Below are 144,179 nucleotides of genomic sequence, written 5' to 3' on the forward strand. Positions count from 1 at the left end.
CCATGTTCATACAGATGGCGGTGTAGATATTTCGAAGTTTATAGAGATAGCGATGAAGTTATTTCCTTATTTATAGAGAAATCTGTGTAGATATTTCCATGTATATTCAGATAGCTGTGTAGATGTTTCCATGTTCATGCAGATTACGCTGTAGATATTTCCATTTTCATCCAGATGCCGGTGTACATATATCCATGTTCATACAAATGGCGGTGAAGATATTTCCATGTTCATACAGATGGCGGTGTAGGTATTTCCATGTTCATACAAATGGCGGTTTAGATATTTCCATGTTCATAGAGATGGCGGTGTAGATATTTCCAGGTTCATACAAAAGGCGGTGTAGATATTTCCATGTTCATAGAGATGGCGGTGTAGATATTTCCATGTTTATGCAGATAGCAGTGTAGTTATTTCCATGTTTATAGAGATACCAGTCTGGATATTTCCATTGATATACAGATAGCTGTGTAGATATTTGCATGTTCATACAGATAGCGGTGTAGATATTTCCATGTTTATACAGATAGCGGTGTAGATATTTCCATGTTCATACAGATAGCTGTGTAGATATTTCCATGTTAATACAGATAGCGGTGTAGATATTTCCATGTTCATACAGATAGCGGTGTAGATATTTAAATGTTCATACCGTTAGCAGTGTAGATATTTGTATGTTCATACAGATGGCGGTGTAGATATTTACGTTGATATAGATGGCGGTGTAGATATTTCCATGTTCATACAGATAGCGGTGTAGATATTTCCATGTTCATACCGATAGCGGTGTAGATATTTCCATGTTCATACAGATAGCGGTGTAGATATTTCCATGTTCATACAGTTAGCAGTGTAGATATTTCCATGTTCATACAGTTAGCGGTGTAGATATTTCCATGTTTATACAGATGGTGGTGTAGATATTTCCACGTTTATAGATATGGCGGTCTAGATATTTCCATGTTTACAGAGATAGTGGTGAAGTTATTTCCAAGTTTACAGAGACAGCGTTGTAGATATTTCCATGTTTATACAGATAGCGGTGAAGATATTTCCAGGTTTATACAGATAGCGGTGTAGATACTTCCATGTTTATACAGATAGCAGTGAAGATATTTCCATGTTTATAGAGATAATGGTGTAGATAATTTCAATTTTATACAGAGAGCAGTGTAGATATTTCCAGGTTCATACAGATAGCGGTGTAGATATTTCCACGTTTATAGAGATGGCGGTGTAGATATTTCCATGTTCATACAGATGGCGATGTAGATATTTCCATGTTTATAGGGATGGCGGTGTAGATATTTCCATGTCCATATAGATAGCGGTGTAGATATTTCCATCTTAATACAGCTGGCGGTGTAGATATGTCCATGTTTGTACAGATGGCGGTGTAGATATTTCCATGTTCATACAGATGGCGGTGTAGATATTTCAAAGTTTATAGAGATAGCGCTGTAGTTATTTCCATATTTATAGAGAAATCTGTGTAGATATTTCCGTGTATATGCAGACAGCTGTGTAGATATTTCCATGTTCATGCAGATAGCGGTGTAGATATTTCCATGTTGTTCCAGATGCCGGTGTACATTTATCCATGTTCATACAGATGGCGGTGAAGGTATTTCCATGTTCATACAGATGGTGGTGTAGGTATTTCCATGTTCATACAAATGGCGGTGTAGATATTTCCATGTTCATAGATATGGCGTGGTAGATATTTCCAGGTTCATACAGATGGTGGTGTAGATATTTCCATGTTCATAGAGATGGCCGTGTAGATATTTCCATGTTTATACAGATAGCAGTGTAGTTATTTCCATGTTTATAGAGATACCAGTGTGGATATTTCCATTGATATACAGATAGCTCTGTAGATATTTACATGTTCATACAGATAGCGGTGTAGATATTTCCATGTTCATAGAGATAGCGGTGTAGATATTTGCATGTTCATATAGATAGCGGTGTAGATATTTCCATGTTCATACAGATAGCGGTGTAGATATTTCCATGTTCATACAGATAGCGGTGTAGATAATGCCATGTTCATACAGTTAGCGGTGTAGATATTTCCATGTTCATACAGATAGCGGTCTAGTTATTTCCAGGTTCATACCAATAGCGGTGTAGACATTTGCATGTTCATACAGTTAGCGGTGTAGATATTTCCATGTTCATACAGATGGCGGTGTAGATATTTACATGTTCATACAGATGGCGGTTTAGATATTTCCATGTTTGTACGGATGGCATTGTAGATATATCCATGTTCATACAGGTGGCGGTGTAGATATTTCCATGTTTATACAGATAGCAGTGTAGTTATTTCAATGTTAATTGGGATAGCAGTGTGGATATTTTCATTGATATACAGATAGCTGTGTAGATATTTGAATGTTCATACAGATAGCGGTGTAGATATTTCCATGTTCTTACAGTTAGCGTTGTAGATATTTCCATGTTCATACAGATGGCGGTGTAGATATTTCCATGTTCATACAGTGAGCGGTGTACATATTTCCATGTTCATACAGATGGCGTTGTAGATATTTCCATGTTTATGCAGATAGCGGTATAGATATTTCCATGTTTATACAGATGGTGGTGTAGATATTTCCATGTTTATAGAGATGGCGGTCTAGATATTTCCATGTTTATAGAGATAGTGGTGTAGTTATTTCCAAGTTTATAGAGACAGCGTTGTAGATATTTCCATGTTTATACAGATAGCGGTGAAGATATTTCCATGTTTATATAGATAGCGGTGTAGATATTTACATGTTCATACAGATGGCGGTTTAGTTATTTCCATGTTCATAGAGATCGCGGTGTAGATATTTCCATGTTCATACAGATAGCGGTGTAGATATTTCCATGTTCATACAGATAGCGGTGTAGATATTTCCATGTTCCTACCAATAGCGGTGTAGACATTTCCATGTTCATATATTTAGCGGTGTAGATATTTCCATGTTCATACAGATGGCGAGGATATTTCCATGTTCATGCAGAGAGCGTTGTAGATATTTCCATGTTCATACAGTTAGCGGTGTAGATATTTCCATGTTCATACAGATGGCGGTGTAGATATTTCCATGTTCATAGAGATGGCGGTGTAGATATTTCCATATTTATACAGATAGCAGTGTAGTTATTTCCATGTTTATAGAGATAGCAGTGTAGATATTTCCAATGATATACAGATAGCTGTGTAGATATTTGCATGGTCATACAGATAGCGGTGTAGATATTTCCATGTTCATACAGATAGCGGTGTAGATATTTCCATGTTCATACAGATAGCGGTGTAGATATTTCCATGTTCATACAGTTAGCGGTGTAGATATCTCCATGTTCATACAAATGGCGGTGTAGATATGTCCATGTTTGTACAGATGGCGGTGTAGATATTTCCATGTTCATTGAGATAGCGGTGTAGTTATTTCCATGTTTATACAGATAGCAGTGTAGTTATTTCCATGTTTATAGAGATACCATTCTGGATATTTCCATTGATATACAGATAGCTGTGTAGATATTTGCATGTTCATACAGATAGCGGTGTAGATATTTCCATGTTCATACAGATAGCGGTGTAGATATTTCCATGTTCATACAGATAGCGGTGTAGATATTTCCATGTTAATACAGATAGCGGTGTAGATATTTCCATGTTCATACAGATAGCGGTGTAGGTGTTTAAATGTTCACACAGTTAGCGGTGTAGAGATTTCCATGTTCATACAGATGGCGGTGTAGATATTTACATTTTGATACAGATGGCGGTGTAGATATTTCCATGTTCATACAGATAGCGATGTAGATATTTCCATGTTCATACAGATAGCGGTGTAGATATTTCCATGTTCATACATTTAGCGGTGTAGATATTTCCATTTTCATACAGATTGCGGTGTAGATATTTCCATGTTCATACAGATAGCGGTGTAGATATTTCCATGTTCATACAGATAGCGGTGTAGATATTTCCATCTTAATACAGCTGGCGGTGTAGATATGTCCATGTTTGTACAGATGGCGGTGTAGATATTTCCATGTTCATACAGATGGCGGTGTAGATATTTCAAAGTTTATAGAGATAGCGCTGTAGTTATTTCCATATTTATAGAGAAATCTGTGTAGATATTTCCGTGTATATGCAGATAGCTGTGTAGATATTTCCATGTTCATGCAGATAGCGGTGTAGATATTTCCATGTTGTTCCAGATGCCGGTGTACATTTATCCATGTTCATACAGATGGCGGTGAAGGTATTTCCATGTTCATACAGATGGTGGTGTAGGTATTTCCATGTTCATACAAATGGCGGTGTAGATATTTCTATGTTCATAGATATGGCGGGGTAGATATTTCCAGGTTCCTACAGATGGTGGTGTAGATATTTCCATGTTCATAGAGATGGCCGTGTAGATATTTCCATGTTTATACAGATAGCAGTGTAGTTATTTCCATGTTTATAGAGATACCATTCTGGATATTTCCATTGATATACAGATAGCTGTGTAGATATTTGCATGTTCATACAGATAGCGGTGTAGATATTTCCATGTTCATACAGATAGCGGTGTAGATATTTCCATGTTCATACAGATAGCGGTGTAGATATTTCCATGTTAATACAGATAGCGGTGTAGATATTTCCATGTTCATACAGATAGCGGTGTAGGTGTTTAAATGTTCACACAGTTAGCGGTGTAGAGATTTCCATGTTCATACAGATGGCGGTGTAGATATTTACATGTTGATACAGATGGCGGTGTAGATATTTCCATGTTCATACAGATAGCGATGTAGATATTTCCATGTTCATACAGATAGCGGTGTAGATATTTCCATGTTCATACATTTAGCGGTGTAGATATTTCCATTTTCATACAGATGGCGGTGAAGATATTTACATGTTCATACAGATGGCGGTGTAGATATTTCCATGTTTGTACGGATGGCAGTGTAGATATTTCCATGTTCATACAGTAGGCGGAGTAGGTATTTCCATGTTTATACAGATAGCAGTGTAGATATTTCCATGTTAATAGAGATAGCGGAGTAGATATTTCCATTGATATACAGATAGCTGTGTAGATATTTGCATGTTCATACAGATAGCGGTGTAGATATTTCCATGTTCGTACAGATAGCGGTGTAGCTATTTCCATGTTCATACAGATAGCGGTGTAGATATTTCTAGGTTCATACAGATAATGGTGTAGTTATTTCCATGTTCATACTGACAGCGGTGTAGATATTTCCATGTTCATACAGTTAGCGGTGTAGATATTTCCATGTTCATACAGATGGCGGTGTAGATATTTACATGTTCATACAGATGGCGGTATAGATATTTCCATGTTCTTACAGATGGCGGTGTAGATATTTCCAAGTTCATAGAGATGGCAGTGTAGATATTTCAATGTTTATGCAGATAGCGGGATAGATATTTCCATGTTTATACAGATGGTGGTGTAGATATTTCCATGTTTATAGAGATGGCGTTCTAGATATTTCCATGTTTATAGAGATAGTGGTGTAGTTATTTCCAAGTTTATAGAGACAGCGTTGTAGATATTTCCATGTTTATACAGATAGCGGTGAAGATATTTCCATGTTTATATAGATAGCGGTGTAGATATTTACATGTTCATACAGATGGCGGTTTAGTTATTTCCATGTTCATAGAGATCGCGGTGTAGATATTTCCATGTTCATACAGATAGCGGTGTAGATATTTCCATGTTCATACAGATAGCGCTGTAGATATTTCCATGTTCATACCAATAGCGGTGTAGACATTTCCATGTTCATATATTTAGCGGTGTAGATATTTCCATGTTCATACAGATGGCGAGGATATTTCCATGTTCATGCAGATAGCGGTGTAGATATCTCCATGTTCATACAGTTAGCGGTGTAGATATTTCCATGTTTATAGAGATAGTGGTGTAGTTATTTCCAAGTTTATAGAGACAGCGTTGTAGATATTTCCATGTTTATACAGATAGCGGTGAAGATATTTCCATGTTTATACACATAGCGGTGTAGATATTTCCATGTTTATACAGATAGCAGGGTAGATATTTCCATGTTTATAGAGATAGTGGTGTAGATAATTTCAATTTTATACCGAGAGCAGTGTAGATATTTCCAAGTTCATACAGATAGCGGTGTAGATATTTCCACGTTTATAGAGATGGCGGTGTAGAAATTTCCATGTTCATACTGATGGCGGTGTAGATATTTCCATGTTTATAGAGATGGCGGTGTAGATATTTTCATGTTTACACACATGGCGGTGTAGATATTTCCATGTTTACACAGATAGCGCTGTAGACATTTCCATGTTTACACAGATAGCGGTGTGGATATTTCCATGATTATGCAGATAGCGGTGTAGATATATCCATGTTTATAAAGATAGCGGTGCGGATATTTCCATATTTATTCAGATAGTTGGGCAGATATTTCCATGTTTATACAGATAGCGGTGTAGATATTTCCATCTTAATTGCAGATGGCGGTGTAGATATGTCCATGTTCGTACAGATGGCGGTGTAGATATTTCCACGTTCGTACAGATGGCGGTGTAGATATTTCGAAGTGTATAGAGACAGCGCTGTAGTTATTTCAATATTTATAGAGAAATCTGTGTAGATATTTCCATGCATAAGCAGACAGATGTGTAGATATTTCCATGTTCCTGCAGATAGCGGTGTAAATATTTCCATGTTCATCCAGATGCCAGTGTAGATATATCCATGTTCATACAGATGGCGGTGAAGATATTTCCATGTTCATACAGATGGCGGTGTAGATATTTCGAAGTTTACAGAGATAGCGCTGTAGTTATTTCCATATTTATAGAGAAATCGGTGTAGATATTTCCATGTATATGCAGATAGCTGTGTAGATATTTCCATGTTCATGCAGATAGCGGTGTAGATATTTCCATGTTCATCTAGATGCCGGTGTAGATATATCCATGTTCATACAAATGGCGGTGTAGATATTTCCATGTTCATAGAGATGGCGGTGTAGATCTTTCCTAGTTCATACAAATGGCGGTGTAGATATTTCCATGTTCATAGAGATGGCACTGTAGATATTTCCATGTTTATACAGATACCAGTGTAGTTATTTCCATGTTTATAGAGATAGCAGTGTAGATATTTCCATTGATATACAGACAGCTGTGTAGATATTTGCATGTTCATACAGATAGCGGTGTAGATATTTCCATGTTCATACAGATAGCGGTGTAGATATTTCCATGTTCATACAGATAGAGGTGTAGATATTTCCATGTTCATACAGGTAGCGGTGTAGGTATTTCCATTTTCATACAGATAACGGTGTAGATATTTCCATGTTCATACCAATAGCGGTGTGGATATTTCCATGTTCATACAGATGGCGGTGTAGATATTTCCATGTTCATACAGATGGCGGTGTAGATATTTCCATGTTCGTACGGATGGCAGTGTAGATATTTCCATGTTCATACAGGTGGCGGTGTAGATATTTCCATGTTTATACAGATAGCAGTGTAGTTATTTCCATGTTTACAGAGATAGCAGTGAAGATATTTCCATTGATATACAGATAGCTGTGTAGATATTTGCATGTTCATACAGATAGCGGTGTAGATATTTCCATGTTCATACAGATAGCGGTGTCGGTATTTCCATGGTCATACAGATAGCGGTGTAGATATTTCCATGTTCATACAGATAGCGGTGTAGATAATTCCATTTTCCTACAGATAGCGGTGTAGGTATTTCCATGTTCATACAGTTAGCGGTGTAGATATTTCAATGTTCATACAGATGGCGGTTTAGATATTTACATGTTCATACAGATCGCGGTGTAAATATTTCCAAGTTCTTACAGATGGCGGTTTAGATTTTTCCATGTTCATAGAGATGGCGGTGTAGATATTTCCACGTTTATAGAGATGGCTGTGTAGATATTTCCATGTTCATACAGATGGCGGTGTAGATATTTCCATGTTTATAAAGATGACGGTGTAGATATTTTCAGGTTTAAACATTTGGCAGTGTAGATATTTCCATGTTTACACAGATAGCGGTGTAGACATTTCCATGATTACACAGATAGCGGTGTGGATATTTTCATGTTTATGCAGATAGCGGTGTTGATATTTCCATGTTCAGACAGATAGCGGTGTAGATATTTCCATGTTCATACCAATAGCGGTGTAGATATTTCCATGTTCATACAGTTAGCGGTATAGATATTTCCAAGTTTATACAGATGGTGGTGTAGATATTTCCATGTTTATGCAGATGGCGGTATAGATATTTCCATGTTTATACAGATGGTGGTGTAGATATTTCCATGTTCATACAGATGGCAGTGTAGATATTTTGAAGTTTATAGAGATAGCGCTGTAGTTATTTCTATATTTATATAGAAATCTGTGTAGATATTTCCATGTATATGCAGATAGCTGTGTAGATATTTCCATGTTCATGCAGATTGCGGTGTAGTTATTTCCATGTTCATCCAGATGCCGGTGTACATACATCCATGTTCATAGAGATGGCGGTGAAGATATTTCCATGTTCATACAGATGGCGGTGTAGATATTTCAATGTTCGTACGGATGGCAGAGTAGATATTTCCATGTTCATACAGGTGGCGGTGTAGACATTTCCATGTTTATACAGATAGCAGTTTAGTTATTTCCATGTTTACAGAGATAGCAGTGTAGATATTTCCATTGATAAACAGATAGCTGTGTAGATATTTGCATATTCGTACAGATAGCAGTGTAGATATTTCCATGTTCATACAGATAGCGGTGTAGATATTTCCATGTTCATACAGAGAACGGTGTAGATATTTCCATGTTCATACAGATAGCAGTGTAGATATTTCCATGTTCATACAGATAGCAGTGTAGGTATTTCCATGTTCATACAGTTAGCGGTGAAGATATTTCCATGTTCATACAGATGGCGGTTTAGATATTTACGTGTTCATACAGAAGGCGGTGTAATTATTTCCAAGTTCTTACAGATGGCGGTGTAGATATTTCCATGTTCATAGAGATGGCGGTGTAGATATTTCCATGTTTATGCAGATAGCGGTATAGATATTTCCATGTTTTTACAGATGGTGGTGTAGATATTTCCATGTTTATACAAATGGCGGTCTGGATATTTCCATGTTTATAGAGATAGTGGTGTAGTTATTTCAAAGCTTATAGAGACAGCATTGTTGATATTTCCATGTTTATGCAGATAGCGGTGAAGTTATTTCCATGTTTATACAGATAGCGGTGTATATATTTCCATGTTTATACAGATAGCGGGGTAGATATTTCCATGTTTATAGACATAGTGGGTTAGATAATTCCAATTTTATACAAATAGCAGTGTAGATATTTCCAAGTTCATACAGATAGCAGTGTAGATATTTCCACGTTTATAGAGATGGCGGTGTAGATATTTCCATGTTCATACACATGGCGGTGTGGATATTTCCATGTTTATAGAGCTGGCGGTGTAGATATTTTCATGCTTACACAGATGGCAGTGTAGATATTTCCATGTTTCCACAGATAGCGGTGTAGACATTTCTATGTTTACACAGATAGCGGTGTGGATATTTCCATGTTTATGCAGATAGCGGTGTTGATATTTCCATGTTTATACAGATAGCGGTGCGGTTATTTCCATGTTTGTACAGACAGTCGGGCAGATATTTCCATGTTTATACAGATAACGGTGTAGATATTTCCATCTTAAAACAGATGGAGGTGTAGATATATCCATGTTCGTACAGATGGAGGTGTAGATATTTCCATGTTCATACAGATGGCGGTGTAGATATTTCGAAGTTTACAGAGATTGCACTGTAGTTATTTCCATATTTATAGAGAAATCTGTGTAGATATTTCCAGGTATATGCAGATAGCTGTGTAGATATTTCCATGTTCTTGCAGATAGCGGTGTAGATATTTCCATGTTCATCCAGATGCCGGTGTACATATATCCATGTTCATACAGATGGCGGTGAAGATATTTCCATGTTCATACAGATGGCGGTGTAGGTATTTCCATGTTCATACAAACGGCGGTGTAGATATTTCCATGTTCATAGAGATGGCGGTGTAGATATTTCCAGGTTCATACAAATGGCGGTGTAGTTATTTCCATGTCCATAGAGATGGCTGTGTAGATATTTCCTTGTTTATACAGATAGCAGTGTAGTTATTTCCATGTTTATAGAGATACCAGTGTGGATATTTCCATTGATATACCGATAGCTGTGTAGATATTTACATGTTCATACAGATAGTGGTGTAGATATTTCCATGTTCATACAGATAGCGGTGTAGATATTTCCATGTTCATACAGATCGCGGTGTAGGTATTTCCATGTTCATACAGATAGCGGTGTAGATATTTCCATATTCATACAGATAGCGGTGTAGATATTTCCATGTACATACAGTTAGCGGTGTTGATATTTCCATGTTCATACAGATGGAGGTGTAGATATTTACATGTTCATACAGATGGCGGTGTAGATATTTCCATGTTCATACAGATAGCGGTGTAGAGATTTCCATGTTCATACATATAGCGGTGTAGATATTTCCATGTTGATACAGATAGCGGTCTAGATATTTCCAGGTTCAAACCAATAGCGGTGTAGACATTTCCATGTTCATACAGTTAGCGGTGTAGATATTTCCATGTTCATACAGATGGTGGTGTAGATGTTTACATGTTCATACAGATGGCGGTGTAGATATTTCCATGTTCGTACGGATGGCAGTGTAGATATTTCCATGTTCATACAGGTGGCGGTGTAGATATTTCCATGTTTTTTACAGATAGAAGTGTAGTTATTTCCATGTTTATAGAGATAGCAGTGTAGATATTTCCATTTATATATAGATACCTGTGTAGATATTTTCATGGTCATACAGGTAGCGGTGTAGAAATTTCCATGTTCGTACAGATAGCGGTGTAGGTATTTCCATGTTCATACAGATAGCGGTGTAGATATTTCCATGTTCATATAGATAACGGTGTAGATATTTCCATGTTCATACAGTTAGCGGTGTAGATATTTCCATGTTCATACAGATGGCGGTATAGATATTTCCATGTTCATACAGATGGCGGTGTAGATATTTCCATGTTCATAGAGATGGCGGTGTATATATTTCCAAGTTTATGCAGATAGCGGTATAGATATTTCCACGTTTATACAGATGGTGGTGTAGATATTTCCATGTTTATAGAGATGGCGGTCTAGATATTTCCATGTTTACAGAGATAGTGGCGTAGTTATTTCCAAGTTTATAGAGACAGCGTTGTAGATATTTCCATGTTTATACAGATAGCGGTGAAGATATTTCCATGTTTATACAGATAGCGGTGTAGATATTTCCATGTTTATACAGATAGCAGTGTAGATATTTCCATGTTTATAGAGGTAGTGGTGTAGATACTTTCAATTTAATACAGAGAGCAGTGTAGGTATTTCCAAGTTCATACAGATAGCGGTGTAGATATTTCCACGTTTATAGAGATGGCGGTGTAGATATTTCCATGTTCATACAGAGGACGGTGTAGATATTTCCATGTTTATTGGGATGGCGGTGTAGATATTTTCATGTTTACACAGATGGCGGTGTAGATATTTCCATGTTTACACAGATAGCGGTGTAGACATTTCCATGTTTACACAGATAGCGGTGTGGATATTTCCATGTTTATTCAGATAGCAGTGCGGATATTTACATGTTTATACAGATAGTTGGGCAGATATTTCCATGTTTATACAGATAGCGGTGTAGATATTTCCATCTTAATGCAGATGGCGGTGAAGATATGTCCATGTTTGTATAGATGGCAGTGTAGGTATTTCCATGTTCATACAGATGGCGGTGTAGATATTTCGAAGTTTATAGAGATAGCGCTGTAGTTATTTCCGTATTTATAGAGAAATCTGTGTAGATATTTCCATGTATATTCAGATAGCTGTGTAGATAGATCCATGTTCATGCACATAGCGGTGTAGATATTTCCATGTTCATCCAGATGCCGGTGTACATATATCCATGTTCATATAGATGGCGGTGAAGATATTTCCATGTTCATACAGATGGTGGTGTAGATATTTCCATGTTCATACTAATGGCGGTGTAGATATTTCCATGTTCATAGAGATGGCGCTGTAGATACTTCCATGTTCATACAAATGGCGGTGTAGATATTTCCATGTTCATAGAGATGGCGGTGTTGATATTTCCATATTTATAGAGATAGCAGAGCAGTTATTTCCATGTTTATAGAGATAGTAGTGTAGATATTTCCATTTATATACAGATAGCTGTGTAGATATTTGCATGTTCATAGAGATAGCGGTGAAGATATTTCCATGTTCATACAGATAGCGGTGTAGATATTTCCATGTTCATACAGATAGCGGTGTAGATATTTCCATGTTCATACAGATAGCGGTGTAGATATTTCCCTGTTCATACAGATAGCGGTGTACATATTTCCATGTTCATACAGTTTGCGGTTTAGGTATTTCCATGTTCATACAGATGGCGGTGTAGATATTTACATGTTCATACAGATGGCGGTGTAGTTATTTCCATGTTCATACAGATAGCGGTGTAGATATTTCCATGTTCATACAGATAGCGGTGTGGATATTTCCATGTTCATACAGATAGCGGTGTAGATATTTCCATTTTCATGCCAATAGCAGTGTAGACATTTCCATGTTCATATATTTAGCGGTGTAGATATTTCCATGTTCATACTGATGGCGGTGTAGATATTTCCATGTTCATAGAGATGGCGGTGTAGATATTTCCATATTTATACAGATAGCAGTGTAGTTATTTCCATGTTTATAGAGAAAGCAGTGTAGATATTGCCATTGATATACAGATAGCTGTGTAGATATTTGCATGGTCATACAGATAGCGGTGTAGATATTTCCATGTTCGTACAGATAGCGGTGTAGATATTTCCATGTTCATACAGATAGCGGTGTAGATATTTCCATGTTCATACAGATAACGGTGTAGATATTTCCATGTTCATACTGATAGCGGTGTAGATATTTCCATGTTCATACAGTTAGCGGTGTAGATATTTCCATGTTCATACAGATGGCAGTGTAGATATTTACATGTTCATACAGATGGCGGTATACATATTTAAATGTTCGTACAGATGGCGTTGTAGATATTTCCATGTTCGTAGTGATGGCGGTGCAGATATTTCCATGTTTATGCAGATAGCGGTATAGATATTTCCATGTTTATACAGACGGTGGTGTAGATATTTCCATGTTTATAGAGATGGCGGTGAAGATATTTCCATGTTCATAAAGATGGCGGTGTAAATATTTCCATGTTCGTACGAATGGCAGTGTAGGTATTTCCATGTTCATACAGGTGGCGGTGTATATATTTCCATGTTTATACAGATAGCTGTGTAGATATTTCCATGTTCATACAGATAGTGGTGTAGATATTTCCATGTTCATACTGATAACGGTGTAGATATTTCCATGTTCATACAGATAGCGGTGTAGATATTTCCATGTTCATACAGTTAGGGGTGTAGATATTTCCATGTTCATACAAATGGCTGTGTAGATATTTCCATGTTTATACAGATAGCAGTGTAGATATTTCCATGTTTATAGAGATAGCAGTGTAGATATTTCCATTGATATACAGATAGCTGTGTAGATATTTGCATGTTCATACACATAGCGGTGTAGATATTTCCATGTTCATACAGATAGCAGTGTAGATATTTCCATGTTCGTACAGATGGCGGTGTAGATATTTCCATGTTTATAGAGATGGCGGTGTAGATACTTTCATGTTTACACAGATGGCGGTGTAGATATTTCCATGTTTACACAGATAGCGGTGTAGACATTTCCATGTTTACACAGATAGCGGTGTGGATATTTCCAGGTTTATGCAGATAGCGGTGTAGATATTTCCATGTTAATACAGATAGCGGTGCGGTTATTTCCATGTTTATACAGATAGTGGTGAAGATATTTCCATGTTTATACAGATAGCGGTGTAGATATTTCCATCTTTTTACAGATGGCGGTGTAGATATGTCCATGTTCGTACAGATGGTGGTGTAGATATTTCCATGTTCATACAGATGGCGGTGTAGATATTTCGAAGTTTATAGAGATAGCGCTGTTGTTATTTCCATATTTATAGAGAAATCTGTGTAGATATTTCCATGTATATGCAGATAGCTGTGTAGATATTTCCATGTTCATACAGATAGCGGTGTAGATATTTCCATGTTCATAGAGATAACGGTGTAGATATTTACATCTTCATACAGATAGCGGTACAGATATTTCCATGTTGATACAGTAAGCGGAGTAGATATTTCCATGTTCATACAGATGGCAGTGTAGATATTTACATGTTCATTGAGATGTGGGTGTAGATATTTCCATGTTCGTTCAGATGGCGTTGTAGATATTTCCATGTTCATAGAGATGGCGGCGTAGTTATTTCCATGTTTATGCAGATGGTGGTGTAGATATTTCCATGTTTATACAGATGGCGGTCTGGATATTTCCATGTTTATAGAGATAGTGGTGTAGTTATTTCAAAGCTTATAGAGACAGCATTGTAGATATTTCCATGTTTACACAGATAGCGGTGAAGTTATTTCCATGTTTATACAGATAGCGGTGTAGATATTTCCATGTTTATACAGATAGCGGGGTAGATATTTCCATGTTTATAGACATACTGGGGTAGATAATTCCAATTTTATACAGATAGCAGTGTAGATATTTCCAAGTTCATACAGATAGCAGTGTAGATATTTCCACGTTTATAGAGATGGCGGTGTAGATATTTCCATGTTCATACAGATGGCGGTGTAGATATTTCCATGTTTATATAGATGGCGGTGTAGATATTTTCATGCTTACACAGATGGCATTGTAGATATTTCCATATTTACACAGATAGCGGTGTAGGCATTTCTATGTTTACACAGATAGCGGTGTGGATATTTCCATGTTTATGCAGATAGCGGTGTAGATATTTCCATGTTTATACAGATAGCGGTGCGGTTATTTCCATGTTTATACAGATAGTCGTGCAGATATTTCCATGTTTATACAGATATCGGTGTAGATATTTCCTTCTTAAAACAGATGGAGGTGTAGATATGTCCATGTTCGTACAGATGGCGGTGTAGATATTTCCATGTTCATACAGATGGCGGTGTAGATATTTCGAAGTTTATAGAGATAGCGCTGTAGTTATTTCCATATTTATAGAGAAATCTGGGTAGATATTTCCATGTATATGCAGATAGCTGTGTATATATTTCCATATTCATGCAGATAGCGGTGTAGATATTTCGATGTTCATCGAGATGCCGGTGTACATATATCCATGTTCATATAGATAGCGGTGTAGATATTTCCATGTTCATACAGATAGCGGTGTAGATATTTCCATGTTCATACAGATAGCGGTGTAGGTATTTCCATGTTCATACAGATAGCGGTGTAGATATTTCCATGTTCATTCAGTTAGCGGTGAAGATATTTCCATGTTCATACAGAGGGCGGTGTAGATATTTACATGTTCATACAGATGGCGGTGTAGATATTTCCATGTTCATACAGATAGCGGTGTAGATATTTCCATGTTCGTACGGATGGCAGTGTAGATATTTCCATGTTCATAGAGATGGCGGTGTAGATATTTCCATGTTTATACAGATAGCAGTGTAGTTATTTCCATGTTTATAGAGATAGCAGTGTAGATATTTCCATTGATATACAGATAGCTGTGTAGATATTTGCATGGTCATACAGATAGCGGTGTAGATATTTCCATGTTCGTACAGATAGCGGTGTAGATATTTCCATGTTGATACAGATAGCGGTGTAGATATTTCCATGTTCCTACAGATAACGGTGTAGATATTTCCATGTTCATACAGATAGCGGTGTAGATATTTCCATGTTCATACTGTTAGCGGTGTAGATATTTCCATGTTCATACAGATGGCGGTGTAGATATTTACATGTTCATACAGATGGCGGTATAGATATTTCCATGTTCGTACAGATGGCGGTGTAGATATTTCCATGTTCATAGAGATGGCGGTGTAGATATTTCCATGTTTATGCAGATAGCGGTATAGATATTTCCATGTTTATACAGATGGTGGTGTAGATATTTCCATGTTTATAGAGATGGCGATCTAGATATTTCCATGTTTACAGAAATAGTGGCGTTGTTATTTCCAAGTTTATAGAGACAGCTTTGTAGATATTTCCATGTTTATACAGATAGCGGTGAAGATATTTCCATGTTTATACAGATAGCGGTGTAGATATTTCCATGTTTATACAGATAGCAGTGTAGATATTTCCATGTTTATAGAGATAGTGGTGTAGATAATTTCAATTTAATACAGAGAGCAGTGTAGGTATTTCCAAGTTCATACAGATAGCGGTGTAGATATTTCCCCGTTTATAGAGATGGCGGTGTAGATATTTCCATGTTCATACAGAGGACGGTGTAGATATTTCCATGTTTATTGGGATGGTGGTGTAGATATTTTCATGTTTACACAGATGGCGGTGTAGATATTTCCATGTTTACACAGATAGCGGTGTGGATATTTCCATGTTTATTCAGAAAGCAGTGCGGATATTTCCATGTTTGTACAGATAGTTGGGCAGATATTTCCATGTTTATACAGATAGCGTTGTAGATATTTCCATCTTAATGCAGATGGCGGTGAAGATATGTCCATGTTTGTACAGATGGCGGTGTAGATATTTCCATGTTCATACAGATGGCGGTGTAGATATTTCCATGTTTATAGAGATGACGGTGTAGATATTTTCAGGTTTAAACAGATGGCAGTGTAGATATTTCCATGTTTACACAGATAGCGGTGTAGACATTTCCATGTTTACACAGATAGAGGTGTGGATATTTTCATGTTTATGCAGATAGCGGTGTTGATATTTCCATGTTCACACAGATAGCGGTGTAGATATTTCCATGTTCATACCAATAGCGGTGTAGATATTTCCATGTTCATACAGTTAGCGGTATAGATATTTCCATGTTTATACAGATGGTGGTGTAGATATTTCCAATTTTATGCAGATGGCGGTATAGATATTACCATGTTTATACAGATGGTGGTGTAGATATTTCCATGTTCATACAGATGGCGGTGTAGATATTTCGAAGTTTATAGAGATAGCGCTGTAGTTATTTCTATATTTATATAGAAATCTGTGTAGATATTTCCATGTATATGCAGATAGCTGTGTAGATATTTCCATGTTCATGCAGATTGCGGTGTAGTTATTTCCATGTTCATCCAGATGCCGGTATAGATATTTCCATGTTCATTGTGATGGCGGTGTAGATATTTCCATGTTGATACAGATAGCAGTGTAGTTATTTCCGTGTTTATAGAGATAGCAGTGTAGATATTTCCATTGATATACAGATAGCGGTGTAGATATTTCCATGTTCATACAGATAGCGGTGTAGATACTTCCATGTTCATACAGAGAGCGGTGTAGATATTTCCATGTTCATACAGATAGCTGTGTAGATATTTCCATGTTCATTCAGATAGCTATGTAGATATTTCCATTTTCATACAGATAGCGGTGTGGATATTTCCATGTTCATACAGTTAGCGGTGTAGATATTTCCATGTTCATACAGAGAGCGGTGTAGATATTTACATGTTCATACAGACGGCGGGGAAGATATTTCCATGTTCGTACGGATGGCAGTGTAGATATTTCCATGTTCATACAGGTGGCGGTGTAGATATTTCCATGTTTATACAGATAGCAGTTTAGTTATTTCCATGTTTACAGAGATAGCAGAATAGATATTTCCATTGATATAGAGATAGCTGTGTAGATATTTGCATGTTCATACAGGTGGCGGTTTAGATATTTACATGTTCATACAGATGGCAGTGTAAATATTTCCAAGTTCTTACAGATGGCGGTGTAGATATTTCCATGTTCATACAGATAGTGGTGTAGATATTTCCATGTTTATACAGATAGCGGTGTAGATATTTACATGTTCATACAGATAGCGGTGTAGATATTTCCATGTTCATACAGATAGCGGTGTAGATATTTCCATGTTCATACAGATAGCGGTGTAGATATTTCCATGTTTATACAGATAGCGGTGTAGATATATCCATGTTCATACAGATAGCGGTGTAGATATTTCCATGTTCATACAGTTAGCGGTGTAGATATTTCCATGTTCACACAGATGGCGGTGTAGATATTTACATGTTCATACAGATGGCGGTGTAGATATTTCCATGTTCATACAGATAGCGGTCTAGATATTTCCAGGTTCATACCAATAGCGGTGTAGACATTTCCATGTTCATACAGTTAGCGGTGTAGATATTTCCATGTTCATACAGATGGCGGTGTAGATATTTACATGTCCATACAGATGGCGGTATAGATATTTCCATGTTCGTGCAGATGGCGGTGAAGGTATTTCCATGTTCATACAGATGGTGGTGTAGATATTTCGATGTTCATACTAATGGCGGTGTAGATATTTCCATGTTCATAGAGATGGCGCTGTAGATATTACCATGTTCATAGAAATGGCGGTGTAGATATTTCCAAGTTCATAGAGATGGCGGTGTTGATATCTCCATATTTATAGAGATAGCAGTGTAGTTATTTCCATGTTTATAGAGATAGTAGTGTAGATATTTACAGATAGCTGTGTAGATATTTGCATGTTCATAGAGATACCGGTGTAGATATTTCCATGTTCATACAGATAGCGGTGTAGATATTTCCATGTTCATACAGATAGCGGTGTAGATATTTCCATGTTCATACAGATAGTGGTGTAGATATTTCCATGTTCATACAGATAGCGGTGTACATATTTCCATGTTCATACAGTTAGCAGTTTAGATATTTCCATGTTCATAAAGATGGCGGTGTAGATATTTCCATGTTCATACAGATGGCGGTGTAGATATTTCCATGTTCATACAGATAGCGGTGTAGATATTTCCATGTTCATACAGATGGCGGTGTAGATATTTCCATGTTCATACAGATAGCGGTGTAGATATTTCCATGTTCATAACAATAACGGTGTGGACATTTCCATGTTCATATATTTAGCGGTGTAGATATTTCCATGTTCATACAGATGGCGGTGTAGATATTTCCATGTTCATAGAGATGGCGGTGTAGATATTTCCATATTTATACAGATAGCAGTGTAGTTATTTCCATGTTAATAGAGATAGCAGTGTAGATATTGCCATTGATATACAGATAGCTGTGTAGATATTTGCATGGTCATACAGATAGCGGTGTAGATATTTCCATGTTCGTACAGATAGCGGTGTAGATATTTCCATGTTCATACAGATAGCGGTGTAGATATTTCCATGTTCATACAGATAACGGTGTAGAAATTTCCATGTTCATACAGATAGCGGTGTAGATATTTCCATGTTCATACTGTTAGCGGTGTAGATATTTCCATGTTCATAGAGATGGCGTTGTAGATATTTCCATGTTTATGCAGATAGCGGTATGGATATTTCCATGTTTATACAGACGGTGGTGTAGATATTTCCATGTTTATAGAGATGGCGGCGTAGATATTTCCATGTTCATAAAGATGGCGGTGTAAATATTTCCATGTTCGTACGGATGGCAGTGTAGATATTTCCATGTTCATACAGGTGGCGGTGTATATATTTCCATGTTTATACAGATAGCTGTGTAGATATTTCCATGTTCATACAGATTGCGGTGTAGATATTTCCATGTTCATACAGATAACGGTGTAGATATTTCCATGTTCATACAGATAGCGGTGTAGATATTTCCATGTTCATACAGTTAGGGGTGTAGATATTTCCATGTTCATACAAATGGCAGTGTAGATATTTCCATGTTCTTACTGGTGGCGGTGTAGATATTTCCATGTTTATACAGATAGCACTTTAGTTATTTCCATGTTTACAGAGATAGCTGTATAGATATTTCCATTGATATACAGATAGCTGTGTAGATATTTGCATGTTCATACAGATAGCAGTGTAGATATTTCCATATTCATACAGATAGCGGTGCAGATATTTCCATGTTCATACAGAGAACGGTGTAGATATTTCCATGTTCATACAGACAGCGGTGTAGATATTTCCATGTTCATACAGATAGCAGTGTAGGTATTTCCATGTTCAGTTAGCGGTGTAGATATTTCCATGTTCATACAGGTGGCGGTTTAGATATTTACATGTTCATACAGATGGCGGTGCAGATATTTATAAGTTCTTACAGATGGCGGTGTAGATATTTCCATGTTCATACAGATGGTGGTGTAGGTATTTCCATGTTCATACAAATGGCGGTGTAGATATTTCCATGTTCATAGAGATGGCGGTGTAGATATTTCCAGGTTCATACAAATGGCGGTGTAGATATTTCCATGTTCATAGAGATGGCCGTGTAGATATTTTCATGTTTATACAGATAGCAGTGTAGTTATTTCCATGTTTATAGAGATACCAGTGTGGATATTTCCATTGATATACAGATAGCTGTGTAGATATTTACATGTTCATACAGATAGCGGTGTAGATATTTCCATGTTCATACAGATAGCGGTGTAGATATTTCCATGTTCATACAGATAGCGATGTAGATATTTCCATGTTCATACAGATAGCGGTGTAGATATTTCCTTGTTCATACAGATAGCGGTGTAGATATTTCCATGTTCATACAGTTAGCGGTGTAGATATTTCCATGTTCACACAGATGGCGGTGTTGATATTTACATGTTCATACAGATGGCGGTGTAGATATTTCCATGTTCATACAGATAGCGGTGTAGAGATTTCCATGTTCATACATATAGCGGTGTAGATATTTCCATGTTGATACAGATAGCGGTCTAGGTATTTCCAGGTTCATACCAATAGCGGTGTAGACATTTCCATGTTCATACAGTTAGCGGTGTAGATATTTCCATGTTCATACAGATGGCGGTGTAGATATTTACATGTTCATACAGATGGCGGTATAGATATTTCCATGTTCGTACAGATGGCGGTGTAGATATTTCCATGTTTATACAGATAGCAGTGTATTTATTTCCATGTTTATAGAGATAGCAGTGTAGATATTTCCATTGATATACAGATAGCTGTGTAGATATTTGCATGGTCATACAGATAGCGGTGTAGATATTTCCATGTTCGTACAGATAGCTGTGTAGATATTTCCATGTTGATACAGATAGCGGTGTAGATATTTCCATGTTCATACAGATAACGGTGTAGATATTTCCGTGTTCATACAGTTAGCGGTGTAGATATTTCCATGTTCATACAGTTAGCGGTGTAGATATTTACATGTTCATACAGATGGCGGTGTAGATATTTACATGTTCATACAGATGGCGGTATAGATATTTCCATGTTCGTACAGATGGTGGTGTAGATATTTCCATGTTCATAGAGATGGCGGTGTAGATATTTCCATGTTTATGCAGATAGCGGTATAGATATTTCCATGTTTATACAGATGGTGGTGTAGATATTTCCATGTTTATAGAGATGACGGTCTAGATATTTCCATGTTTACAGAGATAGTGGCGTAGTTATTTCCAAGTTTATAGAGACAGCGTTGTTGTTATTTCCATGTTTATACAGATAGCGGTGAAGATATTTCCATGTTTATACAGATTGCGGTGTAGATATTTCCATGTTTATACAGATAGCAGTGTAGATATTTCCATGTTTATAGAGATAGTGGTGTAGATAATTTCAATTTAATACAGAGAGCAGTGTAGGTATTCCAAGTTCATACAGATAGCGGTGTAGATATTTCCACGTATATAGAGATGGCGGTGCAGATATTTCCATGTTCATACAGAGGACGGTGTAGATATTTCCATGTTTATAGGGATGGCGGTGTAGATATTTTCATGTTTACACACATGGCGGTGTAGATATTTCCATGTTTACACAGATAGCGGTGTAGACATTTCCATGTTTACACAGATAGCGGTGTGGATATTTCCATGTTTATGCAGATATCAGTGTAGATATTTCCATGTTTATACAGATAGCGGTGCGAATATTTCCATGTTTATTCAGATAGCGGTGCGGATATTTCCATGTTTATACAGATATTTGGGCAGATATTTCCATGTTTATACAGATAGCGGTGTAGATATTTCCATCTTAATACATATGGCGGTGAAGATATGTCCATGTTTGTACAGATGGCGGTGTAGATATTTCCATGTTCATACAGATGGCGGTGTAGATATTTCGAAGTTTATAGAGATAGCGCTGTAGTTATTTCCATATTTATAGAGAAATCTGTGTGGATATTTCCATGTATATTCAGATAGCTGTGTAGATAGATCCATGTTCATGCAGATAGCGGTGTAGATATTTCTATGTTCATCCAGATGCCGGTGTACATATATCCATGTTCATATAGATGGCGGTGAAGATATTTCCATGTTCATACAGATGGTGGTGTAGATATTTCCATGTTCATACTAATGGCGGTGTAGATATTTCCATGTTCATAGAGATGGCGCTGTAGATATTACCATGTTCATACAAATGGCGGTGTAGATATTTCCAAGTTCATAGAGATGGCGGTGTTGATATTTCCATATTTATAGAGATAGCAGTGTAGTTATTTCCATGTTTATAGAGATAGTAGTGTAGATATTTCCATTTATTTACAGATAGCTGTGTAGATATTTGCATGTTCATAGAGATAGCGGTGTGGATATTTCCATGTTCATACAGATAGCGGTGTAGATATTTCCATGTTCATACAGATAGCGGTGTAATATTTCCATGTTCATACAGATAGCGGTGTAGATATTTCCATGTTCATACAGATAGCGGTGTACATATTTCCATGTTCATACAGTTAGCGGTTTAGATATTTCCATGTTCATAAAGATGGCGGTGTAGACATTTACATGTTCATACAGGTGGCGGTGTAGTTATTTCCATGTTCAGACAGATAGCGATGTAGATATTTCCATGTTCATACAGATAGCGGTGTAGATATTTCCATGTTCATACAGATAGCGGTGTTGATATTTCCATGTTCATAGCAATAGCGTTGTAGACATTTCCATGTTCATATATTTAGCGGTGTAGATATTTCCATGTTATTACAGATGGCGGTGTAGATATTTCCATGTTCATAGAGCTGGCAGTGTAGATATTTCCATATTTATACAGATAGCAGTGTAGTTATTTCCATGTTTATAGAGATACCAGTGTGGATATTTCCATTGATATACAGATAGCTGTGTAGATATTTACATGTTCATACAGATAGCGTTGTAGATATTTCCATGTTCATACAGATAGCGGTGTAGATATTTCCATGTTCATACAGATAGCGATGTAGATATTTCCATGTTCATACAGATAGCGGTGTAGATATTTCCTTGTTCATACAGATAGCGGTGTAGATATTTCCATGTTCATACAGTTAGCGGTGTAGATATTTCCATGTTCACACAGATGGCGGTGTTGATATTTACATGTTCATACAGATGGCGGTGTAGATATTTCCATGTTCATACAGATAGCGGTGTAGAGATTTCCATGTTCATACATATAGCGGTGTAGATATTTCCATGTTGATACAGATAGCGGTCTAGGTATTTCCAGGTTCATACCAATAGCGGTGTAGACATTTCCATGTTCATACAGTTAGCGGTGTAGATATTTCCATGTTCATACAGATGGCGGTGTAGATATTTACATGTTCATACAGATGGCGGTATAGATATTTCCATGTTCGTACAGATGGCGGTGTAGATATTTCCATGTTTATACAGATAGCAGTGTATTTATTTCCATGTTTATAGAGATAGCAGTGTAGATATTTCCATTGATATACAGATAGCTGTGTAGATATTTGCATGGTCATACAGATAGCGGTGTAGATATTTCCATGTTCGTACAGTTAGCTGTGTAGATATTTCCATGTTGATACAGATAGCGGTGTAGATATTTCCATGTTCATACAGATAACGGTGTAGATATTTCCGTGTTCATACAGTTAGCGGTGTAGATATTTCCATGTTCATACAGTTAGCGGTGTAGATATTTACATGTTCATACAGATGGCGGTGTAGATATTTACATGTTCATACAGATGGCGGTATAGATATTTCCATGTTCGTACAGATGGTGGTGTAGATATTTCCATGTTCATAGAGATGGCGGTGTAGATATTTCCATGTTTATGCAGATAGCGGTATAGATATTTCCATGTTTATACAGATGGTGGTGTAGATATTTCCATGTTTATAGAGATGACGGTCTAGATATTTCCATGTTTACAGAGATAGTGGCGTAGTTATTTCCAAGTTTATAGAGACAGCGTTGTTGTTATTTCCATGTTTATACAGATAGCGGTGAAGATATTTCCATGTTTATACAGATTGCGGTGTAGATATTTCCATGTTTATACAGATAGCAGTGTAGATATTTCCATGTTTATAGAGATAGTGGTGTAGATAATTTCAATTTAATACAGAGAGCAGTGTAGGTATTCCAAGTTCATACAGATAGCGGTGTAGATATTTCCACGTATATAGAGATGGCGGTGCAGATATTTCCATGTTCATACAGAGGACGGTGTAGATATTTCCATGTTTATAGGGATGGCGGTGTAGATATTTTCATGTTTACACACATGGCGGTGTAGATATTTCCATGTTTACACAGATAGCGGTGTAGACATTTCCATGTTTACACAGATAGCGGTGTGGATATTTCCATGTTTATGCAGATATCAGTGTAGATATTTCCATGTTTATACAGATAGCGGTGCGAATATTTCCATGTTTATTCAGATAGCGGTGCGGATATTTCCATGTTTATACAGATATTTGGGCAGATATTTCCATGTTTATACAGATAGCGGTGTAGATATTTCCATCTTAATACATATGGCGGTGAAGATATGTCCATGTTTGTACAGATGGCGGTGTAGATATTTCCATGTTCATACAGATGGCGGTGTAGATATTTCGAAGTTTATAGAGATAGCGCTGTAGTTATTTCCATATTTATAGAGAAATCTGTGTGGATATTTCCATGTATATTCAGATAGCTGTGTAGATAGATCCATGTTCATGCAGATAGCGGTGTAGATATTTCTATGTTCATCCAGATGCCGGTGTACATATATCCATGTTCATATAGATGGCGGTGAAGATATTTCCATGTTCATACAGATGGTGGTGTAGATATTTCCATGTTCATACTAATGGCGGTGTAGATATTTCCATGTTCATAGAGATGGCGCTGTAGATATTACCATGTTCATACAAATGGCGGTGTAGATATTTCAAAGTTCATAGAGATGGCGGTGTTGATATTTCCATATTTATAGAGATAGCAGTGTAGTTATTACCATGTTTATAGAGATAGTAGTGTAGATATTTCCATTTATTTACAGATAGCTGTGTAGATATTTGCATGTTCATAGAGATAGCGGTGTGGATATTTCCATGTTCATACAGATAGCGGTGTAGATATTTCCATGTTCATACAGATAGCGGTGTAATATTTCCATGTTCATACAGATAGCGGTGTAGATATTTCCATGTTCATACAGATAGCGGTGTACATATTTCCATGTTCATACAGTTAGCGGTTTAGATATTTCCATGTTCATAAAGATGGCGGTGTAGACATTTACATGTTCATACAGGTGGCGGTGTAGTTATTTCCATGTTCAGACAGATAGCGATGTAGATATTTCCATGTTCATACAGATAGCGGTGTAGATATTTCCATGTTCATACAGATAGCGGTGTTGATATTTCCATGTTCATAGCAATAGCGTTGTAGACATTTCCATGTTCATATATTTAGCGGTGTAGATATTTCCATGTTATTACAGATGGCGGTGTAGATATTTCCATGTTCATAGAGCTGGCAGTGTAGATATTTCCATATTTATACAGATAGCAGTGTAGTTATTTCCATGTTAATAGAGATAGCAGTGTAGATATTGCCATTGATATACAGATAGCTGTGTAGATATTTGCATGGTCATACAGATAGCGGTGTAGATATTTCCATGTTCGTACAGATAGCGGTGTAGATATTTCCATGTTCATACAGATAGCGGTGTAGATATTTCCATGTTCATACAGATAACGGTGAAGATATTTCCATGTTCATACAGATAGCGGTGTAGATATTTCCATGTTCATACAGTTAGCGGTGTAGATATTTCCATGTTCATAGAGATGGCGGTGTAGATATTTCCATGTTTATGCAGATAGCGGTATGGATATTTCCCTGTTTATACAGACGGTGGTGTAGATATTTCCATGTTTATAGAGATGGTGGCGTAGATATTTCCATGTTCATAAAGATGGCGGTGTAAATATTTCCATTTTCGTACGGATGGCAGTGTAGATATTTCCATGTTCATACAGGTGGCGGTGTATAAATTTCCATGTTTATACAGATAGCTGTGTAGATATTTCCATGTTCATACAGATAGCGGTGTAGATATTTCCATGTTCATACAGATAACGGTGTAGATATTTCCATGTTCATACAGATAGCGGTGTAGGTATTTCCATGTTCATACAGTTAGGGGTGTAGATATCTCCATGTTCATACAAATGGCTGTGTAGATATTTCCATGTTTATACAGATAGCAGTGTAGATATTTCCATGTTTATAGAGATAGCAGTTTAGATATTTCCATTGATATACAGATAGCTGTGTAGATATTTGCATGTTCCTACACATAGCGGTGTAGATATTTCAATGTTCGTACAGATAGCTGTGTAGATATTTCCATGTTCCTACAGAGAGCGGTACAGATATTTCCATGTTCATAAAGATGGCGGTGTAGATATTTACATGTTCATACAGATGGCGGTCTAGGTATTTCCATGTTCATACAGATAGCGGTGTAGATATTTCCATGTTCATACAGATAGCGGTGTAGATATTTCCATGTTCATACAGATAACGGTGTAGATATTTCCATGTTCATACCAATAGCGGTGTAGACATTTCCATGTTCATATATTTAGCGGTGTAGATATTTCCATGTTCATACAGATGGCGGTGTAGATATTTCCATGTACATAGAGATGGCGGTGTAGATATTTCCATATTTATACAGATAGCAGTGTAGTTATTTCCATGTTAATAGAGATAGCAGTGTCGATATTGCCATTGATATACAGATAGCTGTGTAGATATTTGCATGGTCATACAGATAGCGGTGTAGATATTTCCATATTCGTACAGATAGCGGTGTAGATATTTCCATGTTCATACAGATAGCGGTGTAGATATTTCCATGTTCATACAGATAACGGTGTAGATATTTCCATGTTCATACAGATAGCGGTGTAGATATTTCCATGTTCATACAGTTAGCGGTGTAGATATTTCCATGTTCATAGAGATGGCGGTGTAGATATTTCCATGTTTATGCAGATAGCGGTATGGATATTTCCATGTTTATACAGACGGTGGTGTAGATATTTCCATGTTTATAGAGATGGCGGCGTAGATATTTCCATGTTCATAAAGATGGCGGTGTAAATATTTCCATGTTCGTACGGATGGCAGTGTAGATATTTCCATGTTCATACAGGTGGCGGTGTTTATATTTCCATGTTTATAGAGATAGCTGTGTAGATATTTCCATGTACATACAGATAGCGGTTTAGATATTTCCATGTTCATAGAGATGGCGGTGTAGATATTTCCATATTTATACAGATAGCAGTGTATTTATTTCCATGTTAATAGAGATAGCAGTGTAGATATTGCCGTTGATATACAGATAGCTGTGTAGATATTTGCATGGTCATACAGATAGCGGTGTAGATATTTCCATGTTCGTACAGATAGCGCTGTAGATATTTCCATGTTCATACAGATAGCGGTGTAGATATTTCCATGTTCATAAAGATGGCGGTGTAAATATTTCCATGTTCGTACGGATGGCAGTGTAGATATTTCCATGTTCATACAGGTGGCGGTGTATATATTTCCATGTTTATACAGATAGCTGTGTTGATATTTCCATGTTCATACAGATAGCGGTGTAGATATTTCCATGTTCATACTGATAACGGTGTAGATATTTCCATGTTCATACAGATAGCAGTGTAGATATTTCCATGTTCATACAGTTAGGGGTGTAGATATTTCCATGTTCATACAAATGGCGGTGTAGATATTTCCATGTTTATACAGATAGCAGTGTAGATATTTCCATGTTTATAGAGATAGCAGTGTAGATATTTCCATTGATATACAGATACCTGTGTAGATATTTGCATGTTCCTACACATAGCGGTGTAGATATTTCCATGTTCATACAGATAGCGGTGTAGATATTTCCATGTTCGTACAGAGAGCGGTACAGATATTTCCATGTTCATGCAGTAAGCAGTGTAGATATTTGCATGTTCATACAGATGGCAGTGTAGATATTTACATGTTCATTCAGATGTCGGTGTAGATATTTCCATATTCGTACAGATGGCGTTGTAGATATTTCCATGTTCATACAGATAGCGGTGTAGATATTTCCATGTTTATACTGATAGCCGTGTAGATATTTCCATGTTTATAGAGATAGTGGTGTAGATAATTTCAATTTTATACAGAGATCAGTGTAGATATTTCCACGTTCATACAGATAGCGGTGTAGATATTTCCACGTTTATAGAGATGGCGGTGCCGATATATCCATGTTCATACAGAGGACGGTGTAGATATTTCCATGTTTATTGGGATGGCTGTGTAGATGTTTTCATGTTTACACAGATGGCGGTGTAGATATTTCCATGTTTACACAGATGGCGGTGTAGACATTTCCATGTTTACACAGATAGCGGTGTGGATATTTCCATGTTTATGCAGATAGCAGTGTAGATATTTCCATGTTTATACAGATAGCGGTGCGGATATTTCCATGTTTATTCAGATAGTGGAGCGGATATTTCCATGTTTATGCGGATAGTAGGGCAGATATTTCCATGTTTATACAGATAGCGGTGTAGATATTTCCATCTTAATACAGATGGCGGTGTAGATATGTCCATGTTTGTACAGATGGCGGTGTAGATATTTCCCTGTTCATACAGATGGCGGTGTAGATATTTCGAAGTTTATAGAGATAGCGCTGTAGTTATTTCCATATTTATGGAGAAATCTGTGGAGATATTTCCATGTATATTCAGATAGCTGTGTAGATAGATCCAGGTTCATGCAGATAGCGGTGTACATATTTCCATGTTCATCCAGATGCCGGTGTACATATATCCATGTTCATACAGATGGCGGTGAAGATATTTCCATGTTCATACAGATGGTCATGTAGATATTTCCATGTTCATACAAATGGCGGTGTAGATATTTCCATGTTCATACAGATGGCGGTGTAGATATTTCCATGTTCATAAAAATGGCGGTGTAGATATTTCCATGTTCATAGAGATGGTGGTGTTGATGTTTCCATATTTATAGAGATAGCAGTGTAGTTATTTCCATGTTTATAGAGATAGTAGTGTAGATATTTCCATTGATATACAGATAGCTGTGTAGATATTTGCATGTTCATAAAGATACCAGTGTAGATATTTCCATGTTCATACAGATAGTTGTGTAGATATTTCCATGTTAATACAGATAGCGGTGTAGATATTTCCATGTTCATACAGATAGCGGTGTAGATATTTCCATGTTCATACAGATAGCGGTGTAGATATTTCCATGTTCATACAGTTAGCGGTTTAGATATTTCCATGTTCATACAGATGGCGGTGTAGATATTTACATGTTCATACAGATGGCGGTGTAGTTATTTCCATGTTCATACAGTTAGCGGTGTAGATATTTCCAAGTTCATACCAACAGCGGTGTAGACATTTCCATGTTCATGTATTTAGCGGTGTAGATATTTCCATGTTCATACAGATGGCGAAGATATTTCCATGTTCATACAGATAGCGGTGTAGATATTTCCATGTTCAGACAGTTAGCAGTGTAGATATTTCCATGTTCATACAGATGGCGGTGTAGATATTTCCATGTTCATAGAGATGGCGGTGTAGATATTTCCATATTTATACAGATAGCAGTGTAGTTATTTCCATGTTTATAGAGATAGCAGTGTAGATATTTCCAATGATATACAGATAGCTGTGTAGATATTTGCATGGTCATACAGATAGCGCTGTAGATATTTCCATGTTCATACAGATAGCGGTGTAGATATTTCCATGTTCATACAGATAGCATTGTAGATATTTCCATGTTCATACTGATAACGGTGTAGATATTTCCATGTTCATACAGATAGCGGTGTAGATGTTTCCATGTTCATACAGTTAGCGGTGTAGATATTTCCATGTTCATACAGATGGCGGTGTAGATATTTTCATGTTCATACAGATGGCGGTATAGATATTTCCATGTTCGTACAGATGGCGTTGTAGATATTTCCATGTTCATAGAGATGGTGGTATAAATATTTCCATGTTTATGCAGATAGCGGTATAGATATTTCCACGTTTATACAGATGGTGGTGTAGATATTTCCATGTTTATGGAGATGGCGGTGTAGATATTTCCATGTTCATGAAGATGGCGGTGTAAATATTTCCATGTTTATAGGGATGGCGGAGTAGATATTTTCATGTTTACACAGATGGCGGTGTAGATATTTCCATGTTTACACAGATAGCGGTGTAGACATTTCCATGTTTACACAGATAGCGGTGTGGATATTTCCATGTTTATGCAGATAGCGGTGTAGATATTTCCATGTTTATACAGATAGCGGTGCGGATATTTCCATGTTTATACAGATAGTTGGGCAGACATTTCCATGTTTATACAGATAGCGGTGTAGATATTTCCATCTTAATACAGATGGCGGTGTAGATATGTCCATGTTTGTACAGATGGCGGTGTAGATATTTCCATGTTCAAACAGATGGCGGTGTAGATATTTCGAAGTTTATAGAGATAGCGCTGGAGTTATTTCCATATTTATAGAGAAATCTGTGTAGATATTTCCATGTATATGCAGATAGCTGTGTAGATATTTCCATGTTCATGCAGATAGCGGTGTAGATATTTCCATGTTCATCCAGATGCCGGTGTACATATATCCATGTTCATACAGATGGCGGTGTAGATATTTACCTGTTCATACAGATGGCAGTATTGATATTTTCATGTTCGCAGAGATGGCGGTGTAGATATTTGCATGTTCATAGAGATGGCGGTGTAGATATTTCCATGTTTATGCACATAGCGGTATAGATATTTCCATGTTTATACAGATGGTGGTGTAAATATTTCCATGTTTATAGAGATGGTGGTCTAGATATTTCCATGTTTACAGAGATAGTGGTGTAGTTATTTCCAAGTTTATAGAGACAGCGTTGTAGATATTTCCATGTTCATACAGATAGCGGTGTAGATATTTCCATGTTCATAAAGATAGCGGTGTAGATATTTCCATGTTCTTACCAATAGCGGTGTAGACATTTCCATGTTCATGTATTTAGCGGTGTAGATATTTCCATGTTCATACAGATGGCGAAGATATTTCCATGTTCATACACATAGTGGTGTAGGTATTTCCATGTTCATACAGTTAGCGGTGTAGATATTTCCATGTTCATACAGATGGCGTTGTAGATATTTCCATGTTCATAGAGATGGCGGTGTAGATATTTCCAAATTTATACAGATAGCAGTGTAGTTATTTCCATGTTTATAGAGATAGCAGTGTAGATATTTCAATTGATATACACATAGCTGTGTAGATATTTGCATGGTCATACAGATAGCGGTGTAGATATTTCCATGTTCGTACAGATAGCGGTGTAGATATTTCCATTTTCATACAGATAGCATTGTAGATATTTCCATGTTCATACAGATAACGGTGTAGATATTTCCATGTTCATACAGATAGCGGTGTAGATATTTCCATGTTCATACAGATGGCGGTGAAGATATTTCCATGTTCATACAGATGGTCGTGTAGATATTTCCATGTTCATACAAATGGCGGTGTATATATTTCCATGTTCATAGAGATGGCAGTGTAGATATTTCCATGTTCATAAAAATGGCGGTGTAGATATTTCCATGTTCATAGAGATGGCGGTGTTGATGTTTCCATATTTATAGAGATACCAGTGTAGTTATTTCCATGTTTATAGAGATAGTAGTGTAGATATTTCCATTGATATACAGATAGCTGTGTAGATATTTGCGTGTTCATAGAGATATCAGTGTAGATATTTCCATGTTCATACAGATAGCGGTGTAGATATTTCCATGTTCATACAGATAGCGGTGTAGATATTTCCATGTTCATACAGATAGCGGTGTAGATATTTCCATGTTCATACAGATAGCGGTGTAGATATTTCCATGTTCATACAGTTAGCGGTTTAGATATTTCCATGTTCATACAGATGGCGGTGTAGATATTTACATGTTCATACAGATGGCGGTGTAGTTATTTCCATGTTCATACAGATAGCGGTGTAGATATTTCCATCTTCATACAGATAGTGGTGTAGGTATTTCCATGTTCATACAGATAGCATTGTACATATTTCCATGTTCATACGAATAGCGGTGTAGACATTTCCATGTTCATGTATTTAGCGGTGTAGATATTTCCATGTTCATACATATGGCGAAGATATTTCCATGTTCATACAGATAGCGGTGTAGATATTTCCATGTTCATACAGTTAGCGGTGTAGATATTTCCATGTTCATACAGATGGCGGTGTAAATATTTCCATGTTCATAGTGATGGCGGTGTAGATATTTCCATATTTATACAGATAGCAGTGTAGTTATTTCCAAGTTTATAGAGATAGCAGTGTAGATATTTCCATTGATATACAGATAGCTGTGTAGATATTTGCATGGTCATACAGATAGCGCTGTAGATATTTCCATGTTCGTACAGATAGCGGTGTAGATATTTCCATGTTCATACAGATAGCATTGTAGATATTTCCATGTTCATACAGATAACGGTGTAGATATTTCCATGTTCATACAGATAGCGGTGTAGATGTTTCCATGTTCATACAGTTAGCGGTGTAGATATTTCCATGTTGATACAGATGGCGGTGTACATATTTTCATATTCATACAGATGGCGGTATAGATATTTCCATGTTCGTACAGATGGTGTTGTAGATATTTCCATGTTCATAGAGATGGTGGTATAAATATTTCCATGTTTATGCAGATAGCGGTATAGATATTTCCATGTTTATACAGATGGTGGTGTAGATATTTCCATGTTTATGGAGATGGCGGTGTAGATATTTCCATGTTCATGGAGATGGCGGTGTAAATATTTCCATGTTTATAGGGATGGCGGTGTAGATATTTTCATGTTTACACTGATGGCGGTGTAGATATTTCCATGTTTACACAGAAAGCGGTGTAGACATTTCCATGTTTACACAGATAGCGGTGTGGATATTTCCATGTTTATGCAGATAGCGGTGTAGATATTTCCATGTTTATACAGATAGCGGTGTGGATATTTCCATGTTTATACAGATAGTTGTGCAGATATTTCCGTGTTTATACAGATAGCGGTGTAGATATTTCCATCTTAATAAAGATGGCGGTGTAGATATGTCCATGTATGTACAGATGGCGGTGTAGCTATTTCCATGTTAATACAGATGGCGGTGTAGATATTTCGAAGTTTATAGAGATAGCGCTGTAGTTATTTCCATATTTATAGAGAAATCTGTGTAGATATTTCCGTGTATATTCAGATAGCTGTGTAGGTATTTGCATGTTCATGCAGATAGCGGTGTAGATATTTCCATGTTCATCCAGATGCCGGTGTACATATATCCATGTTCATACAGATGGCGGTGAAGATATTTCCATGTTCATACAGATGGTGGTGTAGATATTTCCATGTTCATACAAATGGCGGTGTAGATATTTCCATGTTCATAGAGACGGCGGTGTAGATATTTCCATGTTTATACAAATGGCGGTGTAGATATTTACATGTTCATACAGATGGCGGTGTAGATATTTCCATGTTCATACAGATAGCAGTGTAGATATTTCCAAGTTCATACAGATAGCGGTGTAGATATTTCCACGTTAACAGAGATGGCGGTGTAGATATTTCCATGTTCATACAGAGGACGGTGTAGGTATTTCCATGTTTATAGGGATGGCGGTGTAGATATTTTCATGTTTACACAGATGGCGGTGTAGATATTTCCATGTTTACACAGATAGCGGTGTAGACATTTCCATGTTTACACAGATAGCAGTGTGGATATTTCCATGTTTATGCAGATAGCAGTGCATATATTTCCATGTTTATACAGATAGCGGTGCGGATATTTCCATGTTTATTCAGATATCGGTGCGGATATTTCCATGTTTATACAGATAGTTGGGCAGATATTTCCATGTTTATACAGATAGCGGGGTAGATATTTCCATCTTAATACAGATGGCGGTGTAGATAGGTCCATGATCGTACAGATGGCGGTGTAGATATTTCCATGTTCATACAGAAGGCGGTGTAGATATGTCGAAGTTTATAGAGAAAGCGATGTAGTTATTTCCATATTTATAGAGAAATCTGTGTAGATATTTCCATGTATATTCAGATAGCTGTGTAGATATTTCCATGTTCATCCAGATGCCATTGTACATATATCCATGTTCATACAAATGGCGGTGAAGATATTTCCATGTTTATACAGATGGCGGTGTAGGTATTTCCATGTTCATACAAATGGCGGTGTAGATATTTCCATATTCATAGAGATGGTGGTGTAGATATTTCCAAGTTCATACAAATGGCGGTGTAGATATTTCCATGTTCATAGAGATGGCGGTGTAGATATTTCCATGTTTATACAGATAGCAGTGTAGTTATTTCCATGTTTATAGAGATACCAGTCTAGATATTTCCATTGATATACTGATAGCTGTGTAGATATTTGCATGTTCATACAGATAGCGGTGAAGATATTTCCATGTTCATACAGATAGTGGTGTAGATATTTCCATGTTCATACAGATATCGGTGTAAATATTTCCATGTTGATACAGATAGCGGTGTAGATATTTCCATGTTCATACAGATAGCGGTGTAGATATTTAAATGTTCATAGAGTTAGCGGTGTAGATATTTACATGTTCATATAGATGGCGGTGTAGATATTTCCATGTTGATACAGATGGCCGTGTAGATATTTCCATGTTCATACAGATAGCGGTGTAGATATTTCCATGTTCATACAGATAGCAGTGTAGATATTTCCATGTTCATACAGATAGCGGTGTAGATATTTCCATGTTCATACCAATAGCGGTGTAGACATTTCCATGTTCATACATTTAGCGGTGTAGATATTTCCAAGTTCATACAGATGGCGGTGAAGATATTTACATGCTCATGCAGATGGCGGTGTAGATATTTCCATGTTTGTACGGATGGCAATGTAGATATTTCCATGTTCATACAGGTGGCGGTGTAGATATTTCCATGTTTATACAGATAGCAGTGTAGTTATTTCCATGTTAATAGAGATAGCGGTGTAGATATTTCCATTGATATACACATAGCTGTGTAGATATTTGTATGTTCATACAGATATCGGTGTAGATATTTCCATGTTCATACAGATAGAGGTGTAGATATTTCCATGTTCATACAGATAGCGGTGTAGATATTTCCATGTTCATACAGTTAGCGGTGAAGATATTTCCATGTTCATACACATGGCGGTGTAGATATTTACATGTTCATACAGATGGCGGTGTAGATATTTCCATGTTTGTACGGATGGCAGTGTAGATATTTCCATGTTCATACAGGTGGTGGTGTAGATATTTCCATGTTTATACAGATAGCAGTGTAGTTATTTCCATGTTTATAGAGACAGCTGTGTATATATTTCCATTGATATACAGATAGCGGTGTAGATATTTGCATGTTCATACAGATAGCGGTGTAGATATTTCCACGTTCATACAGATAGCGGTTTAGATATTTCCATGTTCATACAGATAGCGGTGTAGATATTTCCATGTTCATACAGATAACGGTGTAGATATTTCCATGTTCATACAGATAGCAGTGTAGATATTTCCATGTTCATACAGTTAGCGGTGTAGATATTTCCATGTTCATACAGATGGCGGTGCAGATATTTACACGTTCATACAGATGGCGGTATAGATATTTCCATGTTCGTACAGAGGGCGGTGTAGGTATTTGCATGTTCATAGAGATGGCGGTGTAGATATTTCCATGATTATGCACATAGCGGTATAGATATTTCCCTGTTTATACAGATGGTGGTGTAGATAATTCCATGTTTATAGAGATGGCGGTCTAGATATTTCCATGTTTACAGAGATAGTGGTGTAGTTATTTCCAAGTTTATAGAGACAGCATTGTAGATACTTCCATGTTTATACAGATAGCGGTGAAGATATTTCCATGTTTATACAGATAGCGGTGTAGATGTTTCCATGTTTATACAGATAGAAGTGTAAATATTTCCATGTTTATAGAGATAGTGTTGTAGATAATTTCAATTTCAAACAGAGAGCAGTGCAGATATTTCCAAGTTCATACACATAGCGGTGTAGATATTTCCATGTTTATAGAGATGGCGGTGTATATATTTCCATATTCATACAGAGGATGGTGTAGATATTTCTATGTTTACACAGATAACGGTGTAGACATTTCCATGTTTACACAGATAGCGGTGTGGATATTTCCATGTTTATGCAGATAGCAGTGTATATATTTCCATGTTTATACAGATAGCGGTGCGGATATTTCCATGTTTATACAGATGGGCAGATATTTCCATGTTTATACAGATAGCGGTGTAGATATTTCCATCTTAATACAGATGGTGGTGTACATATCTCCATGTTCGTACAGATGGCAGTGTAGATATTTCCATGTTCATATAGATGGCGGTGTAGATATTTCGAAGTTTATAGAGATAGCGCTGTAGTTATTTCCATATTTATAGAGAAATCTGTGTAGATATTTCCATGTATATGCAGATAGCTGTGTAGATATTTCCATGTTCATGCAGATAGCGGTGTAGATATTTCCATGTTCATCCAGATGCCGGTGTAGATATATCCATGTTCATACAGATGGCGGTGAAGATATATCCATGTTCATACAGATGGCGGTGTAGATATTTCCATGTTCGTACAAATGGCGGTGTAGATATTTCCATTTTCATAGAGATGGCGGTGTAGATATTTCCATGTTCATACAAATGGCCGTGTAGATATTTCCATGTTCATAGAGATGGCGGTGTAGATATTTCCATGTTTATACAGATAGCAGTGTAGTTATTTCCATGTTTATAGAGATAGCAGTGTAGATATTTCCATTGATATACAGATACCTGTGTAGATATTTGCATGTTCATACAGATAGCGGTGTAGATATTTCCATGTTCATACAGATAGCGATGTAGATATTTCCATGTTCATACAGATAGCAGTGTAGATGTTTCCATGTTCATGCAGATAGCGGTGTAGATATTTCTATGTTCATACCAAGAGCAGTGTAGATATTTCCATGTCCATACAGTTAGTGGTGTAGATATTTCCATGTTCCTACAGATGGCGGTGTAGATATTTACATGATCATACAGATAGTGGTGTAGATATTTCCATGTTCATACAGATAACGGTGTAGATATTTCCATGTTCATACAGATAGCGGTGTAGATATTTCCATGTTCATACAGTTAGCGGTGTAGATATTTCCATGCTCATACAGATGGCGGTGTAGATATTTACGTGTTCATACAGATGGCAGTGTAGATATTTCCCTGTTCATACAGATGGCGGTGTAGATATTTCCATGTTCATAGAGATGGCGGTGTACATATTTCCATGTTTATGCAGATAGCGGTATAGATAATTCCATGTTTATACAGATGGTGGTGTATATATTTCCATGTTTATTGAGATGGCGGTCTAGATATTTCCATGTTTATAGAGATAGAGGTGTAGTTATTTCCAAGTTTATAGAGACAGCGTTGTAGATATTTCCATGTTTATACAGATAGCGGTGAAGATATTTACATGTTTATACAGATAGCAGTGTAGATATTTCCATGTTTATAGAGATAGTGGTGTTGATAATTCCAATTTTATACAGATAGCATTGTAGATATTTCCAAATTCATACAGATAGCGGTGTATATATTTCCACGTTGATAGAGATGGCGGTGTAGATATTTCCATGTTCATACAGATGGCGGAGTAGATATTTCCATGTTTATAGAGATGGCGGTGTAGATATTTTCATGTTTACTCAGATGGCGGTGTAGATATTTCCGTGTTTACAAAGATAGCAGTGTGGATATTTCCCTGTTTATGCATATAGCGGTGTAGATATTTCCATGTTTATACCGATAGCGGTGCAGATATTTCCATGTTTATACAGATAGTTGGGCAGATATTTCCATGTTTATACATATAGCGGTGTAGATATTTCTATCTTAATACAGATGGCGGTGTAGATATGTCCATGTTCGTACAGATGGCAGTGTAGATATTTCCATGTTCATACAGATGGCGGTGTAGATATTTCGAAGTTTATAGAGATAGCGCTGTAGTTATTTCCATATTTATTGAGAAATCTTTGTAGTTATTTCCATGTATATGCAGATAGCTGTGTAGATATTTCCATGTTCATGCAGATGGCGGTGTAGATATTTCCATGTTCGTACAGATGGCGGTGTAGATATTTCCCTGTTCATAGAGATGGCGGTGTAGATATTTCCAAGTTTATGCAGATAGCGGTATATATATTTCCATGTTTATACAGATGGTGGTGTAGATATTTCCATGTTTATAGAGATGGCGGTCTAGATATTTCCATGTTTAAAGAGATAGTGGTGTAGTTATTTCCAAGTTTATAGAGACAGCGTTGTAGATATTTCCATGTTTATAGAGATAGCGGTGTAGATAATTTCAATTTTATACAGATAGCAGTGTAGATATTTCCAAGTTCATACAGATAGCGGTGTAGATATTTCCACGTTTATAGAAATGGCGGTGTAGATATTTCCATGTTCATACAGATGGCGGTGTAGATATTTCCATGTTTATAGAGATGGCGGTGTAGATATTTTCATGGTTACACAGATGGCGGTGTAGATATTTCCATGTTTACACAGGTAGCGGTGTAGACATTTCCATGTTTACACAGATAGCGGTGTGGATATTTCCATGTTTATGCAGATAGCGGTGTAGATATTTCCATGTTTATACAGATAGCGGTGCAGATATTTCCATGTTTATACAGATGGGCAGATATTTCCATGTTTATACAGATAGCGGTGTAGATATTTCCATCTTAATACAGATGGCGGTGTACATATGTCCATGTTCGTACAGATGGCAGTGTAGATATTTCGATGTTCATATAGATGGCGGTGTAGATATTTCGAAGTTTATAGAGATAGCGCTGTAGTTATTTCCATATTTATAGAGAAATCTGTGTAGATATTTCCATGTATATGCAGATAGCTGTGTAGATATTTCCATGTTCATGCAGATAGCGGTGTAGATATTTCCATGTTCATCCAGATGCCGGTGTAGATATATCCATGTTCATACAGATGGCGGTGAAGATATATCCATGTTCATACAGATGGCGGTGTAGATATTTCCATGTTCGCACAAATGGCGGTGTAGATATTTCCATGTTCATAGAGATGGCGGTGTAGATATTTCCATGTTCATACAAATGGCGGTGTAGGTATTTCCATGTTCATAGAGATGGCGGTGTAGATATTTCCAGGTTTATACAGATAGCAGTGTAGTTATTTCCATGTTTATAGAGATAGTGGTGTAGATAATTTCAATTTCATGCAGATAGCTGTGTAGATATTTGCATGTTCATACAGATAGCGGTGTAGATATTTCCATGTTCATACAGATAGCGATGTAGATATTTCCATGTTCATACAGATAGCAGTGTAGATGTTTCCATGTTCATGCAGATAGCGATGTAGATATTTCTATGTTCATACCAATAGCAATGTAGATATTTCCATGTCCATACAGTTAGCGGTGTAGATATTTCCATGTTCATACAGATGGCAGTGTAGATATTTACATGTTCATACAGATGGCGGTGGAGAAATTTCCATGTTTGTACGGATGGCAGTGTAGATATTTCCATGTTCGTTCAGATAGTGGTGTAGATATTTCCATGTTCATACAGATAACGGTGTAGATATTTCCATATTCATACAGATATCGGTGTAGATATTTCCATGTTCGTTCAGTTAGCGGTGTAGATATTTCCATGTTCGTACAGATGGCGGTTTAGATATTTCCATGTTCATACAGATGGCTGTGTAGATATTTCCATGTTCGTACAGATGGAGTGGTAGATATTTCCATGTTTATGCAGATAGCGGTATAGATATTTCCATGTTCCTACAGATGGCGGTGTAGATATTTCCATGTTCATACAGATGGCGGTGTAGATATTTCCATGTTCGTACAGATGGCGGTGTAGATATTTCCCTGTTCATAGAGATGGCGGTGTAGATATTTCCATGTTTATGCAGATAGCGGTATAGATATTTCCATGTTTATACAGATGGTGGTGTAGATATTTCCATGTTTATAGAGATGGCGGTCTAGATATTTCCATGTTTAAAGAGATAGTGGTGTAGTTATTTCCAAGTTTATAGAGACAGCGTTGTAGATATTTCCATGTTTATACAGATAGCGGTGAAGATATTTCCATGTTTATACAGATAGCGGTGTAGATATTTCCATGTTTATACAGATAGCAGTGTATATATTTCCATGTTTATAGAGATAGTGGTGTTGATAATTCCAATTTTATACAGATAGCATTGTAGATATTTCCAAATTCATACAGATAGCGGTGTATATATTTCCACGTTGATAGAGATGGCGGTGTAGATATTTCCATGTTCATACAGATGGCGGTGTAGATATTTCCATGTTTATAGAGATGGCGGTGTAGATATTTTCATGTTTACTCAGATGGCGGTGTAGATATTTCCGTGTTTACAAAGATAGCGGTGAGGATATTTCCCTGTTTATGCATATAGCGGTGTAGATATTTCCATGTTTATACCGATAGCGGTGCAGATATTTCCATGTTTATACAGATAGTTGGGCAGATATTTCCATGTTTATACATATAGCGGTGTAGATATTTCTATCTTAATACAGATGGCGGTGTAGATATGTCCATGTTCGTACAGATGGCGGTGTAGATATTTCCATGTTCATACAGATGGCGGTGTAGATATTTCGAAGTTTATAGAGATAGCGCTGTAGTTATTTCCATATTTATTGAGAAATCTTTGTATTTATTTCCATGTATATTCAGATAGCTGTGTAGATATTTCCATGTTCATGCAGATAGCAGTGTAGATATTTCCATGTTCATCCAGATGCCGGTGTAGATATATCCATGCTCATACAGATTGCGCTGAAGATATTTCCATGTTCATACAGATGGCGGTGTAGATATTTCCATGTTGATACAAATGGCTTTGTAGATATTTCCATGTTCATATAGATGGCGTGGTAGATATTTCCATGTTCATACAAATGGCGGTGTAGATATTTCCATGTTCATAGAGATGGCGGTGTAGATATTTCCATGTTTATACAGATAGCAGTGTAGTTATTTCCATGTTTATAGAGATAGCATTGTAGATATTTCCATTGATATACAGATAGCTGTGTAGATATTTGCATGATCATACAGATAGCGGTGTAGATATTTCCAAGTTCATACAGATGGCGGTGTAGATATTTCCATGTTCGTACAGATGGCAGTGTAGGTATTTCCATGATCATACAGGTGGCGGTGTAGATATTTCCATGTTTATACAGATAGCAGTGTAGTTATAACCATGTTTATAGAGATAGCAGTGTAGATATTTCCATTGATATACAGATAGCTGTGTAGATATTTGCGTGTTCATACAAATAGCGGTGTAGATATTTCCATGTTCATACAGATAGCGGTGTAGATATTTCCATGTTCATACAGATAACGGTGTAGATATTTCCATGTTCATACAGATAACGGTGTAGATATTTGCATGTTCATACAGATAGCGGTGTAGATATTTCCATGTTCATACAGTTAGCGGTGTAGATATTTCCATGTTCATACAGATGGCGGTGTAGATATTTACATGTTCATAGAGATGGCGGTATAGATATTTCCATGTTCGTACAGATGGCGGTGTAGATATTTCCATGTTCATAGAGATGGCGGTGTAGATATTTCCATGTTTCTGCAGATAGCGGTATAGATATTTCCATGTTTATACAGATGGTGGTGTGGGTATTTCCATGTTTATAGAGATGGCAGTCTAGATATTTCCATGTTTATAGTGATAGTGGTGTAGTTATTTCCAAGTTTATAGAGACAGCGTTGTAGATATTTCCATGTTTATACAGAGATCGGTGAAGATATTTCCATGTTTATACAGATAGCGGTGTAGATATTTCCATATTTATACAGATAGCGGTGAAGATATTTCCATGTTTATACAGATAGTGGTGTAGATATTTACATGTTCATACAGACCGCGGTGTAGATATTTCAAAGTTTATAGAGATAGCGATGTAGTTATTTCCATATTTATAGAGAAATCTGTGTAGATATTTCCATGTATATTCAGATAGCTGCGTAGATATTTAAATGATCATGCAGATTACGCTGTAGATATTTCCATGTTCATTCAGATGCCGGTGTACATATATCCATGTTCATACAAATGGCGGTGAAGATATTTCCATGTTCATACAGATGGCGGTGTAGGTATTTCCATGTTCATACAAATGGCGGTGTAGATATTTCCATGTTCATAGAGATGGCGGTGTAGATATTTCCAAGTTCATACAAATGGCGGTGTAGATAATTCCATGTTCATAGAGATGGCGGTGTAGATATTTCCATGTTCATACAGAGGGTGGTGTAGATATTTCCATGTTTATAGGGGTGGCGGTGTAGATATTTTCATGTTTACACAGATGGCGGTGTTGATATTTCCCTGTTTACACAGATAGCGGTGTAGACATTTCCATGTTTACACAAATAGCGGTGTGGATATTTCCATGTTTATGCAGATAGCAGTGTAGATATTTCCTTGTTCATACACATGGCGGTTTAGATATTTACATGTTCATACAGATGGCGGTGTAGGTATTTCCATGTTCATACAGATAGCGGTGTAGATATTTCCATGTTCATACAGATAGCGGTGTAGATATATCCATGTTCATACAGATAGCGGTGTAGATATTTCCATATTCATACCAATAGCGATGTAGACATTTCCATGTTCATACATTTAGCGGTTTAGATATATCCATGTTCATACAGATGGCGGTGAAGTTATTTCCATGTTTATACAGACGGCAGTGTAGATATTTCCATGTTTGTGTGGATGGCAGTGTAGATATTTCCATGTTCATACAGGAGGCGGTGTAGATATTTCCATGTTCATACAGATAGCGGTATAGATATTTCCATGTTTATACACATGGAGGTGTGGATATTTCCATGTATATAGAGATGGCGGTCTAGATATTTCCATGTTTACAGAGATAGTGTTGTAGTTATTTCCAAGTTTATAGAGACAGCGTTGTAGATATTTCCATGTTTATACAGATAGCAGTGAAGATATTTCCATGTTTATACAGATAGCGGTGTAGACATTTCCATGCTTATGCAGATAGCAGTGAAGATATTTCCATGTTTAAAGAGATAGTGGTGTAGATAATTTCAATTTTATACAAAGTGCAGTGTAGATATTTCCAAGTTCCTACAGATAGTGGTGTAGATATTTCCAGGTTCATACAAATGGCGGTGTAGATATTTGTATGTTCATACAAATGGCGGTATAGTTATTTCCATGTTTGTACAGATGTCGGTGTGGATATTTCCATGTTCATACCAATAGCGGTGTAGATATTTCCATGTTCACACAGTTAGCGGAGTAGATATTTCCATGTTCATACAGAAGGCGGTGTAGATATTTACATGTTCATACAGATGGCGGTGTAGATATTTCCATGTTCGTACGGATGGCAGTGTAGATATTTCCATGTTCATACAGGTGGCGGTGTAGATATTTCCATGTTCATACAGATAGCGGTGTAGATATTTCCATGTTCATACAGATAGTGGTGTAGATATTTCCATGTTCATACAGTTAGCTGTGTAGATATTTCCATGTTCATACAGATGACGGTGTAGATATTTACATGTTCATACAGATGGCGGTGTAGATATTTCCATGTTCATACTTGTAGCGGTGTAGATATTTCCATGTTCATACAGATAGCGGTGTAGATATTTCCATGTTCATACAGATAGCGGTGTAGATATTTCCATGTTCATACAGATAACGGTGAAGATATTTCCATGTTCATACAGATGGCGGTGTAGATATTTCCATGTTTATAGAGATAGCGGTGTAGTTATTTCCATGTGTAAAGAGATAGGTTTGTAGATATTTCCATGTATATGCAGATAGCTGTGTAGATATTTCCATTTTCATGCAGATAGCGGCGTAGATATTTCCATGTTCAAACAGATAGCGGTGTAGATATTTCCATGTTCATACATATAGCGGTGTAGATATTTCCATGTTTATACAGATAGCGGTGAAGATGTATACATGTTTACACAGATAGTGGTGTAGATATTTCCATGTTCATACAGATAGCGGTGCCGATATTTCCATGTTTATACAGGTAGCGGTGAAGATATATCCACGTTCATACAGGTGGCGGCGAACATATTTCCATGTGCATACAGATAGCGGTGTAGATATTTCCATGTTCATACAGATAGCGGTGTATATATTTCCATGTTCATACAGATACCGTTGCTGATATTTCCATGTTCATCCAGATTGCTGTGTAGAAATATCCATGTTCATACAGATGGCGGTGAAGATATTTCCATGTTCATGCAGATAGCGGTGTAGATATTTCCATTTTCATACAGATAGCGGTGTAGATATTACCATGTTCATACAGATAGCGGTGCTGATTTTTCCATGTTTATACAGGTAGCGGTGTAGATATTTCCATGTTCGTACAGATAGCGGTGTAGATATTTCCATGTTCGTACAGATAGCGGTGTAGTAGATATTTCCATGTTCATACAGATAACGTTGTAGATATTTCCCTGTTCATACAGATAGCGGTGTAGATATTTCCATGTTCATACTGTTAGCGGTGTAGATATTTCCATGTTCATACAGATGGCGGTGTAGATATTTACATGTTCATACAAATGGCGATATAGATATTTCCATGTTCGTACAGATGGCGGTGTAGATATTTCCATGTTCATAGAGATGGCGGTGTAGATATTTCCATGTTTATGCAGATAGCGGTATAGTTATTTCCATGTTTATACAGATGGTGGTGTAGATATTTCCATGTTTATAGAGATGGCGGTATAGATATTTCCATGTTTACAGAGATAGTGGTGTAGTTATTTCCAAGTTTATAGAGACAGCGTTGTAGATATTTCCATGTTTATACAGATAGCGGTGAAGATATTTCCATGTTTATACAGATAGCGGTGTAGATATTTCCATGTTCATATTGGTGGCGGTGTAGATATTTCCATGTTTATACAGATAGCAGTGTAGTTATTACCTTGCTTATAGAGATAGCAGTGTAGATATTTCCATTGATATACAGATAGCTGTGTAGATATTTGCGTGTTCATAGAGATAGCAGTGTAGATATTTTCATGTTCATACAGATAGCGGTGTAGATATTTCCATGTTCATACTGTTAGCGGTGTAGATATTTCCATGTTCATACAGATAGCGGTGTAGATATTTCCATGTTCATACAGTTAGCTGTGTAGATATTTCCATGTTCATACAGATGGCGGTGTAGATATTTACATGTTCATACAGATGGCGGTGTAGATATTTCCATGTTCATACAGATAGCGGTGTAGATATTTCCATGTTCATACAGATAGCGGTGTAGATATTTCCATGTTCATACAGATAGAGGCGTAGATATTTCCATGTTCATACCAATAGCGGTGTATACATTTCCATGTTCATACATTTAGCGGTGTAGATATTTCCATGTTCATACAGATGGCGGTGAAGATATTTCCATGTTCATACAGATGGCGGTGTAGATATTTCCATGTTTGTACGGATGGCAGTGTAGATATTTCCATGTTCATACAGGTGGCGGTGTAGATATTTCCATGTTCATACAGATAACGGTGAAGATATTTCCATGTTCATACAGATGGCGGTGTAAATATTTCCATGTTTGTACGGATGGCAGTGTAGATATTTCCATGTTCATACAGGTGGCGGTGTAGATATTTCCATGTTTATACAGATAGCAGTGTAGTTATTTCCATGTTAATAGAGATAGCTGTGTGGATATTTCCATTGAAATACAGATAGCTGTGTAGATATTTGCATGTTCAAACAGATAGCGGTGTAGATATTTCCATGTTCGTACAGATAGCGGTGAAGAAATTTCCATGTTTATACAGATAGCGGCGTAGATATTTCCATGTTTATACAGATAGCAGTGTAGATATTTCCATGTTTATAGAGATAGTGGTGTAGATAATTTCAATTTTATACAGAGAGCAGTGTAGATATTTCCAAGTTCATAGAGATAGTGGTGTCGATATTTCCAGGTTCATACAAATGGCGGTGTAGATATTTCCATGTTCTTCCAGTTAGCGGTGTAGTTATTTCCATGTTCATTCAGATAGCGGTGTTGATATTTCCAAGTTCATACAGATAACGGTGTAGATATTTCCATGTTCATACAGATAGCGGTATAGATATTTCCATGTTCGTACAGATGGCGGTGTAGATATTTCCATGTTCATAGAGATGGCGGTGTAGATATTTCCATGTTTATGCAGATAGCGGTATAGATATTTCCATGTTTATTCAGATGATGGTGTAGAAATTTCCATGTTTATAGAGATGGAGGTCTAGATATTTCCATGTTTACAGAGATAGTGGTGTAGTTATTTCCAAGTTTATAGAGACAGCGTTGTAAATATTTCCATGTTTACACAGATAGCTGTGATGATATTTCCTTGTTTATACAGAGAGCGGTGTAGATATTTCCATGTTCATAGAGATAGTGGTGTAGATAATTTCAATTTTATACAGAGAGCAGTGTAGATATTTCCAAGTTCATACAGATAGCGGTGTAGATATTTCCACGTTTATAGAGATGGCGGTGTAGATATTTCCATGTTCATACAGATGGCGGTGTAGATATTTCCATGTTTAAAGGGATGGCGGTGTAGATATTTTCATGTTTACACAGATGGCGGTGTAGATATTTCCATGTTTACACAGATAGCGGTGTAGACATTTCCATGTTTACACAGATAGCGGGGTGGATATTTCCATGTTTATGCAGATAGCTGTGCAGATATTTGCATGTTCATACAGATAGCGGTGTAGATATTTCCATGTTCATACAGATAGCGGTGTAGATATTTCCATATTCATACAGATAGCGGTGTAGATATTTCCATATTCATACAGATAGCGGTGTAGATATTTCCATGTTCATACAGATAGCGGTGTAGATATTTCCATGTTCATACAGTTAGCGGTGTAGATATTTCCATGTTCATACAGATGGCGGTGTAGATATTTCCATGTTCATACAGATAGCGGTGTAGATATTTCCATGTTCATACAGCTAGCAGTGTAGATATTTCCATGTTGATACAGATAGCGGTGTAGAGATTTCCATGTTCATACAGATAGCGGTGTAGATGTTTACATGTTCATACAGATAGCGGTATAGATATTTCCATGTTTATACAGATGGTGGTGTGGATATTTCCATGTATATAGAGATGGCGGTCTAGATATTTCCATGTTTACAGAGATAGTAGTGTAGTTATTTCCAAGTTTATAGAGACAGCGTTGTAGATATTTCCATGTTTATACAGATAGCAGTGAAGATATTTCCATGTTTATACAGATAGCGGTGTAGACATTTCCATGTTTATGCAGATAGCAGTGAAGATATTTCCATGTTTATACAGATAGCGGTGTGGACATTTCCATGTTTATGCAGATAGCAGTGAAGATATTTCCATGTTTATAGAGATAGTGGTGTAGATAATTTCAATTTTATACAAAGTGCAGTGTAGATATTTCCAAGTTCATGCAGATAGTGGTGTAGATATTTCCAGATTCATACAAATGGCGGTGTAGATATTTACATGTTCATACAAATGGCGGTATAGTTATTTCCATGTTCGTACAGATGGCGGTGTGGATATTTCCATGTTCATACCAATAGCGGTGTAGATATTTCCATGTTCATACAGATAGCGGTGTAGATATTTCCATGTTCATACAGAAGGCGGTGTAGATATTTACATGTTCATACAGATGGCGGTGTAGATATTTCCATGTTCGTACGGATGGCAGTGTAGATATTTCCATGTTCATACAGGTGGCGGTGTAGATATTTCCATGTTTATACAGATAACAGTGTAGTTATTTCCATGTTTATAGAGACAGCTGTGTAGATATTTCCATTGATATACAGATAGCTGTGTAGATATTTCCATGTTCATACAGATATCGGTGTAGATATTTCCATGTTCGTACAGATAGCGGTGTAGATATTTCCATGTTCGTACAGATAGCGGTGTAGTAGATATTTACATGTTCATACAGATGGCGGTGTAGATATTTCCATGTTCATACAGATGGCGGTGTAGATATTTACATGTTCATACAAATGGCGATATAGATATTTCCATGTTCGTACAGATGGCGGTGTAGATATTTCCATGTTCATAGAGATGGCGGTGTAGATATTTCCATGTTTATGCAGATAGCGGTATAGTTATTTCCATGTTTATACAGATGGTGGTGTAGATATTTCCATGTATATAGAGATGGCGGTCTAGATATTTCCATGTTTACAGAGATAGTGGTGTAGTTATTTCCAAGTTTATAGAAAAAGCGTTGTAGATATTTCCATGTTTATACAGATAGCGGTATAGATATTTCCATGTTTATACAGATGGTGGTGTGGATATTTCCATGTATATAGAGATGGCGGTCTAGATATTTCCATGTTTACAGAGATAGTGGTGTAGTTATTTCCAAGTTTATAGAGACAGCGTTGTAGATATTTCCATGTTTATACAGATAGCAGTGAAGATATTTCCATGTTTATACAGATAGCGGTGTAGACATTTCCATGTTTATGCAGATAGCAGTGAAGATATTTCCATGTTTATAGAGATAGTGGTGTAGATAATTTCAATTTTATACAAAGTGCAGTGTAGATATTTCCAAGTTCATACAGATAGTGGTGTAGATATTTCCAGGTTCATACAAATGGCGTTGTAGATATTTACATGTTCATACAAATGGCGGCATAGTTATTTCCATGTTCGTACAGATGGCGGTGTGGATATCTCCATGTTCATACCAATAGCGGTGTAGATATTTCCATGTTCATACAGATAGCGGTGTAGATATTTCCATGTTCATACAGAAGGCGGTGTAGATATTTACATGTTCATACAGATGGCGGTGTAGATATTTCCATGTTCGTACGGATGGCGGTGTAGATATTTACATGTTCATACAGGTGGCGGTGTAGATATTTCCATGTTTATACAGATAGCAGTGTAGTTTTTTCCATGTTTATAGAGACAGCTGTGTAGATATTTCCATTGATATACAGATAGCTGTGTAGATATTTGCATGTTCATACAGATATCGGTGTAGATATTTCCATGTTCATACAGATAGCGGTGTAGATATTTCCATGTTCGTACAGATAGCGGTGTAGTAGATATTTCCATATTCATACAGATAACGTTGTAGATATTTCCCTGTTCATAGAGATAGCGGTGTAGATATTTCCATGTTCATACAGTTAGCGGTGTAGATATTTCCATGTTCATACAGATGGCGGTGTAGATATTTACATGTTCATACAAATGGCGATATAGATATTTCCATGTTCGTACAGATGGCGGTATAGATATTTCCATGTTCATAGAGATGGCGGTGTAGATATTTCCATGTTTATGCAGATAGCGGTATAGTTATTTCCATGTTTATACAGATGGTGGTGTAGATATTTCCATGTTTATAGAGATGGCGGTCTAGATATTTCCATGTTTAAAGAGATAGTGGTGTAGTTATTTCCAAGTTTATAGAGACAGCGTTGTAGATATTTCCATGTTTATACAGATAGCGGTGAAGATATTTCCATGTTTATACAGATAGCGGTGTAGATATTTCCATGTTCATACTGGTGGCGGTGTAGATATTTCCATGTTTATACAGATAGCAGTGTAGTTATTACCTTGTTTATAGAGATAGCAGTGTAGATATTTCCATTGATATACAGATAGCTGTGTAGATATTTGCGTGTTCATAGAGATAGCAGTGTAGATATTTTCATGTTTATACAGATAGCGGTGTAGATATTTCCATGTTCATACTGTTAGCGGTGTAGATATTTCCATGTTCATACAGATAGCGGTGTAGATATTTCCATGTTCATACAGTTATCTGTGTAGATATTTCCATGTTCATACAGATGGCGGTGTAGATATTTACATGTTCATACAGATGGCGGTGTAGATATTTCCATGTTCATACAGATAGCGGTGTAGATATTTCCATGTTCATACAGATAGAGGCGTAGATATTTCCATGTTCATACCAATAGCGGTGTATACATTTCCATGTTCATACATTTAGCGGTGTAGATATTTCCATGTTCATACAGATGGCGGTGAAGATATTTCCATGTTCATACAGATGGCGGTGTAGATATTTCCATGTTTGAACGGATGGCAGTGTAGATATTTCCATGTTCATACAGGTGGCGGTGTAGATATTTCCATGTTTATACAGATGGCGGTGTAGGTATTTCCATGTTCATACAGATGGCGCTGTAGATATTTACATGTTCATACAGATGGCGGTATAGATATTTCCACGTTCGTACAGATGGCGGTGTATATATTTCCATGTTCATAGAGATGGCGGTGTAGATACTTCCATGTTTATGCCGATAACGGTATAGATATTTCCATGTTTATACAGATGGCGGTGTAGATATTTCCATGTTTATAGAGATGGCGGTCTAGATATTTCCATGTTTACAGAGATAGTGGTGTAGTTATTTCCAAGTTTATAGAGACAGCGTTGTAGATATTTCCATGTTTATACAGATAGCGGTAAAGATATTTCCATGTTTATACAGATTGCGGTGTAGATATTTCCAAGTTTATACAGATAGCAGTGTAGATATTTCCATGTTTATAGAGATAGTGGTGTAGATAATTTCAATTTCATACAGAGAGCAGTGTAGTTATTTCCAAGTTCATACAGATAGTGGTGTAGATATTTCCCCGTTTATAGAGATGGCTGTGTAGATATTTCCAAGTTCATACAGAGGACGGTGTAGATATTTCCATGTTTATAAGGATGGCGGTGTAGATATTTTCATGTTTACACAGATGGCAGCATAGATATTTCCATGTTTATGCAGATAGCGGTGTAGACATTTCCATGTTTACACAGATAGCGGTGTGGATATATCCATGTTTATGCAGATAGCAGTGTAGATATTTCCATGTTTATACAGATAGCGGTGCGGATATTTCCATGTTTATTCAGATAGCGGTGCGGATATTTCCATGTTTATACAGATAGTTGGGCAGGTATTTCCATGTTTATGCAGATAGCGGTGTAGATATTTCCATCTTAATACAGATGGCGGTGTAGATATGTCCATGTTCATACAGATGGCGGTGTAGATATTTCCATGTTCATACAGATGGCGGTGTAGATATTTCGAAGTTTATAGAGATAGCGCTGTAGTTATTTCCATATTTATGGAGAAATCTGTGTAGATATTTCCATGTATATTCAGATAGCTGTGTAGATATTTCCATGTTCATGCAGATAGCAGTGTAGATATTTCCATGTTCATCCAGATGCTAGTGTACATATATCCATGTTCATACAGATGGTGGTGAAGATATTTCCATGTTCATACAGATGGTGGTGTATATATTTCCATGTTAATACAGATGGTGGTGTAGGTCTTTCCATGTTCATACAAATGGCGGTGTAGATAGTTCATTGTTCATAGAGATGGCGGTGTAGATATTTCCATGTTCATACAAATGGCGGTGTATATATTTCCATGTTCATAGAGATGGCGGGATAGATATTTCCATATTTATAGAGATAGCAGTGTAGATATTTCCATGTTTATAGAGATAGCAGTGTAGATATTTCCATTGATATACAGATAGCTGTGTAGATATTTGCATGTTCATAGAGATAGCTGTGTAGATATTTCCATGTTCATAAAGATAGCGGTGAAGATATTTCCATGTTCATACAGATAGCAGTGTAGATATTTCCATGTTCATACAGATAGCGGTGTAGATATTTCCTTGTTCATACAGTTAGCGGTATAGATATTTCCATGTTCATACAGATGGCGGTGTACATATTTACATGTTCATATAGATGGCGGTGTAGATATTTCCATGTTCATACAGATAGCGGTGTAGATATTTCCATGTTCATACAGATAGCGGTGTAGATATTTCCATATTCATACAGATAGCAGTGTAGATATTTCCATATTCATACAGCTAGCGGTGTAGATATTTCCATGTTCATACAGATAGCGGTGTAGATATTTCCATGTTCATACAGTTAGCGGTGTAGATATTTCCATGTTCATACAGATGGCGGTGTAGATATTTACATGTTCATACAGATGGCGGTGTAGATATTTCCATGTTCATAGAGATAGCGGTGTAGAGATTTCCATGTTCATACAGCTAGCGGTGTAGATATTTCCATGTTGATACAGATAGCGGTGTAGAGATTTCCATGTTCATACAGATAGCGGTGTAGATATTTACATGTTCATACAGATAGCGGTGCCGATATTTCCATGTTTATACAGATGGTGGTGTGGATATTTCCATGTATATAGAGATGACGGTCTAGATATTTCCATGTTTACAGAGATAGTGGTGTAGTTATTTCCAAGTTTATAGAGACAGCGTTGTAGATATTTCCATGTTTATACAGATAGCAGTGAAGATATTTCCATGTTTATACAGATAGCGGTGTAGACATTTCCATGTTTATGCAGATAGCAGTGAAGATATTTCCATGTTTATAGAGATAGTGGTGTAGATAATTTCAATTTTATACAAAGTGCAGTGTAGATATTTCCAAGTTCATACAGATAGTGGTGTAGATATTTCCAGGTTCATACAAATGGCGGTGTAGATATTTGCATGTTCATACAAATGGCGGTATAGTTATTTCCATGTTCGTACAGATGGCGGTGTGGATATTTCCATGTTCATACCAATAGCGGTGTAGATATTTCCATGTTCATACAGATAGCGGTGTAGATATTTCCATGTTCATACAGAAGGCGGTGTAGATATTTACATGTTCATACAGATGGCGGTGTAGATATTTCCATGTTCGTACGGATGGCAGTGTAGATATTTCCATGTTCATACAGGTGGCGGTGTAGATATTTCCATGTTTATACAGATAGCAGTGTAGTTATTTCCATGTTTATAGAGACAGCTGTGTAGATATTTCCATGTTCATACAGATAGCTGTGTAGATATTTGCATGTTCATACAGATATCGGTGTAGATATTTCCATGTTCGTACAGATAGCGGTGTAGATATTTCCATGTTCGTACAGATAGCGGTGTAGTAGATATTTCCATGTTCATACAGATAACGTTGTAGATATTTCCCTGTTCATACAGATAGCGGTGTAGATATTTCCATGTTCATACTGTTAGCGGTGTAGATATTTCCATGTTCATACAGATGGCGGTGTAGATATTTACATGTTCATACAAATGGCGATATAGATATTTCCATGTTCGTACAGATGGCGGTGTAGATATTTCCATGTTCATAGAGATGGCGGTGTAGATATTTCCATGTTTATGCAGATAGCGGAATAGTTATTTCCATGTTTATACAGATGGTGGTGTAGATATTTCCATGTTTATAGAGATGGCGGTATAGATATTTCCATGTTTACAGAGATAGTGGTGTAGTTATTTCCAAGTTTATAGAGACAGCGTTGTAGATATTTCCATGTTTATACAGATAGCGGTGAAGATATTTCCATGTTTATACAGATAGCGGTGTAGATATTTCCATGTTCATACTGGTGGCGGTGTAGATATTTCCATGTTTATACAGATAGCAGTGTAGTTATTACCTTGCTTATAGAGATAGCAGTGTAGATATTTCCATTGATATACAGATAGCTGTGTAGATATTTGCGTGTTCATAGAGATAGCAGTGTAGATATTTTCATGTTCATACAGATAGCGGTGTAGATATTTCCATGTTCATACTGTTAGCGGTGTAGATATTTCCATGTTCATACAGATAGCGGTGTAGATATTTCCATGTTCATACAGTTAGCTGTGTAGATATTTCCATGTTCATACAGATGGCGGTGTAGATATTTACATGTTCATACAGATGGCGGTGTAGATATTTCCATGTTCATACAGATAGCGGTGTAGATATTTCCATGTTCATACAGATAGCGGTGTAGATATTTCCATGTTCATACAGATAGAGGCGTAGATATTTCCATGTTCATACCAATAGCGGTGTATACATTTCCATGTTCATACATTTAGCGGTGTAGATATTTCCATGTTCATACAGATGGCGGTGAAGATATTTCCATGTTCATACAGATGGCGGTGTAGATATTTCCATGTTTGTACGGATGGCAGTGTAGATATTTCCATGTTCATACAGGTGGCGGTGTAGATATTTCCATGTTCATACAGATAACGGTGAAGATATTTCCATGTTCATACAGATGGCGGTGTAGATATTTCCATGTTTGTACGGATGGCAGTGTAGATATTTCCATGTTCATACAGGTGGCGGTGTAGATATTTCCATGTTTATACAGATAGCAGTGTAGTTATTTCCATGTTAATAGAGATAGCTGTGTGGATATTTCCATTGAAATACAGATAGCTGTGTAGATATTTGCATGTTCAAACAGATAGCGGTGTAGATATTTCCATGTTCGTCCAGATAGCGGTGAAGAAATTTCCATGTTTATACAGATAGCGGCGTAGATATTTCCATGTTTATACAGATAGCAGTGTAGATATTTCCATGTTTATAGAGATAGTGGTGTAGATAATTTCAATTTTATACAGAGAGCAGTGTAGATATTTCCAAGTTCATAGAGATAGTGGTGTCGATATTTCCAGGTTCATACAAATGGCGGTGTAGATATTTCCATGTTCTTCCAGTTAGCGGTGTAGTTATTTCCATGTTCATTCAGATAGCGGTGTTGATATTTCCATGTTCATACAGATAACGGTGTAGATATTTCCATGTTCATACAGATAGCGGTATAGATATTTCCATGTTCGTACAGATGGCGGTGTAGATATTTCCATGTTCATAGAGATGGCGGTGTAGATATTTCCATGTTTATGCAGATAGCGGTATAGATATTTCCATGTTTATTCAGATGATGGTGTAGAAATTTCCATGTTTATAGAGATGGAGGTCTAGATATTTCCATGTTTACAGAGATAGTGGTGTAGTTATTTCCAAGTTTATAGAGACAGCGTTGTAAATATTTCCATGTTTACACAGATAGCTGTGATGATATTTCCTTGTTTATACAGATGGCGGTGTAGATATTTCCATGTTTATAGGGATGGCGGTGTAGATATTTTCATGTTTACACAGATGGCGGTGTAGATATTTCCATGTTTACACAGATAGCGGTGTAGACATTTCCATGTTTACACAGATAGCGGTGTGGATATTTCCATGTTTATGCAGATAGCTGTGCAGATATTTGCATGTTCATACAGATAGCGGTGTAGATATTTCCATGTTCATACAGATAGCGGTGTAGATATTTCCATATTCATACAGATAGCGGTGTAGATATTTCCATATTCATACAGATAGCGGTGTAGATATTTCCATGTTCATACAGATAGCGGTGTAGATATTTCCATGTTCATACAGTTAGCGGTGTAGATATTTCCATGTTCATACAGATGGCGGTGTAGATATTTACATGTTCATACAGATGGCGGTGTAGATATTTCCATGTTCATAGAGATAGCGGTGTAGATATTTCCATGTTCATACAGCTAGCAGTGTAGATATTTCCATGTTGATACAGATAGCGGTGTAGAGATTTCCATGTTCATACAGATAGCGGTGTAGATATTTACATGTTCATACAGATAGCGGTATAGATATTTCCATGTTTATACAGATGGTGGTGTGGATATTTCCATGTATATAGAGATGGCGGTCTAGATATTTCCATGTTTACAGAGATAGTAGTGTAGTTATTTCCAAGTTTATAGAGACAGCGTTGTAGATATTTCCATGTTTATACAGATAGCAGTGAAGATATTTCCATGTTTATACAGATAGCGGTGTAGACATTTCCATGTTTATGCAGATAGCAGTGAAGATATTTCCATGTTTATACAGATAGCGGTGTGGACATTTCCATGTTTATGCAGATAGCAGTGAAGATATTTCCATGTTTATAGAGATAGTGGTGTAGATAATTTCAATTTTATACAAAGTGCAGTGTAGATATTTCCAAGTTCATGCAGATAGTGGTGTAGATATTTCCAGATTCATACAAATGGCGGTGTAGATATTTACATGTTCATACAAATGGCGGTATAGTTATTTCCATGTTCGTACAGATGGCGGTGTGGATATTTCCATGTTCATACCAATAGCGGTGTAGATATTTCCATGTTCATACAGATAGCGGTGTAGATATTTCCATGTTCATACAGAAGGCGGTGTAGATATTTACATGTTCATACAGATGGCGGTGTAGATATTTCCATGTTCGTACGGATGGCAGTGTAGATATTTCCATGTTCATACAGGTGGCGGTGTAGATATTTCCATGTTTATACAGATAACAGTGTAGTTATTTCCATGTTTATAGAGACAGCTGTGTAGATATTTCCATTGATATACAGATAGCTGTGTAGATATTTCCATGTTCATACAGATATCGGTGTAGATATTTCCATGTTCGTACAGATAGCGGTGTAGTAGATATTTACATGTTCATACAGATGGCGGTGTAGATATTTCCATGTTTATAGAGATGGCGGTCTAGATATTTCCATGTTTAAAGAGATAGTGGTGTAGTTATTTCCAAGTTTATAGAGACAGCGTTGTAGATATTTCCATGTTTATAGAGATAGCGGTGTAGATAATTTCAATTTTATACAGATAGCAGTGTAGATATTTCCAAGTTCATACAGATAGCGGTGTAGATATTTCCACGTTTATAGAAATGGCGGTGTAGATATTTCCATGTTCATACAGATGGCGGTGTAGATATTTCCATGTTTATAGAGATGGCGGTGTAGATATTTTCATGGTTACACAGATGGCGGTGTAGATATTTCCATGTTTACACAGGTAGCGGTGTAGACATTTCCATGTTTACACAGATAGCGGTGTGGATATTTCCATGTTTATGCAGATAGCGGTGTAGATATTTCCATGTTTATACAGATAGCGGTGCAGATATTTCCATGTTTATACAGATGGGCAGATATTTCCATGTTTATACAGATAGCGGTGTAGATATTTCCATCTTAATACAGATGGCGGTGTACATATGTCCATGTTCGTACAGATGGCAGTGTAGATATTTCGATGTTCATATAGATGGCGGTGTAGATATTTCGAAGTTTATAGAGATAGCGCTGTAGTTATTTCCATATTTATAGAGAAATCTGTGTAGATATTTCCATGTATATGCAGATAGCTGTGTAGATATTTCCATGTTCATGCAGATAGCGGTGTAGATATTTCCATGTTCATCCAGATGCCGGTGTAGATATATCCATGTTCATACAGATGGCGGTGAAGATATATCCATGTTCATACAGATGGCGGTGTAGATATTTCCATGTTCGCACAAATGGCGGTGTAGATATTTCCATGTTCATAGAGATGGCGGTGTAGATATTTCCATGTTCATACAAATGGCGGTGTAGGTATTTCCATGTTCATAGAGATGGCGGTGTAGATATTTCCAGGTTTATACAGATAGCAGTGTAGTTATTTCCATGTTTATAGAGATAGTGGTGTAGATAATTTCAATTTCATGCAGATAGCTGTGTAGATATTTGCATGTTCATACAGATAGCGGTGTAGATATTTCCATGTTCATACAGATAGCGATGTAGATATTTCCATGTTCATACAGATAGCAGTGTAGATGTTTCCATGTTCATGCAGATAGCGATGTAGATATTTCTATGTTCATACCAATAGCAATGTAGATATTTCCATGTCCATACAGTTAGCGGTGTAGATATTTCCATGTTCATACAGATGGCGGTGTAGATATTTACATGTTCATACAGATGGCGGTGGAGAAATTTCCATGTTTGTACGGATGGCAGTGTAGATATTTCCATGTTCGTTCAGATAGTGGTGTAGATATTTCCATGTTCATACAGATAACGGTGTAGATATTTCCATGTTCATACAGATATCGGTGTAGATATTTCCATGTTCGTTCAGTTAGCGGTGTAGATATTTCCATGTTCGTACAGATGGCGGTTTAGATATTTCCATGTTCATACAGATGGCTGTGTAGATATTTCCATGTTCGTACAGATGGAGTGGTAGATATTTCCATGTTTATGCAGATAGCGGTATAGATATTTCCATGTTCCTACAGATGGCGGTGTAGATATTTCCATGTTCATACAGATGGCGGTGTAGATATTTCCATGTTCGTACAGATGGCGGTGTAGATATTTCCCTGTTCATAGAGATGGCGGTGTAGATATTTCCATGTTTATGCAGATAGCGGTATAGATATTTCCATGTTTATACAGATGGTGGTGTAGATATTTCCATGTTTATAGAGATGGCGGTCTAGATATTTCCATGTTTAAAGAGATAGTGGTGTAGTTATTTCCAAGTTTATAGAGACAGCGTTGTAGATATTTCCATGTTTATACAGATAGCGGTGAAGATATTTCCATGTTTATACAGATAGCGGTGTAGATATTTCCATGTTTATACAGATAGCAGTGTAGATATTTCCATGTTTATAGAGATAGTGGTGTTGATAATTCCAATTTTATACAGATAGCATTGTAGATATTTCCAAATTCATACAGATAGCGGTGTATATATTTCCACGTTGATAGAGATGGCGGTGTAGATATTTCCATGTTCATACAGATGGCGGTGTAGATATTTCCATGTTTATAGAGATGGCGGTGTAGATATTTTCATGTTTACTCAGATGGCGGTGTAGATATTTCCGTGTTTACAAAGATAGCGGTGAGGATATTTCCCTGTTTATGCATATAGCGGTGTAGATATTTCCATGTTTATACCGATAGCGGTGCAGATATTTCCATGTTTATACAGATAGTTGGGCAGATATTTCCATGTTTATACATATAGCGGTGTAGATATTTCTATCTTAATACAGATGGCGGTGTAGATATGTCCATGTTCGTACAGATGGCGGTGTAGATATTTCCATGTTCATACAGATGGCGGTGTAGATATTTCGAAGTTTATAGAGATAGCGCTGTAGTTATTTCCATATTTATTGAGAAATCTTTGTATTTATTTCCATGTATATTCAGATAGCTGTGTAGATATTTCCATGTTCATGCAGATAGCAGTGTAGATATTTCCATGTTCATCCAGATGCCGGTGTAGATATATCCATGCTCATACAGATTGCGCTGAAGATATTTCCATGTTCATACAGATGGCGGTGTAGATATTTCCATGTTGATACAAATGGCTTTGTAGATATTTCCATGTTCATATAGATGGCGTGGTAGATATTTCCATGTTCATACAAATGGCGGTGTAGATATTTCCATGTTCATAGAGATGGCGGTGTAGATATTTCCATGTTTATACAGATAGCAGTGTAGTTATTTCCATGTTTATAGAGATAGCATTGTAGATATTTCCATTGATATACAGATAGCTGTGTAGATATTTGCATGATCATACAGATAGCGGTGTAGATATTTCCAAGTTCATACAGATGGCGGTGTAGATATTTCCATGTTCGTACAGATGGCAGTGTAGGTATTTCCATGATCATACAGGTGGCGGTGTAGATATTTCCATGTTTATACAGATAGCAGTGTAGTTATAACCATGTTTATAGAGATAGCAGTGTAGATATTTCCATTGATATACAGATAGCTGTGTAGATATTTGCGTGTTCATACAAATAGCGGTGTAGATATTTCCATGTTCATACAGATAGCGGTGTAGATATTTCCATGTTCATACAGATAACGGTGTAGATATTTCCATGTTCATACAGATAACGGTGTAGATATTTGCATGTTCATACAGATAGCGGTGTAGATATTTCCATGTTCATACAGTTAGCGGTGTAGATATTTCCATGTTCATACAGATGGCGGTGTAGATATTTACATGTTCATAGAGATGGCGGTATAGATATTTCCATGTTCGTACAGATGGCGGTGTAGATATTTCCATGTTCATAGAGATGGCGGTGTAGATATTTCCATGTTTCTGCAGATAGCGGTATAGATATTTCCATGTTTATACAGATGGTGGTGTGGGTATTTCCATGTTTATAGAGATGGCAGTCTAGATATTTCCATGTTTATAGTGATAGTGGTGTAGTTATTTCCAAGTTTATAGAGACAGCGTTGTAGATATTTCCATGTTTATACAGAGATCGGTGAAGATATTTCCATGTTTATACAGATAGCGGTGTAGATATTTCCATATTTATACAGATAGCGGTGAAGATATTTCCATGTTTATACAGATAGTGGTGTAGATATTTACATGTTCATACAGACCGCGGTGTAGATATTTCAAAGTTTATAGAGATAGCGATGTAGTTATTTCCATATTTATAGAGAAATCTGTGTAGATATTTCCATGTATATTCAGATAGCTGCGTAGATATTTAAATGATCATGCAGATTACGCTGTAGATATTTCCATGTTCATTCAGATGCCGGTGTACATATATCCATGTTCATACAAATGGCGGTGAAGATATTTCCATGTTCATACAGATGGCGGTGTAGGTATTTCCATGTTCATACAAATGGCGGTGTAGATATTTCCATGTTCATAGAGATGGCGGTGTAGATATTTCCAAGTTCATACAAATGGCGGTGTAGATAATTCCATGTTCATAGAGATGGCGGTGTACATATTTCCATGTTCATACAGAGGGTGGAGTAGATATTTCCATGTTTATAGGGATGGCGGTGTAGATATTTTCATGTTTACACAGATGGCGGTGTAGATATTTCCCTGTTTACACAGATAGCGGTGTAGACATTTCCATGTTTACACAAATAGCGGTGTGGATATTTCCATGTTTATGCAGATAGCAGTGTAGATATTTCCTTGTTCATACACATGGCGGTTTAGATATTTACATGTTCATACAGATGGCGGTGTAGGTATTTCCATGTTCATACAGATAGCGGTGTAGATATATCCATGTTCATACAGATAGCGGTGTAGATATTTCCATATTCATACCAATAGCGGTGTAGACATTTCCATGTTCATACATTTAGCGGTGTAGATATATCCATGTTCATACAGATGGCGGTGAAGTTATTTCCATGTTTATACAGACGGCAGTGTAGATATTTCCATGTTTGTGTGGATGGCAGTGTAGATATTTCCATGTTCATACAGGAGGCGGTGTAGATATTTCCATGTTTATACTGATAGCAGTGTAGTTATTTCCATGTTAACAGAGATAGCTGTGTGGATATTTCCATTGATATACAGATAGCTGTGTAGATATTTGCATGTTCATACAGATAGCGGTGTAGATATCTCCATGTTCGTACAGATAGCGGTGTAGATATTTCCATGTTCATACAGATAGCGTTGTAGATATTTCCATGTTCATACAGATGGCAGTATAGATATTTCCATGTCCATACAGACGGCGGTATAGATATCTCCATGTTCGTACAGGTAGCGGTGTAGATATTTCCATGTTCATACAGTTAGCGGTGTAGATATTTCCATGTTCATACAGATGGCGGTGTAGATATTTCCATGTCCATACAGATGGCGGTATAGATATTTCCATGTTCATAAAGATAGCGGTGTAGATATTTCCATGTTCATACAGATAGCGGTATAGATATTTCCATGTTTATACACATGGAGGTGTGGATATTTCCATGTATATAGAGATGGCGGTCTAGATATTTCCATGTTTACAGAGATAGTGGTGTAGTTATTTCCAAGTTTATAGAGACAGCGTTGTAGATATTTCCATGTTTATACAGATAGCAGTGAAGATATTTCCATGTTTATACAGATAGCGGTGTAGACATTTCCATGCTTATGCAGATAGCAGTGAAGATATTTCCATGTTTAAAGAGATAGTGGTGTAGATAATTTCAATTTTATACAAAGTGCAGTGTAGATATTTCCAAGTTCCTACAGATAGTGGTGTAGATATTTCCAGGTTCATACAAATGGCGGTGTAGATATTTATATGTTCATACAAATGGCGGTATAGTTATTTCCATGTTTGTACAGATGTCGGTGTGGATATTTCCATGTTCATACCAATAGCGGTGTAGATATTTCCATGTTCACACAGTTAGCGGAGTAGATATTTCCATGTTCATACAGAAGGCGGTGTAGATATTTACATGTTCATACAGATGGCGGTGTAGATATTTCCATGTTCGTACGGATGGCAGTGTAGATATTTCCATGTTCATACAGGTGGCGGTGTAGATATTTCCATGTTCATACAGATAGCGGTGTAGATATTTCCATGTTCATACAGATAGTGGTGTAGATATTTCCATGTTCATACAGTTAGCTGTGTAGATATTTCCATGTTCATACAGATGACGGTGTAGATATTTACATGTTCATACAGATGGCGGTGTAGATATTTCCATGTTCATACATGTAGCGGTGTAGATATTTCCATGTTCATACAGATAGCGGTGTAGATATTTCCATGTTCATACAGATAGTATTGTAGATATTTCCATGTTCATACAGATAACGGTGAAGATATTTCCATGTTCATACAGATGGCGGTGTAGATATTTCCATGTTTATAGAGATAGCGGTGTAGTTATTTCCATGTGTAAAGAGATAGGTTTGTAGATATTTCCATGTATATGCAGATAGCTGTGTAGATATTTCCATTTTCATGCAGATAGCGGCGTAGATATTTCCATGTTCAAACAGATAGCGGTGTAGATATTTCCATGTTCATACATATAGCGGTGTAGATATTTCCATGTTTATACAGATAGCGGTGAAGATGTATACATGTTTACACAGATAGTGGTGTAGATATTTCCATGTTCATACAGATAGCGGTGCCGATATTTCCATGTTTATACAGGTAGCGGTGAAGATATATCCACGTTCATACAGGTGGCGGCGAACATATTTCCATGTGCATACAGATAGCGGTGTAGATATTTCCATGTTCATACAGATAGCGGTGTATATATTTCCATGTTCATACAGATACCGTTGCTGATATTTCCATGTTCATCCAGATTGCTGTGTAGAAATATCCATGTTCATACAGATGGCGGTGAAGATATTTCCATGTTCATGCAGATAGCGGTGTAGATATTTCCATTTTCATACAGATAGCGGTGTAGATATTTCCATGTTCATACAGATAGCGGTGCTGATTTTTCCATGTTTATACAGGTAGCGGTGTAGATATTTCCATGTTCGTACAGATAGCGGTGTAGATATTTCCATGTTCGTACAGATAGCGGTGTAGTAGATATTTCCATGTTCATACAGATAACGTTGTAGATATTTCCCTATTCATACAGATAGCGGTGTAGATATTTCCATGTTCATACTGTTAGCGGTGTAGATATTTCCATGTTCATACAGATGGCGGTGTAGATATTTACATGTTCATACAAATGGCGATATAGATATTTCCATGTTCGTACAGATGGCGGTGTAGATATTTCCATGTTCATAGAGATGGCGGTGTAGATATTTCCATGTTTATGCAGATAGCGGTATAGTTATTTCCATGTTTATACAGATGGTGGTGTAGATATTTCCATGTTTATAGAGATGGCGGTATAGATATTTCCATGTTTACAGAGATAGTGGTGTAGTTATTTCCAAGTTTATAGAGACAGCGTTGTAGATATTTCCATGTTTATACAGATAGCGGTGAAGATATTTCCATGTTTATACAGATAGCGGTGTAGATATTTCCATGTTCATATTGGTGGCGGTGTAGATATTTCCATGTTTATACAGATAGCAGTGTAGTTATTACCTTGCTTATAGAGATAGCAGTGTAGATATTTCCATTGATATACAGATAGCTGTGTAGATATTTGCGTGTTCATAGAGATAGCAGTGTAGATATTTTCATGTTCATACAGATAGCGGTGTAGATATTTCCATGTTCATACTGTTAGCGGTGTAGATATTTCCATGTTCATACAGATAGCGGTGTAGATATTTCCATGTTCATACAGTTAGCTGTGTAGATATTTCCATGTTCATACAGATGGCGGTGTAGATATTTACATGTTCATACAGATGGCGGTGTAGATATTTCCATGTTCATACAGATAGCGGTGTAGATATTTCCATGTTCATACAGATAGCGGTGTAGATATTTCCATGTTCATACAGATAGAGGCGTAGATATTTCCATGTTCATAACAATAGCGGTGTATACATTTCCATGTTCATACATTTAGCGGTGTAGATATTTCCATGTTCATACAGATGGCGGTGAAGATATTTCCATGTTCATACAGATGGCGGTGTAGATATTTCCATGTTTGTACGGATGGCAGTGTAGATATTTCCATGTTCATACAGGTGGCGGTGTAGATATTTCCATGTTCATACAGATAACGGTGAAGATATTTCCATGTTCATACAGATGGCGGTGTAGATATTTCCATGTTTGTACGGATGGCAGTGTAGATATTTCCATGTTCATACAGGTGGCGGTGTAGATATTTCCATGTTTATACAGATAGCAGTGTAGTTATTTCCATGTTAATAGAGATAGCTGTGTGGATATTTCCATTGAAATACAGATAGCTGTGTAGATATTTGCATGTTCAAACAGATAGCGGTGTAGATATTTCCATGTTCGTACAGATAGCGGTGAAGAAATTTCCATGTTTATACAGATAGCGGCGTAGATATTTCCATGTTTATACAGATAGCAGTGTAGATATTTCCATGTTTATAGAGATAGTGGTGTAGATAATTTCAATTTTATACAGAGAGCAGTGTAGATATTTCCAAGTTCATAGAGATAGTGGTGTCGATATTTCCAGGTTCATACAAATGGCGGTGTAGATATTTCCATGTTCTTCCAGTTAGCGGTGTAGTTATTTCCATGTTCATTCAGATAGCGGTGTTGATATTTCCAAGTTCATACAGATAACGGTGTAGATATTTCCATGTTCATACAGATAGCGGTATAGATATTTCCATGTTCGTACAGATGGCGGTGTAGATATTTCCATGTTCATAGAGATGGCGGTGTAGATATTTCCATGTTTATGCAGATAGCGGTATAGATATTTCCATGTTTATTCAGATGATGGTGTAGAAATTTCCATGTTTATAGAGATGGAGGTCTAGATATTTCCATGTTTACAGAGATAGTGGTGTAGTTATTTCCAAGTTTATAGAGACAGCGTTGTAAATATTTCCATGTTTACACAGATAGCTGTGATGATATTTCCTTGTTTATACAGAGAGCGGTGTAGATATTTCCATGTTCATAGAGATAGTGGTGTAGATAATTTCAATTTTATACAGAGAGCAGTGTAGATATTTCCAAGTTCATACAGATAGCGGTGTAGATATTTCCACGTTTATAGAGATGGCGGTGTAGATATTTCCATGTTCATACAGATGGCGGTGTAGATATTTCCATGTTTATAGGGATGGCGGTGTAGATATTTTCATGTTTACACAGATGGCGGTGTAGATATTTCCATGTTTACACAGATAGCGGTGTAGACATTTCCATGTTTACACAGATAGCGGTGTGGATATTTCCATGTTTATGCAGATAGCTGTGCAGATATTTGCATGTTCATACAGATAGCGGTGTAGATATTTCCATGTTCATACAGATAGCGGTGTAGATATTTCCATATTCATACAGATAGCGGTGTAGATATTTCCATATTCATACAGATAGCGGTGTAGATATTTCCATGTTCATACAGATAGCGGTGTAGATATTTCCATGTTCATACAGTTAGCGGTGTAGATATTTCCATGTTCATACAGATGGCGGTGTAGATATTTACATGTTCATACAGATGGCGGTGTAGATATTTCCATGTTCATACAGATAGCGGTGTAGATATTTCCATGTTCATACAGCTAGCAGTGTAGATATTTCCATGTTGATACAGATAGCGGTGTAGAGATTTCCATGTTCATACAGATAGCGGTGTAGATATTTACATGTTCATACAGATAGCGGTATAGATATTTCCATGTTTATACAGATGGTGGTGTGGATATTTCCATGTATATAGAGATGGCGGTCTAGATATTTCCATGTTTACAGAGATAGTAGTGTAGTTATTTCCAAGTTTATAGAGACAGCGTTGTAGATATTTCCATGTTTATACAGATAGCAGTGAAGATATTTCCATGTTTATACAGATAGCGGTGTAGACATTTCCATGTTTATGCAGATAGCAGTGAAGATATTTCCATGTTTATACAGATAGCGGTGTGGACATTTCCATGTTTATGCAGATAGCAGTGAAGATATTTCCATGTTTATAGAGATAGTGGTGTAGATAATTTCAATTTTATACAAAGTGCAGTGTAGATATTTCCAAGTTCATGCAGATAGTGGTGTAGATATTTCCAGATTCATACAAATGGCGGTGTAGATATTTACATGTTCATACAAATGGCGGTATAGTTATTTCCATGTTCGTACAGATGGCGGTGTGGATATTTCCATGTTCATACCAATAGCGGTGTAGATATTTCCATGTTCATACAGATAGCGGTGTAGATATTTCCATGTTCATACAGAAGGCGGTGTAGATATTTACATGTTCATACAGATGGCGGTGTAGATATTTCCATGTTCGTACGGATGGCAGTGTAGATATTTCCATGTTCATACAGGTGGCGGTGTAGATATTTCCATGTTTACACAGATAACAGTGTAGTTATTTCCATGTTTATAGAGACAGCTGTGTAGATATTTCCATTGATATACAGATAGCTGTGTAGATATTTCCATGTTCATACAGATATCGGTGTAGATATTTCCATGTTCGTACAGATAGCGGTGTAGATATTTCCATGTTCGTACAGATAGCGGTGTAGTAGATATTTACATGTTCATACAGATGGCGGTGTAGATATTTCCATGTTCATACAGATGGCGGTGTAGATATTTACATGTTCATACAAATGGCGATATAGATATTTCCATGTTCGTACAGATGGCGGTGTAGATATTTCCATGTTCATAGAGATGGCGGTGTAGATATTTCCATGTTTATGCAGATAGCGGTATAGTTATTTCCATGTTTATACAGATGGTGGTGTAGATATTTCCATGTATATAGAGATGGCGGTCTAGATATTTCCATGTTTACAGAGATAGTGGTGTAGTTATTTCCAAGTTTATAGAAAAAGCGTTGTAGATATTTCCATGTTTATACAGATAGCGGTATAGATATTTCCATGTTTATACAGATGGTGGTGTGGATATTTCCATGTATATAGAGATGGCGGTCTAGATATTTCCATGTTTACAGAGATAGTGGTGTAGTTATTTCCAAGTTTATAGAGACAGCGTTGTAGATATTTCCATGTTTATACAGATAGCAGTGAAGATATTTCCATGTTTATACAGATAGTGGTGTAGACATTTCCATGTTTATGCAGATAGCAGTGAAGATATTTCCATGTTTATAGAGATAGTGGTGTAGATAATTTCAATTTTATACAAAGTGCAGTGTAGATATTTCCAAGTTCATACAGATAGTGGTGTAGATATTTCCAGGTTCATACAAATGGCGTTGTAGATATTTACATGTTCATACAAATGGCGGCATAGTTATTTCCATGTTCGTACAGATGGCGGTGTGGATATCTCCATGTTCATACCAATAGCGGTGTAGATATTTCCATGTTCATACAGATAGCGGTGTAGATATTTCCATGTTCATACAGAAGGCGGTGTAGATATTTACATGTTCATACAGATGGCGGTGTAGATATTTCCATGTTCGTACGGATGGCGGTGTAGATATTTACATGTTCATACAGGTGGCGGTGTAGATATTTCCATGTTTATACAGATAGCAGTGTAGTTTTTTCCATGTTTATAGAGACAGCTGTGTAGATATTTCCATTGATATACAGATAGCTGTGTAGATATTTGCATGTTCATACAGATATCGGTGTAGATATTTCCATGTTCATACAGATAGCGGTGTAGATATTTCCATGTTCGTACAGATAGCGGTGTAGTAGATATTTCCATATTCATACAGATAACGTTGTAGATATTTCCCTGTTCATAGAGATAGCGGTGTAGATATTTCCATGTTCATACAGTTAGCGGTGTAGATATTTCCATGTTCATACAGATGGCGGTGTAGATATTTACATGTTCATACAAATGGCGATATAGATATTTCCATGTTCGTACAGATGGCGGTATAGATATTTCCATGTTCATAGAGATGGCGGTGTAGATATTTCCATGTTTATGCAGATAGCGGTATAGTTATTTCCATGTTTATACAGATGGTGGTGTAGATATTTCCATGTTTATAGAGATGGCGGTGTAGATATTTCCATGTTTACAGAGATAGTGGTGTAGTTATTTCCAAGTTTATAGAGACAGCGTTGTAGATATTTCCATGTTTATACAGATAGCGGTGAAGATATTTCCATGTTTATACAGATAGCGGTGTAGATATTTCCATGTTCATACTGGTGGCGGTGTAGATATTTCCATGTTTATACAGATAGCAGTGTAGTTATTACCTTGTTTATAGAGATAGCAGTGTAGATATTTCCATTGATATACAGATAGCTGTGTAGATATTTGCGTGTTCATAGAGATAGCAGTGTAGATATTTTCATGTTTATACAGATAGCGGTGTAGATATTTCCATGTTCATACTGTTAGCGGTGTAGATATTTCCATGTTCATACAGATAGCGGTGTAGATATTTCCATGTTCATACAGTTATCTGTGTAGATATTTCCATGTTCATACAGATGGCGGTGTAGATATTTACATGTTCATACAGATGGCGGTGTAGATATTTCCATGTTCATACAGATAGCGGTGTAGATATTTCCATGTTCATACAGATAGAGGCGTAGATATTTCCATGTTCATACCAATAGCGGTGTATACATTTCCATGTTCATACATTTAGCGGTGTAGATATTTCCATGTTCATACAGATGGCGGTGAAGATATTTCCATGTTCATACAGATGGCGGTGTAGATATTTCCATGTTTGTACGGATGGCAGTGTAGATATTCCCATGTTCATACAGGTCGCGGTGTAGATATTTCCATGTTTATACAGATGGCGGTGTAGGTATTTCCATGTTCATACAGATGGCGCTGTAGATATTTACATGTTCATACAGATGGCGGTATAGATATTTCCACGTTCGTACAGATGGCGGTGTAGATATTTCCATGTTCATAGAGATGGCGGTGTAGATACTTCCATGTTTATGCCGATAACGGTATAGATATTTCCATGTTTATACAGATGGCGGTGTAGATATTTCCATGTTTATAGAGATGGCGGTCTAGATATTTCCATGTTTACAGAGATAGTGGTGTAGTTATTTCCAAGTTTATAGAGACAGCGTTGTAGATATTTCCATGTTTATACAGATAGCGGTAAAGATATTTCCATGTTTATACAGATTGCGGTGTAGATATTTCCAAGTTTATACAGATAGCAGTGTAGATATTTCCATGTTTATAGAGATAGTGGTGTAGATAATTTCAATTTCATACAGAGAGCAGTGTAGTTATTTCCAAGTTCATACAGATAGTGGTGTAGATATTTCCCCGTTTATAGAGATGGCTGTGTAGATATTTCCAAGTTCATACAGAGGACGGTGTAGATATTTCCATGTTTATAAGGATGGCGGTGTAGATATTTTCATGTTTACACAGATGGCAGCATAGATATTTCCATGTTTATGCAGATAGCGGTGTAGACATTTCCATGTTTACACAGATAGCGGTGTGGATATATCCATGTTTATGCAGATAGCAGTGTAGATATTTCCATGTTTATACAGATAGCGGTGCGGATATTTCCATGTTTATTCAGATAGCGGTGCGGATATTTCCATGTTTATACAGATAGTTGGGCAGATATTTCCATGTTTATGCAGATAGCGGTGTAGATATTTCCATCTTAATACAGATGGCGGTGTAGATATGTCCATGTTCATACAGATGGCGGTGTAGATATTTCCATGTTCATACAGATGGCGGTGTAGATATTTCGAAGTTTATAGAGATAGCGCTGTAGTTATTTCCATATTTATGGAGAAATCTGTGTAGATATTTCCATGTATATTCAGATAGCTGTGTAGATATTTCCATGTTCATGCAGATAGCAGTGTAGATATTTCCATGTTCATCCAGATGCTAGTGTACATATATCCATGTTCATACAGATGGTGGTGAAGATATTTCCATGTTCATACAGATGGTGGTGTATATATTTCCATGTTAATACAGATGGTGGTGTAGGTCTTTCCATGTTCATACAAATGGCGGTGTAGATAGTTCATTGTTCATAGAGATGGCGGTGTAGATATTTCCATGTTCATACAAATGGCGGTGTATATATTTCCATGTTCATAGAGATGGCGGGATAGATATTTCCATATTTATAGAGATAGCAGTGTAGATATTTCCATGTTTATAGAGATAGCAGTGTAGATATTTCCATTGATATACAGATAGCTGTGTAGATATTTGCATGTTCATAGAGATAGCGGTGTAGATATTTCCATGTTCATAAAGATAGCGGTGAAGATATTTCCATGTTCATACAGATAGCAGTGTAGATATTTCCATGTTCATACAGATAGCGGTGTAGATATTTCCTTGTTCATACAGTTAGCGGTATAGATATTTCCATGTTCATACAGATGGCGGTGTACATATTTACATGTTCATATAGATGGCGGTGTAGATATTTCCATGTTCATACAGATAGCGGTGTAGATATTTCCATGTTCATACAGATAGCGGTGTAGATATTTCCATATTCATACAGATAGCAGTGTAGATATTTCCATATTCATACAGCTAGCGGTGTAGATATTTCCATGTTCATACAGATAGCGGTGTAGATATTTCCATGTTCATACAGTTAGCGGTGTAGATATTTCCATGTTCATACAGATGGCGGTGTAGATATTTACATGTTCATACAGATGGCGGTGTAGATATTTCCATGTTCATAGAGATAGCGGTGTAGAGATTTCCATGTTCATACAGCTAGCGGTGTAGATATTTCCATGTTGATACAGATAGCGGTGTAGAGATTTCCATGTTCATACAGATAGCGGTGTAGATATTTACATGTTCATACAGATAGCGGTATAGATATTTCCATGTTTATACAGATGGTGGTGTGGATATTTCCATGTATATAGAGATGACGGTCTAGATATTTCCATGTTTACAGAGATAGTGGTGTAGTTATTTCCAAGTTTATAGAGACAGCGTTGTAGATATTTCCATGTTTATACAGATAGCAGTGAAGATATTTCCATGTTTATACAGATAGCGGTGTAGACATTTCCATGTTTATGCAGATAGCAGTGAAGATATTTCCATGTTTATAGAGATAGTGGTGTAGATAATTTCAATTTTATACAAAGTGCAGTGTAGATATTTCCAAGTTCATACAGATAGTGGTGTAGATATTTCCAGGTTCATACAAATGGCGGTGTAGATATTTGCATGTTCATACAAATGGCGGTATAGTTATTTCCATGTTCGTACAGATGGCGGTGTGGATATTTCCATGTTCATACCAATAGCGGTGTAGATATTTCCATGTTCATACAGATAGCGGTGTAGATATTTCCATGTTCATACAGAAGGCGGTGTAGATATTTACATGTTCATACAGATGGCGGTGTAGATATTTCCATGTTCGTACGGATGGCAGTGTAGATATTTCCATGTTCATACAGGTGGCGGTGTAGATATTTCCATGTTTATACAGATAGCAGTGTAGTTATTTCCATGTTTATAGAGACAGCTGTGTAGATATTTCCATGTTCATACAGATAGCTGTGTAGATATTTGCATGTTCATACAGATATCGGTGTAGATATTTCCATGTTCATACAGATAGCGGTGTAGATATTTCCATGTTCGTACAGATAGCGGTGTAGTAGATATTTCCATGTTCATACAGATAACGTTGTAGATATTTCCCTGTTCATACAGATAGCGGTGTAGATATTTCCATGTTCATACTGTTAGCGGTGTAGATATTTCCATGTTCATACAGATGGCGGTGTAGATATTTACATGTTCATACAAATGGCGATATAGATATTTCCATGTTCGTACAGATGGCGGTGTAGATATTTCCATGTTCATAGAGATGGCGGTGTAGGTATTTCTATGTTTATGCAGATAGCGGTATAGTTATTTCCATGTTTATACAGATGGTGGTGTAGATATTTCCATGTTTATAGAGATGACGGTCTAGATATTTCCATGTTTACAGAGATAGTGGTGTAGTTATTTCCAAGTTTATAGAGACAGCGTTGTAGATATTTCCATGTTTATACAGATAGCAGTGAAGATATTTCCATGTTTATACAGATAGCGGTGTAGACATTTCCATGTTTATGCAGATAGCAGTGAAGATATTTCCATGTTTATAGAGATAGTGGTGTAGATAATTTCAATTTTATACAAAGTGCAGTGTAGATATTTCCAAGTTCATACAGATAGTGGTGTAGATATTTCCAGGTTCATACAAATGGCGGTGTAGATATTTGCATGTTCATACAAATGGCGGTATAGTTATTTCCATGTTCGTACAGATGGCGGTGTGGATATTTCCATGTTCATACCAATAGCGGTGTAGATATTTCCATGTTCATACAGATAGCGGTGTAGATATTTCCATGTTCATACAGAAGGCGGTGTAGATATTTACATGTTCATACAGATGGCGGTGTAGATATTTCCATGTTCGTACGGATGGCAGTGTAGATATTTCCATGTTCATACAGGTGGCGGTGTAGATATTTCCATGTTTATACAGATAGCAGTGTAGTTATTTCCATGTTTATAGAGACAGCTGTGTAGATATTTCCATGTTCATACAGATAGCTGTGTAGATATTTGCATGTTCATACAGATATCGGTGTAGATATTTCCATGTTCATACAGATAGCGGTGTAGATATTTCCATGTTCGTACAGATAGCGGTGTAGTAGATATTTCCATGTTCATACAGATAACGTTGTAGATATTTCCCTGTTCATACAGATAGCGGTGTAGATATTTCCATGTTCATACTGTTAGCGGTGTAGATATTTCCATGTTCATACAGATGGCGGTGTAGATATTTACATGTTCATACAAATGGCGATATAGATATTTCCATGTTCGTACAGATGGCGGTGTAGATATTTCCATGTTCATAGAGATGGCGGTGTAGGTATTTCTATGTTTATGCAGATAGCGGTATAGTTATTTCCATGTTTATACAGATGGTGGTGTAGATATTTCCATGTTTATAGAGATGGCGGTATAGATATTTCCATGTTTATAGAGATAGTGGTGTAGTTATTTCCAAGTTTATAGAGACAGCGTTGTAGATATTTCCATGTTTATACAGATAGCGGTGAAGATATTTCCATGTTTATACAGATAGCGGTGTAGATATTTCCATGTTCATACTGGTGGCGGTGTAGATATTTCCATGTTTATACAGATAGCAGTGTAGTTATTACCTTGCTTATAGAGATAGCAGTGTAGATATTTCCATTGATATACAGATAGCTGTGTAGATATTTGCGTGTTCATAGAGATAGCAGTGTAGATATTTTCATGTTCATACAGATAGCGGTGTAGATATTTCCATGTTCATACTGTTAGCGGTGTAGATATTTCCATGTTCATACAGATAGCGGTGTAGATATTTCCATGTTCATACAGTTAGCTGTGTAGATATTTCCATGTTCATACAGATGGCGGTGTAGATATTTACATGTTCATACAGATGGCGGTGTAGATATTTCCATGTTCATACAGATAGCGGTGTAGATATTTCCATGTTCATACAGATAGCGGTGTAGATATTTCCATGTTCATACAGATAGAGGCGTAGATATTTCCATGTTCATACCAATAGCGGTGTATACATTTCCATGTTCATACATTTAGCGGTGTAGATATTTCCATGTTCATACAGATGGCGGTGAAGATATTTCCATGTTCATACAGATGGCGGTGTAGATATTTCCATGTTTGTACGGATGGCAGTGTAGATATTTCCATGTTCATACAGGTGGCGGTGTAGATATTTCCATGTTCATACAGATAACGGTGAAGATATTTCCATGTTCATACAGATGGCGGTGTAGATATTTCCATGTTTGTACGGATGGCAGTGTAGATATTTCCATGTTCATACAGGTGGCGGTGTAGATATTTCCATGTTTATACAGATAGCAGTGTAGTTATTTCCATGTTAATAGAGATAGCTGTGTGGATATTTCCATTGAAATACAGATAGCTGTGTAGATATTTGCATGTTCAAACAGATAGCGGTGTAGATATTTCCATGTTCGTACAGATAGCGGTGAAGAAATTTCCATGTTTATACAGATAGCGGCGTAGATATTTCCATGTTTATACAGATAGCAGTGTAGATATTTCCATGTTTATAGAGATAGTGGTGTAGATAATTTCAATTTTATACAGAGAGCAGTGTAGATATTTCCAAGTTCATAGAGATAGTGGTGTCGATATTTCCAGGTTCATACAAATGGCGGTGTAGATATTTCCATGTTCTTCCAGTTAGCGGTGTAGTTATTTCCATGTTCATTCAGATAGCGGTGTTGATATTTCCATGTTCATACAGATAACGGTGTAGATATTTCCATGTTCATACAGATAGCGGTATAGATATTTCCATGTTCGTACAGATGGCGGTGTAGATATTTCCATGTTCATAGAGATGGCGGTGTAGATATTTCCATGTTTATGCAGATAGCGGTATAGATATTTCCATGTTTATTCAGATGATGGTGTAGAAATTTCCATGTTTATAGAGATGGAGGTCTAGATATTTCCATGTTTACAGAGATAGTGGTGTAGTTATTTCCAAGTTTATAGAGACAGCGTTGTAAATATTTCCATGTTTACACAGATAGCTGTGATGATATTTCCTTGTTTATACAGAGAGCGGTGTAGATATTTCCATGTTCATAGAGATAGTGGTGTAGATAATTTCAATTTTATACAGAGAGCAGTGTAGATATTTCCAAGTTCATACAGATAGCGGTGTAGATATTTCCACGTTTATAGAGATGGCGGTGTAGATATTTCCATGTTCATACAGATGGCGGTGTAGATATTTCCATGTTTATAGGGATGGCGGTGTAGATATTTTCATGTTTACACAGATGGCGGTGTAGATATTTCCATGTTTACACAGATAGCGGTGTAGACATTTCCATGTTTACACAGATAGCGGTGTGGATATTTCCATGTTTATGCAGATAGCTGTGCAGATATTTGCATGTTCATACAGATAGCGGTGTAGATATTTCCATGTTCATACAGATAGCGGTGTAGATATTTCCATATTCATACAGATAGCGGTGTAGATATTTCCATATTCATACAGATAGCGGTGTAGATATTTCCATGTTCATACAGATAGCGGTGTAGATATTTCCATGTTCATACAGTTAGCGGTGTAGATATTTCCATGTTCATACAGATGGCGGTGTAGATATTTACATGTTCATACAGATGGCGGTGTAGATATTTCCATGTTCATAGAGATAGCGGTGTAGATATTTCCATGTTCATACAGCTAGCAGTGTAGATATTTCCATGTTGATACAGATAGCGGTGTAGAGATTTCCATGTTCATACAGATAGCGGTGTAGATATTTACATGTTCATACAGATAGCGGTATAGATATTTCCATGTTTATACAGATGGTGGTGTGGATATTTCCATGTATATAGAGATGGCGGTCTAGATATTTCCATGTTTACAGAGATAGTAGTGTAGTTATTTCCAAGTTTATAGAGACAGCGTTGTAGATATTTCCATGTTTATACAGATAGCAGTGAAGATATTTCCATGTTTATACAGATAGCGGTGTAGACATTTCCATGTTTATGCAGATAGCAGTGAAGATATTTCCATGTTTATACAGATAGCGGTGTGGACATTTCCATGTTTATGCAGATAGCAGTGAAGATATTTCCATGTTTATAGAGATAGTGGTGTAGATAATTTCAATTTTATACAAAGTGCAGTGTAGATATTTCCAAGTTCATGCAGATAGTGGTGTAGATATTTCCAGATTCATACAAATGGCGGTGTAGATATTTACATGTTCATACAAATGGCGGTATAGTTATTTCCATGTTCGTACAGATGGCGGTGTGGATATTTCCATGTTCATACCAATAGCGGTGTAGATATTTCCATGTTCATACAGATAGCGGTGTAGATATTTCCATGTTCATACAGAAGGCGGTGTAGATATTTACATGTTCATACAGATGGCGGTGTAGATATTTCCATGTTCGTACGGATGGCAGTGTAGATATTTCCATGTTCATACAGGTGGCGGTGTAGATATTTCCATGTTTATACAGATAACAGTGTAGTTATTTCCATGTTTATAGAGACAGCTGTGTAGATATTTCCATTGATATACAGATAGCTGTGTAGATATTTCCATGTTCATACAGATATCGGTGTAGATATTTCCATGTTCGTACAGATAGCGGTGTAGATATTTCCATGTTCGTACAGATAGCGGTGTAGTAGATATTTACATGTTCATACAGATGGCGGTGTAGATATTTCCATGTTCATACAGATGGCGGTGTAGATATTTACATGTTCATACAAATGGCGATATAGATATTTCCATGTTCGTACAGATGGCGGTGTAGATATTTCCATGTTCATAGAGATGGCGGTGTAGATATTTCCATGTTTATGCAGATAGCGGTATAGTTATTTCCATGTTTATACAGATGGTGGTGTAGATATTTCCATGTATATAGAGATGGCGGTCTAGATATTTCCATGTTTACAGAGATAGTGGTGTAGTTATTTCCAAGTTTATAGAAAAAGCGTTGTAGATATTTCCATGTTTATACAGATAGCGGTATAGATATTTCCATGTTTATACAGATGGTGGTGTGGATATTTCCATGTATATAGAGATGGCGGTCTAGATATTTCCATGTTTACAGAGATAGTGGTGTAGTTATTTCCAAGTTTATAGAGACAGTGTTGTAGATATTTCCATGTTTATACAGATAGCAGTGAAGATATTTCCATGTTTATACAGATAGCGGTGTAGACATTTCCATGTTTATGCAGATAGCAGTGAAGATATTTCCATGTTTATAGAGATAGTGGTGTAGATAATTTCAATTTTATACAAAGTGCAGTGTAGATATTTCCAAGTTCATACAGATAGTGGTGTAGATATTTCCAGGTTCATACAAATGGCGTTGTAGATATTTACATGTTCATACAAATGGCGGCATAGTTATTTCCATGTTCGTACAGATGGCGGTGTGGATATCTCCATGTTCATACCAATAGCGGTGTAGATATTTCCATGTTCATACAGATAGCGGTGAAGATATTTCCATGTTTGTACAGATAGCGGTGTAGATATTTCCATGTTCATACTGGTGGCGGTGTAGATATTTCCATGTTTATACAGATAGCAGTGTAGTTATTACCTTGTTTATAGAGATAGCAGTGTAGATATTTCCATTGATATACAGATAGCTGTGTAGATATTTGCGTGTTCATAGAGATAGCAGTGTAGATATTTTCATGTTTATACAGATAGCGGTGTAGATATTTCCATGTTCATACTGTTAGCGGTGTAGATATTTCCATGTTCATACAGATAGCGGTGTAGATATTTCCATGTTCATACAGTTATCTGTGTAGATATTTCCATGTTCATACAGATGGCGGTGTAGATATTTACATGTTCATACAGATGGCGGTGTAGATATTTCCATGTTCATACAGATAGCGGTGTAGATATTTCCATGTTCTTACAGATAGAGGCGTAGATATTTCCATGTTCATACCAATAGCGGTGTATACATTTCCATGTTCATACATTTAGCGGTGTAGATATTTCCATGTTCATACAGATGGCGGTGAAGATATTTCCATGTTCATACAGATGGCGGTGTAGATATTTCCATGTTTGTACGGATGGCAGTGTAGATATTTCCATGTTCATACAGGTGGCGGTGTAGATATTTCCATGTTTATACAGATGGCGGTGTAGGTATTTCCATGTTCATACAGAAGACGCTGTAGATATTTACATGTTCATACAGATGGCGGTATAGATATTTCCACGTTCGTACAGATGGCGGTGTAGATATTTCCATGTTCATAGAGATGGCGGTGTAGATACTTCCATGTTTATGCCGATAACGGTATAGATATTTCCATGTTTATACAGATGGCGGTGTAGATATTTCCATGTTTATAGAGATGGCGGTCTAGATATTTCCATGTTTACAGAGATAGTGGTGTAGTTATTTCCAAGTTTATAGAGACAGCGTTGTAGATATTTCCATGTTTATACAGATAGCGGTAAAGATATTTCCATGTTTATACAGATTGCGGTGTAGATATTTCCAAGTTTATACAGATAGCAGTGTAGATATTTCCATGTTTATAGAGATAGTGTTGTAGATAATTTCAATTTCATACAGAGAGCAGTGTAGTTATTTCCAAGTTCATACAGATAGTGGTGTAGATATTTCCCCGTTTATAGAGATGGCTGTGTAGATATTTCCAAGTTCATACAGAGGACGGTGTAGATATTTCCATGTTTATAAGGATGGCGGTGTAGATATTTTCATGTTTACACAGATGGCAGCATAGATATTTCCATGTTTATGCAGATAGCGGTGTAGACATTTCCATGTTTACACAGATAGCGGTGTGGATATATCCATGTTTATGCAGATAGCAGTGTAGATATTTCCATGTTTATACAGATAGCGGTGCGGATATTTCCATGTTTATTCAGATAGCGGTGCGGATATTTCCATGTTTATACAGATAGTTGGGCAGATATTTCCATGTTTATGCAGATAGCGGTGTAGATATTTCCATCTTAATACAGATGGCGGTGTAGATATGTCCATGTTCATACAGATGGCGGTGTAGATATTTCCATGTTCATACAGATGGCGGTGTAGATATTTCGAAGTTTATAGAGATAGCGCTGTAGTTATTTCCATATTTATGGAGAAATCTGTGTAGATATTTCCATGTATATTCAGATAGCTGTGTAGATATTTCCATGTTCATGCAGATAGCAGTGTAGATATTTCCATGTTCATCCAGATGCTAGTGTACATATATCCATGTTCATACAGATGGTGGTGAAGATATTTCCATGTTCATACAGATGGTGGTGTATATATTTCCATGTTCATACAGATGGTGGTGTAGGTCTTTCCATGTTCATACAAATGGCGGTGTAGATAGTTCATTGTTCATGGAGATGGCGGTGTAGATATTTCCATGTTCATACAAATGGCGGTGTATATATTTCCATGTTCATAGAGATGGCGGGATAGATATTTCCATATTTATAGAGATAGCAGTGTAGATATTTCCATGTTTATAGAGATAGCAGTGTAGATATTTCCATTGATATACAGATAGCTGTGTAGATATTTGCATGTTCATAGAGATAGCGGTGTAGATATTTCCATGTTCATAAAGATAGCGGTGAAGATATTTCCATGTTCATACAGATAGCAGTGTAGATATTTCCATGTTCATACAGATAGCGGTGTAGATATTTCCTTGTTCATACAGTTAGCGGTATAGATATTTCCATGTTCATACAGATGGCGGTGTACATATTTACATGTTCATATAGATGGCGGTGTAGATATTTCCATGTTCATACAGATAGCGGTGTAGATATTTCCATGTTCATACAGATAGCGGTGTAGATATTTCCATGTTCATACAGATAGCGCCGTAGATATTTCCATGTTCATACCAATAGCGGTGTAGACATTTCCATGTTCATACATTTAGCGGTGTAGATATTTCCATGTTCATACAGATGGCGGTGAAGATATTCATAAGTTCATACAGATAGCGGTGCAGATATTTCCATGTTTATACAGATAGCCGTGTAGATATTTCCATGTTTATACAGATAGCGGTGTACATATTTCCATGTTTATACAGGTAGTGGTGTAGATATTTCCATGTTTACAGATGGCGGTGTAGATATTTGCATCTTAATACAGATGGCGGTGTAGATATTTCCAAGTTCATACAGATGGCGGTGCAGATATTTCCATGTTCATACAGATGGCGGTGGATATTTTTCCAGGTTTATAGAGATAGCGGTGTAGTTATTTCCATGTTTATAGAGATAGCGGTTTAGAGTTTTCCATGTTTATACAGATAGCTGTGTAGATATTTCCATGTTAATACAGATAGCGATGTAGATATTTCCATGTTCATACTGATAGCGATGTAGGTATTTCCATGTTCCTACAGATAGCGGTGCAGATATTTCCATGTTTATACAGATAGCGATCCAGATATTTCCATGTTTATACAGATAGCAGTGTAGATATTTCCATGTTTATACAGATAGCGGTGTCGATATTTCCATCTTAGTACAGAAGGCTGTGTAGGTATTTCCATGTTCCTACAGATGGCGGTGTAGATATTTCCACGTTTATAGAGATAGGGGTGCAGTTATTTGTATGTTTATAGGGTAAACTGTGTTGATATTTCCATGTATATGCAGATATCTGTGTAGATATTTCCATGTTCATACAGATAGCGGTGTAGATATTTCCATGTTCATCAAGATGGCGGTGCAGATATTTCCATGTTCATATAGATGGTGGTGAAGATATTTCCTCATTCATACAGTTGGCTGTGTAGATATTTCCATGTTCATACAAATGGCGGTGTAGATGTTTCCATGTTCAGAGAGATGATGGTGTAGATAATTCCATGTTTATAGATAGCGGTGTAGTTATTTCCATGTGTATAGAGATAGCGGTGTAGATATTTCCATTGATATACAGATAACTTCGTAGATATTTCCATGTTCATACAGATAGCGGTGTAGATATTTCCACGTTCATAGAGATGACGGTGTAGATATTTCCATGTTTATAGATAGCGGTGTAGTTATTTCCATGTTTATAGAGACAGCGGTGTAGATATTTCCATTGATATACAGATAACTTCGTAGATATTTCCATGTTCATTCAGATAGCGGTGTAGATATTTCCATGTTCATATAGATAGCGGTGTAGATATTTCCACTTTCATCCTGATGGTGGTGAAGATATCTCCATGTTCATACAGATGGCCGTGAAGATATTTCCATGTTCATACAGATGGCAGTGTAGATATTTCCATGTTCGTACACATGGCGTTGTAGATATTTCCATGTTTTTAGAGATGGTGCTGAAGATATTTCCCTTTTCACACGAAAGGCATTGTAGATATTTCCATGTTCATACAGATGGCGGTGTAGATATTTCGATGTTCATACAGATGGCTGTGTAGATATTTCCATGTTCGTACAGGTGGCGGTGTAGCTATTTCCATGTTCATCAAGATGGCGGTGAAGATATTTACATGTTTATACAGATAGTGGTGTAGATATTTCAATGTTCATACAGATGGCGGTGTAGATATTTCGAAGTTTATAGAGATAGCGCTGTAGTTATTTCCATATTTATAGAGAAATCTGTGTAGATATTTCCATGTATATGCAGATAGCTGTGTAGATATTTCCATCTTCATGCAGATAGCGGTGTAGATATTTCCATGTTCATCCAGATGCCGATGTAGACATATCCAAGTTCATACAGATGGCGGTGAAGATATTTCCATGTTCATGCAGATGGCAGTGTAGATATTTCCATGTTCATACAGATAGCGGTGTAGATATTTCCTTGTTCATACAGTTAGCGGTATAGATATTTCCATGTTAAAACAGATGGCGGTGTAGATATTTACATGTTCATATAGATGGCGGTGTAGATATTTCCATGTTCATACAGATAGCGGTGTAGATATTTCCATGTTCGTACAGATAGCGGTGTAGATATTTCCATGTTCATACATTTAGCGGTGTAGATATTTCCATGTTCATACCAATAGCGGTGTAGACATTTCCATGTTCATACATTTAGCGGTGTAGATATTTCCATGTTCATACAGATGGCGGTGAAGATATTCATAAGTTCATACAGATAGCGGTGCAGATATTTCCATGTTTATACAGATAGCCGTGTAGATATTTCCATGTTTATACAGATAGTGGTGTACATATTTCCATGTTTATACAGGTAGTGGTGTAGATATTTCCATGTTTACAGATGGCGGTGTAGATATTTGCATCTTAATACAGATGGCGGTGTAGATATTTCCAAGTTCATACAGATGGCGGTGCAGATATTTCCATGTTCATACAGATGGCGGTGGATATTTTTCCAGGTTTATAGAGATAGCGGTGTAGTTATTTCCATGTTTATAGAGATAGCGGTGTAGAGTTTTCCATGTTTATGCAGATAGCTGTGTAGATATTTCCATGTTAATACAGATAGCGATGTAGATATTTCCATGTTCGTACTGATAGCGATGTAGGTATTTCCATGTTCCTACAGATAGCGGTGCAGATATTTCCATGTTTATACAGATAGCGGTCCAGATATTTCCATGTTTATACAGATAGCAGTGTAGATATTTCCATGTTTATACAGATAGCGGTGTCGATATTTCCATCTTAGTACAGAAGGCTGTGTAGGTATTTCCATGTTCCTACAGATGGCGGTGTAGATATTTCCAAGTTTATAGAGATAGGGGTGCAGTTATTTGTATGTTTATAGAGTAAACTGTGTTGATATTTCCATGTATATGCAGATATCTGTGTAGATATTTCCATGTTCATACAGATAGCGGTGTAGATATTTCCATGTTCATCTAGATGGCGGTGCAGATATTTCCATGTTCATATAGATGGTGGTGAAGATATTTCCACGTTCATACAGTTGGCTGTGTAGATATTTCCATGTTCATACAAATGGCGGTGTAGATGTTTCCATGTTCAGAGAGATGATGGTGTAGATAATTCCATGTTTATAGATAGCGGTGTAGTTATTTCCATGTGTATAGAGATAGCGGTGTAGATATTTCCATTGATATTCAGATAACTTCGTAGATATTTCCATGTTCATACAGATAGCGGTGTAGATATTTCCACGTTCATAGAGATGACGGTGTAGATATTTCCATGTTTATAGATAGCGGTGTAGTTATTTCCATGTTTATAGAGACAGCGGTGTAGATATTTCCATTGATATACAGATAACTTCGTAGATATTTCCATGTTCATTCAGATAGCGGTGTAGATATTTCCATGTTCATATAGATAGCGGTGTAGATATTTCCATTTTCATCCTGATGGTGGTGAAGATATTTCCATGTTCATACAGATGGCCGTGAAGATATTTCCATGTTCATACAGATGGCGGTGTAGATATTTCCATGTTCGTACACATGGCGTTGTAGATATTTCCATGTTTTTAGAGATGGTGCTGAAGATATTTCCCTTTTCACACGAAAGTCATTGTAGATATTTCCATGTTCATGCAGATGGCGGTGTAGATATTTCCATGTTCATACAGATGGCGGTGTAGATATTTCCATGTTCATACAGATGGCTGTGTAGATATTTCCATGTTCGTACAGGTGGCGGTGTAGCTATTTCCATGTTCATCCAGATGGCGGTGAAGATATTTACATGTTTATACAGATAGTGGTGTAGATATTTCCATGTTCATACAGATGGCGGTGTAGATATTTCGAAGTTTATAGAGATAGCGCTGTAGTTATTTCCATATTTATAGAGAAATCTGTGTAGATAATTCCATGTATATGCAAATAGCTGTGTAGATATTTCCATCTTCATGCAGATAGCGGTGTAGATATTTCCATGTTCATCCAGATGCCGATGTAGACATATCCATGTTCATACAGATGGCGGTGAAGATATTTCCATGTTCATGCAGATGGCGGTGTAGATATTTCCAAGTTCATACAAATGGCGGTGTAGATATTTCCGTGTTCATAGAGATGGCGGTGTAGATATTTCCATGTTCATACAAATGGCGGTGTAGATATTTCCATGTTTATACAGATAGCAGTGTTGTTATTTCCATGTTTATACAGATAGCAGTGTAGATATTTCTATGTTTATAGAGATAGCAGCATAGATATATCCATTGATATACAGAGAGCTGTGTAGATATATTCATGTTCATACAGGTAGCGGTGTAGGTATTTCCATGTTCATACAGATAGCGGTGTAGATATTTCCATATTCATACAGATAGCGTTGTAGATATTTCCATGTTCATACAGTTAGCGGTGTAGATATTTCCATGTTCAGACAGATAGCGGTGAAGATCTTTCCATGTTCATACAGATGGCGGTGAAGATATTTACAAGTTCATACAGATGGTGATGTAGATAATTCCTTGTTCATAGAGATGGCGGTGTAGATATTTCCAGGTTCATAGAGACGGCAGTGTAGATAATTCCATTTATATACAGATAGCTGTGTAGATATTTCCATGTTCATACAGATAGCGGTGTAGAAATTTCCATGTTCATACAGATAGCGGTGAACATATTTCCATGTTCATACTGATAGCGTTGTAGATATTTCCATGCTCATACAGATAGCGGTGTAGATATTTCCATGTTCGTCCAGATGGCAGTGAAGATATTTCCGTGTTCATAGAGATGGTGGTGTAGTTGTTTCCATATTTAGAGAGATGGTGGTGTAGTTATTTCCATGTTTATAGAGATAGCAGTGTAGATATTTCCATTTATATACAGATAGCTGTGTAGATATTTCTATGTTCATACAGAGAGCGGTGTAGATATTACCATGTTCATAGAGATAGCGTTGTAGAAATTTCCATGTTCCTACAGATAGCGTTGTAGATATTTGCATGTTCATACAGATAGCGGTGTAGATATTTCCGTGTTAATAGTTAGCGGTGTAGATATTTCCATGTTCAAACAGATAGCGGTGTATATATTTCCATGTTCATACAGATAGCGGTGTAGATATTTCCATGTTCATACAGATAGCGGTGTAGATATTTCCATGTTTATAGAGACAGTGTTGAAGATATTTCCATGTTTATACAGATGGCGGTATAGATATTTTCATGTTTATACAGATGGTGGTGTAGATATTTCCAGGGTTATAGAGATGGAAGTGTAGATATTTCCATGTTCATACAAATGGCGGTGTAGATAATTCCATGTTTATAGAGATAGCGGTATAGTTATTTCGTTGTTTATAGAGAAAGCTGTGTAGATATTTCCATGTATATTCACTTAACTCTGTAGATATTTCCATGTTCATCCAGATAGCGTTGTAGATATTTCCATGTTCATACAGTTAGCGGTGTAGATATTTCCATGTTCATACAGATGGCGGTGTAGATATTTCCATGTTCATCCAGATGGCGGTGAAGATATTTCCATGTTCATGTAGATGGCGGTGAAGATATTTCCATGTTCCTACAGATGGCGGTGTATGTATTTCCATGTTCATACAAATGTCGGTGTAGATAATTCCATGTTCATAGAGATGGCGGTGTAGTTACTTCCATGTTTATGGAGATAGCGGTGTAGATATTTCCATGTTTATAGAGATAGCATGTACATATTTCCATTTATATACAGATAGCTGTGTAGATATTTCCATGTTCATACAGATAGCGGTGTAGATATTTCCATGTTCATACAGATAGCGGTGTAGAAATTTCCATGTTCATACAGATAGCGGTTTACATATTTCCATGTTCATACAGATAGCGTTGTAGATATTTCCATGTTCATGCAGATGGCTGGGTAGATATTTCCATGATCATACAAATGGCGGTGTAAATATTTCCATGCTTATACATATAGCAGTTTAGATATTTCCATATTTAAAAAGATAGCGGTGTAGATATTTCCATGTTCATAGAGATAGCGGTGTAGATACTTCCATGTTCATACAGATAGCGGTGTAGATGTTTCCATGTTCATACAGATAGTGGTGTAGATATTTCCATGTTCATACAGTTAGCGGTGTAGATATTTCCATGTTCATACAGATGGCGGTGTGGATAGTTCCATGTTCATACAGATGGCGGTGAAGATATTTACATGTTCATACAGATGGCTGTGTAGGTTTTTCTATGTTCATAGAGATGGCGGTGTAGATATTTCCATGTTCATAGAGATGGTGGTGAAGATATTTCCATGTTCATACGGATGGCGGTCCAGATATTTCCTTGCTCATACAGATGGCGTTGTAGATATTTCCATGTTTATAAAGGTGGCGGAGTAGATATTTCCATGTTTATACAGAGGGCGGTTTAGATAGTTCCATGTTTACCCAGATAGCGGTGTAGATATTTCCTTGTTGATACACATAGCGGTGTAGATATTTCCAAATTTATAGAGCTATTGGTATAGATATTGCCATGTTTATACAGACAGCGTTGTAGATATTTCCATGTTTATATAGATAGCAGTACAGATATTTCCATCTTTATCAAGATGGCAGTGTAGATATTTCCATGTTTTTAGAGATGGCCGTGTAGATATTTCCATGTTCATACAAATGGCTGTGTAGATATTTCATGTTTATAGACATAGCGGTGTAGTTATTTCCTTGTTTATAGAGAAATCTGTGTAGATATTTCCATGTATATGCTGTTAGCTGTGTAGATATTTCCATGCTTATAGAGAAACTGTGTAGATATTTCCATGTATATGCAGAAAGCTGTGTAGATATTTCCATGTTCATACAGATAGCGGTGTAGATATTTCCATGTTCATCCAGATGGTGGTGTAGATATTTCCATGTTCATCCACATGGCAGTGTAGATATATCCATGTTCATACAGATGGCGGTGAAGATATTTCCACGTTCATACAGATGGCGGTGCAGATATTTCCAAGTTTATACAGATAGCGGTGTAGATATTTCCATGTTCATACAGATAGCGGTGTTGATATTTCCATGTTAATACAGATACCGGTGTTGATATTTCCATGTTCATACACTTAGCGGTGTTGATATTTCCACGTTCATACAGATAGCGGTGTAGATATTTCCATGTTCATACAGATAGCGGTGTAGATATTTCCATGTTGATACAGATGGCGGTGTAGATATTTCCATGTTCATAGACATGGCGGTGTAGATATTTCCATGTTCATAGAGATGGAGGTGTAGATATTTCCATGTTCATACAAATGGCTCTGTAGATATTGCCGTGTTCATAGATATGGCGGTGTAGATATTTCCATGTTTATACAGATAGCAGTGTAGTTATTTCTATGTTTATAGAGATAGCAGCGTAGATATGTCCATTGATATACAGAGAGCTGTGTAGATATGTGCATGTTCATACAGGTAGCGGTGTAGGTATTTCTATGTTTATACAGATAGCGGTGTAGATATTTCCATGTTCATACAGATATCCGTGCAGATATTTCCAAGTTTATTCAGATAGCGGTGTAGATATTTCCATGTTTATAAAGATAGCGGCGTAGATAATTCCTTCTTAATACAGATGGCGGTGTAGATATTTCCATGTTCCTACAGATGGCAGTGTAGATATTTCCATGTTCATATATATGGCGGTGCAGATATTTCGAAGATTATAGTGATAGCTGTGTAGTTATTTCCATGTTTATAGAGTAAGCTGTGTAGATATTTCCATGTATATGCAGATAGCTGTGTAGATATTTCCATGTTCATGCCGATAGCGGTGTAGATATTTCCATGCTCATCCAGAAGCCAGTGTAGGTATATCCATTTTCATACAGATGGCGGTGAAGATATTTCCATGTTCATACAGATGGCGGTGTGGATATGTCGATGTTCATACAAATGGCGGTGTAGATATTTCCATGTTCATAGAGATGGCGGTTTAGATATTTCCGTGTTCATACAAATGGCGGTGTAGATATTTCCATGTTCATAGAGATGGCGGTGTAGATATTTCCGTGTTTATACAGACAGCAGTGTAGTTATTTCCATGTTTATAGAGATAGCAATGTTGATATTTCCATTGATATACAGATAGTGGTGTAGATATATGCATGTTCATACAGATAGCGGTGTAGATATTTCCATGTTCATACAGATAGCGGTGTAGATATTTCCATGTTGATACAGATGGCGGTGTAGATATTTCCATGTTCATAGACATGGCGGTGTAGTTATTTCCATGTTCATAGAGATTAAGGTGTAGATATTTCCATGTTCATACAAATGGCTCTGTAGATATTTCCATGTTCATAGAGATGGCGGTGTAGATATTTCCATGTTTATACAGATAGCAGTGTAGTTATTTCTATGTTTATAGAGATAGCCGTGTAGATATTTCCATTGATATACAGAGAGCTGTGTAGGTATATGCATGTTCATACAGGTAGCGGTGTAGATATTTCCACATTCATACAGATAGCGGTGTAGATATTTCCATATTCATACAGTTAGCGGTGTAGCTATTTCCATGTTCAGACAGATAGCGGTGTAGATATTTCCATGTTCTTACAGATGGCGGTGAAGATATTTACAAGTTCATACAGATGGTGATGTAGATAATTCCATGTTCATAGAGATGGCGGTGTAGATATTTCCATGTTCATAGAGACGGCAGTGTACATAATTCCATTTCTTCACAGATAGCTGTGTAGATATTTCCATGTTCATACAGATAGCGGTGTAGATATTTCCATGTTCATACAGATAGCGGTGTAGAAATTTCCAAGTTCATACACATAGCGGTGTAGAAATTTCCAAGTTCATACAGATAGCGGTGTACATATTTCCATGTTCATACAGATAGCGTTGTAGATATTTCCATGTTCATGCAGATAGCGGTGTAGATATTTCCATGTTCATCCAGATGGCAGTGAAGATATTTCCGTGTTCATACAGATGGCGGTGAAGATATTTCCATGTTTAAAGAGATAGCGGTGTAGATATTTTCATGTTTTTAGAGATAGCGGTGTAGATAATACCAAATTTATACAGATAGCAGTGTAGATATATTCATGTTCTTACAGATAGCGGTGTAGATATTTCCAAGTTTATAGAGACAGCGTTGTAGATATTTCCATGTTTATACAGATAGCCGTGCAGATATTTCCAAGTTTATACAGATAGCGGTGTAGATATTTCCATGTTTATACAGATAGTGGTGTAGATATTTCCATATTAATACAGATGGCATTGTAGATATTTCCATGTTCCTACAGATGGCGGTGTAGATATTTCCATGTTCAAATAGATGGCGGTGCAGATATTTCGAAGATTATAGAGATAGCGGTGTAGTTATTTCCAGGTTTATAGAGAAAGCTGTGTAGGTATTACCAAGTATATGCAGATAGCTGTGTAGATATTTCCATGTTCATGCAGATAGCGGTGTAGATATTTCCATGTTCATCCAGATGCCAGTGTAGGCATATCCATGTTCATACAGATGGCGGTGAAGATATTTCCATGTTCATACAGATGGCGGAGAAGATGTTTCGATGTTCTTACAAATGGCGGTGTAGATATTTCCATGTTCATAGAGATGGCGGTGTAGTTATTTCCATGTTCATAGAGATAGCAGTGTAGATATTTCCATTGACATACAAATAGCGGTGTAGATATTTGCATGTTCATACAGATAGCGGTGTAGATATTTCCATGTTCATACAGATAGCGGTGTAGATATTTCCATGTTCATACAGATAACGGTGTAGATATTTCCATGTTGATACAGATAGCGGTGTAGATATTTCCATGTTCATACAGGTAGCGGTGTAGTTATTTCCATGTTCATGCGGATGGTGGTGTAGATATTTCCATGTTCTTTCAGATGGCGGTGAAGATATTTACATGTTCATACTGATGGTGGTGAAGATATTTCTATGTTCATAGAGATGGCGGTGAAGATATTTCTATGTTCATAGAGATGACGGTGTAGATATTTCCATATTCATAGAGATGGCGCTGTAGATATTTAAATGTTCATACGGATGGCGGTGTAGATATTTCCATGTTTATACAGAAGGCGTGAAGATATTTCCATGTTTATAATGATGGCGGTGTAGATATTTAGATGTTTATACAGATGGCGGTTTAGATATTTCCATGTTTACACAGATAGCGGTGTAGATATTCCCAAATTGATACACATAGCGGTGTAGTTATTTCCATGTTTATAGAGAAACCAGTGTAGATATTTCCATGTTTATAGAGACAGCGTTGTAGTTATTTCCATATTTATACAGATAGCGGTATAGATATTTCCATGTTTATACAGATGGCGATGTAGATATTTCCATGTTTATAGAGATGACAGTGTAGATATTTCCATGTTCAAACAAATGGCGGTGTAGATATTTCCATGTTTATAGAGATAGCGGTGTAGTTATTTCCTTGTTTATAGAGAAAGCTGTGTAGATATTTCCATGTATATGCAGTTAGCTGTGTAGATATTTCCATGTTCCTACAGATAGCGTTGTAGATATTTGCATGTTCGTACAGATAGCCGTGTAGATATTTCCGTGTTCATAGTTAGCGGTGTTGATATTTCCATGTTCATACAGATGGCAGTGTAGATATTTCCATGTTCATACAGATGGCGGTGAAGATATTTACATGTTCATACATATGGCAGGGTAGATATTTCTATGTTCATACTGATGGCGGTGCAGATATTTCCATGTTCATAGAGATGGCCGTGTAGGTATTTCCATGTTCATACGGATGGCGGTGTAGTTATTTCCATGTTCATACAGATGGCGGTGTAGATATTTCCATGTTTATAGAGAGAGCGGTGTAGTTATTTCCTTGATTATAGAGAAATCTGTGTAGATATTTCCATGTATATGCAGTTAGCTGTGTAGATATTTCCATGTTCATACAGATAGCGGTGTAGATATTTCCATGTTCATACAGTTAGCGGTGTAGATATTTCCATGTTCATACAGATGGCGGTGTAGATATTTCCAACTTCATACAGGTAGCGGTGTAGCTATTTCCATGTTCATCCAGATGGCGGTGCGGATATTTCCATGTTCATGTAGATGGCGGTGTAGATATATCCATGTTCACGCAGATTGCGGTGAAGATATTTCCATGTTCCTACAGATGGCGGTGTAGATATTTCCATGTTCATACAAATGGTGGTGTAGATATTTCCATGTTCTTTGAAATGGCGGAGTAGTTATTTCCATGTTTATAGAGATAGCAGTGTAGATATTTCCACTGATATACAGATAGCGGTGTAGATATATGCATGTTCGTACAGATAGCGTTGTAGATATTTCCATGTTCATACAGATAGCGGTGTAGATATTTCCATGTTCATACAGTTAGCGGTGTAGATATTTCCATGTTTATACAGATGGCAGTTTAGATATTTCCATGTTTATAGAGATGGCAGTGTAGATATTTCCATGTTTATAGAGATGGCCGTGTAGGTATTTCCTTGTTTACACAGATAGTGGTGTTGTCTTTCCCATGCTAACACAGATAGAGTTCTAGATATTTCCATGTTTATAGAGACAGCGGTGTAGATATTTCCATGTTTATACAGATAGCAGTGAAGAATTTCCATGTTTATACAGATAGCGGTGTAGATATTTCCAAGTTTATGCACATAGCGGTGTACATATTTCCATGTTTCTACAGATAGCGGTGTAGATACTTCCATGTTTATGCAGATAGCGGTGTAGTTATTTCAATCTTTATACAGACGTTGGTGTAGATATTTCCATGTTCATACGAATAGCGGTGTAGGTATTTCCATGTTCATACAGATGGCGGTGTAGATATTTCCATGTTAATACAGATAGCGGTGTAGATATTTCCATGTTCGTACGGATAGCGGTGTAGATATTTCCATGTTCATACGGATATCGGTGCAGATATTTCCGTGTTTATACAGATGGCGGTGTAGATATTTCCATGTTCGTACAGATGGCGGTGTAGATATTTCCAGGTTCATACAGGTGGCGGTGTAGATATTTCCGTGTTTTTACAGATAGCAGTGTAGTTATTTCCATGTTTATAGAGATAACAGTGTAGATATTTCCGTTGATATACAGATAGCTTTGTAGATATTTGCATGTTCATACAGATAGCGGTGTAGATATTTCCATTTTCATACAGATAGCGGTGTAGATATTTCCATGTTCCTACACATAGCGGTGTAGATATTTCCATGTTCGTACAGATAACGGTGTAGATATTTCCATGTTCATACAGATTACGGTGTAGATATTTCCATGTTCATACAGTTAGCGGTGTAAATGTTTCCATGTTCATACAGATGGCGGTGTAGATATTTACATGTTCATACAGATGGCGGTGTAGATATTTCCATGTTCATACAGATAGCGGTGTAGATATTTCCATGTTCATACAGATTGCATTGTAGATATTTCCATGTTCATAGAGATAGCGGTGTAGATATTTCCATGTTCATTAAGATAACGGTGTAGATATTTCCATGTTTATACAGATAGCGGTGTAGATATTTACATCTTTATAGAGATGGCGGTCTAGATATTTTCTTGTTTATACAGATAGCGGTGTAGTTATTTCCATGTTCATACAGATAGCGGTGTAGATATTTCCACCTTTATAGAGATGGCGGTGTAGATATTTCCATGTTCATACAGATGGCGGTGTAGATATTTCCATGTTTTTAGAGATTCCGGTGTAGATATTTCCATATTTATACAGATAGCGGTGTAGATATTTCCATGTTTATACAGATATCGGTGTAGATATTTCCATGTTTCTTCAGATAGCGGTGTGGATATTTGCATCTTAATACAGATGGCGGTGTAGATATTTCCATGTTCATACAGATGGCGGTGCAAGTATTTCCATGTTCATGCAGATGGCGGTGTATATATTTCCAGTTTTATAGAGATAGCGGTATAGTTATTTCCATGTTTATAGAGATAGCGGTGTAGAATTTTCCATGTATATACAGATAGCTATGTAGATATTTGCATGTTCATACAGATAGCGATGTAGTTATTTCCATGTATTTACAGATAGCGGTGTAGATATTTCCATGTTTATAGAGATGGCGGTGTAGATATTTTCATGTTTACACAGATGGCGGTGTAGATATTTCCATGTTCATACAGATAGCGGTGTAGATATTTCCATGTTCATACAGATGGTGGTGTAGATATTTCCATGTTTATACAGATAGCGGTGTAAATATTTGCATGCTAATACAGATAGCCGTGTAGATATTTCCATCTTAATACAGATGGCATTGTAGATATTTCCATGTTCCTACAGATGGCAGTGTAGACGTTTCCATGTTCATAGAAATGGCAGTGTAGATATTTCCATGTTTATAGAAAGCGGTGTAGTTATTTCCTTGTTTATAGAGAAAGCTGTGTAGATATTTCCATGTATATGCAGTTAGCTGTGTAGATATTTTCATGTTCATACAGATAGCAGTGTAGATATTTCCATGTTCATTCAGATAGCGGTGTAGATATTTCCATGTTCATACAGATCGCGGTGTATATATTTCCATCTTCATACTGGCAGGGGTGTACATATTTCCATGTTCATGCAGATAGCGGTGTAGATGCTTCCATGTTCATCCAGATGTCGGTGTGGATATTTCCATGTTCATGCAGATGGCGGTGAAGATATTTCCATGTTCATACGGATGGCGGTGTAGATATTTCCATGTTCATAAAAATGGCGGTGTAGATATTTCCATGTCCATAGAGATGGCGGTGTAGTTATTTTCAGGTTTATAGAGATAGTGGTGTAGTTATTTCCATGTTTATAGAGATAGCATTGTAGATATTTCCATTTATGTACAGATAGCTTTGTAGATATGTCCATGTTCTTACAGATAGCGGTGTAGATATTTCCATCTTCATACAGATAGCGGTGTAGAAATTTCCATGTTCTTACAGATAGCGGTGTACATATTTCCATGTTCATACAGATAGCGGTGTAGATATTTCCATGTTCATACAGTTAGCGGTGTAGATATTTCCATGTTCATCCAGATGGCGGTGAAGATATTTCCATGTTCCTACAGATGGCGGTGAAGATATTTCCATGTTCATACAGATGGCGGTGTAGTTATTTCCATGTTCTTACACATGGCGGTGTAGATATTTCGATGTACATACGGATGGCGATGTAGATATTTCCATTTCATACTGATGGCGGTGTAGATGTTTCCATGTTTATAGAGATGGCGGTGTAGATATTTCCATGCTGATACACATAGCGGTGTAGAGATTTCCAAGTTTATAGAGATAGCGGTGTGGATATTTCCAAGTTTATAGAGATAGCGGTGTAGATATTTCCATGTTTATAGAGATGGCGGTGTAGATATTTCCAAGTTTATACAGATGGCGGTGTAGATATTTCTCTGTTTTTAGAGATGGCAGTCTAGATATTTCCATGTTTACAGAGATAGTGTTGTAGTTATTTCCAAGTTTATACAGGTAGCGGTGTAGATATTTCCATGTTTATACAGATAGCGGTGTAGATATTTCCATGTTTATACAGATAGCGGTGTAGATATTTACATGTTTATAGAGATGGCGGTCTAGATATTTTCTTGCTTATACTAATAGCGGTGTAGATATTTCCATGTTTATTGAGATAGCGGTGTAGTTATTTCCAATTTTATACAGATAGTAGTGTAGATATTTCCATGTTCATACAGGTAGTGGTGTAGATATTTCCACGTTTATAGAGATGGAAGTGTAGATATTTCCATGTTCATACAGATGGCGTTGTAGATATTTCCATGTTTATAGAGATGGAGGTGCAGATATTTCCATGTTTATACAGGTGCCTGTGTAGATATTTCCAGGTTTATACAGATAGCGGTGTAGATATTTCCATGTTTACACCAATAGCGGTGTGGATATCTCCATGCGTATACAGATAGCGGTGTAGATATTTCCATGTTTATACAGATAGCGGTGCAGATATTTCCATCTTAATACAGATGGCGGTGTAGATATTTCCATGTTCCCACAGATGGCGGTGTAGATTTTTCCATGTTCATACGGATTGCGGTGTACATATTTCGATGTTCATACTGATAGCGATGTAGATATTTCCATGTTCGTATAGATGGCGGTGTAGATATTTCCACGTTCATCCAGATGGCGTTGTACATATTTCCATGTTTATAGAGATGGAGGTGCAGATATTTCCATGTTTATACAGATGGTGGTGTAGATATTTCCACGTTTATACAGATAGCGGTGTAGATATTTCCATGTTTACACCGATAGCGGTGTGGATATCTCCATGTGTATACAGATAGCTGTGTGGATATTTCCATGTTTATACAGATAGCGGTGCAGATATTTCCATCTTAATACAGATGGTGGTGTAGATATTTCCATGTTCCCACTGATGGCGGTGTATATATTTCCATGTTCTTCCAGATGGCGGTGAAGATATTTCCGTGTTCATACAGATGGCGGTGAAGATATTTCCATATTTATACAGATAGCGGTGTAGATATTTCCATGTTAATAGAGATGGCGGTCTAGATATATTCATGTTTATAGAGATGGTGTAGTTGTTTCCAAGTTTATAGAGACAGCGTTGTAGATATTTCCATGTTTATACAGATAGCAGTGAAGATTTTTCCATGTTTATACAGATACCGGTGTAGATATTTCCACGTTTATACAGATAGCGGTGTAGATATTTCCATGTTTATAGAGATAGTGGCGTAGATAATTCCAATTTTATACAGATAGCAGTGTAGATATTTCCAAGTTCCTACAGATAGCGGTGTAGATATTTCCACGTTTATAGGGATGGCGTTGTAGATATTTCCATGTTCATACAGATAGCGGTGTAGATATTTCCATGTTCATACAGTTAGCGGTGTAGATATTTCCATGTTTATACAGATGGCAGTTTAGATATTTCCATGTTTATAGAGATGGCAGTGTAGATATTTCCATGTTTATAGAGATGGCCGTGTAGGTATTTCCTTGTTTACACAGATAGTGGTGTTGTCTTTCCCATGCTAACACAGATAGAGTTCTACATATTTCCATGTTTATAGAGACAGCGGTGTAGATATTTCCATGTTTATACAGATAGCAGTGAAGAATTTCCATGTTTATACAGATAGCGGTGTAGATATTTCCAAGTTTATGCAGATAGCGGTGTACATATTTCCATGTTTCTACAGATAGCGGTGTAGATACTTCCATGTTTATGCAGATAGCGGTGTAGTTATTTCAATCTTTATACAGACGTTGGTGTAGATATTTCCATGTTCATACAAATAGCGGTGTAGGTATTTCCATGTTCATACAGATGGCGGTGTAGATATTTCCATGTTAATACAGATAGCGGTGTAGATATTTCCATGTTCGTACGGATAGCGGTGTAGATATTTCCATGTTCATACGGATATCGGTGCAAATATTTCCGTGTTTATACAGATGGCGGTGTAGATATTTCCATGTTCGTACAGATGGCGGTGTAGATATTTCCAGGTTCATACAGGTGGCGGTGTAGATATTTCCATGTTTTTACAGATAGCAGTGTAGTTATTTCCATGTTTATAGAGATAACAGTGTAGATATTTCCGTTGATATACAGATAGCTTTGTAGATATTTGCATGTTCATACAGATAGCGGTGTAGATATTTCCATGTTCATACAGATAGCGGTGTAGATATTTCCATGTTCCTACACATAGCGGTGTAGATATTTCCATGTTCATACAGATAACGGTGTAGATATTTCCATGTTCATACAGATAACGGTGTAGATATTTCCATGTTCATACAGTTAGCGGTGTAAATGTTTCCATGTTCATACAGATGGCGGTGTAGATATTTACATGTTCATACAGATGGCGGTGTAGATATTTCCATGTTCATACAGATAGCGGTGTAGATATTTCCATGTTCATACAGATTGCATTGTAGATATTTCCATTTTCGTAGAGATAGCGGTGTAGATATTTCCATGTTCATTAAGATAACGGTGTAGATATTTCCATGTTTATACAGATAGCGGTGTAGATATTTACATGTTTATAGAGATGGCGGTCTAGATATTTTCTTGTTTATACAGATAGCGGTGTAGTTATTTCCATGTTCATACAGATAGCGGTGTAGATATTTCCACCTTTATAGAGATGGGGGTGTAGATATTTCCATGTTCATACAGATAGCGGTGTAGATATTTCCATGTTTATACAGATATCGGTGTAGATATTTCCATGTTTCTTCAGATAGCGGTGTGGATATTTGCATCTTAATACAAATGGCGGTGTAGATATTTCCATGTTCATACAGATGGCGGTGCAAGTATTTCCATGTTCATGCAGATGGCGGTGTATATATTTCCAGTTTTATAGAGATAGCGGTATAGTTATTTCCATGTTTATAGAGATAGCGGTGTAGAATTTTCCATGTATATACAGATAGCTATGTAGATATTTGCATGTTCATACAGATAGCCATGTAGTTATTTCCATGTATTTACAGATAGCGGTGAAGATATTTCCATGTTTATAGAGATGGCGGTGTAGATATTTTCATGTTTACACAGATGGCGGTGTAGATATTTCCATGTTCATAGAGATAGCGGTGTAGTTATTTCCATCTTAATACAGATGGCGGTGTTGATATTTCCATGTTCCTACAGATGGCGGTGTAGATATTTACAAGTTTATAGAGATAGCGGTGCAGTTATTTCCATGTTTATATAGAAAGCTGTGTAGATATTTCCACGTATATGCAGATAGCTCTGAAGATATTTCCATGTTCATACAGATAGCGGTGTAGATATTTCCATGTTCATCTAGATGGCGGTGTAGATATATCCATGTTCATACAGATGGCGGTGAAGATATTTTCATGTTGATACAGATGGCGGTGTAGATATTTCCATGTTGATACACATAGCGGTGTAGATATTTCTAAGTTTATAGAGACAGCGGTGTAGCTATTTCCATGTTTATAGAGAGAGCATTGCAGATATATCCATGTTTATATAGGTAGCGGTATAGATATTTCCGTGTTTATACAGATGGCAGTGTAGATATTTCCATGTTTATAGCGAAGGCGGTGTAGATATTTCCATGTTTATTCAGATAGCGGTGTAGATATTTCCATCTTTATACAGATGGCGGTGTAGATATTTCCTTCTTTATAGAGATAGCGGTGTAGATATTTCCATCTTCATACAGATGGCGGTGTAGATATTTCCATCTTTATTGAGATGGCAGTATAGCTATTTCCATGTTTATAGAGATGGCTGTGTAGATATTTCCATGTTTATACAGATAGCGGTGTAGATATTTACACGTTTATAGAGATGGTGGTCTAGATATTTTCTTGTTTATACAGATAGCGGTGTAGATATTTCCATGTTTATAGAGATAGCGGTGTATATATTTCCAATTCTATACTGATAGCAGTGTAGATATTTCCATGTTCTTACAGATAGCAGTGTAGATATTTCCACGTTTATAGAGATGGCGTTGTAGATATTTCCATGTTCATACAGATGGCGGTGTAGATATTTCCATGTTTATAGAGATGGAGGTGTAGATATTTCCATGTTTATACAGATGGCGGTGCAGATATTTCCATGTTTGTAGAGATGGCGGTGTAGATATTTCCATGTTTACACAGAGAGCGGTGTAGACATTTCCATGTTTACACATATAGCGTTGTAGATATTTACATGTTTATAGAGATAGCGGTGTAGTTATTTCCATGTTTATACAGATTGCGGTGAAGATATTTCCATGTTTACACAGATAGCGGTGTGGATATTTCCATGTTTATACAGATAGTGGTGTAGATATTTCCATGTTTATAGAGATAGCGGTGCAGATATTTCCATGTTTATACAGATGGCGGTGTAGATATTTCCATGTTCATACAGATGGCGAAGCAGATATTTCCATCTTTATAGAGATGGCGGTATAGCTATTTCCATGTTTATAGAGATCGCGGTGTAGATATTTTCGTGTTCTTATAGATGGCAGTGTACATATTTCCATGTTTATAGAGATGGCGGTGTAGATATTTCCATGTTTATGCAGAGGGCGGTTTAGATATTTCCATGTTTACACAGATAGCGGTGAAGATATTTCCATGTTGATACACATAGCGATGTAGAGATTTCAGAGTTTATAGAGATAGCGGTGTAGATATTTCCATGTTTATAGAGATGGTGGTCTAGATATTTCCTTGTTTGTACAGATAGCGGAGTAGATATTTCCATATTTATAGAGATGGTGGTCTAGATATTTCCTTGTTTATACAGATAGCAATGTAGATATTTCCATGTTCATACAGATAGCTGTGTAGATATTTCCACGTTTATAGAGATGGCGGTTTAGATATTTCCATGTTTATACAGATAGCGTTGTAGATATTTCCATTTTTATACATATGGCGGTGTAAATATTTCAAGGTTTATACAGATAGCAGTGTAGATATTTCCATGTTTATGGAGATAGCGGTGTGGATATTTCCCTGTTTTACAGATAGCAGTTTAGATATTTCCGTGTTTATACAGATAGCGGTGTAGATATTTCCGTGTTTGTAGACAGAGCGGTGTAGTTATTTCCACATTTATACAGATAACGGTGTAGATATTTCCATGTTTATATGGATAGCGGTGTAGATATTTCCATGTATATGCAGATAGTGGTGTAGATACTTCCATGTTTATGCAGATGGCAGTGTAGATATTTCCATGTTTATAGAGAAGGCGGTGTAGATATTTCCGTGTTTATACAGATGGCGGTGTAGATATTTCCATGTTTATAGTGATAGCGGTGTAGATATTTCCATGTTCATACAGATAGCGGTGTAGATATTTCCATGTTCATACAGATAGCAGTGTAGATATTTCCATGTTCATACAGACGGCGGTGTAGATATTTCCATGTTCATACAGACGGCGGTGTAGTTATTTCCATGTTCATACAGATGGCGGTGTAGATATTTCCACGTTTATAGAGATGGTGGTGTAGATATTTCCATCTTTATACAGATAGCGGTGTAGGTATTTCCATGTTTATACAGATGGCGGTGTTGATATTTCCACCTTGATAGAGATAGTGGTGTAGATATTTCCATGTTCATAGAGATGGCGGTTTAGGTATTTCCATGTTTATAGAGATTGCGGTGTAGATATTTCCATGTTCATACAGATGGCGGTGTAGATATTTCCATGTTTATAGAGATGGCATTGTAGATATTTCCATGTTTGTACAGGTAGCGGTGAAGATATTTCCATATTTATACAGGTAGCGGTGCAGATATGTGAATTCATTAAACCTCTTCTTCTTTATAAATTACCCTGTCTTGGGTATGTCTTTATCAGCAGCTTGAACTTTGACTAATACACTCACTGTCCATGAATGATACTCTTTTAGCCCATTTGCATTGTTATAAAGAAATACCTGAGGCTGGGTGGTTTATAAAGAAATGAGGTTTATTTGGCTCCTTGTTCTGAAGGCTGTACGTGTAGCATAGTACTGGCACCTGCTTCCAGGGAGGGCCTCAGGAACCTTCCAATCATGGTGGAAGGTGAAGGGAAACCAGCATATCACATGGTGAGAGAGGAAGCAAGAGAGACAGGGAAGAGGTGTCAGTCTCTTTTAAACAACCAGATATTGCATGAACTCACAGGGTAAGAACTCATTCATTACCAAGAGGACAGCACCAAGCCATTCAGGAGGCATCTGTCTCCAACATTGGGGATCACATTTTAACGTGAGATTTGAAGGGGACAAACATCCAAACTATGTCAGATACCAAAGCTGACAATGCTTAGGATCTTTAGCTGTTCCAGGTCCTGGGAAAAGGGAGAGAGTTAGCTTCCCTCGTTTATGCTGTGCTACTGCATATTATATTAGTAATTATAGTTCTCTAAAGGTTCTTAAAAGCAAATAAACAAGTGCAAGGCAAAACATATGAAATGCAAGGCAAAACATACGAAATGCAAGGCAAATGCATTAAAAACTTTTGAGTGTTAATATATAGATTTTATTTTATCTTTTTAATTTCTTTTGCTTAACCAAATAGATTATGTAGTTTTGATTAACTGGCCATGAAATAGCTCTGCCTACATAGAATTTCCCATGAATAATTGGTTGTGGAGACTTTTGTGTGTGACCCAAATCCTCCCTCAAAACTGAAGTTTGCCCAGCTATTGGGAGTGTTGGCAAATCATGCCTCTCAGCTGATTCTCTCTAGAATTTATTCTCAGGAGATCTAATTAATAACTTGTCAAGCTGATGTCCATCCTTGGGGACAACTCGTATCTGAAGAATGGCCAGTGAAAGGTATTAAAACTCCATACTCCTGCCTCAATTTAGGGCAACTCTGAAGGGTCACCCCAGCTTCTCAGCTCCCCCTTGAGATTAGCTGAGGTATTTGTTGTGACTGCCTCACATCTCAACTCCCTTTATCCAATTCAGCTTTTTCGCCACAGTTGTTGGTTCCTAGGATTTTACCCAGTTAAATGTTCTCTACACAAATCTCTATCTCAAATCTGCTTTACAGGGAATGTGGCCTCAGACAGGTTTTCATTAGGTTCTGGACATAACTCTCATTAGTCATTGATATGATTTGGCTGTGTCTCCGGCCGAATCTCACCTTGATTGTAATTATCCCCGCATGTCAAGGATGGAGTCAGGTGGAGATAATTGAATCATAGGGGCGGGTTCCCCCTACTGTTCTCCTGGTAGCGAATAAGTCTCACGAGATCTGATGGTTTTCAAATGGGAGTTTCCCTACACAAGCTTTCTTCTCTGCTACTATTTAAGATGTGCCTTTGCTTCTTTTTTGCCTTCTGCCGTGACTGTGAGGCCTCCCCAGCCATGTGGAATTGTGAGTTCATTAAACCTCTTTCCTTTATAAATTACCCGGTCTTGGGTAGGACTTTATTAGCAGCATGAGAACAAACTAGTACAGTCTGTTCTATAAGCCCAAGTCGGATCACAGAGTCCCGCTTTCTGTTTCTTTTGTTTTCTAGCCCATATTTCTACTAAAACTTGACTCATATAGACTCAAAACCAAATAATTAAGCATGGCTAATATTTATTTAATATTTTATACGTGTCAGGTACTGTATTTTGTAACTTATCTTTTAATAATCTTTCCAAATCTCTAAAAGGAGAATTCTGCTTTTTTATAGAGAAAATAAGGATGGCTCTGAAAATGTTAGTAGTAGGGGAAGCAGGGTGAGGGACATAGGGGGCACTTTGTGTTATTTGTGCATTTTACCATCAGTCTAAAATCAGGTCAAAATAAAAAAAAAATGAGAAGAAGAAGCAGGTTGTTAAGATTTTCAGTGTGACTCTAGAATTTTTTTGTTTGTTGTTTGTTTTGGAGTGTAGTGGTAAGATCTCTGTTCACTGCAACCTCCACTTCCCAGGCTCAAGGAATTCTCCTGCCTCAGTCTCCCAAGTAGCTGGGATTATAGGTCCCTGCCACCACACCCAGCTAATTTTTGTATTTTTTTTTTTTTTAGTAGAGATGGGGTTTCAGCATGTTGGCCAGGCCAGTCTCCAACTCCTGACTTCAAGTCATCCACCCGCCTCAGCCTCCGGAAGTGCTGGGATTATAGGCATGAGCCACCACTCCTGGCCCAAAGTTCATATTTTAACTACTAACCTAAATTATTTTAAAAACAAAAGTCTCCTTGGACTCAAACCAGGTCAGAGTGACATGATCATGTGCCTGTTTTGTGCAGGGTGAAGTGAGATTATTATCTAGGAAATAGCTGAAATGTCTTGTTGTGGGCATAAATATTTCATATAAATTCTAAGCTTCATATTAGCACTTAGATTATAATTATCTAAAGAATAGAGAACAATTTCATATAATTTTCAGTGTATCAGGCGAATCAAAAGTATACATACAAGCATGCAGATGAATTTCAGTGAATATAGTGGTGACAATGCTCAACAGAATAAGTGTCCCCCACCCCAACCCTGCATCTTGCTCTTTCACTGTCCTAAAGATAGAATAAAATGGTTCAGGCATCCAGCTTGTCCCCTCCACACTTCACACTTTTACTTAATAGCAGCTTATCTTTAACACTTTGTCATCTTTAAGATGTTGCTAATTCTTTCTGGTAGATCCCAGGACTGAGGATGAGGAAGAATGATTTTATTTAAATAAGGTTGCTTAATTAAAAAACAATTTTTTAGTTTTAAAATATTTTCATTATTTTATAAAATGTTTGTGGGTACAAAGGAGGTTTATATATTTGTGGGGTACATGAGATGTTTTGATACAGGCATGCAGTGTGAAATAATCACATCATGAGGAATGGGCTTTCCATCCCCTCAAGCATTTATCCTCTGAGTTAAAAACTATTCAATTGGCTGGGCGTGGTGGCTCACGCCTGTAGTCCCAGCTCTTTGGGAGGCCGAGGTGGGCGGATCGCCTGAGGTCAGGAGTTTGAGACCAGCCTGGCCAACATGATGAAACCCCATCTCTACTAAAAATACAAAAATTAGCCAGGTGTGGTGGCGAGTGCCTGTCATCCCAGCTACTCGGGTGGCTGAGACAGGAGAATCATTTGAACCTGGGAGGTGGAGGTTACAGTGAGCCGAGGTCATGCCATTGTACTCCAGCCTGAGTGACAAGAGTGAAACTCCATGTCAAAAACAAACAAAAATCAATTACATTCTTTAAGTTATTAAAATTAAACATTGTAAATGATATTTTTTCCCAAAGGTTTTTCAAAGAAAAAAAAAGTAGAAACAAAGACACTTTCTACTGATTTCCAGCATGGTGACTCTGTATTTCTAGCATGTGTTAAGGTGAAAAATTGATTTTATGTTTAATACAAAACATAGCATAATGTAATGAAAAGCAAGATTGTAATGATGAAGGAAAATAACACTAGTGCTAATTTTTTTCAATTTGAAGCATTGGATTAAAATGAATTAGGTTATATTCCAACATGTTTATATTGAATTTCTTTTTTCTCCAATTGGTTTCTTTTTATTAATGGGGGAGTGTTGCATTTGTATAAGGTTTCCCTATTATATTCAATTGTTTTGAGATGCTTTTAATATGAAGTTTTTATGTTTTCTTTTTGATGTATACATGTTATGCTTTTATGCTGAATTTGATAATTGGTGCTGTATGTGCAAAAGAAATTTAATTTCCCAGCTTTTATTTTTTAAAGCCCTGGGAAGCAACATAATAAAGTAGAAATAGTATCAAGACAGGAGTTAGAATACCTGGATTCTAAAATTTAAATTAAATTAGGATCTAGTGACATTATAGGTGTTCCTTGATCTTCTGATGACCTGATTCCTCAAAAGAAAAATAAAATAATCTATAAATTGTTTCTAATTCTAAAACTCTATCAATCCTATTTTTAAAATTATAATTAGTTGAACTCTATAAGGTCACAAAAATCCCAATTAAGAAACTAAAATAAAATTTTATCATATCTTAAAAATACTCTGATCTTTTTTTATATGCTGACATGAATTCTAATTATTTTTGAGCCCCTAAAAGCATTTAAGATCACAGTTTATGTTTTATTATTGACTTTCAGATAATTAACATTTTACTGATAGATATGAACAAATCTACTCTAACAGAGATAGTCATTAGTTTATTTCTCTCTTTTCAGTATCAATAAAAAGTATCGATTTACCAATAACAATGAATTAATTGCCTGAAATAAATGAAACATAAGCAGCAAAAGTGAACCTTTTAGTATAACTCTTCTTGTAAACATTGACTTAGTTCAAAGGGAGCTTATCTTTAAAAAAAAAAAGCGCTAATTCATGTCTATTGGTATAGATATAATCTTTTGTTCCTTGAAAATAGATCCTACTATACTCCAGACACTATGCCACTTGGTGCAGATATTAACACAAATAGCAGGTGATCATTGTCCTCATGGAGTTTATTTTAAAGAGAACAAAGTGAGACAAAGGCACACAAGCAAAGAACTACAATACAAAGGGGATGGCATCTGACTCAGCATGGAGGTGTCACGGAAGGTGTTGTTTTGCTTAGGTTTTGAAGTGTGGGTAGGAGATGGCCCATGTTGAGAGTGGGAACTGGGAATTAAAAAGATGAGGAGGTCTCTGCAAATCTACATGGATGGGAAGTAGCATGCTGATGTGGGAAACAACTAAAAAGTTCCAGAATGCATGGTTTATAAAGCGTGAGTCAGAGAGGGCTAGACCAGTAGCCAGATCAAGGATATCTCAGATGTTATAGTCATGAATTAGTGCATTGACCTGCAGGCCATGGGAGTCACTGAAGGTTTCAGTCAGGTAAGTGAGCTGATCAGAACAGTGCTTTAGATAGGCTGCTCTTTTGGCTGTAAGGGGGACACGTTTGAAGTAGGGCTATAGCTAAAAATATACAGACACTTCCTCTTGTCTACAGCCCTGCTGGCATCTGTTGTATTTTGACTTTTTAATAATAGCCATTCCAACCGGTATGAAATGGTATCTCATTGTGTTTTGATTTGCAATTTTCTGATGATTAGTGATTCTAACCATTTTTTTTCGTGTATTTGTTGGCCATTTGTATATGTTCTTTTGAGATGAGTTTGTTCATGTCCTTTGCCCATTTGTTAATTGGGTTATTTTTTTTCTAATTGATTTAAGTTCCCTGTAGATTCTGGATACTAAAAAACAAACAAAAACCAGAAGTAAATAAATTCTCAGGACACACACACCCACACCCACACCCACAGAGAGAGAGAGAGAGAGAGAGAGAGAGCCTAGGTAAGAGGCCACCAACCACCAGGGTCTAAACTGGGAACACTTTCTAGTACAGAATGAATGGAAAGGATTCATGAAATATCTAGAAAGTAACGTTAATGAGATTTACATGTATGGAGTGAATGAGGAGAAACAGGGATCATTCAGGATTCTGGTAGGGATAACAGGGGGAGCCATTAGTTGAAATTTTGAAGTGGGAGAAGGAGAGGCAGTTTTAGGGAGAAAGATGAGTTGTTTTTTAGGTATTTCAAACCCTTGAAGCTTCTATGGGACATCGAAGTGGAAATAACAGTCTGTGGGTTGGGACAATAAAGAAAGAAATTGGTTGAAGACTAGGGGAAGAGTATAGAGCAAAGAAATATTTAAGATAAGAAACATAGAGAGATAGCTGAAAATGTGGGACTGGATTACAAAGGAAGAGTGATTTAGTTATGAAGCCCAAGGGCTGACAGGAATGGGTGACTACTCGAGGAGTTCATATGCATCTGTTATTGTATGAATAAAAAAAATTATCTGTTCCTTCCTAAAGATATCTTCAACCTGTTTTTGGATACATATGGGCACTGCTTTTCATTCTCTTAGCCCCATTTCTTATTTTAGCCTCTGCTGTAGCAATCAGTTCTGCACAGGCTTTGACCCAGGCTTTGACTAGTTGGTGCAGGTGTGATATGACACTTACCTGGAATGGCCCACAGTTTGTGGCTGCTCTCACTTAAGCAGGTGGGATGCTCATGTAGGTGTAACCTAGAAGCTTGGTAGAGTTTATGCCCATGGGGCAACCTGTGACCACTCAAAAATAAAGCCCTTTCCTCCTCCCAGATTGAGGAGTCTTGCATTATGTAATAAAACTCCTTAGAAGGCCTATTAGGTTCCAATACAGCATTAGGCAACTTGATAAGGTATCCCATCATCAGCCTTCCTTTCTTCCCTCATTCCTCTGCCTCTCACTCTTCCTTCCTAAGTTAACTTCTTAGATAAAATGCCAACTTTCTATATTTTGTTTCACATCAGGGAAAATAATTGTATATCCCATTTCAAAAGCATATAAAAAGGTTACTGTATAGAAAATTTGTCTTTAATAGGTTAAGCTGTAATTTTCCAAATACTTTAAAATTTTATTTCAGATACGTTTTTCATTTTTATAAGCTTCATCTAAAAGCAGAGTTCACCTAAGAATATACCTAAGAGCATATTACATAGAATATATTTTATATTTCAGTAGTTTAGCTAGGATTCTTTCAAAATTGAGAGGATCTACAAATATTTCTAACACATTAGTTTTCAGTCTTCAGGCTGAGTCAAGAACAGAGCTCCTAAACTTTGCGTTGGTGATTGAGAACATTTTAAAATTGTTATTTAATTCATTAATTTATTTTTAAAAAATTTTCACATTGTAATTATATAGATTTATAGGATACAATTTGATGTTTCAATGAATATGTATATTGTCTAATGATCCAATAAGGATACTTAGTGTATTAATTACCTCATGCATTCATCATTTCTTTTTCATAAGAAATTTCAAAATCCTTTCTTCTAGATACTTTGTAATACACAATACTTTACTTTTAACTATAGTCACCCTGCTTTGCAAAGAACACTAAAACTTATTCTTCCTATATAATTGTGATTTCATAACTGTTAACCAATCTATCTCCATTTTGCCCTCCCCACTTCTTCCTCACTGTTTGGTAACCACTATTCTACTCTAATTCTCTATTAACTTTTTTCTTTTAAGATTCCACATATGAGAGAGATCATGCGGTATTTGCTTTCTGTGTCTGGCTTATTTCACTTAACATTGTATCCTACAGGGTCATCCATGTTGTTGCAACTGGCAGAATTTCATTCTTTTTTTATGGTTGAATAGTATTTCATTGTGTGTGTGTCCATATACATATATATATATATATAAAATTAATTTTATGTATAATTATAATTACACATAAAATTATATATAATTATAATTATATATAATAATATATATTATATGTAATATATAATATACATAATATACGTTATGTATATTATATATAATATACGTTATGTATATTATATATAATATGCATAACGTATATTATATATTATACGTTATATATATTATATATAATATACATAATATACAATGTATATTATATACATAATATATATTATGTATATAATATACGTAACACATTGTGTATAATATACATAATATATTATGTATAATACACATAATATATATTATGTATAATATACATAATATATATTATGTATAATATACATAATATATATTATATATAATATACATAATATATATTATATATAATATACATAATATATTATATATATTATACATCATATATATTATATAATATACATAATATATATTATATAATATACATAATATATATTATATATAATATATATTATATAGATAATATATATTATGTATAATATACATAGTATATATTATGTACATAATATATATAATATATAATATATATTATATACATTATATATTATATATAATATACATAATATATATTATATATGTAATATACATAATATATATTATATATGTAATATACATAATATATATTGTATATATATAATTCACTTGTTTGTTTTTAGACACATAGATTGATTCCATATTTGATTATTAGAAATAGTGCTACAGTAAACATAAGAGTGCAGATATTTTTCAAACACAATGATTTCATTTCCTATGGATGAATACCCAGTAGTGGGATTGCTGGGTTATGTGATCGAATGATTGTTTTTTTGTTTTTTTTATTTTTTAGCGAATTTCCATAAAGTTTTGCTTAATGGTTGTACTAGTTTACAACCCCATCAACAGTGTGTAAGTGTTCCCTTTTCTCCACTTCCTTGCCAACTCTTGTTATCTTTTACCTTTTTGGTAATAGCCATTCTAATGGGTGAACTGGTATCTCACTGTGGTTTTGATTTGCATTTCCCTGATGGTTAGTGATGTTGAACATGATTTTATTATATATTCGTCTTGACCATTTCTATATTTTCTCTTGTGGCATGTCTTTTAGTTTATTTTGTCCTTTTTTTTTTTTTTGAGAAGGAGTCTTGCTCTGTTGCCCAAGCTGGAGTACAGTGGTGCAATCGGGGCTCACGGCAACCTCCATCTCCCTGGTTCAAGCAATTCCCCTGCCTCAGCCTGCTGAGTAGCTGGGGTTACAGGCACACGCCATCATGTTTGGCTAAATTTTTGTATTTTTAGTAGAGAAATGATTTCACCATATTGGTCAGGCTGGTCTCAAACTCCTGACCTCAGGCAATCCACCTGCCTCAGCCTCCCAGTTTTGCCCATTTTTAAATAAGTTATTTATGTTTTTGCTGTTGAGTTGTTTAAGTTTCTTATATAATCTGGGCATTAACTCCTTAGCAGATGTATAGTTTGCAAATATTGTATCCCATTCTGTAAGTTGTTTTTTCACTCTGTTAAGTTTCGTTTGCTGTGCAAAAGCATTTTAGTTTGATGAAACCCCATTTATCTATTTTTGCTTTTGTTGCCTGTGCTTTTGACGTCTCATTTAAAAAATCCTTGTACAACCCAAAGTTATAGAGAATTTCCCACAAGTTATCTTCTAGTAGTTTTTCATAGTTTTCAATCTTACCTTTAGGTCTTTAATCACATTTGAGTTGATTTTTGTATAAGGTAAAAGATAGGGGTCTGATTTCATTATGCCACATGTAGATATCCAATCTTCTCAGTACCATTTAATGAAGAGACTGTCTTTACCCCTGTGTGTGCTCTTGACTCCTTTTTTGAAAATCAGTTGACTTTAGGTATGAGAATTTATTTCTGAGCTGTATATTCTCTTCCACTGGTCTATGTGTTTGCTTTATGGCAGTGCCATGCTGTTTTGCTTACTATGGCTTTGTAGTATATTTTGAAGTCAGGTAGTGTGGTGCCTCCAGCTTTGTTATTTTTGCACAGGTTTGCTTTGGTTATTTGGGGTCTTTTCTGGTTTCATACAAATTTGAGGGTATTTTTTTCTATTTCTGTGAAGAATTTCATTGGTATTTTGATAGGGATTGCATTGAATCTGTAGGACATTTTGTTAGTATGGTCATTTCAATAGTATCAGTTCTTCCATTCCATGAGTATATAGTGTCCATTTTTTGTGTATTGTAAATTTTTCCATCAGTGTGTTATAGTTTTCATTGTAGAGATCTTTCACGACCTTGATAAAATTTATCTGCAGATTTCTTGGTAGCTATTGTAAATGGAATTCCTTTCTTGATGACTTTTTCAGATAGTTCACTATTAGTGTATAGAAACACCACTGAATTTTCTGTGTTGATTTTGTATACTACAACTTTACTGAATTTATTTATGATTTCTAGTAGTTTTTGGTCAAGTCTTTAGGGTTCTCACTCTATATAAGTATATATAGAAAGAACCCTAAAGAGAGAGAGATCATATATATCTATATGATCATATATATAGATGTATACATATGTATGTGAGATCACATTTTCTACAAACAGAAACGATCTGACTTCCTTCTTTCCAGTTTGGATCCCTCTTATTTATTTCTTTTGTCTAATTGCTCTGGCTCTGACCTCCAGTACTATGCTAAGTAGAAGTGTTAGAAGTTGACATCCTTGTCTTCCTCCATATCATAGAGGAAAAGCATTTAACTATTCACCATAAATAAGATGTTAGCTGTGGGTTTGTCACATATGGCCTTTACTGCGTTGAGGTACACTCCTATACCTACTTTCTTGACAGTTTTTATCATAAAGGAATGTTGACATTTGTCACGTGTTCTTTTTGCATCTGTTGAAATGATCACATGGTTTTTGTTTTTCTTTCTATTGTGGTGGTGTATCATATTTACTGATTTGTGCATGTTAAGCCATCTTTTCATCCCTGGGATGAATCCCACTTGATTATAGTGAATAGTCTTTTTAGTGTGCTGTCGAAGTCAGTTCACTTGTATCTTGTTGAGAATTTTTGTGTCTATGTTCTTCAGGAATATTGGCCTGTTATTTTCATTTTGTGCGTGTCTTTGTCTGGTTTTAGAATCAGGATATTGCGAGCCTCATAAGATGAGTATGGAAGTATTCCTTCCTCATTCCTTTTGTGGAAAAGTTTGTGGAGAATTGGTAGTTATTCTTTAACTGTTTGGTAGAATTCAGCAGTGAAGACATCAGGTCCTGGGTGTTGGTTGTTGTTGTTGTTGTTTTGATGGAAGATGTTTTATTATTGATTCAAATTCCAAACTCATTATTGATGTGTTCAGATGTTATATTTCCTCACAATTTAATCTTGGTAGTTGTATGTGTGCAGAAATTTATTCACTTTATTCTACATTATCAAATTTGTTGGCATATAGTTATGAGTAATGTCTTACAATCCCTTATATTTCTGTGGTGTATCAGTTGTAATGTCTCCTTTTTCATCTTTTATTTATTTGAATTTTCTCTCCTTTTGTCTTAGTTTAGCTAAAGGTTTGTCAGTTTTACCTTTACACTTTGTCTAATTTATCTTTTGAAATATTTTTTAGTGTCTGTTTCATTTATATCTGCTGTGAGCTTTATTATTTCCTTCCTTCTACCAATTTTGGGTTTAGTTTGTTTTTGATGTTCTAGTTACTTGAAGTGTATAATTTTGCTTTGTGATTTGAAAATCTTTCTTCTTTTTTGGTGTAGGCTTTTATTGCTATAAATTTCCCTCTTAGAACTGCTTTTGCTACGTTCCATAGGTTTGGGTATGTTGGATTTTCATTCTTACTTGTCTCAGTGACTTTTGAAATTTTCCTATTAATGTCTTAATGAGACCTATTGATTTCTTGGGTGCATGCTATTTAATTTCCATGTTTTTATAAAATTTCCAAGGGCTTTCCTGTTGTTGATTTCTGGCTTTATATCACTGTAATCAGAAAAGATACTTCATATGATATCTGTCTTCTTAAGTTTGTTAAGACTTATTATGTGTCATAATGTATGATTGGTCCTAGAGAATGTTTGGTGTACAGTTGAGAATAATTTGTATTCTGCAGCTGTTGGATGATGTATTAGTCTGTTTTCATACTGCTGATAAAGACATACCCGAGACTGGGTAATTTACAGAGAAAAAGAGGTTTAGTGGACTCATAGTTCCACGTGGCTGGGGAGGTCTCCCAATCATGATGGAAGGCGAAAGACACATCTTACATGGTAGCAAACAAAATAGAATTGAGAACCAAGTGAAAAGGTTCCACATTATAAAAAAATCAGATCTTGTTAGACGTATTCACTACCACAAGAACAGTATGAGGGAAACCGCCCCCATGATTCAATTATCTCCCACTGGTTCCCTCCCACAACATGTATGAATTATGGGAGCTATAATCAAGATGAGATTTCGGTGGGGATATACAGCCAAACCATATCAGGTGAGATCTTCTTTACCTGCTAGGTCCATTTGGTCTGTGGTATAGTTTGAGTCTGTCATTTTTTGGTTGATTTTCTCTTCATATAATCTGTCCATTTTTAAAGTGGAGTGTTGAAATTTCCTACTAATATTATATTGCAGTCTATCTCTACCTTTAAATCTAATATTTGCTTTACATATCTGGTTGTTCTGGTGTTGGGTACATATATAGTTACACCTAAGTAATATATATGTTATGTCCTCTTATTGAATTGGGCCTTTTATCATTTCATTATACAGTGACATTCTTTTTTTATATAGATTTTTATTTAAAGCCTTTTAAATTATGACATGACTGTGGCTACTCCTGCTTGCTTTTCATTTGTTTGTATAAAATATATTTTTCCATCTCTTCACTTTCAGTCTATTTGTCTTTAATAGTGAGGTAAGTATCATGTAGGCAGCACATAGGTGGGTTTTGCTATCTGAATCCATTCATCCACTTTATATCTTTTAAGTAGAGTTTAATCCACTTCTATTCAAGTTTATCATTGATAAATTAGGACTTCCTTCTACCATTTCATTAGTTGTTTTTTAGGTTACTTGTTCACTTCTTCCTTTCTTATTGTTCATCTCTATAGTTTGGTGGTTTTCTGTGGTGCTAAGCTTTGTTTCTTTTCCCTTTTTTGGTGTGTGTGTGTGTATCTGCTGTAATTTATTTCTTTCGGGTAGGTGAAACTAACATACAGAGTCCTGTATTTGTAACAGACTATTTTACACTGATAACAACTTAACATCTGTCACATAAAAATACTCTTGACTTCTCCCCCTCACACACACAATTTATATTTTTGTTACCTTACATTGCATCTTTATGAATGGTAGACTCAATGGAACATAGGATCTATGTCACAACTAAATCAATTATTTAATGGCAGCATTAAAGCAGCCCAAAGAATGTGAAAAACTGGTGTGGGTGTATTTAACTTTTTAAAAACTATGTTTCATAATGTTTTCATTAAAAAGTCGTTATCAGTTTGCTAATGCCTAATTTTTACAATCAGCCACCATAGATTTTACAGGATAAATATATTATTTCAGTGATAATTGAAGCAGAATTTTTGTTGCTCTTCTTACCCTTAGAGATTGTGTATTATCCTCAGACGTAATTCTTTGATTTTTTTTCTTTTCATGTTGTTACACATAGTTACCAACAATCAACGTGAGAATAACCTTTGAATATTTTCAAGCATTAAGATTTGTTTATACAGCTGCACAATTAGACAACCAACACTCTTGGGTCTTTACCTCTCAGCATACACCTGATTATTAACTTAAAGGTATGATGGGAAAAGTATCAATTTTTCTTGGTCACCTAGATTTAGAAATATGTAATAACTATAAGCTTGGGTCTGCTTCTTCAGAAGCCTAGGAAGTGGAGTGATGGTTCTCTGAAGAGGCTGGAAACAAAGTATGTGTTTCCAGAAGGCTTAATAGAATATGCTGAGACATAGGCCATTAACACAAAAGTGAAAGAAATGCAAAAAATGTATGAAAGTAAGGATTTGAGAAGGGAAATTTTATTTTTAAGTCTAAGATTCCTATGAATTATATGAAAGTAAATGTCCTATCCCTAAAATTAGCCAAAGGAAGCACTTTACTTATCAATATGATATGACTTTTCATAATCTTATCTAAAGATATCCTAAACTAAGATCCAGTTTTCTAAGAAAAGAACTTTTACTCATGCTTTAAAGCATGTTAGATGATTCCTACCACATCACATCATGTTGTTTACATGTATGATTTAAACTGCATTTATTCTTCAACTCACTGGTTCCTTAGGCTTCTTATCTTTCCTTGCACGCTTAGATAATTTTATGTAAAATTGATTTTTAGAAGTTTAGTTGCTGGGCGTAGTGGCTGTCACCTGTAAACCCAGTACTTTGGGAATTCAAGGCAGGTGGATTTCTTGAGTCTTGGAGTTTGAGGCCTGCCTGGGAAAGATGACAATCCCCATTTTTACAAAAATAAAAATTTTAGCTGGATATGGCGGCACATGCCTGTGGTCCCAGCTACCCCAAGGCTGAGGTGGGTGGATGGCTTGAGTCCAAGAGGCAGAGGTGTGAGCCAAGATCATGCCCTGCTCTTCACCCTGGGCAATGAAGCCAGACCCTGTTTCAAAAAAAAAATCTAGTGAGATTAGATTTCTATTTCTATGTGATTCAAAATTAGGAGAACTTCAAGGCTAATGACTATTAAAAAATGGCCATTGCTACTTGCATATTCTATGAAGCCAGCATACACAGCAATGTGCTACCTAAAAACCAAGCTATTTAATATGTAGCTTAGATTTCAGGTTTGATTGTCTTTGAGGTTTGATTATTGCAGAGATCAATTGCCAGACCAAATATAGACTAATTCTGTATTTGGTCTTTTTATCATATGAAACATCCCAGCCTTGGGTATAAATTAAGAGCAAATACGGATGTTTATACCGATAGCGGTGTAGATATTTCCATGTTTATACAGTTAGCGGTGTAGATATTTCCATGTCTATACAGATAGCGGTGTGGACATTTCCATGTTTATACAGATAGTGGTGTAGATATTTCCATCTTTATAGAGATAGCGGTATAGATATTTCCATGTTTATATGTATAGCGGTGCAGATATTTCCATGTATATACAGATAGCGGTGTAGATATTTCCATGTTTATACAGATGGCAGTGTAGATATTTCCATGTTTATAGAGATGGTGGTGTAGATATTTCCATGTTCATACAGATGGCGGTGTAGGTATTTCCATGTTCATACAGATGGCGGTGAAGATATTTGCATGTTCATACAGATGAATGTGTACATATTTCCAGGATCATACAGATGGCGTTGTAGATATTTCCATGTTCATACAGATTTTGGGGTAGATATTTCCAAGTTCGTACAGATGGCGGTGCAGATATTTCCATGTTTATAGAGATTGCGGTGAAGATATTTCCATGTTTATACAGATGGCGGTGTAGGTATTCCCATTTTTATTCAGATAGCGGTGTAAATATTTCCATTTTATATGGAAAGCGGTGTAGATATTTCCATGTTCATACAGATGGCGGTGAAGATATTTCCATCTTTATAGAGATAGCGGTGTAGATATTTCCATGTTCATACAGATAGCGGTTTAGATATTTCCATGTTTATAGAGATGGCGGTGTATATATTTCCATGTTCATACAGAAGGCGGAGTAGATATTTCCATGTTTATAGAGATGGCGGTGTAGACATTTCCATGTTTATACAGATGGCGGTGTAGATATTTCCATGTTTATAGAGAAAACGGTGTAGATTTTTCCATGTTTATTAACACAGCGTTGTAGATATTTCCATGTTTATAGAGACAGCGGTGTAGACATTTCCATGTTAATAGAGATAGCATTGTAGATGTTTCCATGTTTCTACAGATAGCGGTGTAGATATTTCAATGTTTATACAGATAGTAGTGTAGATATCTCCTTGTTTATAGAGATAGCGGTGTACACAGTTCCCTGTTTTACAGATAGCAGTGTAGATATTTCCATGTTCATACAGACGGCAGTGTAGAGATTTCCACGTTTATAGAGATAGCGGTGTAGATATTTCCATGTTTATACAGATAGTGGTGTAGTTATTTACATGTTTATAGAGATAGCAGTGTAGATATTTCCACTGATATACAGATAGCTGTGTAGATATTTCCATGTTCATACAGATAGCGTTGTAGATATTTCCATGTTCATACAGATAGCGGTGTAGATATTTCAATGTTCATGCAGATGGCGGTGTAGATATTTCCATGTTCATGCAGATGGCGGTGTAGATATTTCCATGTTCATGCAGATGGCGGTGAAGATATTTCCGTGTTCATACAGATGGCGGTGTAGATATTTCCATGTCCATACAGACGGCGGTGTAGATATTTCCATGTCCATACACATGGGGGTGTAGATATTTCCATGTTCATAGAGATGGCGGTGTAATTATTTCCACGTTTATAGAGATAGCGGTGTAGTTATTTCCATGTTTATAGAGATAGCAGTGTAGATATTTCCATTTATATACAGATAGCTGTGTAGATATTTCCATGTTCATACAGATAGCGGTGTAGATATTTCCATGTTCATACAGATAGCGGTGTAGATATTTCCATGTTCATGCAGAAGGCGGTGTAGATATTTCCATGTTCATACAGATGGCGGTGAAGATAATTCCATGTTCATACAGATGGCAGTGAAGTTATTTCCATGTTCATACAGATGGCGGTGTAGAAATTTCCATGTTTATAGAGATGGTGGTGTAGATATTTTCATGTTTATACAGAGGGCAGTTTAGATATTTCCATGTTTACAGAGATAGCAGTGTAGATATTTCCATGCTGATACACATAGCGGTGTGGAGATCTCTGAGATTATAGAGATAGCAGTGTAGATATTTCCAAGTTTATAGAGATAGCGGTGTAGATATTTCCATGTTTATGGAAATAGCGGTGTAGGTATTTCCATGTTTATACAGATAGCGGTATAGATATTTCCATGTTTATACAGATAGCGGTGTAGATATTTCCATGTTTATACAGATAGTGGTGTAGTTATTTCCATGTGTATAGAGATGGCGGTCTAGATATTTCCATGTTTATACAGATAGCGGTGAAGATATTTCCATGTTTATATAGATAGCGGTGTAGATATTTCCATGTTTATACAGATAGCAGTGTAGATATTTCCATGTTTATAGAGATAGTGGTGTAGATAATTTCAATTTTATACCGAGAGCAGTGTAGATATTTCCAAGTTCATACAGATAGCGATGTAGATATTTCCACGTTTATAGAGATGTCGGTGTAGATATTTCCACGTTCATACAGATGGTGGTGAAGATATTTCCATGTTCATACAAATGGCGGTGTAGATATTTCCTTGTTCATAGAGATGGCAGTGTAGATATTTCCATGTTCATACAAATGGCGGTGTAGATATTTCCATGTTCATAGAGATGGCGGTGTAGATATTTCCATGTTTATACAGATAGCAGTGTAGTAATTTCCATGTTTATAGAGATAGCAGTGTAGATATTTCCATTGATATACAGAAAGGTGTGTAGATATTTGCATGTTAATACAGATAGCGGTGTAGATATTTCCATCTTCGTACAGATAGCGGTGTAGATATTTCCATATTCATACAGATAGCGGTGTAAATATTTCCATGTTCATACAGATAACGGTGTAGATATTTCCATGTTCATACAGATAGCGGTGTAGATATTTCCATGTTCATACAGTTAGCGGTGTAGATATTTCCATGTTCATACAGATGGCGCTGTAGATATTTACATGTTCATACAGATGGCGGTGTAGATATTTCCATGTTCATACAGATGGCCGTGTAGATATTTCCATGTTCATAGAGATAGCAGTGTAGATATTTCCATGTTTATGCAGATAGCGGTATAGATATTTCCATGTTTATACAGATGGTGGTGTAGATATTTCCATGTTTATAGAGATGGCGGTCTAGATATTTCCATGTTTATAGAGATAGTGGTGTAGTTATTTCCAAGTTTATAGAGACAGCGTTGAAGATATTTCCATGTTTATACAGATAGCGGTGAAGTTACTTCCAAGTTTATATAGATAGCGGTGTAGATATTTTCATGTTTATACAGATAACAGTGTAGATATTTCCATCTTTATAGAGATAGTTGTGTAGAAAATTTCAATTTTATACACATAGCAGCGTAGATATTTCCAAGTTCATACAGATAGCGGTGTAGATATTTCCACGTTTATAGAGATGGCGGTGTAGATATTTCCATGTTCATACAGATGGCGGTGTAGATATTTCCATGTTTATAGAGATGGCGGTGTAGATATTTCCATGTTTACACAGATGGCGGTGTAGATATTTCCATGTTTATACAGATAGCGGTGTAGACATTTCCATGTTTACACAGATAGCGGTGTGGATATTTCCATGTTTATGCAGATAGCGGTGTAGATATTTCCATGTTTACAGATAGCGGTGCGGATATTTCCATGTTTTTACAGATAGTTGGGCAGATATTTCCATGTTTATACAGATAGCGGTGTAGATATTTCCATCTTAATACAGATGGCGGTGTAGACATGTCCATGTTCGTACAGATGGCGTTGTAGATATTTTCATGTTCATACAGATGGCGGTGTAGATATTTCGAAGTTTATAGAGAGAGTTGTGTAGTTATTTCCACATATATAGAGAAATCTGTGTAGATATTTCCATGTATATGCAGATAGCTGTGTAGATATTTCCATGTTCATTCAGATAGCTGTGTAGATATTTCCATGTTCATTCAGATGCCAGTGTAGATATATCCATGCTCATACAGATGGCGGTGTAGATATTTCCATGTTCATACAAATGGCGGTGTAGATATTTCCATGTTTATACAGATAGCAGTGTAATTATTTCCATGTTTATAGAGATAGCAGTGTAGATATTTCCATTGATATACACATAGATGTGTAGATATTTGCATGTTCATACAGATAGCAGTGTAGATATTTCCATGTTCATACAGATGGCAGTGTAGATATTTCCATGTTCATACAGATAGCGGTGTAGATATTTCCATGTTCATACAGATAGCGGTGTTGATATTTCCATGTTCATACCAATAGCGGTGTAGATATTTCCATGTTCATACAGTTAGCGGTGTAGATATTTCCATGTTCATACAGATGGCTGTGTAGATATTCACATGCTCATACAGATGGCGGTGTAGATATTTCCATATTCGTACAGATGGCGGTGTAGATATTTCCATGTTCATAGAGATGGCGGTGTATATATTTCCATGTTTATGCAGATAGCGGTATAGTTATTCCCATGTTTATACAGATGGTGCTGTAGGTATTTCCATGTTTATAGAGATGGCGGTCTAGATATTTCCATGTTTATAGAGATAATGGTTTAGTTATTTCCAAGTTTATAGAGACAGCGTTGTAGATATTTCCATGTTTATACAGATAGCGGTGAAGTTGTTTCCATGTTTATACAGATAGCGGTGTAGATATTTCCATGTTCATAGAGATGGTGGTGTAGATATTTCCATGTTTATACAGATAACAGTGTAGTTATTTCCATGTTTATAGAGATAGGGGTGTAGATAATTTCAATTTTTTACAGGTAGCAGTGTAGATATTTCCAAGTTCATACCGATGGCGGTGTAGATATTTCCATGTTCATACAGATGGCGGTGTAGATATTTCCAAGTTTATAGAGATGGCGGTGTAGATATTTTCATGTTTACACAGATGGCGGTGTAGATATTTCCATATTTACACAGATAGCGTTGTAGACATTTCCATGTTTACACAGATAGCGTTGTGGATATTTCCATGTTTATGCAGATAGCAGTGTAGATATTTCCATATTTATACAGATAGCGGTGCGGATATTTCCATGTTTATACAGATGGGCAGATATTTCCATGTTTATACAGATAGCGGTGTAGATATTTCCATCTTAATACAGATGGCGGTGTAGATATGTCCATGTTCGTACAGATGGTGTTGTAGATATTTCCATGTTCATACAGATGGCGGTGTAGATATTTCGAAGTTTATAGAGATAGCGTTGTAGTTATTTCCATATTTATAGAGAAATCTGTGTAGATATTTCCGTGTATATGCCGATAGCTGTGTAGATATTTACATGTTCACGCAGATAGCGGTGTAGATATTTCCATGTTCATACAGATGGCGGTTTAGATATTTACATGTTCATACAGATGGCGGTGTAGATATTTCCATGTTCATACGGATGGCAGTGTAGATATTTCCATGTTCATACAGGTGGCGGTGTACATATTTCCATGTTTATACAGATAGCAGTGTAGTTATTTCCATGTTTATAGAGATAGCAGTGTAGATATTTCCATTGATATACAGATAGCTGTGTAGATATTTGCATGTTCATACAGATAGCGGTGTAGATATTTCCATGTTCGTACAGATAGCGGTGTAGATATTTCCATGTTCATACAGATAGCGGTGTAGGTATTTCCATGTTCATACAGATAACGGTGTAGATATTTCCATGTTCATACAGATAGCGGTGTAGATATTTCCAAGTTCATACAGTTAGCGGTGTAAATATTTCCATGTTCATACAGATGGTGGTGTAGATATTTACATGTTCATACAGATGGCGGTGTAGGTATTTCCATGTTCGTACAGATGTCGGTGTAGATATTTCCATGTTTTTAGAGATGGCGGTGTAGATATTTCCATGTTTATGCAGATAGCGGTTTAGATATTTCCATGTTTATACAGACGGTGGTGTAGGTATTTCCATGTTTATAGAGATGGCGGTCTAGATATTTCCATGTTTATACAGATAGCGGTGAAGGTATTTCCATGTTTATATAGATAGCGGTGTAGATATTTCCATGTTTATACAGATAGCAGTGTAGATATTTCCATGTTTATAGAGATAGTGGTGTAGATGATTTCAATTTTATACCGAGAGCAGTGTAGATATTTCCAAGTTCATTCAGATAGCGATGTAGATATTTCCACGTTTATACAGATGTCGGTGTAGATATTTCCACGTTCATACAGATGGCGGTGTAGATATTTCCATGTTCATACAAATGGCGGTGTAGATATTTCCATGTTCATAGAGATGGCAGTGTAGATATTTCCATGTTCATACAAATGGCGGTGTAGATATTTCCATGTTCATAGAGATGGCGGTGTACATATTTCCATGTTTATACAGATAGCAGTGTAGTAATTTCCATGTTTATAGAGATAGCAGTGTAGATATTTCCATTGATATACAGATAGCTGTGTAGATATTTACATGTTCAAACAGATAGCGGTGTAGATATTTCCATGTTCATACAGATGGCGGTGTAGATATTTACATGTTCATACAGATGGCAGTGTAGATATTTCCATGTTCGTACAGATGGCGGTGTAGATATTTCCATGTTCATAGAGATGGCGGTGTAGATATTTCCAAGTTTATGCGGATAGCGGTATAGACATTTCCATGTTTATACAGATGGTGGTGTAGATATTTCCATGTTTATAGAGATGGCGGTCTAGATATTTTCATCTTTATAGAGATAGTGGTGTAGTTATTTCCAAGTTTATAGAGACAGCGTTGTAGATATTTCCATGTTTATACACATAGCGGTGAAGATATTTCCATGTTTATACAGATAGCGGTGTAGATATTTCCATGTTTATATATATAACAGTGTAGATATTTCCGTGTTTATAGAGATAGTGGTGTAGATAATTTCAATTTTATACAGATAGCAGTGTAGATATTTCCAAGTTCATACAGATAGCGGTGTAAATATTTCCACGTTTATAGAGATGGCGGTGTAGATATTTCCATTTTCATACAGATGGCGGTGTAGATATTTCCATGTTTATAGAGATGGCGGTGTAGATATTTTCATGTTTACACAGATGGCGGTGTAGATATTTCCATGTTTACACAGATAGCGGTGTAGACATTTCCATGTTTACACAGATAGCGGTGTGGATATTTCCATGTTTATGCAGATAGCGGTGTAGATATTTCCACGTTTATACAGATAGCGGTGCGGATATTTCCATGTTTATACAGATAGTTGGGCAGATATTTCCATGTTTATACACATAGCGATGTAGATATTTCCATCTTTATACAGATGGCTTTGTAGATATGTCCATGTCTGTACAGATGGCGGTGTAGATATTTGCATGTTCATACAGATGGCGGTGTAGATATTTCGAAGTTTATAGAGATTGCGCTGTAGTTATTTCCATATTTATAGAGAAATCTCTGAAGATATTTCCATGTATATGCAGATAGCGGTGTAGATAATTCCATGTTCATCTAAATGCCGGTGTAGATATAACCATGTTCATACAGATGGCGGTGAAGATATTTCCATGTTCATACAGATGGCGGTCTAGATATTTCCATGTTCATACAAATGGCGGTGTAGATATTTCCATGTTCATAGAGATGGCGGTGTAGATATTTCCGTGTTCATACAAATGGCAGTGTAGATATTTCCCTGTTCATAGAGATGGCAGTGTAGATATTTCCATGTTTATACAGATAGCAGTGTAGTTATTTCCATGTTTATAGAGATAGCATTGTAGATATTTCCATTGATATACAGATAGCGGTGTAGATATTTCCATGTTCATACAGATAGCCGTGTAGATATTTCCATGTTCATACAGATAGCGGTGTAGATATTTCCATGTTCACACAGATAGCGGTGTAGATATTTCCATGTTCACACAGTTAGCGGTGTAGATATTTCCATGTTCATTCACATGGCGGTGTAGATATTTCCATGTTCATACAGATGGCGGTGTAGATATTTCCATGTTCGCATGGATGGCAGTGTAGATATTTCCATGTTTGTACAGGTGGCCGTGTAGATGTTTCCATGTTTATACAGATAGCAGTGTAGATATTTCCATGTTTATAGAGATAGCAATGTAGATATTTCCATTGATATACAGATAGCTGTGTAGATATTTGCATGTTCATTCAGATAGCGGTGTAGATATTTCCATGTTCGTACAGATAGCGGTGTAGATATTTCCATGTTCATACAGATAGCGGTGTAGATATTTCCATGTTCATACAGATAACGGTGTAGATATTTCCATGTTCATACAGATGGCGGTGTAGATATTTACATGTTCATACAGATGGCGGTGTAGATATTTCCATGTTCGTACCGATGGCTGTGTAGATATTTCCATGTTGATAGAGATGGCGGTGTAGATATTTCCAAGTTTATGCGGATAGCGGTATAGATATTTCCATGTTTATACAGATGGTGGTGTAGATATTTCCATATTTATAGAGATGGCGGTCTAGATATTTTCATGTTTATAGAGATAGTGGTGTAGTTATTTCCAAGTTTATAGAGACAGCGTTGTAGATATTTCCATGTTTATACACATAGCGGTTAAGATATTTCCATGTTTATTCAGATAGCGGTGTAGATATTTCCATGTTTATACATATAACAGTGTAGATATTTCCGTGTTTAAAGAGATAGTGGTGTAGATAATTTCAATTTTATACAGACAGCAGTGTAGATATTTCCAAGTTCATACAGATAGCGGTGTAAATATTTCCACGTTTATAGAGATGGCGGTGTAGATATTTCCATGTTCATACAGATGGCAGTGTAGATATTTCCATGTTTATAGAGATGGCGGTGTAGATATTTTCATGTTTACACAGATGGCGGTGTAGATATTTCCATGTTTACACAGATAGCGGTGTAGACATTTCCATGTTTACACAGATAGCGGTGTGGATATTTCCATGTTTTTGCAGATAGCGGTGTAGATATTTCCACGTTTATACAGATAGTGGTGCGGATATTTCCATGTTTATACAGATAGTTGGGCAGATATTTCCATGTTTATACAGATAGCGTTGTAGATATTTCCATCTTTATACAGATGGCTTTGTAGATATGTCCATGTCTGTACAGATGGCGGTGTAGATATTTGCATGTTCATACAGATGGCGGTGTAGATATTTCGAAGTTTATAGAGATTGCGCTGTAGTTATTTCCATATTTATAGAGAAATCTCTGTAGGTATTTCCATGTATATGCAGATAGCGGTGTAGATATTTCCATGTTCATCTAAATGCCGGTGTAGATATATCCCTGTTCATACAGAAGGCGGTGAAGATATTTCCATGTTCATACAGATGGCTGTGTAGATATTTCCATCTTCATACAAATGGCGGTGTAGATATTTCCATGTTCATAGAGATGGCGGTGTAGATATTTCCGTTTTCATACAAATGGCGGTGTAGATATTTCCATGTTCATAGAGATGGCAGTGTAGATATTTCCATGTTTATACAGATGGCAGTGTAGTTATTTCCATGTTTATAGAGATAGCGTTGTAGATATTTCCATTGATATAAAGATAGCGGTGTAGTTATTTCCATGTTCATACAGATAGCGGTGTAGATATTTCCATGTTCATACAGATAGCGGTGTAGATATTTCCATGTTCACACAGATAGCGGTGTAGATATTTCCATGTTCACACAGTTAGCGGTGTAGATATTTCCATGTTCATACAGATGGCGGTGTAGATATTTCCATGTTCATTCAGATGGCGGTGTAGATATTTCCATGTTTATAGAGATGGCGGTGTAGATATTTTCATGTTTACACAGATGGCGGTGTGGATATTTCCATGTTTACACAGATAGCGGTGTAGACATTTCCATGTTTACACAGATAGCGGTGTGGATATTCCCATGTTTATGCAGATAGCGGTGTTGATATTTCCACGTTTATACAGATAGCGGTGCGGATATTTCCATGTTTATACAGATAGTAGGGCAGATATTTCCATGTTTATACACATAGCGGTGTAGATATTTCCATCTTTATACAGATGGCTTTGTAGATATGTCCATGTCTGTACAGATGGCCGTGTAGATATTTGCATGTTCATACAGATGGCGGTGTAGATATTTCGAAGTTTATAGAGATTGCGCTGTAGTTATTTCCATATTTATAGAGAATTCTCTGTAGATATTTCCATGTATATGCAGATAGCGGTGTAGATAATTCCATGTTCATCTAACTGCCGGTGTAGATATAACCATGTTCATACAGATGGCGGTGAAGATATTTCCATGTTCATACAGATGGCGGTGTAGATATTTCCATGTTCATACAAATGGCGGTGTAGGTATTTCCATGTTCATAGAGATGGCGGTGTAGATATTTCCGTGTTCATACAAATGGCGGTGTAGATATTTCCATGTTCATAGAGATGGCAGTGTAGATATTTCCATGTTTATACAGATAGCAGTGTAGTTATTTCCATGTTTATAGAGATAGCATTGTAGATATTTCCATTGATATACAGATAGCGGTGTAGATATTTCCATGTTCATACAGATAGCGGTGTAGATATTTCCATGTTCACACAGATAGCGGTGTGGATATTTCCATGTTCACACAGTTAGCGGTGTAGATATTTCCATGTTCATTCAGATGGCGGTGTAGATATTTCCATGTTCATACAGATGGCGGTGTAGATATTTCCATGTTCGTACGGATGGCAGTGTAGATATTTCCATGTTTGTACAGGTGGCCGTGTAGATGTTTCCATGTTTATACAGATAGCAGTGTAGATATTTCCATGTTTATAGAGATAGCAATGTAGATATTTCCATTGATATACAGATAGCTGTGTAGATATTTGCATGTTCATACAGATAGCGGTGTAGATATTTCCATGTTCATACAGATAACGGTGTAGATATTTCCATGTTCATACAGATGGCGGTGTAGATATTTACATGTTCATACAGATGGCGGTGTAGATATTTCCATGTTCGTACAGATGGCGGTGTAGATATTTCCATGTTCATAGAGATGGCGGTGTAGATATTTCCAAGTTTATGCGGATAGCGGTATAGATATTTCCATGTTTACACAGATGGTGGTGTAGATATTTCCATATTTATAGAGATGGCGGTCTAGATATTTTCATGTTTATAGAGATAGTGGTGTAGTTATTTCCAAGTTTATAGAGACAGCGTTGTAGATATTTCCATGTTTATACACATAGCGGTGAAGATATTTCCATGTTTATTCAGATAGCGGTGTAGATATTTCCATGTTTATACATATAACAGTGTAGATATTTCCGTGTTTAAAGAGATAGTGGTGTAGATAATTTCAATTTTATACAGAGAGCAGTGTAGATATTTCCAAGTTCATACAGATAGCGGTGTAAATATTTCCACGTTTATAGAGATGGCGGTGTAGATATTTCCATGGTCATACAGATGGCAGTGTAGATATTTCCATGTTTATAGAGATGGCGGTGTAGATATTTTCATGTTTACACAGATGGCGGTGTAGATATTTCCATGTTTACACAGATAGCGGTGTAGACATTTCCATGTTTACACAGATAGCGGTGTGGATATTTCCATGTTTTTGCAGATAGCGGTGTAGATATTTCCACGTTTATACAGATAGCGGTGCGGATATTTCCATGTTTATACAGATTGTTGGGCAGATATTTCCATGTTTATACAGATAGCGGTGTAGATATTTCCATCTTTATACAGATGGCTTTGTAGATATGTCCATGTCTGTACAGATGGCGGTGTAGATATTTGCATGTTCATACAAATGGCGGTGTAGATATTTCGAAGTTTATAGAGATTGCGCTGTAGTTATTTCCATGTTTATAGAGAAATCTCTGTAGGTATTTCCATGTATATGCAGATAGCTGTGTAGATATTTCCATGTTCATGCAGATAGCGGTGTAGATATTTCCATGTTCATCTAAATGCCAGTGTAGATATATCCCTGTTCATACAGAAGGCGGTGAAGATATTTCCATGTTCATACAGATGGCGGTGTAGATATTTCCATGTTCATACAAATGGCGGTGTAGATAATTCCATGTTCATAGAGATGGCGGTGTAGATATTTCCGTGTTCATACAAATGGCGGTGTAGATATTTCCTTGTTCATAGAGATGTCAGTGTAGTTATTTCCATGTTTATACAGATGGCAGTGTAGTTATTTCCATGTTTATAGAGATAGCATTGTAGATATTTCCATTGATATACAGATAGCGGTGTAGTTATTTCCATGTTCATACAGATAGCGGTGTAGATATTTCCATGTTCATACAGATAGCGGTGTAGATATTTCCATGTTCACACAGATAGCGGTGTAGATATTTCCATGTTCACACAGTTAGCGGTGTAGATATTTCCATGTTCATAGAGATGGCGGTGTAGATATTTCCATATTCATACAGATGGCGGTGTAGATATTTCCATGTTCGTACGGATGGCAGTGTAGATATTTCCATGTTCGTACAGGTGGCGGTGTAGATATTTCCATGTTTATACAGATAGCAGTGTAGATGTTTCCATGTTTATAGAGATAGCAATGTAGATATTTCCATTGATATACAGATAGCTGTGTAGATATTTGCATGTTCATACAGATAGCGGTGTAGATATTTCCATGTTCGTACAGATAGCGGTGTAGATATTTCCATGTTCATACAGATAGCGGTGTAGATATTTCCATGTTCATACAGATAACGGTGTAGATATTTCCATATTCCTACAGATAGCGGTGTAGAGATTTCCATGTTCATACAGTTAGCCGTGCAGATATTTCCATGTTCATACAGACGGCGGTGTAGATATTTACATGTTCGTACAGATGGCGGTGTAGATATTTCCATGTTCGTACAGATGGCAGTGTAGATATTTCCATGTTCATGGAGATGGCGGTGTAGATATTTCCATGTTTATGCAGAAAGCGGTATAGATATTTCCATGTTTATACAGATGGTGGTGTAGATATTTCCACGTTTATGGGGAAAGCGGTGTAGGTATTTTCATGTTTACACTGATGGCGGTGTAGATATTTCCATGTTTACACAGATAGCGGTGTAGACATTTCCATGTTTACACAGATAGCGGTGTGGATATTTCCATGTTTATGCAGATAGCATTGTAGATATTTCCATGTTTATACAGATAGCGGTGCGGATATTTCTATGTTTATACAGATAGCGGTGTAGATATTACCATCTTAATTCAGATGGCCGTGTAGATATGTCCAAGTTTGTAGAGATGGCAGTGTAGATATTTCCATGTTCATACAGATGGCGGTGTAGATATTTCGAAGTTTTTAGAGATAGCGCTGTAGTTATTTCCATATTTATAGAGAAATCTGTGTAGATATTTCCATGTTCACGCAGATAGCGGTGTAGATATTTCCATGTTCATCCAGATACCGGTGTATATATATCCATGTTCATATAGATGGCGGTGAAGATATTTCCATGTTCATACAGATGGCGGTGTAGATATTTCCATGTTCATACAAATGGCGGTGCAGATATTTCCATGTTCATAGTGATGGCGGTGTAGACATTTCCATGTTCATACAAATGGCGGTGTAGATATTTCCACGTTAATAGAGATGGCGGTGTAGATATTTCCATGTTTATACAGATAGCAGTGTAGTTATTTCCATGTTTATAGAGATAGCAGTGTAGATATTTCCATTGATATACATATAGCTGTTTAGATATTTGCATGTTCATACAGATAGCGGTGTAGATATTTCCATGTTCATACAGATAGCGGTGTAAATATTTCCATGTTCATACAGATAGCGGTGTCGATATTTCCATGTTCATAGAGTTAGCGGTGTAGATATTTCCATATTCATTCATATGGCGGTGTAGATATTTACATGCTCATGCAGATGGCAGTGTAGATATTTCCATGTTCGTACGGATGGCAGTGTAGATATTTCCATGTTCATACAGGTGGCGGTGTAGATATTTCCATGTTTATACAGATAGCAGTGTAGTTATTTCCATGTTTATAGAGATAGCAGTGTAGATATTTCCACTGATATACAGATAGCTGTGTAGATATGTGCATGTTCATAGAGATAGCGGTGTAGATATTTCCATGTTAGTACAGATAGCGGTGTAGATATTTCCATGTTGATACAGATAGCGGTGTAGATATTTCCATGTTCATACAGATAACGGTGCAGATATTTCCATGTTCATACAGATAGCGGTGTAGATATTTCCATGTTCATACAGTTAGCGGTGTAGATATTTCCATGTTCATACAGATGGCGGTGTATATATTTACATGTTCATACAGATGGCGGTGTAGATATTTCCATGTTCGTACAGATGGCGGTTTAGATATTTCCATGTTCATAGAGATGGCGATGTAGATATTTCCATGTTTATGCACATAGCGGTATAGATATTTCCATGTGTATACAGATGGTGTTGTAGATACTTCCATGTTTATAGAGATGGCAGTCTTGATATTTCCATGTTTATAGAGATAGTGGTGTAGTTATTTCCAAGTTTATAGAGACAGCATTGTAGGTATTTCCATGTATATACAGATAGTGGTGAAGATATTTCCATGTTTATACAGACAGCGGTGTAGATATTTCCATGTTTATACAGATAGCGGTGTAGATATTTCCATGTTTATAGAGATAGTGGTGTAGACAATTTCTATTTTAAACATATAGCAGTTTAGATACTTCCAAGTTCATACAGATAGCAGTGTAGATATTTCCACGTTTGTAGAGATGGCGGTGTAGATATTTCCATGTTCATACAGATGGCGGTGTAGATATTTCCATGTTTATAGGGATGGCGGTGTAGATATCTTCATGTTTACACAGATAGCGGTGTGGATATTTCCATGTTTATGCAGATAGCGGTGTAGATATTTCCATCTTTATACAGATAGCAGTGCGGTTATTTCCATGTTTATACAGATAGTGGTGCAGATATTTCCATGTTTATATATAGCGGTGTAGATATTTCCATCTTAACACAGATGGCGGTGTAGATATGTCCATGCTCGTACAGATGGCAGTGTAGATATTTCCATGTTCCTACAGATGGCGGTGTAGATATTTCAAAGTTTACAGAGATAGCGCTGTAGTTATTTCTATATTTACATGGAAATCTGTGTAGATATTTCCATGTATATGCAGATAGCTGTGTAGATATTTCCATGTTCATGCAGAAATCGGTGTACATATTTCCATGTTCATCCAGATGCCGGTGTAGATATATCCATGTTCATACAGATGGCAGTGAAGATATTTACATGTTCATACAGATGGCGGTGTAGATATTTCCATGTTCATACAAATGGCGGTGTAGATATTTCCATGTTCATAGAGATGGCGGTGTAGATATTTCCATGTTTATACAGATAGCAGTGTAGTTACTTCCATGTTTATAGAGATAGCATTGTAGATATTTTCACTGATATACAGATAGCTGTGTAGATATTTGCATGTTCATACAGATAGCGGTGTAGATATTTCCATGTTCATGCAGATAGCGGTGTAGATATTTCCATGTTCTTACAGATAGCGGTGTAGATATTTCCTTGTTCATACAGATAACGGTGTAGATATTTCCATGTTCATACAGATAGTGGTGCAGATATTTCCATGTTCATATAGTTAGCGGTGAAGATATTTCCATGTTCATACAGATGGCGGTGTAGATATTTACATGTTCATACAGATGGCGGTGTAGATATTTCCATGTTCATACAGATGGCGGTGTAGATATTTCCATGTTCATAGAGATGGCGGTGTAGATATTTCCATGTTTATGCAGACAGCGGGATAGATATTTCAATGTTTATACAGATGGTGGTGTAGATATTTCCATGTTTATAGAGATGGCGGTCTAGATATTTTCAAGTTTTTAGAGATAGTGGTGTAGTTATTTCCAAGTTTATAGAGACAGCGTTGTAGATATTTCCATGTTAATACACATAGCGGTGAAGATATTTCCATGTTTATACAGATAGCGGTGTAGATATTTCCATGTTTATACATATAACAGTGTAGATATTTCCGTGTTTATAGAGATAGGGGTGTAGATAATTGCAATTTTATACAGATAGCAGTGTAGATATTTCCAAGTTCATACTCATAGCGGTGTAAATATTTCCACGTTTATAGAGATGGTGGTGTAGATATTTCCATGTTCATACAGATGGCGGTGTAGATATTTCCATGTTTATAGAGATGGCGGTGTAGATATTTTCATGTTTACACAGATGGCGGTGTAGATATTTCCATGTTTACACAGATAGCGGTGTAGACATTTCCATGTTTACACAGATAGCGGTGTGGATATTTCCATGTTTATGCAGATAGTGGTGTAGATATTTCCACGTTTATACAGATAGCGGTGCGGATATTTCCATGTTTATACAGATAGTTGGGTAGATATTTCCATGTTTCTACAGATAGCGGTGTAGGTATTTCCATCTTTATACAGATGGCTTTGTAGATATGTCCATGTCTGTACAGATGGCGGTGTAGATATTTGCATGTTCATACAGATGGCAGTGTAGGTATTTCGAAGTTTATAGAGATTGCGCTGTAGTTATTTCCATATTTATAGAGAAATCTCTGTAGATATTTCCATGTATATGCAGATAGCGGTGTAGATATTTCCATGTTCATCTAAATGCCGGTGTAGATATATCCATGTTCATACAGATGGCGGTGAAGATATTTCCATATTCATACAGATGGCGGTGTAGATATTTCCATGTTCATACAAATGGCGGTGTAGATATTTCCATGTTCATAGAGATGTCGGTGTAGATATTTCCGTGTTCATACAAATGGCGGTGTAGATATTTCCATGTTCATAGAGATGGCAGTGTAGATATTTCCATGTTTATACAGATAGCAGTGTAGTTATTTCCATGTTTATAGAGATAGCATTGTAGATATTTCCATTGATATACAGATAGCGGTGTAGATATTTCCATGTTCATACAGATAGCGGTGTAGATATTTCCATGTTCATACAGATAGCGGTGTAGATATTTCCATGTTCACACAGATAGCGGTGTAGATATTTCCATGTTCACACAGTTAGCGGTGTAGATATTTCCATGTTCATACAGATGTCGGTGTAGATATTTCCATGTTCATACAGATGGCGGTGTAGATATTTCCATTTTCGTACGGATGGCAGTGTAGATATTTCCATGTTTGTACAGGTGGCGGTGTAGATGTTTCCATGTTTATACAGATAGCAGTGTAGATATTTCCATGTTTATAGAGATAGCAATGTAGATATTTCCATTGATATACAGAAAGCTGTGTAGATATTTGCATGTTCATACAGATAGTGGTGAAGATATTTCCATGTTTATACAGATAGCGGTGTAGATATTTCCATGTTTATACAGATAGCGGTGTAGATATTTCCATGTTTATAGAGATAGTGGTGTAGACAATTTCTATTTTATACATATAGCTGTGTAGATATTTCCAAGTTCATACAGATAGCAGTGTAGATATTTCCACGTTTATAGAGATGGCGGTGTAGATATTTCCATGTTCATACAGATGGCGGGGTAGATATTTCCACGTTTATAGAGATGGCGGAGTAGATATTTCCATATTCATACAAATGGCGGTGTAGATATTTCCATGTTCATAGAGATGGCGGTGTAGATATTTCCATGTTTATACAGATAGCAGTGTAGTTATTTCCATGTTTATAGAGATAGCATTGTAGATATTTTCACTGATATACAGATAGCTGTGTAGATATTTGCATGTTCATACAGATAGTGGTGTAGATGTTTCCATGTTCATGCAGATAGCAGTGTAGATATTTCCATGTTCATACAGATAGCGGTGTAGATATTTCCTTGTTCATACGGATAACGGTGTAGATATTTCCATGTTCATACAGATAGCGGTGCAGATATTTCCATGTTCTTATAGTTAGCGGTGAAGATATTTCCATGTTCATACAGATGGCGGTGTAGATATTTACATGTTCATACATATGGCGGTGTAGATATTTCCATGTTCATACAGATGGTGGTGTAGATATTTACATGTTCATAGAGATGCCGGTGTAGATATTTCCATGTTTATGCAGATAGCGGTATAGATATTTCAATGTTTATACAGATGTTGGTGTAGATATTTCCATGTTTGTAGAGATAGCGGTCTAGATATTTCCATGTTTATAGAGATAGTGGTGTAGTTATTTCCAAGTTTATAGAGACAGCGTTGTAGATATTTCCATGTTCATACAGATAGCGGTGAAGATATTTCCATGTTTATACAGATAGCGGTGTAGATATTTACGTGTTTATACAGATAGCGGTGTAGATATTTCCATGTTGATAGAGATAGTGGTGCAGATAATTACAATTTTATTCAGATAGCAGTGTAGATATTTCCAAGTTCATACAGATAGCGGTGTAGATATTTCCACGTTTATAGAGATGGCGTTGTAGATATTTCCATGTTCATACAGATGGCGGTGTAGATATTTCCATGTTTATAGAGATGGTGGTGTAGATATTTTCATGTTTACACAGATGGCGGTGTAGATATTTCCATGTTTACACAGATAGCGGTGTAGACATTTCCATGTTTACACAGATAGCGGTGTGGATATTTCCATGTTTATGCAGAAAGCGGTGTAGATATTTCCATGTTTATACAGACAGCTGTGCGGATATTTCCATGTTTATACAGATAGTGGTGCGGATATTGCCATGTTTATACAGATAGCGTTGTAGATATTTCCGTCTTATTACAGATAGCGGTGTAGATATTTCCGTCTTATTACAGATAGCGGTGTAGATATGTCCATGTTTGTACAGATGGCGGTGTAGATATTTCCATGTTCATACAGATGGCGGTGTAGATATTTCGAAGTTTATAGAGATAGTGCTGTAGTTACTTCTATATTTACATAGAAATCTGTGTAGATATTTCCATGTATATGCAGATAGGTGTGTAGATATTTCCATGTTCATGCAGATAGCGGTGTAGTTATTTCCATGTTCATCCAGATGCCGGTGTAGATACATCCATTTTCATACAGATGGCGGTGAAGATCCTTCCATGTTCATACAGATAGCGGTGTAGATTTTTCCATGTTCATACAGATAGCGGTGTAGATATTTCCATGTTTATACAGATAGCGGTGTAGATATTCCCATTTTCATACAGATAGCGGTGTAGAAAGTTCCATGTTCATACAGTTAGCGGTGTAGATATTTCCATGTTCATACAGATGGCGGTGTAGATATTTACATGTTCATACAGATGGTGGTGTAGATATTTCCATGTTCGTACGGATGGCAGTGCAGATATTTCCATGTTCATACAGGTGGCGGTGTAGATATTTCCATGTTTATACAGATAGCAGTGTAGTTATTTCCATGTTTATAGAGATAGCAGTGTAGATATTTCCATTGATATACAGATTGCTGTGTAGATATTTGCATGCTCATACAGTTAGCGGTGTAGATGTTTCCATGTTCGTACAGATAGCGGTGTAGATATTTCCATGTTCATACAGATAGCGGTGTAGATATTTCCATGTTCATACAGATAACGGTGTAGATATTTCCATGTTCATACAGATAGCGGTGTAGATATTTCCATGTTCATACAGTTAGCGGTGTAGATATTTCCATGTTCATACAGATGGCGGAGTAGATATTTACATGTTCATGCAGATGGCGTTGTATATATTTCCATGTTCGTACAGATGGTGGTGTAGATATATCCATGTTCATAGAGATGGCGGAGTAGATATTTCCATGTATATGCAGATAGCGGTATAGAAATTTCCATGTTTATACAGATGGTGGTGTAGTTATTTCCATGTTTATAGAGATGACAGTCTAGATATTTCCATGTTTATAGAGATAGTGGTGTAGTTATTTCCACGTTTATAGAGACATCATTGCAGATATTTCCATGTTTATACAGATAGCGGTGAAGATATTTCCATCTTTATACAGATAGCAGTGTAGATATTTCCAAGTTCATACAGATAGCGGTGTAGATATTTCCATGTTTATAGAGATGGCGGGGTAGATATTTCCATGTTCATACAGAAGGCGGTGTAGATATTTCCATCTTTATAGAGATGGCGCTGTAGATATTTCCCTGTTTACACAGATGGCGGTGTAGATATTTCCATGTTTACACAGATAGCGGTGTAGACATTTCCATGTTTACGCAGATCGCGGTGTGGATATTTCCATGTTCATGCAGATAGCGGTTTAGATATTTCCATGTTTATACAGATAGCGGTGCGGATATTTCCATGTTTATACCGATAGTTGGGCAGATATTTCCATGTTTATACAGATAGCGGTGTAGATATTTCCATCTTAATACAGATGGCGGTGTAGATATGTCCATGTTCGTACAGATGGCGGTGTAGAGATTTCCATGTTCATACAGATGGCGGTGTAGATATTTCGAAGTTTATAGAGATAGCGCTGTAGTTATTTCCATATTTATAGAGAAATCTGTGTAGATATTTCCTTGCATATGCAGACAGCTGTGTAGATATTTCCATGTTCATGCAGATAGCGGTGTAGATATTTCCATGTTCATCCAGATGCCGGTGTAGAAATATCCATGTTCATACAGATGGCGGTGAAGATATTTCCAAGTTCATACAGATGGCGGTGTGGATATATCCATGTTCATACAAATGGCGTTGTAGATATTTCCATGTTCATAGAGATGGCGGTGTAGATATTTCCATGTTCATACAAATGGCGGTGTAGATATTTCCATGCTCATAGAGATGGCGGTGTAGCTATTTCCATGTTTATACAGATAGCAGTGTAGTTATTTCCATGTTTATAGAGATAGCGGTGTAGATAATTTCAATTTTATACAGATAGCTGGGTAGATATTTGCATGTTCATACAGATAGCGGTGTAGATATTTCCATGTTCATACAGATAGCGGTGTAGATATTTCCATGTTTATACAGATAGCGGTGTAGATATTTCCAAGTTCATACAGATAACGGTGTAGATATTTCCATGTTCATACCAATAGCAGTGTAGATATTTCCATGTCCATACAGTTAGCGGTGTAGATATTTCCATGTTCATACAGATGGCGGTGTAGATATTTACATGTTCATACAGATGGCGGTGTAGATATTTCCATGTTTATAGAGATCGCGGTGTAGATATTTTCATGTTTACACAGATGGCAGTGTAGATATTTCCATGTTTACACAGATTGCGGTGTAGACATTTCCATGTTTACAGAGATAGCGGTGTGGATATTTCCATGTTTATGCAGATAGCTGTGTAGATATTTCCATGTTCATGCAGATAGCAGAGTAGATATTTCCATGTTCATCCAGATGACGGTGTAGATATATCCAGGTTCATACAGATGGCGGTGAAGATATTTCCATGTTCATACAGATGGCGGTGTAGATATTACCATGTTCATACAAATGGCGGTGTAGATATTTCCATGTTCATAGAGATGGCGGTGTAGATATTTCCATGTTCATACAAATGGCAGTGTAGATATTTCCATGTTCATAGAGATGACGGTGTAGATATTTCCGTGTTCATACAAATGGCGGTGTAGATATTTGCATGTTCATAGAGATGGCGGTGTAGATATTTCCATGTTTATACAGATAGCAGTGTAGTTATTTCCATGTTTATAGAGATAGTGGTGTAGATATTTCCATGTTCGTACAGATAGCTTTGTAGATATTTCCATGTTTATAGAGATAGTGGTGTAGATAATTTCAATTTTATACCGAGAGCAGTGTAGATATTTCCAAGTTCATACAGATAGCGGTGTAGATATTTCCACGTTTATAGAGATGGCGGTCTAGATATTTCCATGTTCATACAGATGGCGGTGTAGATATTTCCATGTTCATACAAATGGCGGTGTAGGTATTTCCATGTTCATAGAGATGGCGGTGTAGATATTTCCATGTTCATACAAATGGCGGTGTAGATACTTCCATGTTCATAGACATGGCGGTGTAGATATTTCCATGTTCATACAGATGGCGGTGTAGATACTTCCATGTTCATACAGATGGTGGTGTAGATATTTCCATGTTTATACAGAGGGCGGTTTAGATATTTCCATGTTTACAGAGATAGTGGTGTAGGTATTTCCATGTTGATACACATAGCGGTGTAGAGATTTCAGAGTTTATAGAGATTGCGGTGTAGATATTTCCATGTTTATAGATATGGCGGTCTAGATATTTCCTTGTTTATACAGATAGCAGAGTAGATATTTCCATGTTTATAGAGATAGCGGTGTAGATACTTCCATTTTTATACAGATAGCAATGTAGATATTTCCATGTTCATTCAGATAGCGGTGTAGATATTTCCACCTTTGTAGAGATGGTGGTGTAGGTATTTCCATGTTCATACAGATGGCTGTGTAGATATTTCCATGTTTATAGAGATGGCAGTGTAGATATTTCCATGCTTATACTGATAGCGTTATAGATTTTTCCATGTATATACAGATGGCGGTGTAGATATTTCCATGTTTACACAGATGGCGGTCTAGATATTTCTATTCTTATAGAGATAGTGTTGTAGTTATTTCCAAGTTTATAGAGATAGCGGAGTAAATATTTCCATGTTTATACAGACAGCATTTTAGATATTTCCATGTTCATACAGATAGCGGTGTAGATATTTCCATGTTCATCCAGATGGCGGTGTAGATATTTCCATATTCATACAGATGGCGGTGAAGATATTTCCATGTTCATACAGATGGCAGTGTAGATATTTCCATGTTTATAGAGATAGTGGTGTAGTTATTTCCAAGTTTATAGAGATAGTGTTGTAGATATTTCCATGTTTATACAGATAGCAGTTTAGATATTTCCATGTTTATACAGATAGCAGTGTAGGTATTTCCAGGTTTATACACATAGCGGTGTAGATATTTCCATCTTTATAGACATAGCAGTGTAGATATTTCCGTTTTTATACAGTTAGTAGTGTGAATATTTCCATGTTCATACAGATAGCGGTGTAGATACTTCCACCTTTATAGAGATGTCGGTGTAGATATTTCCATTTTCATACAGTTGGCGGTGTATATATTTCCATGTTTATAGAGATGGCGGTGTAGATATTTCCATGATGAGACGCATAGCGGTGTAGATATTTCCAAGTTTATAGAGACAGCGGTGTAGATATTTCCATGTTGATAGAGATAGCGTTGCAGATATTTCCAACTTTATGTAGGTAGCGGTATAAATATTTCCATGTTTATACAGATGGCGGTGTAGATATTTCCATGTTTATAGAGATGGCGGTCTAGATATTTCCAAGTTTATAGAGATAGCGGTGTATATATTTCCATGATTATACAGATAACGGTGTAGATATCTCGATGTTTATACAGATAGACGTGTAGATATTTCCAAGTTTAAAGAGATGGCGGTCTAGATATTTCCTTGTTTATACAGATAGCAGTGTAGAAGTTTCCATGTTCATACAGATAGCGCTGTAGAAATTTCCGCCTTTAGAGAGATGGCGGTGTAGATATTTCCATGTTTATAGATATAACGGTGTAGATATTTCCATGTTTATAGAGATACCGGTGTAGATATTTGCATGTTTATACAGATAGCGGTGTAGATATTTCCATGTTAATACAGATGGCGTGGTAGGTATTTCCTTGTTCATGCAGATGGCGGTGCAGATATTCCCATGTTCATACAGATGGCGGTGTAGATATTGCCATGTTCATACACATGGCGGTGCAGATATTTCCATGTTCATACACATGGCGGTGCAGGTATTTCCATGTTTACAGAGATGGAGGTGTAGATATTTCCATGTTTACACAGATGGCGATGCAGATATTTCCATGTTTATAGAGATGGCGGTAGAGATATTTCCATGTGTATAGAGATACCTTTGTAGATATTTCCATGTATATACAGATAGCTCTGTAGATATTTCCATGTTTATACAGATAGTGGTGTAGATATTTCCAAGTTCATACAGATGGCGGTTTAGGTATTTCCATGTTGATAGAGATAGCGGTGTAGTTATTTCCATCTTAATACAGATGGCGGTGTAGATATTTCCATGTTCCTACAGATGGCGGTGTAGATTTTCCATGTTCATACAGATGGCGGTGTAGATATTTCCAAGTTTATAGAGGTAGTGGTGCAGTTATTTCCATGTTTGTATAGAAAGCTGTGTAGATATTTCCATGTATATGAAGATAGCTCTGTAGATATTTCCATGTTCATACAGATAGCGGTGTAGATATTTCCATGTTCATCTAGATGGCGGTGTAGATATATCCATGTTCATACAGATGGCGGTGTAGATATTTCCATGTTCATACAGATGGCGGTGTAGATATTTCCATCTTTATTGAGATGGCGGTATAGCTATTTCCATGTTTATAGAGATGGCGGTGTAGATATTTTCATGTTCATACAGATGACAGTGTATATATTTCCATGTTTATAGAGATAACGTTGTAGAAATTTCCATGTTTATAGAGATGGCGGTGTAGATGTTTCCATGTTTATACAGGGGGCGGTTTAGACACTTCCATGTTTACAGAGATAGCGGTGTCGATATTTCCACATTGATACACACAGAGGTGTAGATATTTCCGAGTTTATGGAGATAGCGCTGTAGATATTTCCATGTTTATAGATATAGCCTTGTAGATATTTCCATCTTAATAGAGATAGCGGTATAGATATTTCCATGTATACAGGTGGCGGTGTAGATATTTCCATGTTTATAGAGATGGCGGTCTAGATATTTCCATGTTTATAGAGATAGCGTTGTAGTTATTTCCTAGTTTATAGAGATAGCGGTGTAGATATTTCCATGTTTATACACATAGCTGTGTAGATATTTCCAAGTTTATACAGATAGCGGTGTAGATATTTACACGTTTATAGAGATGGTGGTCTAGATATTTTCTTGTTTATACAGATAGCGATGTAGATATTTCCAAGTTTATACAGATAGCGGTGTAGATATTTACACGTTTATAGAGATGGAGGTGTACATATTTCCATGTTCATACAGATGGCGGTTTAGATATTTCCATGTTTATAGAGATGGAGGTGTAGATATTTCCATGTTTATACAGATGGCGGTGCAGATATTTCCATGTTTGTAGAGATAGCGGTGTAGTTATTTCCATGTTTATACAGATAGTGATGTAGATATTTCCATGTTTACACAGAGAGCGGTGTAGACATTTCCATGTTTACACGGATAGCGTTGTAGATATTTACATGTTTGTAGAGATAGCGGTGTAGTTATTTCCATGTTTATACAGATCGCGGTGAAGATATTTCCATGTTTACACAGATAGCGGTGTGGATATTTCCATGTATATACAGATAGCGGTGTTGATATTTCCATGTTTATAGAGATAGAGGTGCAGATATTTCCATGTTTATACAGAGAGCAGTGTAGATATTTCCATGTATATACAGATAGTGGTGTACATATTTCCATGTTTATACAGATAGCGGTGCAGATATTTTCATCTTAAAACAGATGGCGTTGTAGATATTTCCTAGTTCATACAGATGGCGGTGCAGATATTCCCATGTTCATACAGATGGCGGTGTAGATATTTCCATGATCATACAGATGGCGGTGTAGATATTTCCATGTTTATACCGATGGTGGTGTAGATATTTCCGTGTTTATTCAGAAAGCGGTGTAGATATTTCCATCTTTATACAGATAGCCCTGGAAATATTTCCATGTTTATACCGATGGCGTTATAGATATTTCCTTCTTTATAGAGATAGCGGTGTAGATATTTCCATGTTCATACAGATGGTGGTTTATATATTTCCATCTTTATAGAGATGGCGGTATAGCTATTTCCATGTTTATAGAGATGGCGGTGTAGATATTTTCATGTTCATACAGATGGCGGTGTAGATATTTCCATGTTGACAGAATTGGCGGTGTGGATATTTCCATGTTTATAGAGATAGTGGTGTAGATATTTCCATGTTTTTACAGATAGCGGAGTAGATATTTCCAAGTTTATACAGATAGCGGTGTCGATATTTCCATTTTTATGCAGATGGCGGTGTAGATATTTCCGTGTTTATACAGACAGCGTAGTAGATATTTCCATGTTTAAAGTGATAGTGGTGTAGATATTTCCATGTTTATACAGATAGCGGTGTAGATATTTCCATGTTCATACTGATAGCAGTGTAGATATTTCCATGTTCATACTGTTGGCGGTGTAGATATTTCCATGTTCATACAGACGGCAGTGTAGATATTTCCATGTTCATAGATATGGCGGTGTAGATATTTCCATGTTCATACAGACGGCGGTGTAGATATTTCCATGTTCATACAGATGGCGGTGTAGATATTTGCACGTTTATAGAGATGGTGGTGTAGATATTTCCATCTTCATATAGATAGCGGTGTAGATATTTCCATGTTTATACAGATGGCTTTGTTAATATTTCCACATTTATAGAGATAGCGGTGTAGATATTTCCATGTTCATACAGATGGCAGTTTAGATATTTCCATGTTTATAGAGATGGCGGTGTAGATATTTCCATGTTTATACAGATGGCGGTGTAGGTATTTCCATGTTTATAGAGATGGTGGTGTAGATATTTCCATGTTTGTACAGGTAGCGGTTAAGATATTTCCATATTTATACAGGTAGCGGTGCAGATATGTGAATTCATTAAACCTCTTCTTCTTTATAAATTACCCTGTCTTGGGTATGTCTTTATCAGCAGCTTGAACATTGACTAATACACTCACTATCCATGAATGATACTCTTTTAGCCCATTTGCATTGTTATAAAGAAATACCAGAGACTGGGTGGTTTATAAACAAATGAGGTTTATTTGGCTCCTTGTTCTGAAGGCTGTACGTGTAGCATAGTACTGGCACCTGCTTCTAGGGAGGGCCTCAGGAACCTTCCAATCATGGTGGAAAGTGAAGGGAAACCAGCATATCATATGGTGAGAGAGGAAGCAAGAGAGACAGGGAGGAGGTGTCAGTCTCTTTTAAACAACCAGATATCGCATGAACTCACAGGGTAAGAACTCATTCATTACCAAGAGGACAGCACCAAGCCATTCAGGGGGCATCTGTCTCCAACATTGGGGATCACATTTTAACGTGAGATTTGAAGGGGACAAACATCCAAACTATGTCAGATACCAAAGCTGACAATGCTTAGGATCTTTAGCTGTTCCAGGTCCTGGGAAAAGGGAGAGAGTTAGCTTCCCTCGTTTATGCTGTGCTACTGCATATTATATTAGTAATTATTGTTCTCTAAAGGTTCTTAAAAGCAAATAAACAAATGCAAGGCAAAACATGTGAAATGCAAGGCAAAACATACGAAATGCAAGGCAAATGCATTAAAATCTTTTGAGTGTTAATATATAGATTTTATTTTATCTTTTTAATTTCTTTTGCTTAACCAAATAGATTATGTAGTTTTGATTAACTGGCCATGAAATAGCTCTGCCTACATAGAATTTCCCATGAATAATTATTTGTGGAGACTTTTGTGTGTGACCCAAATCCTCCCTCAAAACTGAAGTTTGCCCAGCTATTGGGAGTGTTGGCAAATCATGCCTCTCAGCTGATTCTCTCTAGAACTTATTCTCAGGAGATCTAATTAATAACTTGTCAAGCTGATGTCCATCCTTGGGACAACTCGTATCTGAAGAATGGCCAGTGAAAGGTATTAAAACTCCATACTCCTGCCTCAATTTAGGGCAACTCTGAAGGGTCACTCCAGCTTCTCAGCTCCCCCTTGAGATTAGCTGAGGTATTTGTTGTGACTGCCTCACATCTCAACTCCCTTTATCCAATTCAGCTTTTTCGCCACAGTTGTTGGTTCCTAGGATTTTACCCAGTTAAATGTTCTCTACACAAATCTCTATCTCAAATCTGCTTTACAGGGAATGTGGCCTCAGACAGGTTTTCATTAGGTTCTGGACATAACTCTCATTAGTCATTGATATGATTCGGCTGTGTCTCCGGCCGAATCTCACCTTGATTGTAATTATCCCCGCATGTCAAGGATGGAGTCAGGTGGAGATAATTGAATCATAGGGGCGGGTTCCCCCTACTGTTCTCCTGGTAGCGAATAAGTCTCACGAGATCTGATGGTTTTCAAATGGGAGTTTCCCTACACAAGCTTTCTTCTCTGCTACCATTTAAGATGTGCCTTTGCTTCTTTTTTGCCTTCTGCCATGACTGTGAGGCCTCCCCAGCCATGTGGAATTGTGAGTTCATTAAACCTCTTTCCTTTATAAATTACCCGGTCTTGGGTAGGACTTTATTAGCAGCATGAGAACAAACTAGTACAGTCTGTTCTATAAGCCCAAGTCGGATCACAGAGTCCCGCTTTCTGTTTCTTTTGTTTTCTAGCCCATATTTCTACTAAAACTTGACTCATATAGACTCAAAACCAAATAATTAAGCATGGCTAATATTTATTTAATATTTTATACGTGTCAGGTACTGTATTTTGTAACTTATCTTTTAATAATCTTTCCAAATCTCTAAAAGGAGAATTCTGCTTTTTTATAGAGAAAATAAGGATGGCTCTGAAAATGTTAGTAGTAGGGGAAGCAGGGTGAGGGACATAGGGGGCACTTTGTGTTAT

The sequence above is a fragment of the Gorilla gorilla genome, chromosome X (genome assembly GCF_029281585.2).
Source record: "Gorilla gorilla gorilla isolate KB3781 chromosome X, NHGRI_mGorGor1-v2.1_pri, whole genome shotgun sequence".
NCBI classification, from domain to species: Eukaryota; Metazoa; Chordata; class Mammalia; order Primates; family Hominidae; genus Gorilla; species Gorilla gorilla.